General features: G+C 43.5%; 2 protein-coding genes across 2 annotated transcripts; both read right to left on the minus strand.

Moving 5' to 3' along the window:
• Nucleotides 1–5,595: 5,595 nt before the first annotated feature.
• EFHD2 (EF-hand domain family member D2) lies at nucleotides 5,596–35,628 on the minus strand. Its single transcript, XM_089688887.1, has 4 exons — nucleotides 35,392–35,628; nucleotides 12,883–13,030; nucleotides 9,397–9,531; nucleotides 5,596–6,130 (listed from the first exon to the last, which is right to left on the minus strand). The coding sequence occupies exons 1-4, from the start codon at nucleotides 35,607–35,609 to the stop codon at nucleotides 5,996–5,998; spliced, it is 636 nt and encodes a 211-aa protein (XP_089545013.1). The 5' UTR covers nucleotides 35,610–35,628; the 3' UTR covers nucleotides 5,596–5,995.
• Nucleotides 35,629–47,976: 12,348 nt separating this feature from the next.
• Nucleotides 47,977–104,110, minus strand: TMEM51 (transmembrane protein 51). The gene is made up of 3 exons (XM_089688886.1): nucleotides 103,993–104,110; nucleotides 68,208–68,665; nucleotides 47,977–55,833 (listed from the first exon to the last, which is right to left on the minus strand). Exons 2-3 carry the CDS (start codon nucleotides 68,549–68,551, stop codon nucleotides 55,434–55,436), a joined length of 744 nt encoding a protein of 247 aa, XP_089545012.1. The 5' UTR covers nucleotides 68,552–68,665; nucleotides 103,993–104,110; the 3' UTR covers nucleotides 47,977–55,433.
• Nucleotides 104,111–144,179: the final 40,069 nt, after the last annotated feature.

Consider the following 144,179-nt stretch of genomic DNA (forward strand, 5'->3'; position numbering starts at 1 on the left):
TCACAGTTGTCATTTATTTGCTTGCTTCATGTCTTCATAGAGAAATACCCCTTTACATCGGTGGTCGGTGGATAAATATCCCCTTACATTGGTGGTCGGTGAAAAAATATCCCCTTACAATGGTGGTCGGTGAATAAATATCCCCTTACAATGATGGCCAGTAGATAAATATCCCCTTACAATGATGGTCAGTAGATAAATATCCCCTTACAATGATGGTCAGTGAATAAATATCTCCTTACAATGATGGTCAGTGAATATATTCCCTTACATGGGTGGTCAGTGTAAAAAATCTGCTTACACTGGTGATCAGTGTTTAAGTCACCCCTTATATTGAATGTCAAATGAAAATTACCCCCTTACAATGGTATTTATTGTATGCTGAAGATCAAACTGTCGTTGCTCACTGCCTAGCCTAGCAATTACCTTTACATTGGTGGTCAATGGATCAATACTCTCTTACCTTGGTGATTAGTGGAGAAATTCCCCTTACATTGTTGGTCAGTGAAGAAACACCCCTTTACAATGGTGGTCTGTGGGCAAAAACCCCTTACATTGGTGGTCTGTGGGCAAATACCCCCTTACACTGGTGGTCTGTGGGCAAATACCCCCTTACATTGGTGGTCTGTGAAAGAACACCCCTTTATATTGGTGGTCAGTGGGGAGATACCTCCTTCCATTGGTGGTCAGTGGATAAATACCCTCTTTCCTTGGTGGTTAGTGGAAAAATACTGAATGTCACATGGAAATTGTCCTCTCATAATGCTGGCCATTGAAGGCAGGAGATCATACTTATTGCTCACTGCTCAAGGAACCCCTAGCAGTACTCCTTTGCATTGGTGATCAGTGGAGAAATACCCACTTGCATTAATGGTCAGTGGATAAATATCCCCTTATAATGATGGCCAGTAGAGAATGACCCCCTTAAATTGATAGTGAGTAGATAAATGCCCCACTTACAATGATGGTCAGTGGATAAATATCCCCTTACATGGGTGCTCAGTGGAAAAAAGCCTCCTTACACTGGTGATCAGTGTATAAGTCACCCATTATATTGAATGTCACACAGAAATTGTCCCCTTTCAATGGTAGTCATTGTAGTCATCCTGGTTGAGAGTGAGATAGAAAAACGCTGAAATGCTATGTTGTATTCCACACTCCTATTATACAGCCAGTCCTATGAAGTGCTTCTCTTCTCCCTTTATGCAGTCGCAGCTACCCCAGTATTATCATATACATTGCATGACCAGCAGTCTGGCATGGCATGTAAGTATGTAGAAGGGCCTTCCAAATTGCTGGAGTACAGGAAAATACTGTCTGATGGAGGAGCAAAGAATTTGCCAAACATATCAGCGTATGCCTTATCCCCTGAGACTAAATGAGCATTTAACCATTACTTTTAGTTTTGCTGGCACTGTATACTTATTTTTTTTCAAGAGAAATAGCCATTGCGGACCTCCTTCTGAAAATATTGCATACTTATTGCAGGTCAGTGAAAAATAGTACTGATGTGAGATGGTCTGCAGGACAGTCAGAACATTGTCACCAATACTTACTGTAATTTTCCTTTCCTGGTCAGTCTTCACGTCAGCACACCTGGGTTTACTTATCTTCCGAACCCTCAGGACCACCTTCCCAAGCAGAGATAAAAGAGAGACCCTTCCATTCCCACCTGTTCTCTGTAGCAACAACAGGTCACTCTGTTTGTAGCGACAACAGGTCCCTAGGGAGGGAAGAAAAAAGTTGTGCTGACATGAGGACCGACCAGGAAAGGAAAATTACAGTAAGTATTGGTGACAATTTTCCATATTCCTGGCCAGCCTCACGTCAGCACACCTGGGATATACCATAGCTAATTCAGTGTTGGACACAACAACAATAAAAGAAAATCAATACATCTAGCTACTTCATGCAGATTCTTGTATTTAGTCTGAAAAGGTGCTGACATAACCGCCGCTCCAAACTTAGTCGAACTTAGGTCCAATTTATAGTGTCTGGCAAAGGTCTCACAGGAGCTCCAGCGTATCAACTGATACGCTCGCGAGCGCCGCCCATGAGGCTGCCATCCCTCTTGTTGAGTGAGCCCTTACCATCTGTGAAGGAGCAAGGCCCTGTTGTCTATATGCTAGACTGATCATCTTGGTGATCCAGGTGGCTGTTATTCTTGCCGCAGCCCTTTCTGGGTCCCGCTGGTAAAATTAATAAGTTATGCAAGATTACGTGTCTGTTTGGGAGCGAAGAAGATAGGTTGTAATCAAAGCGACCATGTCCAGTGGTCTAAGGTCTAGGTCATTTGCCTGGTCTGGTGGCTGCGTGAAACTTGGCAAGACAGACTCCCAGTCTATGTGGAATTTTGAGGCCACCTTGGACGTTAAGGCTGGTGAAGGCCACAAAATAACCTTATCTGCCAACACAATGCAGAATGGGTCTCTGAAGGATAGAGCTGCTAGCTCCGACATTCTTCTCACCAATGTAATAGCTGTGAAAAAGGTTAACTTGACTGTTAGAAACCATAATGGGCATGAATCTGTTGAAACAAAAGGTGGCTGGAGCAGAGCCCTTAGCACTATGCCCAAGAGGTTCTTTCTAGGCAGCGGTATTCTTATTGCTACCCTAAGAAATTGTTTTAACAAGGGCTCATCTGCCCATTTGAGGCCTGTAAATGACGATATTACTGAAATTTGTACGTTGATTTTGTTGTAGGCTAGGCCTTTATCCAGTGCGGACTGAAAAACTCTAGCACATTTGAGACACTTGGAGTAGGTGGGGGATATTTCCATTGTACAGCAAAGGATATACATTTTTCCCATATTCTGGAGTATGTAACATTTGTATGGGGTCTTCTTGCCTTTAACAGTGTAGAAATGACCTCTTCCAAAGGGCCCTGCGACTGTAGTCTAGCCAATTCAAGAGCCATGCCGCAAGCTGCAATCTCCCCAGATTGTTTCAGTAAATCTTTCCTTGAGGGCAGAGGTACTGGCGGGGCTGACACCATCTGTAGCAGCAGTGGGAACCATGGTCTCCGAGGCCAAAAAGGCAGAATCAGGATGGCACGGACCTCTTCCTTCGTGATCTTCAATAAGGTCCTCATGATCAATTGGACTGGAGGGAAAAGTTACCCTAAGGGAAAGCTCCATGGGATGAAAAATGGATCCTATACTATTGCTCTGTTGTCCCTGAATCTTGTGACAAATTTTGCCAATTGTGCTTTCTCTGGGGTTGCCATCAGTTCTACGTATGGCATCCCCCAGTTGGAAAAGATTGGCTCCAAGTAGCGCCTGTTGATTGCCCATTTGCTGTTGGTCAGGAATCTCCGACTTGGCTGATATGCAATGCAGTTTTGTTTGCCTGCAATATAGGCCGGTGTTAAGGCTGTCACATGTCTCTTGGTCCAAGAAAAGATCTGGGTTGTTAGCTGTAATAACAGCAGGCTCTTGGTTCCTCTTTGTCGGACTGTATAGGTGACGGCTGTCTGGTTGTCCATCCTTAGTTGACTCGGACTCCATGAATTAAGTCTTCGAAAGCCAATAGGGCAACTCCAGAAGGTTGGAGTGTGTGGCTTCTGTTGTGTGCCATCTTCCCTGCACCTGTCTGCTGAGGCAGTGAGTGCCCAGCCCTGGAGACTGGCATCTGAGGTGACCAAAATCCAGCCATCTGGGCTGAGGGGCATGCCCTGTGACAGGGTAGCTGGTGTCATGCATCATGCTAAGTTTTGGCACATCCATGCTGGTACCCGAATTCTTTGGGCTAGCGAAATGCCATCCCACTGGCTTAGAAAAGACATCTGAAAAGCCCTAGTTTGAAATCTTGCCCAGGGCACTGCAGGTGTTGCTGCCGTGAACATCGCCAGGAGCGTCATGCAGTCTCTTGCCGAGAGTGCCGCCGAACTCATCACGCTGTTGATGCAAGCTATTAATTCGGCTATCTTGTGGTCGGGCAGGAAGATTTGGCCTTTGCGTGAGTTGAATATTAGTCCAAGGTATTCCATCTTCTGGGTTGGAACCAGCTGGCTCTTCTGAGTGTTTATTAGCCATCCGATGTCGGGACAGGATTCTCAACACCAGTTTGCGCTGATGCGCCAGTTCCTTTCTTGATTGGGTCACCACTAAGATATCGTCCAAATAGTGGAAGATTCTTACTTTCTTTAAATGAATGACTGCAATGGTGGCTAGTAGAATTTTGGAGAAAATTCGAGGAGCTGTACTGATCCCGAAGAGCAAGCATCTGATTGTGATTTACACACACACACACACTCACACATTCAGACACATATACGCACACACACACATAGACACACACACTCTCAGATACATACACACAATCAGACACATACACACACACACATGCTCAGACACATACACGCATACACTCAAATACACATACACACACATACACACACTCAGACACATACATACACACACTCAGACACATACACACACATATACACACTCAGACACATACACGCACATGCGGTCAGACACATACACAGACACACTCTGAGATACATATACACACTCAGACACATACACACACACACTCAGACACATACACACACAGACACGCTCAGACACATACACGCATATACTCAGACATATACACACACACACAGACATGCTCAGACACGTACACGCATACACTCAGACATATACACACACACATACATACACTCAGACACATACACACACACATGCGGTCAGACACATACACGCATACACTCAGACATATACACACACACATACACACACTCAGACACATACACACAGATACACACACTCAGACACATACACACACACATGCGGTCAGACACATACACGCATACACTCAGACATATACACACACACATACACATACACACACTCAGACACATACACACACAGACACGCTCAAACACATACAAGCATACACTCAGACACACACAGACACGCTCAGACACATACACGCATACACTCAGACATATACACATACACACACTCAGACACATACACACACACTCAGACACATACACACACACATGCGGTCAGACACATACACGCATACACTCAGACACACACACAAAGTTTTCACAGTGCAGCTGCAGGGGAATACTTACAGTGTGTCCGCGCAGGCTGCCAGTGCGGAGGAGCTTCTGCCTATGTGGATTCCCTGCCCCGTCCTTCCTCTGCTCTCATATACAGATCGATGTGTAGAGCAGGGAGGGTTCTGAGCGGCTGCCAAGGTGAGCTCCTTACAAGCTGTCACTTGTAAATAGGTGAGCAGTGCAGGAGGTGGCAGAAGGCTGAAAACAAACCATTGGGCAGCTGCCCCTTTTGCCCTGTGTTAAAGACGGCCCTGATTAAGATAAAAAACCTTAGCCTTTACAACCACTTTGAGTATGCAGCTGGTTGAAATCAGAATTTCTCATCTCTTTACTTGGTCCAAGTCAGCAAATCAAAGAGCAGTAAAGCCAAAACAACAGCATGATGGCCAGGCAAGCAGCATTATCAGGAGAGGTTACCAATAGCAGCCTGCCGATTTTGGACATGAAAAGTTTCCGTTAAAGCAAAGCAAGCGTGGTTTACAATGCCATTATCAGAAGATACCAAGTACACCTTATAATAGAGCTGGTAGACTTTTATTATTTACACAGTTCACAAAAAAACAGCGTTATAATGATGTAAAAAAATAACGGCGTCTGCAACGGAGTTAAAAATAAAAAAGATGGAAATCACTAATAAAATGATAAACTTTATTGGTCCGTCCAACCATAAGCAATAAATTAGAGATTTTTAATATATATATTTTTTGCAGATAATTTTTAGCAGGTGGGTCTCATCTTGACTCCTCGTTTATTGATGAACTACAGTTTGTTCAGCCCTTGGCCTGTTGAGCTGGGAGCTGTAGTCCAACAACAGATGCAGTTGAAGATGGAGCCCCTTGCTCTCTCTTTACATATATATTTATATATATATATATATATCTCTATCTCTGTGCATGCTATGAAAATATTGAGCTCTGTTTATGGCTTGAAGGCAGACTGTAGCTCCTTGAAAGCAGCTTTCCTCTGTTCTTTTTCTTCTGCTTGTCTCTTTTTTTCTTCCTGCTCTGCTTTGATCTCTTGCTCGAATCGGCTGCCATGATTAATGGCCTGTACCTGGAAGTTTGGAAAATGCACAATTTTAGAGGGATGGCGCCTGTTTAGGAGATCAGGTGGGGTCTGCAGGGTACGCCAGGCCTTGCCACTTCCCAGACAACAAATACAGAAGAGATGCATTCAATTAATTCTCTTAATCCTTTCTTGCCCAGCCCTGGCATTCCTTTAAGTGGGTTAGACTTTCCTAATCACATGACCACTATGATTGATCGTCACATGTGTAATGGTCATGCGTACTGGGCATGAGAATAGCTGTGTGTGTTGCAGCCATTTTGTCATGTCACAAATCTCCTAAGCCATCTTGTCTTAAGAAGGCATAGCCCACTGACCTTTTTGCCCCTCCGTCCTTCAGTTTATACAACACACAAACTGTTAACTGATGCCAGGGCCTTGTGATCTCAACTTAGGGACAGCAGATACCAGCACATAGGCCTTTTTCAAAGCTGTAAACTGCTAATTGAGACCTGGCAAGATGCTTGTTTCTACAGACTATAAAAAACTCTACAGATTAACACTTCCCTCTGATCAATTGTAAAACAGTTTTATAACTTAACAAAATCCAACAGGACCAAGACACATTAAAATTAAGTATATATTTGAATGGGGAATATCATAACGAACAAATGAAGGTCATGCATGACTAAGCTAGCACATACAAATAGAGAAAAAGCAGTCTCCTATCTCCTGGGTGACAGACCCATTCAAAAAACTCTGTGTTTGGTATCTCTGGGCATGAAATACAAATGCTGAACAATAATCTACCAGTTTCCAGAATGCAACCTGTACATAGTGGAAGATATTAAAATTGGTATAAATATTGTATTTGGGACTTGGTCGTAAACTTGGTGACCTCCCAGCACCCACCCCTTACACAGAAAGACTGGTCAGATGGACTCTGTCACTGCCCCTTTGATACCACAGAAAAATGGGAATGGCAGGACCTAGTGTCAAGCTCTTGTTTTACCATCAGCAAAGGAACATCTGTCAAGTTATGAAAGCCGATAACACCTTGCTTATTGACTGAACTCTGCTAAAACCAAGAACTCCGCAAGCATTCTTCCTTTTCAACTCCTTTTTAATTCTCTGTTGCTCTATGGGTTTTGTTATAACACCTTTTTTCTGGAAATATTTTATTTGCACCATTTTGACCTTTTCAGTATTAAACCCTATATTGAAAAATGTTAAAACTGTCCCTAAGGCTTTTAATGCAAACAAAAGAATCCTCGTCTCTTAAAGAGTGCTACTGTATTACAAATCCCTGAACATACCTGTCTGTGGTGACAGTACGTGTTGCAGACGTTTATTCTAAAATCATAGTTGTTACTGATAAGATTATGAGTTTCTTCCTCCTCAGTCAAAAGGCAGTGGTAGTAGCTTAAAGAGTTAATTGCTTAGTTAACTTAACTCAGTGACAATCGCTTTCAGGCTGCTGGCACATAGATTGTGGTCTTGCAAGCTGGAAAATCTTTGTGCAGGGTGCAACTGAGAGTGGCATTGTTATGTAAGTGATAGCATTGTGCGAGACTGGCCGGTCCTTTGTCATAAGTTGGTTAGAAAGGCAGGGGTCACAACATGATCGGGAGCTCGCACCACCAGCTCCTGATCATGGTTAGAGATTGACAGCTGTGTATTTGTGTGGGCGTTAAAGCCAGCTATCTTTGCTGTTGCACATATGCATTGCCGGGGTGGCAAAAGGTTTCTGTGTTGTCTATAGCAAGCATATTTTTCCATAATCCACTGGTATTCTGGATACGTCCAGTTAGTTTTGTTGGCTCTGTCTTTTGAACTTTTAGCGATTGCAAACCTGGGATAAAGTCAGTGTTGTGCTGCTTCTGCCCTCCTCAGTCCAACTTCAGCTTATCTTAAAGTGATTCCAAACATAAACTTTTTGTAAAATAACAAACATGTTATACTTACCTGTTCTGTAATGGTTTTGCACAGAGCAGCCCTGATCCTCCTCCTCTTTTCTGGTCCCCGCCTGAACTCATGGCTCCTCACCCTTCACTCCCAAGCTGGCAGTGCGTTCATTGACACACATAGCATGGTCCAGCCCTGTCCCCCTCCCTTCCCATACTCTTTCCTCATTGGGTATGATTGACAGCAGCAGGAGTCAATAGCACAGAGCAGCCCCAATACTCCTCCTCTTTTCTGGTCCCCCGCCTGAACTCTTGGCTCCTCCCCCTTCACTTCCAAGCTGGTAATGAGTTCATTGACACACATAGCATGGTCCAGCCCTGTTCCACCCCCCCCCCCCGTACTCTTTCCTCATTGGGTATGCCAATGGCTCCCATTGCTGTCTCTCTGTCCAATTAGAAGAGAGAGAGCTGGGAGTGCTGCTGCTCTCGTGCACAGTGCTGGATCGAAATTAGGCTCATGTAAGTATAACGGGGGGGGGGGGGGGGCTGCTTGCAGAAGGTTTTATTTCATAAAATGTAAGGGAAGGTAACCAATTTAATATTATGTTAACAATGTCCAAAAAAATATTTTTCCCCTGATGTGTTGGGTTGAAAGGAGAATAACACTCTTCTAAAGCATATGTGTTCACTTTGAAATATAGTTTGGGGTAAATATACAGAGGTGTGCAAAATATGTAAATCTTGTGTTGGTAAAAATTACAGGAAAATGCATCCAAATTTGCTACCAATTTAAAGTGGACCTTCACTTAAAAGTGAAAAGTTTGCTCATTCCCCCCCACTGTAACAAAATTGGTGGTTACTTATTTTTTTTCTGGGTCCAAGTAACTTTTTGTGACAGGTTCACACTCCCACTTCCACAATTCTCACCTAGGTGAAATTACGTAAGCTTGCCTGCTCTCTGCCTGCCCGCAACCTCCTGGGACATGTCACACATCCCAGGAGACTGTGGGACCAAACTGAAAGTGCCAGGTGATCTCGCACATGCGCAGTGGGGAGCTGACTGTGAAACATCATGAAGTCACAGCCAACTCCCACATCCCACAGATGGCGGCAGATCTGTAGCCTGACTCCAGTGAAGACAGTGCTGGACTCCTGGGCTGGAAAGTGGATTGTTTTTTAAAGTCAGAGGTTACAATATTACATTTTTTACAACGGGACCAAAATTGCTCTTTAAAGCCCCATCTGTCCTAACAAAATGTAGTTTAATATATTCAGGAAGACTACAAGAGCTAAAAGGTTTAATGCACAGATCCAAGACATTGCCAAAAGAAAAAAGAAAAAAAAAATCCTGAAGGTTTCAAGTGGTTAAGGATATGCCTATAATAGAGTCTGTATGTAAATGCTGCTTACCTTTGCTTCAAAAAAGCTTTTGGCTCCTTTTACTCCCTCGATGGAGACATCAATTTCTGAAAGTCGGGCGAGAGCATGCAACCCGCTGTCTTCCTCCAGCTCCCCTGCAGCGGCTTTGCGGAAAATTAAAAGAAACTTCAAAGAGAAGAGAGAGAAAGGAGTAAGACTTATTAAAATATTCGCTGCCTGGTGATATACTGACGGAGCGACCTACTAATCAAACACACAGCATCAAAGTGCAGAGATTACATAATAAAAAGCCTGGGCCGATATTCAGAATACAGAGGGATGGCACATTAGATTTGTAAAGTCTGATGCTGGCCACACACACATCAATTGTGCATCAACTTATTCAGATTTGATTAGAGTTTCAATTACGGTATATATATTTCACATTTATTTTCCAGCTGCCAAACACACAGATTTGTTGCCTTGTCTAATGTAATCATTAGGCCTAAAATGATTTTATTAACCAGGTGTGAAAAAAACACAAAAGCAGCTCTATTTGTATATAAACACCTATACACTTCTACTATTCAGTATGTACATGATATTAGTGATTCCCATTGATCATATGACATCCAGGGAAAAAACGCTATCAGTGGGCTGAATGGGATGGCATTCTTCCTCCCCGCTGACAACCAATGACAGCAGTGTCTGAATTCTCTCGTGACTCCCGAACAGATGATTCCATGCAGTGCTGGCAGGGGATTGGAATAACGTACAATCTGGCTTTTGAGCAGAAAAACCTCTGCTGACTCAAACCAACAGCAGCAAATTCTGACCTTGTCAGTTCACTTTCAGCCATCAGACTAGAAACCTTCCATAGCATTAGGCTTGTCCTTTGTGCTCCGAGGATTCCTGTATTATCGTAGCACGCAGAAGTCTTTAAAAGCAGATGGTAGATTATGCAACCTCTATACTTCCCACAGAGAACGATTTATCATATTTTGCAAGTGTCATAATAAATATTGAGGCTGACATTGTGAAAATGCCAGTTGCCTGGCCATTATAATGATCAGCCAAATTGAGAGTATTCACTTCCCCATAATGTTGTGAAAATGTGGGTGCTTTTGATGCAATTTTGCTATTGTGGAGGAAAGTACTGGAGTTCTGCAGGGATTTTGAGATGGTTTAGAGCACATCCAGTTGGTCAGTGTGGGGTACATGACAATTTGGCCAACTGAAATGCTCTGATCCCCAGAAGCCTTACAGAAAGAAGTGGAAAAGAGCAGGGATTTCAGATCCCCAGACTACTGCATCACCAAATGGGCACTGACAGCTCTTCATCCACACAGGTAAGTACAGGGGCTACAAGGAAGTGGCAGGGGTTGGGGAGGATATACGGTGTTCGTTCACCTTTGCATATTTTCTGCAAATGTGAGCTAACACTTTAATGTATTTATGACCACGTACGTACTTTCTGAAGTGACGATATACTCTGTAAGGCTCAATATAATACATATCTAATTTTTAATTAAGAAACACAATTCATTTTTGATCATTTTTTAACAGTTGGAAGCACCTGTCACGACCTAGGGCAGGCACGCCTACATAGCACATCTCACAATGCACATATTTGCCTGTAATCAAGCTTTATATGGTCACCTTTATGGCTACACAGATGACCTTGAATTTGGTCTGTGATATTAACCATTTTTGTACCTGGTACACCTACACAAGAAGCAGTGTATAGTACAATATAAAAGATTACAATAGTAACAAACACTTCATTGATTTAGAGCACACAGGAACACGCCTGACACAGTGGAATGTTGGGAATGTTTCATTAACTAGAGATTATTCAACATTCCACCTGCCCTATGGTGTATTAGAAGCTATTAGATACAATAAATGTGTATTCATTCTAATAGGGTTGTCTAAGATGCTCACTGTATCATAATTAGACTACAAAAACATTTTTGTCCATTGAGGTCAACTTTAAAAAAAAAAAAACTTATACAAAAAATCTGTAGAATCTATAGTTTTGGGTGATTCTGGTATTTTCATGCAAGTGGAAGGCACAGGTGTACACCCTTTGAAACGCGTCAGCTGTACTGAATATCCATCCCCTTGATGGGATTCTCGCTGTCTTCAAGTCCCTTTGAGGACTTACATGCCTGATTTTATTCGCTGTTTGTGAGTATATTTTTATAATTAATACATTTTGGTTATTGAGGTAATGCGCAAGGTTGGTGCGCTTCTCGTTTTCATTTCGTTCTGCAGTATTGGTCGGGCTTCCCCAGCCTTGTTTGGAGCCGCACAACCCTACATGCATTGGTGGTTGATTTTTCCAGGTCTGGTTCCATCCATTCGCCACCTGTCTGGGTCCTAGAGCGCAGGAGAATTTGTTTTTGATTTAAATTTTTTGGGGAACTCTTCTCCCTATGTACATGTATCGAGTATGAGTTTCGGTGACCACACCCACCAATTTTTACTTATGTTTTTTATGGGTGAGTCAGCGATCATATGGTAACCGATATTACTACTGGATGATTTTGAATTTAACCCCTCCTATATCCCCATAGTGACATTCATCCATGTTACCCTGCTGTGTGGTGACATGTGGTGCCATCCAGTGCAGTGTGGAAAAAATGCGGACAATATTGCGTTGCATTGCAAAATGCATTGCTGTGTAAACAGGGCACATAGATGCCAATTGTTTTCTGTGTGCTTTAGTGGTGACCTGAATTTATCTAGTGCAAGAAAACACAGGTCACCGCCAGGGGTGGACTGACAATCATGGGGCCCCCGGGCAATAGGGGATCATGGGGCCCCTGTGTCCTTGCCCAAACTCAAAAAAGCCTATAAAAAAGGTACCAGGGGCATCTCATGGGGCCCCCTACTGACCCCGGCCCCTCAGGCAGTGCCCAAGTTTCCAAATGGTCAGTCCGCCCCTGGTCACTGCACGTAGTAGTATCAACAAACCCCAGTTGGTCAGTCCATCCAAAATGAATACTTCAAATCTGTGATTCAGATGGCAGAAAGCTAAGACAACTGACATCTCTATGCTGAGTTCCTGGGTCTGCACACCTGCTGTGATCATTATAAAGGGCTCCCGCTTTGGGTGTTTTATTCTCTATATTATGGTAACTATAAAAATACACAATGGGTGGGAACACCAACAATCCCCAGGTGGACAGGGACAAAGTTGGGAATGAAGTCATCCAGATGTCACTGTTGGGATTATCCTAGACATAAAAGAAGACAGGGCTGACTCAGCCCACCAGGTTCCTTATGTCACTAAAGATCACATTGTGGGTAGAGTGACCCTCTATAATGGATTGTATCAGTATTACTGTTTTATATGTTAGATGTTGGAACTGATGTCATCCGCCTTCCAGTAAAGACATCTCCCAGTCGTTTATATTTCACAGCATATAACGGCAGTAATAAAAGCCTCAGTGACTTGTAATGTGACATTCTAGTAAAACCTGCTCTTCATTCTAGTCTAGTACTTACGAAGACTCAAGACCTCTGACTCACCTCCCTGAAGCTCAGTTTTCCATCAAAGTCTTCATCTACTTCTTTAATCATGTCCTTAAGGCCCAGGTGGGTTTGCGGCGCTCCAAGCTTCTCCATCATCAGCTTCAGCTCCATCAGATCTATGAAGCCGTCCTTACCAGCATCGTACCTGTTAGACAAGATCAAATACAACTCAAGTTCTCACCACTGCAGGGATACTGTATACAGATGTTCTGCCCTATGTTCTATATGAAACGAGTTCAGATTGGCAAAACAGAACTTAGCCAGTAATACCTAAAAGGGTAAAGATGAATTCCAGGCAAACAGCTAAATACAGCTAGATAATGGTGATGTAGTACTTACCCAAGGGTTTATATATGTGTCTATCCAGTTCCAAGATTAACACAGCTCTGCCCCAGAGCACAGCCCCAGGTGTTTTTTTTTCTGCTGTTAGTTAACACTTGCAGGTCTTTTCCCTCCTTCAGTCTGTAATTGGACAGTTCAAGGAGAGGCAGAGAATAATGAGCTCATCTTTCTGTCACTCTGATGGGGGCCCTGATGTAAGGAGTACTCTGATGGGGTCCAGATGGAAGGACTCGGATGGGGAACCCAAAGTAAGGGGAGACTCTGATCAAGGCCATGATGTAAAAAAGACTCTGATGGGGACCCTGATTTAACCACTTGCCCTCCTGAGGATTTACCCCCTTCATGACCAGGCCATTTTATGTGTTATGGCGCTGCGATCTTTTAACTGACAATTGCGCAGTCATGCAACACTGCACCCAAATGAAATTTACGTCCTTTTTCCCCACAAATTGAGCTTTCTTTTGGTAGTATTTGATCGCCTGTGCATTTTTTATTTTTTGCGCTATAAGCAAAAAAAGACCGACAATTTGAGAAAAAGAACAATATTTTGGACTTTTTGCTGTTAAACATGTCCAGTAAAAAAAATAAAAAAAATCTAATTTTGTCATAAATTTAGACCAAAATGTATTCTGCTACATTCTATGTCTTTGCTAAAAAAAATCCCAATACGTGGAAATTAATTGGTTTACATAAAAGCTATAGCATTTACAAATGACGGTATAGATAATGGGATTTTTTTTCCACTAACGGTGGCGATCAGTGACTTTTAGCAGGACTGCGGCGGACATTCTGACACTGGGGGGGAACTAATTTGGTGTCACTGACACCCCAGTGACACCAATACAGTGATCAGTGCTAAAAAAAGCACTGACACTGTACTAATGACACTGGGCTGGAAGGGGTTAATGTGAGGGGCGATCAAAGGGTTAACTGTTTGCTGGGAGAGTTTTACTAGGGGACGGAAGGTGTGTTCTCCACTATAAGCACACTGATCGGGATGGTTGTGCTGTGCACAGCCATCCCGAGCAGTGTGCTAGAGCTGACAGGGAGGAAGATTGTTTATAAACAAAACAATCTTCCTCCCCGTTTCAGTAATCACCGGGCGCAGGCAGGTAACTACCGGCTGGGACCCGGTGATTGACATCTACAGCCGCAAATGGCAGCGCGTTTAGGGAGCGTGCACGCCCCCTACCCGGAAATGCAGAATGATGTATAAATACGTGATTCTGTGCACAGGTGCCGTCCTGTAGCAGTATATCTGCTATAGGGCGGTCCTTAAGCGGTTAATGAGGACTCTGATGGGGACTCTAGTGTAAGAACTCTGATGGGAAGCCTTTTGTAACAAGGACTCTGATGGGGACACTGATGTAAGGAGGACCCTGAAGTAAAGGGGACCCTGATGGAGACTCTATGGGGAACTCTGATAAGGACCTGGACATAAGGGGGAATGTTGATAGAGACCCTGATATAAGCGGGGACTGTGAAAGACATTTTTTAGGCCCACAAATATTTGCACAATATGCATTGTGGCCCTCTTAGGGCAATCTCACATTGCCGCGCTGCGGTGTGGCCGCAATATGGGTGTCTCAGCGTACCCGTGTTTTTTGTGTGGGTTACCTGTTGATTCCCATATATTTCTATTAGATTGCTTGTTTTTTGTACATTTGCTGAAAATGCACCAAAAATCCTGCATGCTACATCTTTGGTGTGCTTTCAGAAAACGCACCAAAAACACACGATCCAATAGACGTCAATGGAAAACTCTGGGTAACTCACACAAAAACTATAGGTACACTGCGCTGCATCCGTGCTGCGGCCAAACTGCAGCAACACATTGTGATACTGACCTTACTGAAATGTTTGGAGACTCCTGGTCTATTCCATCATTCTTATAGATAAAGGTCTACAAGAGATCAGCTTGGTGAAAATATCCTTACCAGTGTCTCTGTATGATTTGTAAGGATATACAGTACTGTACACAGGAGATATTTAACGTATACTATATCCTCACTACCAGGCTATCTATACCGAAAATATGTGAATTAAATTAAATCAGCCGTACGCAGTACTCCAAATTACAATATCTACACATAAGGAAATATATAAACATATGTAGACCAGTGCATGTGAATACCAAACGTGTACAATAAAAGCAAGAACCCAACGTCCCAAATGTAATTCATGTGACTTGTCATTGTGAAACGAAATGTCACCAAAAACGAAACATCACCAAAAATGAAACGTCACCAAAATCGTCATCCACCAAAGTGAGTCTCACCAAATGAAAGCACCCTTTGTGACAAAGCTCCCCCACCATCAGAAAGGCGCACTCACCAAGTTGGACCTCAGATTATAAAGGTCATATGGCACTTAATGCATTCCGAATCCAGGGCAATCCCGCTGTATACACATCTCTCACACTCGCTCCATCAATGCAGAGATATACGCAATACAAAATGGCCATCTAATAGTACATTACCCCTTTTACTGTAAAAAAAATCAGTAGGCCTCATTCACATAATTAAGCAGACATCTGTGCGAAAGGCCGCTTTCGCCTGCACAGATGTTCCATGCATCCACGTGTAGGCAGTCCTGAGCATGTCTATTGGGATGCAGCGGCTGCATGGAAACAGCTGCTGGGCCCAATTTGACAGATGTGCAGGTGCGGGGGCTTGTCCCCGAATGTTCACTGTCTGTTTTCAGTGACACATACTTGCACCTGCACAGATGTCAAATTTGGCTGTGTGCAACCTGTGCAGACAAAGTTAGCCCTTTGCACAAATGCACGCGAGTGTTACTAAACCCACAACAGTAAAATCAGTCTGTATATGCAGTAAAGCATGTTTGTTATACTCACTGTGGAGCCTTAGGGGTTAATCCTCTGCATTGTGTAAAAAAGATGTTTAACCCTGTCTTCTCTGATCCTCCTCTTCTTCTACTATCCCCAATCCATCTGCTGATAGAACAGAGCCTTGGGGGCTAGCTGCACATGCTCAGTTTAGTGTGTACTGCTTTAGGTTTTTTTTTCCTTGGGAGCGTGCATGTGATCAGCATTGGACCAATCAGCACTGTCCATACAGAGGGTCAAGGGTCCTATAGCCTCATGGGACAATCAGGGGAGAATGAAAACTCCTGCTGCAAGCTTTACCAATGCTCTGCTGAACACTGATAGAAGTCACAAGACTATTCTAAATGCTGAACAAAAAGGTATTTAACAGTTTGTATTTACTAAAATAATTGCATTTCCGTGTTCTGTGTACTGTGGGAGACCTGATATAGTGAATGCAGGGTCCGGGGTTTAGTAACACTTTAAGTACACCTATGTGAATGAGGCCTTAAAATCATCCACAAACCTAAACTCACATTTAAAAAGTGTACACAGCATTATGAATAAACAGTGTGCGCGCTCAACAAACCTTGTTCCCATTTTGTCAACTCACACACTCTGGATCAGTCTCAGTCCTCGTTCATACTGATGCGGTGCGGAATTTGCAGCATTTTCTGTGCAAATTCCACACCGCATCAGAATCGCACCCCGTTCATGTGAACTGCTGTAGGTGTGTATGTTAAAAATGTGGTGCGATGTGCAGAATCGGATCACATATGTGTGAATACCCATGCGATCCGATTCTAGCACGGACCAAAAAAAGGGTCCCGCACCTTTTTGGTGTGGGTGCGGTGCGATTAGAGCCATACAAAATGTATGGCTCCAATCGCACCGCACACAAATTGCATGTGATTTGCACAGGAATGTGGTGCAATTCCTTTCCAATCACATGAGATATACTGCACTGCATATATGTGAACCCAGGATTTAAGTGGATTGGGAGTCACGCCCCAACATGATGGTGTCACCTGTTTAGTTCTGTCCAACGTGCTTTGTTGATATGACTTCACCAATATGACTTCAGTACTGACCTATTACTTTGTTTGAGCAGGCTTCCGACAATCTCCTCTCTGCTCTGCAAGTGGGTCCTCGACGTTCTCACATACAATGCGGGATGACTGGAACTGCATTATGTGTCATGGCGTCAGAGTACAACCACTGGCCAGAGCACCAAAGAGAAGAGACTTTGGGAATTGGTCACCCAATGTGGAGAACGTCTGCCACACTGAGGAATAGGGTGAGTATTACAACCCATTCCTCTACCCCAGTGGTTCAGGCGTTAAGTACATGCAACAGGTCATGCCTTCAGGATTTCCTTCATCTAGCACAAGTGCTTTAAAGTGGTTGTAAAAGCTAAAGGTTGTTTACCTTCACGCATTCTCTGCATTAACGTAAAAGACCTTCCATGATCAGCTCCCCCTCCCATCCCAATACTTACCTGAGTCGCATCTCCATCCAGTGCTGTGCAAAAGAGCAGCTACACTGCTCCTTCTCTCTCTTAGCTACACTGCTCCTTCTCTCTGTTAGCTACACTGCTCCTTCTCTCTGTTAGCTACACTGCTCCTTCTCTCTCTTAGCTACACTGCTCCTTCTCTCTATTAGCTACACTGCTCCTTCTCTCTCCTAGCTACACTGCTCCTTCTCTCTTAGCTACACTGCTCCTTCTCTCTATTAGCTACACTGCTCCTTCTCTCTTAGCTACACTGCTCCTTCTCTCTATTAGCTACACTGCTCCTTCTCTCTTAGCTACACTGCTGCTTCTCTCTATTAGCTACACTGCTCCTTCTCTCTGTTAGCTACACTGCTCCTTCTCTCTCTTAGCTACACTGCTCCTTCTCTCTATTAGCTACACTGCTCCTTCTCTCTATTAGCTACACTGCTCCTTCTCTCTGTTAGCTACACTGCTCCTTCTCTCTATTAGCTACACTGCTCCTTCTCTCTCCTAGCTACACTGCTCCTTCTCTCTCCTAGCTACACTGCTCCTTCTCTCTGTTAGCTACACTGGTCCTTCTCTCTCTTAGCTACACTGCTCCTTCTCTCTATTAGCTACACTGCTCCTTCTCTTTATTAGCTCCACTGCTCCTTCTCTCTCTTAGCTCCACTGCTCCTTCTCTCTATTAGCTACACTGCATCTCACTGTACGGATGGGTACGCCCATGTGAATGAGACCAAGATAGCTTGTTGGGGGTACTGAAAATGAGGTTGGGGAGCACTGCTCTACCCCTAGAATTAACAAGAATTTAACCCTTGCAATGCAGGGGGAGGCCTATTGTAAGAGTGTTTTTTTTTTTGTAATTCCCAAAATTCAGCTTTAAGCAACACTAAGTGCCAGAGGGAATGTTTGCAGAATCTTAGAAACTGCTGACCTCCTGGGATCTTCACACACTGCAGTCTGTAGACTGTATAAATGGTGGGAGAAAAAAAACAAAAGACATCCAGGGTTGCAGCATGACTTTGTGGATGACAAATCTACAGCTATGCGATGCTATCGAGTAAGGAGCAAAATCCCTTAGGCTGGATTCACACCTTTCTGTAAGCGATTTAATACATTTTTTATGTGCGTTATTAATAACCAAGCATTTTCATGCAATCCCATCACCATCAATTGGCTCTTTAATGCATGTGGATGAATCAGTACAAGCAGGGTCCTCTGATTCCTCCTGTATTGTAACTGTATTGTCTGCACTCATGTTGTAAAGAACTGCGCAAACTGGTGTTATAGAAATCCTGCATATTAAAAATAATCATAATATTAATAACATTTCAAGGCATCACAAAGATGTGATCTAGCCTGTTTATACAATGGCTAACCTATGTGCATGCATTGATGTGCATTACAACACATAGATGTGATTGGCCCCTAAGAAACCTTTCTGCCCCCTTTCATTTACAAGGACTAAGAAGGTCCCTGTATATAAACCACACACTTCTTCATTTTCCATTCGTCGTCATAATCTCACCAGCTTCCTGGGAAGATAAGTCATGCTGCAGTGCGTTAAGGAAATAAAAATGAATGATGGCCGGGATCAGTTTATTTTTGTGCTATCTTTACATTTCGCATCTCCCCCACATAGGCACATACAGCATCAAAACAGCCGTGCTATTTGTAACTTCGCTGATGAACATGCGCGCTCTATAATTATTCCAATTATCTATGCCCTATTGTTCTGGCTGCCACGCGGCTGACATCAGCAGTGCCTTTGGTCAAATTATCCTCATTTTACAAATGTCCTCACTAAACCAAGTGGAGCACACAAACATCTGGGGTGCAGGAAGGGAAAACATTAACCGGAAGCAAAGGTGTAAATGGAACCTATAGTCAGTGGCATCCCTAGGGGGGTGCGGGCCACCCCGGGTGACACTATCAGGAGCAGGATGCCAGCAGAGCTTCTGGGCTCTGTGAAGGTCCTGGTCAGTTATTGGGGTGATCCCGGATTCCCAGCACAGTGACAGCTGCCCCCAGTGTAGCGGTAAAATGAGTATCCCGGACCCGTAAAGATATGTATCTGCATGTGCCGGTTTCAGGTCGAAGAAGCCGATCGCTGATCTCCAACTTTAGCATAGAGCTGCCACAGTTAACCCCTCACAGGCTGCAAACTGCTGAAGCTGATCCCATGGATCACTATGGGTTGCAAGATCCGTTAACCCCATACAGGTTGAACCTATAAACTGATCGTGCAACCCATACTGATCCACGGGATCAGCTTCAGCTGTTTGCAGCCTGTAAGGGGTTAACCTCTTCCCGCGGCCAGCAAAAACCCTCACCTTTCCGGGTGGATGCCATATGGCGTCCTTTCGGGCATGCGCAGTTTGCGAGTCTGCAGAGCTGTGCAGTGGCGCTATCTGTCACCAGCCGTGTACCTCGGACACGGCCGATGACAGACATGAGTACCGGCCCCGTTGCCGTTACCATGTGACCTGCTGTGACCAATCACAGCAGGTCACATGACAGTTGTATACAATGGATGGCTTCATTCATGCCATCCATTGTAAACTATTGTGTCTAGCAGTGAATGGTCACAACGATCACATGCACAAGCTGGGCCAATCACAGCCCAGCTGTGTCACGTGATTAGCTGTGGCCAAATCACAGCTAAGCACAAAAAAAAACCCTGAATGAATTGATGTAATTCAGGTAAATGCTTGCTTATAGCAAAGTAATTCTTTGCTATAAGCAAATTGTGTAAAAAAAAAAATACTGATCACTTCCCCAAAGTAGTACAATGTTACTATGGTAACATTGTACTACTTTGGTCATAGTGAAATATGAAAAACAAATTATAAAAAAAAGAAAAAAATTTAATAAAAAATTAAAAATAAAAAAAATTATAATTTTTTTTTTTCATAGTGTCACCAGTCAGTGTCCCTGATCACCGCCATGCCAGTTATATGATGATGCTGTACTGCACTGGTGACAGTATGTAAAAAAAACAGTGAAAATAATTTTTTTTATTTCTTCATTTTCCGAAAAATTATGACGAAAAAATACAACTTCAAAAACTCACCATGCTTCTTATGAAGTACGTTGGACTGTCTACTCTGCATAAAGGGGTCATTTGGGGGATATCTGTACTGTTCTGACATTCTTGGACCTCAAGAAATTAGATTGACTGTCAGTACTTCAGGATTGATCAATATTCAGATCTATACCATAGTTTGTGAACTCTATAACTTTCCTACAAACTAAAAAATACATCCTAATTTGGGTTATTTTCACCAAAGACATGTAGCAGAATACATCTTGGCCTAAATTTATGAAGAACAATTATTTATTTGCAAACTTTTATAACAGAAACAAAGAAAAACGTGTTTTTTTTTCAAAATTTTCGGTCTTTTTTTGTTAATTTAGCAAAAAAGTACAATGTTGTATGACCGCGCAATTGTCATTCAAAGTGTGAAAGCGCTAAAACCTGAAAATTGTCCTTGGCAGGAAGGGGGTAAAAGTGCGCGGTATGGAAGAGGTTAACTGTGGCAGCTCTGTGCTAAAGTCGGAGATCGGCTTCTTCAACCTGAGACCGGCACATGCGCAGTTGCTTCAGGGAATACATATCTTCTCAGGTCCGGGATACTTATTTTACCACTACACCGGCACCACTCCTTCCTCTCTGGAGGGGTGACACCACGTGTTACCGCACCGGGTGACAGCAACCCTAGGGACGCCTCTGCCCATAGTTGCTCTTTACTGTGATCTTGTCACCACAGGATCGCCTATTAAAAAAAAAAACATCAGCCCATAAAGGAGGATCATCTACACTTACATTTTCAGTGACCCTTGTCTGGAAATATTGATGCTTCACAAGTCCTTTGCTGCTGCATGTAGTCAACCCTTCCAAGTGGGTTGAGTAAATGTTCCCCTGCCACACGCATTGGTTCTTCCCGCCAGTTTGTAAACCCTTTACTGGCATATGAGCACGTGGGAGAAAATACAGCGTGCAGTGAGGGGAGCATGTTATCACACGCCTTATTTTTCGATCCTGCAGTTAGGCAATACATCTTAAGCAGGCCATAGATGGATCAAAATTTCCCCAGTTCAGCAGAGACCGACTGAACCATCTATGGCCATCCCTGTTTCAGACTTCTCTGGAACAGGCTTGTTGGAAAATTGACCTTTGATTGCTGGTTGCATTAGTTTTATTTCTTTCCACTCTTGTGATCCAGCCAGTAACACAATTTCTGCCTTAACCACTTGCCTACCAGGCACTTTTACTCCCTTCCTGCCCAGGCCAATTTTCAGCTTTCAGCGCTGTTGCGCTTTGAATGACAATTGCGCGGTCATGCAACACTGTACCCACATCAAATTTGTATCTTTTTTTTCACACAAATAGAGCTTTCTTTTGGTGGTATTTAATTGCCACTGGGTTTTTTAATTTTTGCACTATAAACGAAAAAAGTACAAAAAATTAAAAAAAACCCTGTTTTTCTTTGTTTCTATTATAAAATTTAGCAAACAGGTACATTTTCTCCTTCACCGATTGCGTTGATGAGGCGGCACTGATAGGCAACACAGATGGGCACTGATAGGCTGCACTGATGAGGCAACACTGGTGGGAATTGATGATTCTGCACTGATATGCAGCGCTGACTGGTGGCACTGATGGGCAGCACTACTGGGCGCCATTGCTGGGCACTTTTGGGGCTGCACTGATAATCAGAGCACTGATTATCAGTGCAGATGTCCTCTGTGACACTTACCGGTTATCAGCAGTACTTTCCTCGTGCTATGACAGCGTGAGGAAAGTTCTGCCAATAACCGGCAACTGTATTTACTTTGTGATTGGCTGTGTCATTGGACACAGCTGATACCGTGGTGAAAGACCGCTGTGATTGGCCTTTTACCTTGTCATGTGATCAGCTGTGTCCGTAGGACACAGCAATCACAGACAACGCCAGGTGGACATCATATGACACCCTCCCAGAGCTGGACAACCACGCTGTAGCCATCATTCGGCTATGGCCCGGTTGTCAAGTGGTTAAGGTGACCATAGATGGATCGAAATTCAGCAGGTTCAGCAGGCCACTGCAGTTACAAGCCACTCAATCAGCGGCTGCAGTGTTCCTCAGTGTATTCTGAGCCCCCACCTTCAGAATATAATAGCACAATGGGGAAGATTCTTCCAACCACCTTGCTTGTGTGGATGAGGGAATTCTTTCAGTTTTTTCCAATCAGCTTGCTGACCGATCGAATAAAAACTGATCCATGTATGGCAAGCCTAAGGCAAGGAGCCACCCCCGACTGTTGACTGGACAATGAAGGAGAAGCAGCACACTGATAAGGTCATCCTTGTTCTTTCCCCTCCCATAAACACATTCACAGTGTCAGACTGACAGCACTGAGCAAAGCAGAAGATCTCCGGTTTGACCCACAGTGGTGGTCCTCTGTCTCTCACTTTGAGTGCAGCATTGTTGGAAATAATAGAAGGTTAATATTCAGATATATTCAGGTGTGTATACTAGCTTTATATTAAAAAATACAATAATTTTTTTTTTACAATATGAATAATTGTACTAAATGCCGGTTTAAAAAAAAAAAAAAACCTGCCAAGATTTCTGGTTTAAAAACTCCCAAAAAAGTATATTACCCCACCATTTCATATTCCTGATATGTGCCTGCTGTACCGTGTACTGTATTCTATTCACTTTGTAAGCTTCCTTTGTGTGAAATCCCTGGTGTTCCTGCCAGTCTCTCTGCTTTCCTATAAAAAACCGACCATGCTAGGCATGAGAGCACAGCATGGTCAGTTTTCTGGCTGAACTGGGAAATCAGCCTGATCTTCTCCAATGATTCGACTTCTGCTGACACGTCCGCCCTCCTTTCTCAAACATCCATATACTGGGAACACCAGTGAGCTGCTGTCTCTCCTCTCCCAGCTCTCTAGGATTTTTATGCAGCTTATAAAGAAGGAAAAAAGGTATTTAGAATATTTTTAAATATATATACACACATGTTTTCCCTTTAATATCTATCTTAAACTGAGTGGGTTGTTTTACAAGGTGAGGGTTCATATATACTTTAAGGGTCCACATCTCTGCAATGTGGGAATGTGCATGATTTACACACAAAAACATGTTGAAACTTGGTGCACTGCGGTGCCATTCATTCTTCATGGCAGCCCAACGCACCTTGCCAATGTGTGGGAGCGCATTATCAAAGTACCATGGTTTTGGTGCGATGCATGCAAATCTTCAGTGTGAGATTTGTGTTGGGCAGCCCACCCTAATGCAAAGTGTATAAATATTTACATAATTAACATACAATGTTGCATCGCAAAGATATGAATGCAGCCTAAAAAAAAAAGTTGTTATACAGGTGAAACTCGAAAAATTAGAATATCGTGCAAAAATTCATTTATTTCAGTAATGCAACTTAAAAGGTGAAACTAATATATGAGATAGACTCATTACATGCAAAGCGAGATAGTTCAAGCCGTGATTTGTCATAATTGTGATGATTATGGCTTACAGCTCATGAAAACCCCAAATCCACAATCTCAGAAAATTAGAATATTACATGCAATCAATAAAACAAGGATTGTACATAGAACAATATTGGACCTGTACATAAGCATGCATATGTACTCAGTACTTGGTTTGGGCCCCTTTTGCAGCAATTACTGCCTCAATGCGGCGTGGCATGGAAGCTAGCAGCCTGTGGCACTGCTGAGGTGTTATGGAAGACCAGGATGTTTCAATAGCGGCCTTCAGCTCTTCTGCATTGTTCGGTCTCATGTCTCTCATCTTTCTCTTGGCAATGCCCCATAGATTCTCTATGGGGTTCAGGTCAGGCGAGTTTGCTGGCCAATCAAGCACAGTAATCCCACGGTCATTGAACCAGGTTTTGGTGCTTTTGGCAGTGTGGGCAGGTGCCAAATCCTGCTGGAAAATGAAGTCAGCATCCCCATAAAGCTCGTCTGTGGAAGGAAGCATGAAGTGCTCCAACATCTCCTGGTAGACGGCTGCGTTGACCCTGGACTTAATGAAGCACAGTGAACAACACCAGCAGATGACATGGCTCCCCAAATCAACACAGACTGTGGAAACTTCACACTGGACTTCAAGCATCTTGCAGTGTGTGCCTCTCCATTCTTCCTCCATACTCTGGGTCCTTGGTTTCCAAATGAGATGCAAAAGTTGCTCTCACCAGAAAAGAGGATTTTGGACCACTGAGCAACAGAGCAGGTCTGTTTTTCTTTAGCCCAGGTAAGACGCTTCTGACGTTGTTTATTGTTCAGGAGCGACTTGACAAGAGGAATACGACATTTGAAGCCCATTTCCAGGATCCGTCTGTGTGTGGTGGCTCTTGATGCACTGACTCCAGCCTCAGTCCACTCCTTGTGAAAGTCCCCAACACTTTTGAATGGCCTTTTCCTGACAATCCTCTCCAGGCTGCGGTCATCCCTGCTGCTTGTGCACCTTTTTCTTCCACACTTTTCCCTTCCACATAACATTCTATTAATGTGCTTTGATACAGCACTTTGGGAACATCCAACTTCTTTTGCAATTACCTTTTGAGGCTTTCCCTCCTTATGGAGGGTGTCAATGATGGTTTTCTGCACAACTGTCAGGTCAGCAGTCTTTCCCATGATTGTGATTCCTACTGAACGGGACTGAGAGACCATTTAAAGGCTCAGGAACCCTTTGCAGGTGTTATGGCTTAATTAGCTGATTAGAGTGGGACACTTTGAGCCGAGAATATTGCACCTTTTCACAATATTCTCATTTTCTGAGATTGTGGATTTGGAGTTTTCATGAGCTGTAAGCCATAATCATCACAATTATGACAAATCCCGGCTTGAACTATCTTGCTTTCCATGTAATGAGTCTATCTCATATATTAGTTTCACCTTTTAAGTTGCATTACTGAAATAAATTAACTTTTGCACGATATTCTAATTTTTCGAGTTTCACCTGTATACAGTCTAAAAAAAAAGCTTTTATTGAAATAGTTCAAATTGTAACTCTCCATAATCATTCACACTCATCACCCCCTGCTACATCATCTGATTAGATTTATTATACATGAATAGGTCTCAGGCATGAAAAGGAAAAGTTCCCATAATGTCATGATTGTAATTGTCCAGTACAGCTCTGTGTAAACTGGATCCTCCATCTGTATGATGTGGGGGAGGGGGGACATGTGGACATAAAACCCGCTCTTGGCAGGAATCTTCTTTTTTTATAAGACCCTGGAAGAATCCTACTACAGCAGCTATGGCAATGTGTAACAGAGCGCAATGATCTGGCCTTTATCTCGCTGGGGGGGGGGGGGGAGTGCGGTAAAGTTCAGTCTGGCTCTATGTAAAGGAGGTCATCATCACATATAGCCAGCCTCTTGCTTGAATGCATTCAGCTGCACATATCAGGCTCTCCCTGAAGGCGTCTCATCTGCATAGTGCTGCCCCAACCTGGAGTATGAAAACAGACGCTGCTCCTGAATTCACGGCTCAGCGGGTTACGGCAGAGAACGGACACTGTTGCCTAAACCAACACAAAATAAAACGGATGGGACATGGCACTGTACATACCATACAGCCTTATATATTTAAAGTTTCTGAAAAGCCAAAAACTCTAAAGTGGTTGTAAAGCTAAAATGTTTTTTTTTTTTTACCTTGATGCATTCCCTGTATTAAGGTAAAAAAAAACATTTTAGGACATTGCTGTGCTCCCCTCCCCATTTAAACACCTGACTCCTGCATCAATCCAGGGCTATGCCCGGCTGCAGTCTTCTCTCCTCTCTCCCTCTTCACACAGAGACTGACAGGCAGCAGCGAGAGCCATTGAGCTGTAAGTGGGGGTAAGCAGTGATGTGTGTGTCAATAGATGCACACAGCTTGCCTAGGGAACAAGCCCACATGTCTGGCCCTATAGCAAGAGGCTTGCTATGGGGACAGATGGAGAAGAGAAGGATTGGACAGTACCGGAGAGGGCCACTCTGTGCAAAAGCATTATAAAGAGCAGGTACGTATGACATGTTTGTTATTTTAGGGAAAAGAAAATGCCTTTAGAACCACTTTAACTTTTGGATTGGAGTAGGGAAGTTTATTTTTGGTGTTTGTGTTCCATTGGCAATGCTGGATTAAACTCTGTAGTGGCCCCTAGTCGAAAACCTTGGGGGCCCCCTTACAGGTTTCTGGAGGTTTCTCGTGTGTGTACTCTGGTGGGAGAACATTGAACTAAGCTTTGTGCACGTTGGCTGCTAGATGGAGATGACCATCACTACTGTACATTACGCAGCACCAAACCTTTCTACAAACCGACACTGGGCACTTTATATTTACACAGAATTTCCTCTGTAGAATCTTTAATGGAAAGTTTTAGTTTGAGTTGATTTTTTTTCCTATCCATTGTAAACAATTAAAAGTGGTTGTAAAGGCTTAAGGCACTCTATGCATGAAGGTAAAAAAACCTTCTGTGTGCAGCAATCCCCCCAATACTTACCTGAACCCCATCACGATTCAGCAATGTGCACGAGAACCTCGGCTCTTCAGGGACCCTCCCTTCTCATTGGCTGAGACAGAAATGGGAGCCATTGGAGCCCACTGCTGTCAATCTCAGCCAGTGAGCCAATGAGGAGAGGGAGGGGGCAGGCCGAGATGCAGGTCTGTGTGTGAATGGACCCACAGGGCAGCTGTTCAAGAGCAATCTGCTTGCTGTGGGGTCACTTGGCTGGAGGGAGGGGCTTGAAGTGCCGGCAAGGGACCCAGAGAAGAGGACGATTAGGGCTGCTCTGTGCAAAGTCACCACACACAGCAGGTAAGTATGAAATGTTTATTAGTTTTTATTTAATTTGCCTTTAACATCACATTAAGAAAGTTTCATTGTAATTTTCTTTCAAGATCAAATCCATATTATTTTGATCTGTTGTGAGGCCCATAGACAGGTGCCTACTATGCCTATTCCATAATCCAGCACTGCCCATTGGTATGATTTCCTTTTACTTCCTCTCCTGTATACAGCAGTTATGAAGACCATACATGCTTCAATAAATTGTCAATTTCTCTTCCAATTGCTCTCTTCCAATAGGAATATTCGATCTATAGTTGACAATATATTTGCTCAATATGCTACACACAGAGAGGTTGATTTTGATTGATAGATAAAATACGGTCGCAATTTATCGGTCACATCTCCGTTTTCACCATGTAGTCGCATCGTCTGACCAAAATATCATCGCATCATCAACAAAGTATATCGGAGCTGTTGACCAGTGCAAAAGTATCAATAATTTTCTGCCCTGGCTGATCGTCTCAGTTTGATCGAATCCGATAGTCTAAATCAATCAGAAGTTGTGGCTATTCAATTGCAGATGTGGTTGTTTTCAATCAAATCACACATCAATTGTATAAAAAGACTTGCACATGCAGTTGTTCCAGATCTTAATAAATGAGGTAAAGCTTCACTTCGTAAAAAATATTTAATCACATGCAAGGAAAATTAAAAAAAAAAAAACAGAATTTTTGCTTGCATATGATTGGATGATGAAAGTCAGCAGAACTTTCCCTCATTTACAAAGCACTGGAGCAATTGCACATGCAATGTGCACAGTCTGTTTGACTTTAGTAAATCAACCTCAATGTGTTCGCAACTTAAAAATCACACTATTCCTAGAAGAAAACATTTAAACAAGATTTTATATGTTCCTATTCTTTGATCATACTGTGACTGATTTTTATCATAGCAGTCACAAAACAGGATACTGGTTGGTAGGGAGGTAGGTAGGAAATTGTTATCTGTTAGCATTATTATATCAACAAATTCCAAAGGTTGTAATTAAATCCTCTTCTTGTTGAGTCACCCACTGGCGCCCCTGGCTCCTCCCCCCTGTCAAGTGGGCGGCACAGTGGCTTAGTGGTTAGCACGTCTGCCTTGCAGTAAATGGGTCATGGGTTCGATTCCTGACCATGGCGCCTCCTGCATGGAGTTTGCATGTTCTCCCTGTGCTTGCGTGGGTTTCCTCCCACACTCCAACGACATGTTGGTAGGTTAATTGGATCCTGTCTAAATTGGCCCTAATATGTGTATGTATGAATGTGAGTTAGGGACCTTAGATTGTACACCCCTTGAGGGTTAGGGACTGATGTGAATGTTCAATATACTGTATATGTGTAAAAGCGCTGTGTAAATTGACAGCGCTATATAAGTACCTGAAATAAATTAGCGCCCCCAATATTAGGCCTCTTGCTACAGGGACACTCAAGCAGGCTTGCTCCTGAGCCACACTCCTGGGAATGGACATTGTCCATTCACACACAGAGCTGGGAGCATGCGATCAATAACTTAAAATCGCAGGTTACAATCGTATCTTTGCAATTGAAAACCACTTCCCCGTGTGCAGCAGTACAGGTAGTTTGTTGACTATACATCAATTAACTCTTATAGGAAGAAATTGATGGAAAATATTTATTGAAGTGTGCATGGACATGGGAACTTAATCAGACAGCATATTTCAGCCAAGCAATAAAAAAAATCCTTTCTGAGCAGATTCCATCCTGTAGATTTGAAACATATTGAATAAACTGATACATGTCTACAGATTCTGTTACAATGGAACATTCTCCATTCAGAAGGCTGCTGATACACAGCCAACCATGGGAGACCTCCTTCCTCAATGACTCCATTCTATAGCTGGAATACATTGCTGTGGCTCTGCCTGTCCTTGTACTAAGACAAGCATCACACATATGACGAACGATGTACCAGCATCCCTACACCCAACCATGCAGATTTTAATTATTGGCAAATGATTGTTCTAAATGAGAAAAGATGGAATATAATTAATCGAAATAGTAAATGTGACAGCACATTGCAAAGATTTTGACTACAAATGTTTTCAAATATCAAATGGAAAAAAACCCCCAAAAAACTATATATATATATATATACACACACATACATATATATATATACACACACATACATATATATATATATATATATATACACACACACAGAGTACGCATTTGTTTTTCCCAGCAGTCATCGAGGATATCTCAAGGCGCTGTTCTATAGATAAACATTAGGCAGGGCTCTTTAATACACAACCTGTTGCTGAAATGCATTTGATCCGCTGCCAGAAAACCTTGTTGCGGCTGAGACATTTAATGCAGAAATATAGATGTTTACTATAGTGCTGCTTGAGGGCGAGCGGTAGCGTCATGCTGACAGATTATGCCAAACTGCTATGGAGAACACTGTCCAAAAAAGGTCCCTTGGGGCTCACCATCCATGGCCAAAATACAGTTTCTCTTTTGCCAGAGAATGTCAGTTAACCTATTGCAAGCCATAATGATGCCTATGGCCATAAATGACTGATTGAACTCCTGCAGCTTATCCAACCTCTTGACAGCAGCTGCTGCAGCATAGTACTGAGTGGCATAGCCATTTTCTACACACACATCCCCCACTGTGGTTATAAGAACATAATGGTATTAACCCATTCACTGACACTTAAAGCTTACATCATATTCCTGCTACAGGGAGACTAATAGACCTTATCTGCCTCCTGCTGATTCTTACAGTAGGGGGATGCTATTATTAGGATCAGCATTTAATTAAGTATTAGACTCCATTAGCGTGTGGGAGGCCCTCCCTACAAAAAAAAAAAAAAAGGGCCTTCACTTAAAGGAACTGGACAGCAACTACTGGCCATGAGAGCTGCCAATCACCGTCAAGAAGGAAGAAGAGTAATGGGAAGTCCGCAGGGGCACTATGAATGTTTTAATGGCAGTAAGAACGTGGTTAAAGTTAATAAGATGCAGATAAATAAAGCTTGTGTGTTGGACTAGAACTGGCGTCAATGAGAACAGAGCTTGTAAAAGCGTGGGTGCAAGGGAACCATGGAGGACTGTGCTGGGCTATAGAATGGGGGAGACGCTTTATATGGGCTAGCTGCACTCTTATTAGTAATACATTAGGTATGAATGTAGTACTGAAAGTAAGAACAAGGGCAAGATGGGAAGGTGCAGTAGGTATGAGGTTTGGTGCAAGAGTAATATTGGGGATAGCGCAACATAAGAAATGCTAAGAGTTCAATGGAAGAGGTTATTATTTGAAATACAGCAATTGAGGTGGGCGAGGTGGCTGTGCCTGAAGATGGTCTGAGGATGGTTACTGCTCTGTTGGGACAATTAGTGCCAGTGTAATATGAGCATGGACAGAACTGGTGAATGCAATGTAATGCGGGCACAGTAGCACTACAAGGGCGCAAAGTAGGACTAGCACCGCTAAAATATGAGAAAGGTAAGAAAAGGGGTTGTAACTAAGCAACATAGAAGCTTTTAATGAAAGCAACCCAGGTAAGGCCAGGAGCAGCCCAATGAGACAGGCACCCATGTAGTTAAAAGTAATCTGTATTGACAGAAAACATAGAAACTGCCTTTACGGAGGTCTCCTTCTAAAAATGCAGGTTGCCCTGCTGACACGCTGACTCTCCTACCTCAACACGTTGAATCAATGACCTGGAACAAGTGTACAGAGAATGACTTGACTTGCTGATCTGCATAACTGTTCTAGGCCAATGGCAGGTTGGTCAGCATAACAGCTGGTCCTCTAGTATTTCAGAAGGCAGCCCAGAAGGTTGATAGTCCCCATATTTTTCCTGTACGCAGAGCCAGGTATCAGGCATGATGAAAAGCCACAGTGACCAAGTGAAGAATCTAAACAAGATCTCCCATGTAAGCCTTGGTTGGTCTGATTCAACTAGAACGCTCAAAGTGCAAGTGCACCCAAGTAGGCTTACTAACAGAGGAAAAACCTGGTGCGCTTGGTCATCCCCAGGCTTCTTATACACTTTGGATATTCCAATAGTGTGACATCTCTGCCATGATTCCTGACTCCTGTCCACATGGGAGTTTTGAGTCTTCCAGTCTTCCCGTATTTCCAGTCTTGGTGTGTTCAAGCTTCTCCTGTTACATTCTCCATAATATAAAATGAACAAAAATCCAACATGGAGAAAATATGAGCTCCTCATTATGGCCACAGCATATACAGACCCCAGGACTCACCAATAAAGACCCAGAAAGATATAAGAAACAGTCAAGTAGATGAACTCTCAGGCATCTACCAATTGCTAAAAATGTAGTTTTGTTGGACGCAACCCTTTAAAAACTAGAGACTGAAATGTGCTACTACTAGGATTACATACAATGTGAGTGGAGATAGAGTTTTACAGTGTGACAAGGTTAAGAAAGTATTCCTGTTTTTACAGCAACACAGCCAGACTTGGTTCTAGAGTAAAGTGAGGATTAGCTGGAATGCAAAGCTATTAGAGTTTGGAGTTCATGCAAAAAGTAAGCAGTTGTGCCAAAGCAGGAAGACAGTTCAGGATGAAGGTATTAGACTGGCGCTGGTGCTGGAATTCTATTACGGTGCTGAGGTGAGAGTAATTATTAGGAAGTAGTATGATTCTGGGTGTTGGGGTCTCTGGGGTGCCAGACTGCAGTATGGAAGGATGGACATGACAAGTATGATGGTGAAATATAGTGTTGAGCAGGATGTCTGGGGTGCCAGACTTCAGTATAGGGTACTGGAATGGAGAGGATGGGTACAATGGTGGAATATAGTATAGGGCAGAGTGTTAAGGTGCCAGGCTGCAGTATGGGGTGCAACGCTGTAGAGGACAGGTATGGAGGGGTGAAGAGGATGGTTAGGTAGAATGTAATATAGGGCTAGGGTGCAGGGATGTAGACAACGGGTATGGAGGTGTGTAGAATATGGGGATGGAAGATGTAGTGGGGGTCTTTGTGGTGCTAGGCTGCAGTATGGGGAGGAGGAATGTAAAGGATGAGTAAAGAAGCATGGAGGGAAATAGAGAACTGATATGGAGGGATGTAGAGGACAGGTATGATGGTGGAATGTAAATCCAGGCGTCAGGAAGCCAGGCTGCAATATGGGGTACAGCAACATAGAGTTGGAGGGATAGGGAGGATGGGTGTAGAGGGATGAAAGCTGTAGAGAGGAGTTATGTAGGGATGGAGAGGATATAGATGATCGGCATGATGGTTCAATGTAGAACTGGGTGACAGGGTGCAAGGCTCTGGGATGGGGGATGGGGATGGAGGGGACAGTATGGAGGGATGCAGAGGATGGGTATAAGAAGGATGGAAGAATGGAGAGGATGGGTATAGAAGGATGAAGGGATATAGATGTTGGGTATAGAAGGATGGAGGGATGTAGATGATGGATATAGAGGGATATAGGAATGTAGAAATTGGGTATAGAAGGATGGAGGAATGTAGAGGATGGGTATAGAAAAATGGAGGGATGGAGAGGATGGATATGGAGGGATGCAGAGGATGGTATAGAAGGATGGAGGGATGTAGAGGACAGTATAGAATGATGGAGGGATGTAGAGGATGGTATAGAAGGATATAGGGATGTACAGGTTGGTATAGAAGGATGGAAGGATGTAGAGGACAGTATAGAAGGATAGAGGGACATAGAGGACAGTATAGAAGGATTGAAGGCTGTAGAGGACAGTATAGAAGAATAGAGGGACATAGAGGACAGTATAGAAGGATTGAAGGCTGTAGAGGACAGTATAGAAGGATAGAGGGACGTACAGGTTGGTATAGAAGGATGGAGGGATGTAGAGGACAGTATAGAAGGATAGAGGGACGTAGAGGACGGTATAGAAGAATTGAAGGCTGTAGAGGACAGTATAGAAGGATAGAGGGATGAAGAGGATGGTATAGAAGGGATGTAGAGGACAGTATAGAAGGATGGAGAGGACTGTATAGAAGGGATGTAGAGGACGATATAGAAGGGATGGAGAGGACGGTATAGATGGATGGAGGGATGGAGAGGACGGTATAGGAGGATGGAGGGACGGAGAGGATGGTATAGAAGGATGGAGGGACGTAGAGGATGGTATAGAATGATGGAGGGATGTAGAGGATGGTATAGAATGATGGAGGGATGTAGAGGATAGTATAGCATTATGAAAAGATGTAGAGGATGGTACAAAAGGATGTAGGGATGTAGAGGACAGTATAGAAGGAATGAAGGATGTAGAGAATGGTATAGAAGGATGAAGGGATTTAGAGGACGGTATAGAAGGATTGAAGGATGTAGAGGACGATATAGAAGGATAGAGGGGCATAGAGGATGGTATAGAAGGATTGAATGATGTAGAGGATGGTATAGAAGGATGGAGGGAATTAGAGGACGATATAGAAGGATTGAAGGATGTAGAGGACAACATGGAAGGATAGGGGGGCATAGAGGATGGTATAGAAGGATTGAAGATTGTAGAGGACAGTATAGAAGGACAGAGTAACATAGAGGATGGTATAGACGGATGGAGGGACATAGAGGATGGTATAGAAGGATGGAGGGATGTAGAGGAGGGTATAGAAGGGATGTAGAGGACAGTATAGAAGGATGGAGGGACATAGAGGATGGTATAGACAGATGGAGGGACGTAGAGGATGGTATAGAAGGATGGAGGGATGTAGCGGATGGTATAGAAGGGATGTAGAGGACAGTATAGAAGGATGGAGGGACATAGAGGATGGTATAGAAAGATGGAGGGATGTAGAGGATGGTATAGAAGGATGGAGGGACGTAGAGGATGGTACAGAAGGGATGTAGAGGACAGTAAAGAAGGATGGAGAAGACGGTATAGAAGAGATGGCGAGGACAGTATAGAAGGGATGGAGAAGACAGTATAGAAGGATGAATGGATGCAGAGGATGGTATAGGAGGATGGAGGGATGGAACAGAAGGATGGAGGGATGGAGAGGATGGTATAGAGGTATAGAGAGATGGAGAGGACGGTATGAAAGGGATGGATGGATGTAGAAAACAGTATAGAAGGATGGAGAGAACAGGATGGAGGGATGGAGAAGAAAGTCTGGAGAGATGGAGAGGACGGTATAGAAGGATGGAGGGATGGAAGGAATGGACGGATAGAGAGGACAGATGGTATAGAAGGATGGAGAGGACGGTATGGAAGGGATGGAGGGATGTAGAAGACGTTATAGAAGGATGGAGGATGGAGAGGACGGTATAGAAGGGATGGAGAGGACAGTATAAGAGAAGATGGGATAGAGGAATGGAGAGGTTGGTATAGAGGGGGTGGAGGAGATGGTATAGAAGGATGGAGGGATGGAGATGACGGCATGGAGGAATGGAGGGGACAGGATGGAGAGGACGGTATGGAGGGATGGAGAGGATGGGATAGAGGGATGGTATAGAAGGATATTGGGATGGAGGGATGGAGAGGACAGGGATGATGGTGGAATGGGGAGGTTCGGGGATGGGGTGCAGGGATGAAATTGTCAGGTATGATGGTGGTAGATAGAGTCAGTATAGATATGGATGGAGATGACGGTAGAAGGATGTTATTGGGGTACAGTATGGGGTATGTAGGGAATGGTGTCAGGGTGCAGTATGATGTATGTAGGGGATGGTGTCGGGGTGCTGTATGATGTATGTAGGGGATGGTGTCGGGGTGCTGTATGATGTATGTAGGGGATGGTGTCCGAGTGCAGTATGATGTATGTAGGAGATGGTGTCGGGCTGCAGTATGATGTATGTAGGGGATGGTGTCGGAGTGCAGTATTTTGTATGTAGGAGATGGTGTCGGGGTGCAGTATGATGTATGTAGGGGATGGTGTCGGGCTGCAGTATGATGTATGTAGGAGATGGTGTCGGGGTGCAGTATGATGTATGAAGGGGATGGTGTCGGGGTGCAGTATGATGTATGTAGGGGATGGTGTCGGGGTGCAGTATGATGTATGTAGGGGATGGTGTCGGGGTCCGGTCCTCAGGGCACTCACTGTCTGAACATCCCCTCCATGTCTTTGATCTGCTTCCTGCTGAACTCCTTGAACTCGGTGTAGGGATTGAAGACCCTCATACTGGGCTGCTCCCTCTCTCCGTCCTCCGGGTCCCCCATCCGCAGTCGCCGGTTTAGCCTGGATGCCAGCTCGTCCCCCGCCATCGTCTCCGTCCCCCGGCTGACACCTGTCGCGCTCACATCCCCGGCACCCGTCATGTGACCACACCGGCCCCGGCCAGATGTAAGGAGAGCCGTGATTGGAGCAGAGCCGGGGGCCGGACCGGGAGAGGAGGGGGAGGGGAGGGGGATGCTCAGACCACATCATCATCACCGGTACTACAGGGACCACAGCATCACTGCGAGTACCATCATCATCAACTACTACACCCAGCAGCATCATTATCACTACTACACCGATCATCACCACCTGTACTAGTGCAGGGACCACCATCACCATCAGGACTACTACAGGGTCCACCGCATCACTGACTACTATACCACCCAGATCATCATCATCACTGCTACACCGAGTAACATCATCAACACCAATACATGGGTCCAGAGCATCACTGACTACTACATAGACCACGACCACATCATCGTCACTGCTACTACATAGACCACATCATCGTCACTGCTACTACATAGACCACATCATCGTCACTGCTACTACATAGACCACACCATCGTCACTGCTACTACATAGACCACATCATCGTCACTACCACATAGACCACATCATCGTCACTGCTACTACATAGACCACACCATCGTCACTGCTACTACATAGACCACATCATCGTCACTACTACATAGACCACATCATCGTCACTGCTACTACATAGACCACATCATCGTCACTGCTACTACATAGACCACACCATCGTCACTGCTACTACATAGACCACATCATCGTCACTGCTACTACATAGACCACACCATCGTCACTGCTACTACATAGACCACATCATCGTCACTGCTACTACATAGACCACATCATCGTCACTACCACATAGACCACATCATCGTCACTACTACTCCATAGACCACACCATCGTCACTACCACATAGACCACACCATCATCAGCACTACTACATAGACCACGACCACATCATTGTCACTTCTACTACATAGAGCATACCATCGTCACTACTACATTGCCTACACCATCATCACCACTACTGCTACTACATAGACCACACCATCATCACTACTACTACATAGACCACACCATCATCACTACTACTACATAGACCACACCATCATCATCACTACTACTACAAAGAGCATACCATTGTCACTACTACATTGCCCACACCATCATCACTACTACTACTACTACATAGACCACACCATCATCATCACTACTACATAGACCACACCATCATCAGTACTACACAGACCACAAAGTCATCCCTACTACATAAACCATACCATCATCATCACTACTACTACTACAACAGAGATCACACCAGCAGCATCACTCCTACAGATAGCACTGATCAGTACTGCTCCTTCCATTGTCACACCAATCTATATATTACATTACTGAGGTCACAACGTCATTGTCATCATCACTACTACCCGTTATTACTACACCTACATCAGTATATCATGACAGAGTACAGCACACATTACTAGAGATGTACAAGACAGTACATTTTGCTTCTTTTTATTTTCATTCAGTAAGTAAATCATTTCATTTTGTCACATTACAGTGGGTATAGAGAAGAATCACCCCCTTTAAAATAATCACATTTTGGAATCTGAAATAAAGACAGACACAGTTTTTGTTTTATCCAGCTGTATTTACTTATAACATCAAAGTGAAAGATATAACACCAAACATGCATAAAAGAAAAAAAAAATTAAAAACAGAATAATTGAGTTGGAAAATGAATCACCCCCTCTTAAAATTGACCTGTAAACTCAATTAGGTGTAGCTAATCCTCTTCTCAATGGCGCACAAAGCCATTTGACTTTCAACTGTGATAATCAGTAGTCATTTTGATTAGCTCAGCATGAAAAGAGCTTTCCTGGAGCATTTCAGTCCCTGATAGAGCAACTGAAGCAAATAATCTACTATGGGTGGCAAACAGGGCTGGGGGCTTTTATTAGGGAAAGTAGGCAGCTGCCTATGGCTCACTGCCACCTAAGGGCACAGAACAGGTTGGCACTCTGTATGGGATGCTGCCATGTCATGAATGATCTTTCAGCTGAGGGCAGGGGCAGGGGGGGGGGGGGAGGACAGAGGAAGATGCCGAGTGTCTGGGGCCACTACAGCTCCTTCCAGTGTTCTTCTCAGACTCAGTCCCTTACTGCAAGTCGGCTGCTGATGATCACTGTGGAGTTCCAGCCCTTCTCTTTCCATTCATCAGAGAAGGTGGAGCTGTGCCTGCAGAGAAAGGTAATGTCTGACTCTGATGTCTCATGTCTGTGTGAGTGTGACCCAGCTGCCCGGCCAACCATACGTCACATGTGCAATGTGTCAGTGAGTGATGACAGCATCAGGATCCCAAAGCCTGCTGATCTGTGTTAGTGTTTGTGGTGGTGTGTTGTGTTGGATCTGTCACTGTGTGGGATCGCTCAGTTCAGCTGCCTGCTGTCACAGCGTTTTATCTCCCCCCCCATTGCCCGGGGAATTCCACCCTGGGATCTGTCAGAGTGTAGATCCATCCTCCTCCACTCACCCTGCCACTGCCAGCCACAGATACAGTCCAGCTGTAACACTGGGTTTGTCTTTAATATTGGTGCTGGTGGCATCTTATAGCACTTATTTTTTGCAAATTAAAAGAAATGTACCAGTTTCATGTTTTTCTGATTTCATGTTTTCTGTTTTAATTTTTTTTGGGGGGGGGGGGGGGGCACATGTATCTGGTCTTGCCCAGGGCACAGAATAGTCTAGCACCAGCCCTGGTGGCAAGGCACTGTCAAATGATCTCCAGGATAGAAGTTGTGGACAGGCACAAGTCAGGAGATGGATACAAAAAATTTCAAAGGCTTTATCAATGCCTAGAAGTGAAGTATATTATTAAGAAGTGAAAGGTATTTAGTACAACACAAATCCTCCCTGGATCAGGACATCACTTCAAACTGGATGAAAGAGCCAGGAGGAAACTGGTCAGAGAGGCTACCAAGAGGCCTACAGCAACTTTGAAGCAGTTGCAGGAATTGATGACAAAAGAGTGGTCATTGTGTGCATGTGACAATATCACAAATTCTCCACAAATGTGGCTTGTACGGGAGGGTTGCAAGAAAAAAGCTACTCCTCAAGAAAGGCCACAAGCAGTCACGACTGAGCTTTGCCAAAACGAACCTTGAAGATTCTGTGGCAACATGGAAAAAGATGTTCTGGTCAGATGAGAGTAAAATTGAATTCTTTGGCCTCAACACTAAACGATATGTCTGGTGCAAATCCAATACAGCTCACCCTCCACATAACACCATTCCTACAGTAAAGCATGGTGGTGGGAATTGTCAGGATAGAAGGAAAAAAATGGATAGCATCAAGTTCTTGAGGAAAATCTGCTGCCCTCTGCCAGAAAGTTGTGAATGGGAAGAAGGTTTACCTTCCACCATGACAATGACCCAAATCACACAGCAAAAATGAGCACACAGTGGTTGGAGGAGAAATAGGTGAACATCCTTGCATGGCCTAGTCAGAGCCCAGACTTAAACCCCATTGAAAATCTGTGGAATGAGTTGAAGACTGCAGTCCACAAATGGTCTCCAAATTTAACTGACCCTGAGCAATTCTGCAAAGAAGAGTGTGCAAATAATTCAAAGTCTAGATGTGTAAAGTTATTAGAGACCTATCCCAACACACTACAGGTGGTTCAACAAAATACTGACACAAGGGGGTGATCCTTTTTCCAACTCAGTGATTCGGTTTTTACATTTTTTTATGACATGTTGGTGTAATAGCTTTCACTTGGATGTTATAAGTTGCACTGAGTAAATACAGCTGGATAAAACAAAACTGTGTCTGTCTTCATTTCAGGCTGCAAAGCAACAACGTGATTATTTTAAAGGGGGTGAATCTTTTCTCTACCCACTGTATGTTATAAAGATTCATCATTTCAGAAGAGTACATATTCATTGTTCTGAATCAATTTGTATTTTCAGACGTTCTGTTATTCTCTTGATATTCTTGAAGATTGGCTATATCCATTTTTAACAATCAATATGTATTCATTCAATATGTTACAAGTTGAATTTATTTCCCCATTCTCCACCAACTTTGTTCAGCCACGCACCTACAAATTAAATGAATAGTCTCTCAAGATCAACCCCAAAACAAAAAGAATCTTAAGAGAATATTCACGCCATGCTCACTAGAATAGAAAAGAACAGATCCAAATCAATTTGGATCATTCATTATGTTGTTATATTATTTTGGATACTTCAAACATCAACAAAAGGCTCAAACTATTGCATCATGTTATCCAAATGAAACAAATACAAATGATATCGTTTTCAATATAATTTATTTCAGATTAGTTGAAATTTGTTACCATTGTGATTCGGATATATCTGAATCTCCAAATAACAAATAATAAGTTTAGTCTGAATTTTGATGGGCAGAACAGTGGCTAAACAGTTCGCACTTCCGCCTGGCAGTACAAGGGTCGTTGGTTTGAACAACCATGGCACTGCCTGGAGTTTGCATGTTTTCCCTGTGTGTGTGTGGGTTTCCTCCGGGTTCCTCCCACACTCCAAAGACATGCTGGTAGGTTAATTAGATCCCGTCTAAATTGGCTCTAGTATGTGTATGTATGAATGTAAGTTAGGGACCCTAGATTGTACACCCCTTGAGGGTTAGGAACAGATGTGAATGTACTATATATATATATATATATATACAGTTGTGACCAAAATTATTCAACCCCCAATGCTGTAAAGGGGTTTAGGGACTATAGTGTACATTTGGAATTGTATTCAGAATCAAATCCTACAAGGACGTTGTAACTACCCAAATGCAACTAAAATGACATCAATTGTTTATGTAATACAGTAGTAAATGGTTCTTATGTGGTTTCTTCATTGCCACAATTATTCAACCCCTTAAAGACTACCACTCTGAAGAACAGAGGTTCATACAGGTGCTTTCCATCAGGTATTGAAAACACCTGTGGATGTCACCGAGCAGCAATCAAGCATAATAAGCACCAATTAGGCAGCTTTAAAATGACTGTGATACTCAGCTCCTTCTAGACATTTACTGGTGTGGTTACAAACATGGTGAAGGCAAGAGAATGGTCCAGGAAGACAAGAGAAGAGGTGATTTCTCTTCACAGGAAGGGCAATGGCTATAAGAAGATTGCAAAGATGTTAAACATACCAAGAGACACCTTAGGAAGCATCATTCGCAAATTCAAGGCAAAGGGCACTGTTGAAACGCTACCTGGTCGTGGCAGAAAGAAGATGCTGACTTCGACTGCTGTGCGCTACCTGAAGCGTAGAGTGGAGAGAAGTCCCCGTGTGACTGCTGAGGAACTGAGAAAAGATTTGTCAGATGTGGGTACAGAAGTTTCAGCCCAGACAATAAGACGCACACTGCGTAATGAAGGCCTCCGTGCCAGAACTCCCAGGCGTACCCCCTTGCTGTCTCCAAAGAATAAGAAGAGTCGACTGCAGTATGCCAAAAGCCATGTGGACAAACCACAAAAGTTGTGGGATAGTGTTCTGTGGACTGATGAAACAAAATTAGAACTGTTTGGGCCCATGGATCAACGCTATGTTTGGAGGAGGAAGAACAAGGCCTATGATGAAAAGAACACCTTGCCTACTGTGAAGCATGGTGGAGGGTCAATCATGCTTTGGGGCTGTTTTGCTTCTGCAGGTACAGGGAAGCTTCAGCGTGTGCAAGGTACCATGAATTCTCTTCAGTACCAGGAGATATTGGATGGAAACGTGATGCAGTCCGTCACACACCTGAGGCTTGGGAGACGTTGGACCTTTCAACAGGACAATGATCCCAAGCATACCTCCAAGTCCACTAGAGCATGGTTGCAGAGGAAAGGCTGGAACATTTTGGAGTGGCCATCGCAGTCACCAGACTTAAATCCGATTGAGAACCTCTGGTGGGACTTAAAGAAAGCAGTTGCAGTGCGCAAGCCTAAGAATGTGACTGAACTGGAGGCCTTTGCCCATGAAGAATGGGCGAAGATACCCGTAGATCGCTGCAAGACACTTGTGTCAAGCTATGCTTCACGTTTAAAAGCTGTTATAACTGTAAAAGGATGCTGTACTAAGTACTAAGATTGAATGTCACTTGGGGGTTGAATAAAACTGATAATGCTGTGAGCACAGAAAAGACATTTGTGGTTATTTCATTATAACTGTTATGTTATATTTGTCTGACCTACAAGTGCCTCTTTAATGTAAATGTAAGCAAGATGACTGAATGATCAAAAGCAATGTCAAACTGGCCAAAACACTCAATTTCAGTGGGGGTTGAATAATTTTGGTCACAACTGTATATATATATATACACATACATACACATACACACACAGTTGTGTTCAAAATAATAGCAGTGTGTTGAAAAAAGTGAATAAACCTCAAAATCCTTCTAATAGCTTTTATTTCCATACACACAAAGGCATTGGGACTGCTACACATTCTATTCCAAATCAAAACATGAAGAAAAATATCAAATTTGTGTTGTTCCTCTAAAAAAAAAAACAAATTAAGAAAAGTGAATATTAGACTGTTCAAAAAAAATAGCAGTGTTTGTATTCTTCTTTACAAACTCAAACATTCACTATATAAACTGAAAAATGTTTGAAGATTTTGCTTTCCTTTGAATCACTTAATATTTAGTTGTATAAGCACTGTTTCTGAGAACTGCTGTACATCTGTGTTGCATGGAGTCAACCAACTTCTGGCCCCTGTGATCAGGTATTCCAGCCCAGGATGATTGGACTACATTCCACAGTTCTTCTCTATTTCTTGGTTTTGCCTCAGAAACTGCATTTTTGATGTCATCTCACAAGTTTTCTATTGGATTAAGATCCGGGGATTGGGCTGGCCACTCCATAACGTCAATCTTGTTGGTCTGGAACCAAGATGTTGCACATTTACTGGTGTGTTTGGGGTCGTTGTCTTGTTGGAACACCCATTTCAAGGGCATTTCCTCTTCAGCATAAGGCAGCATGACCTCTTCAAGTATTCTGATGTATTCAAACTGATCCATGATCCCTGGTATGCGATAAATAGGCCCAACACCGTAGTATGAAAAACATTCCCATATCTTGATGCTTGCGCAACCATGCTTCACTGTCTTCACTGTGTACTCACAGGTAACTTTAGACCTTCTTTGATCTTCCTGGAGCTGATTGTTGGATGAGTCCTTGCCATTTTGGCTATTCTTCTATCCATTCGAATGGTAGTTTTTCGCTTTCTTCCACGTCTTTTAGGTTCTGTTTGCCATTTTAAAGCATTTGCGATCATTTTAGCTGAGCAGCCTATAATTTGCTGCACTTCTTTATATGTTTTCCCCTCTCCAATCAACTTTTTAATCAAGGTACGCTGTTCTTCTGAACAATGTCTGGAACGACCCATTTTCCTCAGAATTTCAGAGAGAAATGCACTGTAACCAGCATGTACAACATTTGCTGCCTTCCTTCCTTAAATAAGGGCAATAATTGCCACCTGTTTTTCAAAGAATGAATGACCTTACTGATAGAACTCCACACTGCTATTATTTTGAACATGCCCCTTTCAATGAGCGATTCAATTACACAGAATCAGCAGCATGCATGTCATGACTGTTGGGTCTGTTGGATTTATTTTACTCTACTACACCTGCTAGCAAATTATTTGCCATGTAGAAATATCATTTCTACCAAAAACAGTGATTGATCAGGTTAGTGATGTCTGACTGCTATTATTTTGAACACAACTGTGTGTATGTATATATATATATATATATATATATATTTATTTATTTAACAGCACTATATAAAGTACCTGAAATAAATTTAAAAAAAACAAACTGCACATGTCTACAGATTACTGAGCATGCAGCATCCCCACTAGCTGGATTTGAGGGTACGGGTCTCATCTAACACCAGATCACTATGAATGGGATCACAGTACTACTGGACTACATTGTACCAGTACATTACTACTCTTGGTGTGCACACACCTCCCACCCTCCAGACAGAAGACACTGACTAACATACACTGGTCTGCTCATTATTTCCTCATAACTGGAAGCAATCATCACACCAGATGTATCTTGTAAGAAAGAGCAGCTGGCAGAGCAGAACCCATTCAAGTGAATAGGGCTGTTCTGCAATGCACTCAGTTGGGGGCGGCACACTAGTGTGGGTTCAAGGGGGTTAAAGCAGGCAGTGAGGAGGCAATTAACACCTCTTCGCTGCCTGTCAAATGCTCTCTGAAGAGCGACCAGAATGCAGCCAACGCTTTAGAGATCAAAGCACGTGTTAACCAACCCATATAAGTTTTCTTGCCTTGGTTAACAGACCAATAAATAGACTGCCTGGAATAGGTCTAGTTACTGTGAACAGTGCTGACCCTTAAAGCCAAATGTTAAATCCAGTTACACACATTTATTATATTACACCTTACCACGTGGTAGCTGCATTTTTCATTTATTTTCACCTGGTGATCCTGCCAGTAAGTCTCCCCCCCCCCCAACTTCCTTTCACAGACCAAGATGTCCAAAGTGGCAGTTGGAGGGTTAAGAAAAACCATGTACCACTCACAGGAGTGCTTAAGATGATCAGCATGTATACATTTATGTAAAATCTTTATCCCAAAAAGAAACAAACAGTTTGCCGTTACGGACTATAAATTGGCAGTTGGAGCTTCAAATTTGTTAGTCGGGTCCATCTAAGTCTGCTAATCCAAAAGGGAATGTAGTATTTCGTTCGCATTTCCTGCAACATGTTCAAAATGCGCAGCGTTTGTGATCTGCTGTGGGGGCCAATACATTGTTAATAGCACCACTAGGCAGTGCATTTGCAGACACCATATTGCATGTTAGCATATGCAATTTGGTGTGGCACATTTTTCAAAAGTAGTGCATTCAATACTTTTTGTGCATTCCATTGCAATTTGCAACCAATTTAAATGAACAGGCTGTCAAATTGCACTGCAGGAGAATGCACAGGAATGCAGACTGTGTTCTTGTGCAATTCTGCTATGAACCAGACCTTGCACTACCCTCTCCCCAGACTGATGATACTACTGTCTCCCTTGTGCCTCCCTAAGGGCCAGTTCACGCCATAGAAATGCAGTCCAGATGCGTTTTTGCATACACATTTTTGATTTTCAGTTAATTTTTTCCTTTTTCAATTTAAATAGGGACATGTGCATTCCAGTGTGAATTTTTCTTATTCAGATGTAGTGCAACTACAATTGTATGGTGTATGGTGTAAGACAAGAGGTGTAACAGGCCAGCTCACCGAGTGAAAATAAAGGGGGGAAAATAGAAAAACTAATGCAGCCACATTTAAAGATCGGTAAGCAGATAGATATCTATTTTCTTTTTTAATGTATGCAGTTTAATATCGCATTCACTGCTTTGGCCTAATCATAGTAGTACTTTTTGCCAATATAACAGCTGTCCTTGTATACAGACTCCTCTCCTATTACAGATTTTTGTCTACCAGACCTTTTTCTATCAGAGTTTCCTCCATTTTCCTATGATGGAATAAGAAACTACTCACAGACATGTTGACTTACTTTTCATTCTCTCTATAGACCTAGTTATGGCCAAAAATATTGGGACCCCTGTATTTCTGTCAGATAGTGCACCATTTCGCTCATGAAATTGTTGCAATTACAAAATGTTTCTCATGTTTTCTTTTGTTTGTATTGGTATGACAAAAAAGTGGAGAAGAAAAAAAAAGCCAAATCTGACATTCCACACAAAATCCCCAAAATGGACTAGACAAAATATTATTGGCACCCTCAATTTAATATTTGGTAGCACACCTCTTGGAAAAAATAACTGCAATCAATCGCTTTTTGTAAATCGGCAATGAGTTTCTTACACCTCTTCACTGGAATTTTGGACCACTCTTCTTTCGCCAACTGCTCCTGGTCTCAGCAGTTGGGAAAGGGAACCCTTCCAATCTGTTTTGAGATCTCTCCACAGGTGCTCTATGGGACTGAGATCTGGACTCACTGCTGGCCAGTTCAGTACTATATCTGGGTGCTTTTTGACGTGTGCTTTGAGTCATTGTCCTACTGTAAGACCCATGACCTCTGATGGAGGCCCAACTTTCTGACGCTGGGCCCTACATTGCACCTCAGAATTCTTTGGTAGTCTTCAGATTTCATAATGCCATGGTCAAGACATCCAGTGCCTGAAACAGCAAGGCAACCCCAAAACATTAGTGAACCTCCACATTTGACTGTAGGGACTGTATTCTTTTCTTTAAAGGCCTCATTTCTTTTTCTGAAAACAGTAGAATGATGGGCTTTACTAAAAAGCTGTAATTTTGTTTCATCTGTCCACAGCACATTCTCCCAAAAGGATTTTGGCTTCCTCAGGTATTTTTCGGCAAATTCCAATCTGGCTTATGTTTTTTTTTGCCAGCAGTGGGGTCCTCCTGGGTCTCCTACCATAGCGTTCCTTTTTCATTCAGATGATGTAAAGTGCGAGCTGACACGGTTGTGCCTGAAAGTCAGCTTGAATTTGTTCAAATGCTGGATAAAGAACATCGATCAACTTCTAGACAATCGTTTGTTGCAATCTTTGATCAGGTTTTCTCTTTTGTCCACGTCCAGGAAGATTAGCTACAGTGCCATGGGCTGTAAACTTCTTGACAATGTTGCGCACAGTGGACACAGGAACATTAAGATCTCTGTATGGACCTTTCAACCTTGAGATTGTCTATGCTTTTCCACAATTTTTGTTCTCAAATCCTCAGACAATTCTTGGCTGCTCTATCTCTTCTCCATGCGGCACACAGACACACCACAGAAAGGTTGAGTCAATGTTTCACAATTTTAATTGGTTGTGAGTTCTACATTGTCAGCACCTGTTAATTGATACAGATTAGTTTGATTACAAATTACAGGAGCATCACAAACTTGGAATGTAATTATTTCTTACAATTTTGAGAAGGTGCCAATACTTTTGTCCAGTCCATGTTTGTGTTGAATGTGTCAGATTTGGCTTTTTGTTTCTCCACTTTTTCATGTCATACCAATACAAAACAAAAGAAATAAACACGAGAAAGCCAAAACATTTGCAATTGCAGCAATTTTCAGGGCGAAGTGGTATATTATCTGACAGAAATGCAGGGGTACCAATATTTTTGGCCATGACTGTATATCACCACACACACAAAAAAAAGTAAATTTTTTTTGTGTTGGTGCTGGCGCATTAGGCAACCCATTCAAGTGAACTGGCTTCCTTAATAAAATACTGTTAATGCACCACAATAGTGTGAACCCAGCTAAGTATTCTAATCGGCTGTCTATCCTCCTTTGTTAATCACTTTTTCCTCATCAATCTGATCACATACAGTGGCTTCCTGCAGTATAATTTTGTCCTTCTATTGGTTCATTGGTTGAAGTAACCCAGTTTGATCTACAATACTTTCATACCGATTGGGCAAGGTAACAGGGACTCTTTTAGCCATCAGAGCGACCTAACGAACAACCTGCTCACAGTTCTCTAAAGCTTGCCATATCCCTTACAATCTGATTGTACAATCTTCTTTAAAATTTTCCTTCTGCTAGGTCAGTGGTCTCCAAACTGCAGCGTGGGGGCCAGATGTGACCCTTTGCTTGCTTTTAATAGGCCCTCAGGGCACCATTCCATCAACAGCAATGCTGGGGCACCATTCCACTAACTGATACCATTGAAGGGGCACTTGTCCACCAACTGACACCAATGATGGGGCACCATCCCTCCTACTGACACCATCAATGGAGCACTATTCCCATTAAATACCAATAATGGGGCACTATTCTCTTTAAAACAAGAGATGGGACACAGATTTTGGGGCTTATTCTACTCCTACTGGCCCCCCAATGCCTGAAGGACAGTAAACTGACCCTGTGCTTAGAAAGTCTTTAGACCACTGTGCTATGTGTTGGGAAGGCCTGCCTGAATTCCATCTGAACCAATTGTTTAAAGTACTCAATGGTGAATCTAAAACAGGGTGTACAATCAGAATGTAATGTGTGTGGTCAGTCAAATGCAGCAATGATTTAGAGTCTTCACAGAAACTGGTGGCTCATAGCCCACAGCCAGAGGACTCCATATTGAAAGTCTTTACTGAATCCCACTGCATGTGTTCAAGGCATCAGTGGTCACCATCATGGTGATACTAAGTTCAGTACAAAATGTTGTAAAGAAAACAAAGGCTGACCATGTTCGTTGCCTGGCTGTCATGCGAATCCTTTTCCTTCAATCCTCTGGGCTGTGACCAGAACAATTATGCAGATCTGGACATCCGCCCTTCCTAATTTGCCCACCTGTTTCAGGTTAGTGACTGAAGCCAGAGAATCAGTAGGACAGCCCAGCAGATGGTTGAAGAAGGTCAGCACTATTGCTGTTAAAGGTATTCAACATCAGATGAAATCGATGCACACAATCCAATGTCATAATTTATTAACAAAACCAGAAGTGAACTAATTACATATTTTCCTGAAAACCAAACAGGGAGCAATATGAACTAAACTACATTACACAAACACTCCAACGTTACAAAAATGTATCACAGAAGTAGAATAATCAGCTGGGTTTCTAATTTAAATATGAGGACTGGAGAGATGGAATATACATTTTTAAACAAGAATATACTTTAACAAAAAAAATAATAAAAAGAGTGACTTCATACAAAGCGGAGCACAATTTCTCAGTTTGAGGTGGAGTGTGGTGAGGTTCAATCTCGCCACACTACAGCTGGTACTGACACATACTACCTATTATTCTAATGGAGAATGCACTGGTAAGAGTGTAAAAAAGCACTGCACCCTCTAGTGGATTATTTGGAGGAACACAGCGAACAGCGGACAACAGCAGCTCGGCTGAAAAGTTAGCTTTGTTCTGGACTCAGACTGGTCTTTACTAATGTCTGGGAATGCAGCCAGATCTCTCCCCCAGTCCACCTGTAAAAAAGGTGAAGATCAACCTCTTAACCAAGGTTGCTGTTGTCACAAACCTATGCAAGTTCTGCATATATTACTTAGGAGAACCTACTAGAAGATACAGGGTGCAGAGAACCTACTAGAAGGTACAGGATGCAAATATGGCCTCTTGTGATTTCTCCATAGGATATTATAGAGAATGCAGGCTGGTGACAATGACAGCTCAGCTAAAATGCCAAGTCTTGGCCTGCCATGGCTGTGCTGGGGGTATGAGAATTACCCTTGTAAGGAGGACATGCAGTGTATAAGAGAAAAGGTAAAAGTTCCTCCACCAATATCCTCCTCCTACTGCAACCAATAGGAAATCCTCTGCTACCACAACAAAACGCGAACAATGAAAGCAGTAAGACGAGGACTTGCAGCAAAGTGAAGCCAGCAACCAAATTTCATCCATGAGAATAAATCCTTTAAATGACTACATACGGAGTTACAGCACCAAGGGCTAACGCGTTTTGGCCAAGCAGCTTTACACATAGCACCCTAGACCAGGGGCGGACTGACCATTTAGAAACTCGGGCACTGCCCGAGGGCCCAGGATCAGTAGGTGGCCCCATGAGATGCCCCTGGTACCTTTTCCATAGGCTTTTTTTGAGTTTGGATAAGGACACAGGGGCCCCACGATCCCCTATTGCCCGGGGGCCCCATGAGTTGTCAGTCTGCCCCTGCCCTAGACAAAACATGTTAGGCCTCGGTGCTGTAACTCACTATATAGTCATTCAAAGATTTCTTCTCACAGATGACACTTGGTTGCAGTCTTAGGGATTACCATAGAGCAGTGTTTCTCAACTCCAGTCCTCATGGACCCCCAACAGGTCATGTTTTCAGGATTTCCCTCAGATGAAACAGCTGTGGTAATTACTAAGGCAGTGAAACTGATCAAATCACCTGTGCAAAATAATGGAAATCCTGAAAACATGACCTGTTGGGGGTCCATGAGGACTGGAATTGAGAAACACTGCCATAGAGTATGGAGACACTTCAGCCAGAGCATGGGTTTTTCCACCTCCAGACAGTCTGCATGGTAAAGCAGTTATTTTTTTCACTTTAGTGAGACAAGGACACTTTGCCTAGAGATTTCCTTTAAAAATACATAACATTGGAAAGTATTTATAATACAGCGATCTCTTAAATTAGAACCATAGGCAAAACTTTTTTTTCCCCCCATTTTGGATAGAGCAAGGGAGGATTATAACCCGTCAGATTTTTTTTTTTTCACCATCCATGTCCCTTATTGAGGAACATGCATGGGTAAAATTAGAATCTCTGATCTGCACAGTGGTTTTGGACAAGTGACAATTATTGAAGCCCCTGGATCAGCACAACAGCCTAGCAACTGGTATTATTCAAAAGTCCTACAACCACCACCTACATAATTTGCCAGTACAAGTTAGCATTACCAGATGCTTGTTTATTTGTCTCTTCTAAATTGCTGCTGTTGTCTGAAACGGTTATTATAAGTAATAATAGAACATAAGTGATGTACAAAACATATTGTGACAATACCTGCACATTGTAAATAGGTGTTACAGAGGTTGTTTCAGGGCATTGTACAACCACAACCGCACTGGCACCCTCTAGCGGTGACTTAGGCAAACAGCAAAGTGAACCATTCGAAGTAACTTTTTTTCTTTTTTTTTAACCCAGCATTTCCTCTGAAATGTGATGCTTCCACTGGATACATTTTATACAAGTGTCCTTCTGTATGAATACTGGGTACATAAGATATGAAGGATTTTTCAAATGATTGCAAAAGGATTTTTTTGTTTTTTTACTTAAAAAAAAAAAAAAAAAAAAAAAAACATGTCATGCTTACCTGCTCTGTACAATGACTTTGCACAGAGCAACCCTGATCTCTTTTGCCCCCCCCACCCGCTGGTGCTCCTGGTTCTTCCAGTCCTCTGAGTGCCCCCATAGCAAATGGCTTGTCGCAAGTGGTATTTGGGCGGGCTTGACCCTGGCTGGGCTGTGTATGTCCACTGACACAGCCCAGCTCGCCCCCTCCCTACAGGCTGTGATTGGCAGTAGATGTTCTCAGCATCTTCTAATTGTATAAACATCCCAACAGTATGCCTCAAGATTGTATCATCCACATAGCCCCCGATTCACCAATCAGATTCAAGTCTGCAACAGGATAGAATGAGCACTTAAATCTGATTGGCTGCTACAGGGCTATATCAAGCATTGTCATCTAAAATTAAGGGTTGGTGCCAGCGGCCATTCAGTGTGAAAAAAAGAAAAAAAAAAACCCACAAAAATGTATCAGTTTACCACAATTCAACCAAAATATTTTTTTGGTGAAGGTTTAGAACCTTTTGTCAGCTTTTTATTGCCATCTGAGAACTTTTGCTACCTGTCCTTATGACCCCCCTGCAGGAAGTGAAGTAACCTCTGTGAATGGGGTATAGTGATGAAAAAAGAAAAAAAAAAAGTTTTACTTTTGCTATCCCCCGTCACCTACAGGATGTAACCCTTGATATCCAGGGAAGGGGGATATTTCATGTGCGTGTTGTGACTTGGGGCCCATTCACATGTATGTGCGCATTGCAATGCAAGATAGTGAAGCGGTGGATAGGTCCTTACAGATTCCCTTTAAATTAATTCAACTGCATCCCATAGAGGTGAACCAGCCACACAGAAAAGAATGGGATTTCTACGTGAACAATGAAATTGTTTTACGGCAGGAAAACAGAAGTGGGACTAGTTGCTTTATGATGTCATTAAACCGCAAACAAGTCTACGAAAACAGGTCTGAATTACTTTCAGTGACTATAGAAACCAACACATGCATGCTGGACAATGAAATACATTGACTTCTTGTTTGCCTACAGTAAATCATTAGATAGAGATGTAAATCGCTGTACTGAAACCCGAGCACAGTCCACACTAGTTGTGTTAAATGCACCCAAATAGATCACACAGTGTATTTAGCACAAGGGGTTTGCATCAACTATGGTTTGCATTTCCATTCAGGTCTATATGAATGTAAAACCTACTTGAAGCAGATTAAATTCAGGTGAGTAGGAGTAAATTCTACTGCACCAGTCAATGAATTCTGAATGATCTCAGAAGAGTCTCAAGCTGGTCCCATCAATACAATCCTTTAAAGTCAAAGTTTAGTAAAAAAAATAATAAATAAAATCAGCACAAGAGACATGTCTTACGGTCCGTGTGATGTGTCCCTTGTGCTGAGGTCTCTTGCTTTGGAGGAGATCTTTCATCCTCCAATGTCCCGATAGACCCACCACTGCAGTCTTTCAGTGTGGTGGGGGATATTAGAGCCAAGGGAAAGCACAAGGGACCCAGGACACTAATAGTAAGTCATGTTCGGTGTGCAGATGGGTTTTTTCACTAAACATAGATTGTAAAAGAGACCGTCAGCTTACCCACTCAGGCAAGGTGACAGTGTCTGCGTAAAGAGGGCCCCAACTGAACCCTACAGATGCATACCTTGCCTGTGCTGCCTTGACACTCCTTTCATCGTTGAAGCAAGCGATAATACCCGATGCTTTCAGGAATGGGGGACAATGCAACCTCCTTTGATGTGACGGTGCTCGGGCCTAACAATCGATTGTTAGACCAAACACTAAGGGGTGTCACCACTCCGTGTCAGACCACCAGCTGCAACACAGGAAGAAGTGTCAAGGCAAGTATCAAGAGGTTCAGAGGGCTTTCTACAAAGACACCTTAAAGTGGAACCTAAAAAAGGGAAGTGCCGCTTTTCCTTCTCATTTTACCCCCTCCCCCTGCCATATTTGAAATTTGACTTTTTTTGGGGGAGTGGGTACCTAGATTTCGCTACCCCCTCCCCCTGGCCACAACCTTCTGGGACAAGTCACAGGTTTCAGAAGGCTGAAAGACTATTCACAGAGCACAGCAGTGGGGAGCCAGCTGCGAAGCTCCACAGTTAACATGCTGGAGTTGGGGACCCGAAGACCAGAGAAGAAGTGGCCCGGGTGAGGACGGTGCTGGATCCCTGTACAGGTGAGTGTGTTTATTAAAAGTCAGCAGCCATAGTTTTTGTAGCGGCTGACTTAGTTTTTGGAAACCTGGCTAAACCTCCTCTTTAAATTTCCCTGAATAGGTAAGGTGACAGGTTCTCTTTAAATAGAAGGTTGTGTTCTGCATTCACACTAGAGATGAATCCTATCTACAATGATCCACACCAATCACTCATAGCTCATTACCAGTATGCACGCATCATTTGTCTGTCGGGTTCAATAAATATGTAAAATGTATGAAATTGATTGTATAAGCCTTTTAAGTTCACTCACATCAGCAAATAGTGGGTGATACAGACATTGGGACATAACAGAACATGTACAGATCACATTACGATCAGAACCTTTGTCAGGTTTTTATTACAGTCTATGTCCCCATAGAGATTTACCCTCACTACCTGTCCTGCTGGCATGACAGGAAGGAAAAATACTCAATGAGAGCACAGACAGCAAAGGAAACACAACCCCCTACTACTCTCAACAGTACGTCACACTCAGCGTGGAATGCTTTTCACGGAGTTCATTGGAGGACACAGCTCTGCTTTAGAAAATCACCGACTGCGTATAACACCTGCAGTTGGTGATTTAAAGTGCCCTTGATGAACAAAAAAAAATAATTAAATAATAGTTTTTAGTATTGTGTGTGTCACCCTTGGAGAGATTCTCCTCACTTCCTGTCTTGCTAACAAAACAGGAAGTGAACAAAAAGGCAGGAATATTAAAACAAAAAAACACACACCACATAACACACACCTCTGTTCTACCCAAATAATAAAAATGCATTTTTATAGTTCACATTCTGCTCTAAAACCTCTTTAGCGTATAACAAATAAAAGGTAGGTCAAAAATATAGCATGCATTTGTGCTGAGAATTTCAGGGCTGGTAAAAATCTGAAAACCACACGGATTGATAGCTGTGGCTGTTAAGCCCATACACTGCAATGACAGGCTGTTGGTGGCCTCAATTACTTCGTGCCTGTTCTTTCAGCCTGTGGTTACCGCGGCTGGACACAAATTCCCATGTGAATAGTGCCTAAAATCAAGTTCTATTTTTTAATGCTGTCATGATGGGGCTTATTCACATAGGTGAAAAAAACCATACACTGCATAAAATGAGCATCTCTCTGCACCCAGGAATGGCATGTATTTGTGTTCACATACAGCTTCACGTACAAACCAATGACAGGCTGAACGCTGGTAACCGTCTATCTGAGCCTTAATTTGTATACAGGGATGGGTGAGAGGCTCTGGATGCACACTGTCTGCATCCTGGGACACATGGAAACACTTGCATGTGCGGTTACCAGTGTACAGCCGCAGCCTGTTATTGATTTGTCCAGACGGCTGCATGCAAACACGTCACGACCCTGGCGCAAAGATGTGCTCCTTTTTCATGGTGTACAGCTATCTGCTCCCACGTGACTGAGCCAGGGACACTTACACACCATATCCTTCGAGCTTCACAGATCAACACAGAACAATTGTTTTCTGCGGGCCCTATTAACACCATTAGACTGCTTTGAGGTATGCTGTGTATGTATATATATATATATATATATATATATATATATATATATATATATATATATAAAAAATAATTATGAAAGAGGATGCCTTACAATTGCATTTTTATGCAGCACAAAGCATGGCATCGCATGGCATTGCAATGGGCTGTGGTGTGTAGACTTTTCACTTTACACTTCCGATAAAGTTAAAGGGCATAATTCACCTTTATCAAAAACTGTATGCAGGTAAGGGGTGGCTGTAGATGGAAAAAAAAAAACCTGTGCAGTTTTGAATAAAAATGGAATATTGCCCTTGCTTTAGGTGTAGGCCATTTACATACCTCATGAAGCCTGACTGGAAAACTCCTAGGATGTTGCCAAGAGTCTCCCAGCTGTTACTATTCTCTTCCACCATCACAGGAGTGAGCTCTTTCTCCATCGATGTGGTAGCTCTGAGCTCAACCTTTGCAAGCTCGCTCTTGTGATGGTGAAGGTGAACATTAATAGCTAGGCATCTCTTAGCGACATCCTGGGAGTTTTCCAGTCAGGCTTCACAAGGTACATAAATGGCCTGCACCTATAGCAAGGCTATTATTCAACTTTGGCCAAAGCTGCACATTTTGGTTTTATCTACAGACACCCCTTACCTGCATAGGCATTTTTTGCTAAAAAGGTGAAAAAAAAAGAAAAAAAGAAAAAAGGGAAATAAATCGTGTGACTCACGTTAACTACACGACATACACCAGCATGCATGTATTATAGTGTGCAGGTTGGTGTGACTGAGCTGTCTCATGAACATTTTGGTCTTGAAATGATACCCAAAATGGCTGCCCTTTGGTGTGAGACAACTGAGGAGCCATTTTGTTTTCTGAGATAAGATTCATATGAACACAGAACTGGGAGTTGCCAGTAATATCAATCACCAAGAAATGGCCGACAGGCTGCACACCAAGACATCATAACCTAGTTATAAAATGGCTCCATTCAGGTCAAGTAATTAGGCCGTCAGCCATCTTTTTTTTTTTTTTTTTTTGTGGACTGGAAATTAACTTATCAGCCCTTTATGAAGCAATCACTCCTGTGTGAGGGAATGGTTCCTCTATGAGGAAATTACTCCAGCAATACCAAGAAAAAAAAAAAATATCCTCACGATAGAGTATTTGCCCCTGGAAATTTCCAATATTCCCAAATCACATTTCTGATATAAAAGCAGAGAGCAATTTACTAAACCTACAGCGGCATGGTTAGCAAGCAGCCCTGTCAGTCACAACCTAGAATACATTTAGGCAATGCCTAATTTAAAAAAAAAAAAAAAAGTATCACAAAATATACCAGTATAAAAATAGTCTCAAAAGATGAACTACAAACGATTTCCTTTTCACAACAACAAAGTCTAGACCGGCTGCTGAGCCCCAATCTGTTTATCTTCATATTGTGGAGGCGGCGTTATGGGTTCGATCTTCTGAGTTTCACTCGTGTTGTTACGACCGGACAGGTTCAGTCTGAATTCCTTCAGGTGAAGTTTGTCAGATTTGATCCTCCGAACATTCAAAGGTTTTTTCTCTTTCCCTGATCGGGAATTTGTCCTTTGCGGTTGCTCTGGTTTCGCAGAGGCGGCGTTGGGCCTAGTTGGTGTGGACTCGTCCAGTTCAGTCAGGGACTCGTAGGATGGAAGGGAAATACTAATTCTTTGGTTTCTGTCAGCATCGGCAGTTTGTCGAGGTTCATATTCCATTCTCATCACTTCCTCATAGCTGGGGGCGGAATACCTCGGGGGATCGGGTTCTTCTTGGCTGCACGGAACAATACAAAGCATTAGTGAGGCAATTCAGTTCTTGGGTTCTATACGTATATATGTCATGTAAAGGGCAACAAGCACCAAACATTACAATCTGAAGTAGACTGGGCCAATAACTTTGTAGGATGAGGGCTTCTTTGATTTAATGGATTGTTTACAAAAGGCCATCAGTGCTGTCTTGGATTTAAAAAACAACAAACACACACACACACACACACACACACACACACACACACACACACCATACAGCTCCTCAGCAGCTTAAAATAACAAAAATCAGTACTGCTATACTTTCCCCTGTATGATCCCTACAGAGACACACAATCCAGCCCCACTTCTCTTACAGGATGAATGACACCCACAATCATTCAACCCACTTCCTGTGAGCTCAGGATGTCAAGGCTCCGCCCCTCAACTTGGGCTCATAGGAGAATTCTGCAGAAGTAGCACCATATTACGTGACGTTGCCAGGGGCGGACTGACCATTTGGAAACTCGGGCACTGCCCAAGGGCCCGGGGTCAGTAGGGGGCCCCCATGAGATGCCCCTGGTACCTTTTTCATAGGCTTTTTTGCAAGGACAAGGACACAGGGGCCCCATGATCCCCTATTGCCCGGGGGCCTCATGAGTTGTCAGTCCGCCCCTGGACGTCGCTCTCTGCGCTTACAACCCGCCCAAAGGAAGAAGAAGAGGTTGAAGAGGACTTGTGATGTCACGGAAATGGAAACAGGCAGAGATGATGATAGAGTTAGAGATAATAGAGAGACGTAGAATGCTCCTCTAATTAGGTTGCTAGGCTAAAATTTAGTTTTTGGCATCACTGTAGTCATCGGAGCAGTGATCTATTATTTCTGTCTGGTGAGGACTGCCTAGGTTGGGTGGTTGATTTCTCCTACCTGCTTTTGGGAGAAACTTTCAGAATTTAGGCCTGGAGAGTCAGACACCCAGTTATGAATAATTATCATGCCCCAGATAATCCCTGGAAGCGGGGTTCAGAAAGTGGCTGGGGAGGTGATGTTTGAAAGGCCTTTCCAGGGAGGGTTCCAGTTCTCCTGGGGCTGCTGGCCATGGGAGGCAGCTATACAGAAACAAGAAATTGCAGTTTGGCCCTCCGAAGGTGCTGAGCTGAGGGCCTGAAGCAGAGTTACAAAAAGGATTTTCGTGGAAGATGCTGTTCTGAAGGCCTGGTCTGGGGAAGGATCTATTATGTCCCGTATGAAGGATCTACCTTTGGAAGCTGGGTGGCATGCAGCTCCTGGGACATTGCGAGTAAGGCCTGGTTGGGACTTCATGTTTGCCTACATCTATATGGATTTGTGCGGGAAGTTATCCTCCTATTGATCGGTTTTGGAGTAGCCTGAACCTCTCTCGTGTTTCAAGTTATTCAGAAATTCTAAAAAGATATATATCTTTACATTTATCCTGCAAACAAAGCATTATGCTCTATATTATGTTATAGATGGGTTTTATTTTTGCTTTGTAAGGTCTCCTCTGGACACCAATCGTGTATGTATAACCAAAAACGTAGCTTTTCAGTTTTGTCCTAGACTAGTGTGGTGAGGGCTTGGAACCCCTGCAGAGTTTTTATTGCTGCATTTCCCCACTAGGGATGGCTCTCTGCTGCAGTTCAGCAATGGCCATTTTACTGAGCGATCTGCCGTGGATCACTTTTCAGACGGTATTTAACATGCAGTGAGGAGACATTATGTCACCTCCTCACTGCCTATTTTAACCCCTAAAAGCCTGCACTGCCCCATGATTGCAGTGCGGCCCCATTGACCTGAATAAGTCATGTTCGGCAGGCAGTACTGCTCACCAAACATGACAGCAGGATACATTTTTGTGACATATAAATACCCCTCTATATGGTTGCCTACGCAGCTGGGGAGGTGGCAAAATGCAGTGCAACCACATGGTTTTTACCACACTCCAACAGCAAAAGTAAACTAAGCCTAACACTTGCAGGTCCTGTATTCCTCACCAGCCTGTGAGTAGACAGGAAACTGAGAAGCAGCAAAACTGATGAGTTCATCACTGGCACTCTGCTCTCTCCTCTTTTCCGCATGCTCCTTCCACTGCAACACAAGTGATCTGCCCCTTGTGCTTCTGTCTGAGCTCTACTGTATAGGGGACTGGAAGAGGGTGACACCAAGAACAAATTCACGTACTTACAGTGTTTACATAAAAAAATAATTAATGATGTCATAATGATTACAGCGCTGCATTATGTGTGACTTTTATCTACTTGCAGCGAAGCATTAGGGCTTGATCACACCAGGTGTGGTGTGATATCACGTTTTCCTGCTCTGCCAAGAAACACGTTACCTTCTGTAGATGCACAAGGGTGTTGCATTTCTAGCAAACATGGGGGTACCATGCAGTTTGGTGGGGCACAATTTAAGTTAAAAAAAAAAAAAAAAAAAAAAAAAAAAAAATAGTGCCTGCACCTTTTTTTAGCACGCTTCACACACCTAGGGCAGCCAATTGAAATTAATAGACTGCCCTAAAACATGATGCGCAGGAAAAAAACCTGGGAGGAAACCCACGCAGGCACAGGGAGAACATGCAAATTCCAGGCAGGTGGTGCTGTGGTTGGGATTTGAACCGACAACCCTATTACTGCCAGGCAGAAGTGTTGCATTAAGGTAGCCCAAATTAAGGAGCTCCAAATGCCCCAAAAAAATAAATAAATAAAAAATCGGTACTATAATGCATTTTTTTTCATTGACTTGGTGTGTTAGTGTGCTTTTCAAAATGAATGGCACGGCACGTAATTAGCATTGCTGCACACATTGTGGCAACACATGTTCCTGCAACACAGAGGACAATGGGCCTAGAACACTTTAACCACTTACCACCCTATTATGTACCTATGCCTCCTCAGGTTTGAGTGGTTATACCGGGGCCATGCCTGCAGCTGGAGGCATCACCCTAGTATCTTTTTTCAGCCAGAGATTCTCTACAATGTAAAAGTAACCTGAATGGCTGATTAGCTGCCGGATGGCTATTACATGTGGTGGGGAAAGGGGGCCCCCCTCCTTCCCGGGCTCTACTGTTCCACCACAGAACCTGGGACTGAAGCTGGTGGTTCCTTCGGCTGACCATAGAGATGGCCAAGGACTGGAACATAAAAACATAAACAGGCTGTTATTGGCCTGTGAAAGCATTAGATCAAACTGTTCCGGGTTTGAGCTGATGCTTTGAAGGGCAGGGGAAAGATCTGGGGTCTAATAGACCCCATATCTCTACATAAAGAGAACCTGTCATGGCCCATGCAATCACAAGGGATGTTGTTCAACCCTTGTGATGGCCATAAAAGTGAAAAAATATATAGAAAAAGACAGCATAAAAAATAAAATTAGAAAAAAAAAAAGAAAGACAAAATATAACCATTTCCCTTTAAAAATATTCCTAAACTAGTTCTGGAATTCTACCCTGAAGACTACAATTTCTTGGTCATTTATCACTTTGGACAGCAGAGGGCACCAAGTCTCTCTAAAGTCTATAGGATGTACTGTAGTAGCTCCTCGCTCCTTAGTTTCTGGGCAATGGACACGTATTGTCACAAAAAGCTTTTTACAGGTAGACACAATCGATGGTCGGCCTGACATTGCTCCAACTCTTCACTTTAATTTCACACACAGCACAACAAGGCTCCCGGCCTCTTCCAATAGACAAACCATCACAGAAATACGAAACATAAGTGGCAGGATGACCGATCGTCTCTGCGATAATGGGATATGCTGACATTCGCCTCTGACGCACCAGCACGTATTTGACTTCTTTCCTTCAAGAAAAACTCAATTGTGAAATTCTTGTGGCAACTCATTTGAAAGTACCGAAACTGCCAAGTAACGCAACTTCAGACTGACCGCGGAAAAACGAGAACTTTTTTTTTTTTAATTAAAAAAAAAAAAAAAAAGTTATCAACGTTCCCATGGCTCAGTTTTCTAAAAATCCTGACAGCTTTTAATGCATTTAAGCTGAAAAATGATTGAAGAATGACTAATCTAAGAATCCTGAAAAACTGGTTTCTGGATATAAAATAGAAACACCTAGGTGGTGTTAATAAGGGCCAAATTTAGACCTGGGGGGGGGGGGGGCTGGCAAGTTTGAGGAGCCCTCTTATACAGAGTTGGTTTACATTCTCAAAGACAATCACACATTTTCAAAATGCATGACACAAGGTCATTCTGGAGTTACACACACGTACAGTTATAGGCTACCTTCCTCAACAGCTCAAGCACTAGATGTGTGGTTCACTTGAGCTGCCAAAATTCATTTTTAAAAGCAATACAACATACCAGTCCAAGGTAAAAACTGACTCCAATCACACTTGTGCAACTTCTCACGTGACTTTGGAGACAAAGTCACATTACAAGTCGCAGCCCATGTATTTCAATGGAAGCCATTCAAATCTATGCAACTTAAGTCACAGTGACTTGAACCACTTTTCTACCAGGCACTTTTACCCCCTTCCTGCCCAGGCCAGCTTTAAGCACTATCGCACTTTGAATGACAACTGCGCAGTCATACAACACTGTACCTATATAGAAATTATTTTTTTTTCCATGCAAATAGAGCTTTCTTTTGGTGGCATTTAAATCACCACTGGGTGTTTCATGTTTTGCTAAATTAAAAAGACCAAAAATTAAAAAAAAAAGAAAACACAGGTTTTCTTAGTTTCAATTATAAATTTTGCAAACAGATAATTTTTCTCCTTCACTGATGTGTGTTGATGATGCTGCACTGATGGGCACTAATAGGCTGCAGTGATGAGGCAGCACTAGTGGGCACTGATGAGGCTGCACTGACGTGCACTAAGAGGCAGTAGTAAAGGGCACTTATAGGCAGCACTGATGGACACTGACTGGCATTATAGGCAGCACTGATGGGCACTGTTGGGGCTTCACAAATAATCAGGGCACCGTTCTGGGAGGATGTCCATAGACTCCTTCCTAGAATTGGATGACCGCGTGTAGCCAACATTTGGCTATAGCGTGGTTGGCAAGTGGTTAAAAAAGTTCCTTCACTACTTTGATATAACTTGAGTGCCATAGACTGCAAGGTAAACTCTTAAAAGTCACATCTTAATGTTATCAATGCAACAGTTGTAAAGCAGTCAAAGCACATCTAAGTTGCACCCATACAAAGTTGCATCCACACAATGTAAAGTTGCAACGGGAAAAAAAAAAAAAAAAAAAAAAATCACATGGCTTTGTGGTCGCACAAGTGTGAATGGAGCCTTACAAATGATGGCCAGCAAAATAAAAAAAAAAAAAGTAATTTTATTTTTTTTTTTTTTATTATTTTTGGATAGAGGAGGGCCCCTTCTGACAGGGGGCCCAAGGCTCTGGTGGTGGTGTACGATTTTGCAATTGTGAGCTGATTGAAAGCATTTCAAATTGCTCGACGTTGCCATTTGTATAGCCAGCATTAAGGCGCCCACACAACGGTTCCGTCTTTGAATCACATCAGTGCGTCTAAACCCACTGCTCTGCTGAAAAGTAATACACGTTCAGAGAGCTCTTCAGGAGGCAATTGACAGGTGGTGGGGAGGTGACGTCACGTTTCCTCACTGCCTGTCTTAACCCCATTTTTGTGAACAAACATCGCTCGATTGCTGGCTGGATATATGTTGGATAGTTTTTGCCATAGACATGAAGCAAAACATAATGGCCATAACATGTACCACCCTCGTTCACTTCCATTGTGCTCTCGGGTGGAGCGGCTCTAAAAATATGGCTTAACCATACGTTTTAACCACTTCCCGATGGACACACGCATATATGCGGCCTCTCAGCAGGGGTGCTTTAATGGCTAGCGGCCACGTATGTACGTCTATAGCCAAAACTAGAACTAAGTGGTCACGGAAAGCTCCTGGAAGCATACTTGCAATCAGAAACGTTTGATTATGTGACTGTTCTGACAGCCAATCACAGCCGTTACATAACCAGCATGCCTGCTTCCTGGCATTTCGATTCTGTTAAAGGGCCAGGAGGTGGCAGTGGCAAGCCGAGGTTAAGGCCCTCCTCCCCCCCAACCGCTAGTCTAAACAAGTGGGGAAGATGTTTTTAAGAAGATGTAGCATTCCTTGCCGTTTTATAATCGCTACATTTCTAGGTATTTTAAAATCACGGGAAGCTCCCCTCGCCTCCTTCAACCTTAAATCAGTATTAAACCCAAAATAAAACATTACCTTGCAGCTTACCAGTTCTTAGATGTGATGGCTGCATTTGTTTAAGATTTTTTTTTTTGTCACCTGGTGATCCAGCCAGTAGTTCTGTTTTGCAACAGAACAAGCTGTCCTGCACATGTAGCAGATGAGTGTTGGAACAAACCATTTAGCATTGACAGGGGTGCTAACAATGATCAACATTTAATAATGTGAAAACCTTAAGCCTGGGTTCACACTGATGCGGTGTGGAATTTGCAGCGGTTTCTGTGTGAATTCTGCATGTGCTGGGCCCATTTTACGTTACGGGGCACTCCGACGGGCCCATTTTACGTTACGGGCCACAGACGGGCCCATTTTACGTTACGGGCCACAGACGGGCCCATTTTACGTTACGGGCCACAGACGGGCCCATTTTACGTTACGGGCCACTCTGATGGGCCCATTTTACGTTACGGGCCACTCCGACGGGCCCATTTTACGTTACGGGCCACTCCGACGGGCCCATTTTACGTTACGGGCCACAGACGGGCCCATTTTACGTTACGGGCCACAGACGGGCCCATTTTACGTTACGGGCCACTCTGATGGGCACATTTTACGTTAAGGGCCACTCTGATGGGCACATTTTACGTTACGGGCCACTCTGATGGGCACATTTTACGTTACGGGCCACTCTGATGGGCACATTTTACGTTACGGGCCACTCTGATGGGCACATTTTACGTTACGGGCCACTCTGATGGGCACATTCTATTTTGTGCCCATCAGAGTGCACCTTAACATGAAAGGTGCCCATCAGCATGACCCTTTAACATGAAATGTGCCCATCAGAGTGCCTCTATAAGACTGCACCCTACCTTGATAGACAGGAGCTGTGCCAGGATCTTTGCTGAAGGATGCTTGTGTGCAGGCAGGGAGCGGGAGCGACAGTGAGCCGCAAGGGGCTGGGTGCACACGTGATTTTGCCGTGACGACCGCCCTGCTCAGTAGTGGATTTGTCATTGTGGGTTGGCAGTCCAGAAGGGAGAGCTGCTGGGGCCATTCTCAGACCGCGGGTCACAATTTAGTGACCGCTGATCTACCCCATTCCTTCCTAGCCAGACTTTCCCTGACCTGTCTGCTTCATTCATTGGATTTCAGTTCTATTAATCACGAAGGCTCAGCATCACATGTGGGTTTTACCTATGACAGTCTGCATTTCTCAGGAAGCTACATACAGCCCCTCTCACCAGCCATGATCTGTTTGCATTGCATAGAGAAGCACATATACCCAGTGATGATGGTCACTGGATCTAAAATAAGGAATGCAATGAAAATGTAAAGGTTTTATTTAAAACATTCATTAGCACATTGATGAAGGTATCCTCACCCTTTTCTAGGTTCTCATCAATGTCAGCACTGCAGGCTGAACCCAGCTTAGAATGGTCTGTTTGTGGCCAGTACTGGATAGGGAACAGATTGTCCCAGTAGGGAAATAGACAACAACTAACCACACATCTATTAAGTCTTAAGGGTGACCCTTTTGAACTGAATATTTCATATGGCCGCAAATGGAGGCTGTAAGATGAAAGAAGACTCTTGTTTTTTTCTAAAAAGAGAACGCTAAAATAGAAAAAAAACAAAAAAAAACCCAAAAAACACTAAGAACACGGTTTACTACATATCGGTGCGTGTCTCCCCATCTGCCAAGGTCAGATCGGTCTACAGCCATGGTACTAACATTTGCCCTACAGATTATCTCCAGCTCATGACTGAGGTACAGAATGTGCCACAACAAATTTCTGGCTGCCTTGACACTGCCTGCCCTTCCTGGCATTCCAGCACGCTGAAACTCTTTTTAGCTTCCTGGAGGAGGGTTAACTGCCTGGAGGAACAGGAGTGCCTAGCTTAGACCTTAGAAAGAAGCTCAGGAAACTGGGAGGGACAGGATCGGTCATGATCTCATCCATAGAAAGCTTCTTCCTTAGGAAAAGCGATCTTTCAGTGTGAGCTATGACGATGAAGGAAGTGGACATATTATCCTTCCTACAGTATATGCACCTAATCCACCAATCCTCCCAAACACAAGACCAGTCTGTGCTGCTCCTGCCCCCCCACAGTCTAGTGGTCTTGTGCATGGACTGTTCCCGACTGGCTCTGGACGTGAGGACAGCCGGAACGGTCCACCGTTGGATGTGGGGGAGTACGGTTTTCCAGAGGATCAAAGGATCGGCTGAGTATAAGCTCTGCGTTCACCTCTAGACAAAAAACAAGTGGTTAACCCATGCAGTGTGGACACAGTCCCACTGCATTTAAAAAAACAAAAAATGGCTTTAAGCCCATTATTTTTTATCTATTCTCCCAAGCCAGACTATTAAAACAAGGTTATGTTAAATCCAACTCTGGGAAATCTGAAAACTCTCCCTTGCAGAGGGGCTGCACCTGTACTGCAAGGGTTAACTGCTCATTTTGTCTAGGGCAGTGTAAAAACTGTTCTCACTCAATCCTCCACCCCCCCCCCCCCCCATGGCGTTCCGCATGTTCCGTCAGTGGACTGTCCCTTGGCATCCTCACACCCAATGCAAGGCTATGTACCCTGCATTGTATGTGAAGAAATCTTTCTGCGCTTGGAGAAACACAAAAATCTGATGCTGCATGCTAAATTATCTGAGTACAAGGTAAATACCAAACTGACAGTGTACATGAATTTAACAATAAAAATAAGTACACACCAGCATCAACATTTACAGTGTGGTTGATGTGGACGTATACCTTTTAAGCCAGTGTACATAAATGATCAATGAATAAAAATATGTTCGAGGACACTCACCTACATTCATTTTCAGTTTGGTATGTATTTGCATGGGTCTAGATGACATTAGGACCTTGGACCACTAGAGCATAGGAGAGAAAACCTTGCAGGGACTGGTCTAGCAGTGTGGAGGACCAAAGGATAGGGGTAAGTAATCTACTTTTAAAAGTGATATTAAAAAGGCAGATATTTTTCTTTAAAAACAAAAAAAAAAAAAAAGTCATTCTTACCTGCTCTGTGCAATGGTTTTGCACAGAGCAGCCCTGATCCTCCTGTTCTTGGATTCCCCAGCTGTGCTCCTAGCCCCTCTCTCCTGCCAAGTTCCTCCATAGTAAGCTGCTTGCTAAGGGGGCACCTGAGCAGGCTCGCTCCCGAGCAGCTGCTCGGTGTGTCCATTCACACATTAGTGTGGCTCAGCCCCGCCCCCCGCTCTCTCCTCATTGGCTGAGATAGCAGCAGGAGCTATTGGCTGTTACTGTCAATCACAGCCAGTGAGCCAACAAGTAGCAAGAGTCCCCGGAAAGTTGCTGCTCATCGCTGGATGGAGCTCAGATAAGTATTATTAGGGGGCTGGGGGTACTGCTGCACACAGAAGGGTTTTTACATTCCAGCATAAAGGTAAAAAACCTTGAGCCTTTACAACCTTTAGTGACCCCAGACCTAAACAAGAAACTTAAATGTTTCCTGGAGTTGGGCTTTAAAATTTGACTGTAGGTTCACCCTATAAGGATAACAACTATGCTGTACTACACCATCAAAAGGTCTTCTACTTCCCTGTCTAAGATCTTGACCGGTCCATGCAACTTGGGGAAGGAAGGGGGGGGGAAAGGGGGTGACGGCATTATATAAAAAGGATAACTGTGGTATATTACACCGCTTTCAAAGTCTACTCCTCACCTGTCCAAGATCCTGGCAGGTCCACTCTGTGTGGCCCAAAGGGAACCACAAAGCTACAGACATTTCTAGCACTGCCTGCATGGTTCCTTATGGAGAGTATGTGACTTTAGGGACAGGGGACTTTAGCAACTTTACCAAATTAAAGTTTTCCTATAAATATAAAATTGTCTGCATTGTACAAGAACCCCAGAATTTTGGAGACTTGTTGCTCCATATACATTTTTCCAGTGTAGTTAAACTATTTGTACAGCATGGGTGTAATTCAATTAAGGCCGACTGTCAACACTCTCTAGCTATCACTTTACCCTTCAAAAGGTTTGTGAGTTCGGGAGGCTGATCTCCCGTGCAATGCTGTACGGCCAGTTCCCATACAAGCCTCCACATGCCGCCAGAGCCCAGAGAGAGAGAGAGGAACATTCTCAGGATGTGTCATCAGCTGCTGATCAAGATTGCTCAGGAATTCATACTCCAACACTGGCCATGGCACCTCAGCTACAAAATCTACCACATCTATTTAGAGTGCCGGGGAGATCAGGGGGAACGGCGGCCCGAGTGTGAATTATATACTGCCATTGGGTTATATCATTTTCCAGTACTGCATGCCCTACTAGCGCAGTGCTGCAAGACAGAAATCTTCCAGTTTTTAGCCACACCTACAATTCACATATTGTGTGTTTTGAACCTGAGGGCTCAGGTGGTTTTTCTGCCTCAGGGCCAGGTGCGGACTGACAACTCATGGGGCCCCCGGGCAATAGGGGATCATGGGGCCCGTGTCCTTGCCCAAACTCAAAAAAGCCTATGAAAAAGGTACCAGGGGCATCTCATGGGGCCCTCTACTGACCCCGGGCCCTCGGGCAGTGCCCGAGTTTCCAAATGGTCAGTCTGCCCCTGCTCAGGGCCCACGTAGGCTCCAGCATTTGCTACAACAATAAGTTTTTTTTCTAAAGCCAGCTGCACATCAATTAGGTTCTTTAAATCTGATCTGTTAAAATCAGCAGAATCTACTAATCACTATGTGGTGCTGGTGGAGACATGTTAAATATAATGGAAAAAGGGGCAGGTGCCCTAGGCTTACTAGTCCAGGGAGGAACCCCGAGTAACTTCTGAATGTACCCTAGAGCAGTGTGGCCAGACGGTGGCCTGAGAGCAGAATATAGCCCTTTGCTTGCCTTTATCTGGCCCTTGGGGCACTAGTCCTCTCAATGATATGAGACATTATTTCCTCCTACTGACACCATAGAAGAGGCATCATCCTTTCCACCGACCGTAGGGCATAATTCCTCTCATTGACGACAACAGTGGGGCCCTATTCCTTCCACTAACACCAATGATAGGTTGTATTTCCTTCCACTGATGTACATATTGGAACATTATTCCCCCTGCTGACATCACAGACAATGCACTATTTCTCCCATTGTTAACAATAATGGTGTACTATTCCCATCACTGACAAACGCCAATGTGCAACTGTCCCTCCCAGTGGCACCAATGATGGGACACTATTCTTCCCATTGACACTAATGATGGGGCACTATTCCCATCACTGACAAATGCCAATGGGGAACTGTCCCTCCCACTGGCACCAATGATGGGACACTATTCTTCCCATTGATACTAATGATGGGGCACTATTCCTATCACTGACTACAACAATGGGACACTATTCCTTCTACCGATACCAACGTGCACTATCCCTCCTCCAACTAACCACATGCACTATGTAAAAATGTTTTACTTCCACTGACCACAAAGAACAAGGCATTTTCTACCCTCATTGGCCATAGTGAGCCACTGGCCCTCCTAAAGTCTGAAGGACAGTAAATTGGCCCTTTGTTTAACACATTTGAAGACTCCTGCCCTATGGTTTCATGGAACCCTGGTTGATGTCAATAAAATACTCCACACATTCCCAGTGGCCCCATGCTATGATGGGCAGCCTCATTGGCAATTTGAATTGAGCAGGAGGCAGGGACAGATGGACAAGCTTCAGCACTATCATGAAGTTCTAGAGCTTTGCCTGTGAGAACATTCGGGTTTGGCCATGACTGTGGTGCTTTGGAGGCTGCTGCAGGAAGAGTATGTGCTGGAATCCCTAGGTGACTACACTTTAGCCCTGCAACTTTATTGTGGTTGTTTTTGATTTAACAAACAGAGGCCCTTTAAAAAGAACATCAAAGAAAGAAATGCAGCCATAAACGTGACACAATAGAGTTGGGAGAAGGACTAGGAAGCAGTGTTGTCATATCTTTGCTCACGTGTGTCATTTGGCAGTAGCAGCAAGAATATTGCTAAGTAATCATTATGGATGAGTTGAAGGGATGATATTCTACTCACGCCCTGAGGTGTAACTAGTTAACAATACCCAAGTAAAAATAGGCGACTTTAGCAGATCTTGCTTCTAAATTCAGAGTAAAAACATTTTGTTGCTCATCAACATATTATTCTTTTGTTAGCGAGTATATAAGGATTGGTCATACTTGTTTTTCTGGTTAATTTTTACTTACTTCTCATTACCACGGGAAATGGTCACTTCCTGTGGGACGACATGTACGCTTTCCATGCTTGGGCGCCGTTTCCGTTTGCTTCGTATACTCAAGCAGATTGCCAACAAAAGAAGCGCTATACCTGAACCCACCAAGACATAGGCCACAGAGAAAGTCTTACTCTTGAGATTGATTCCACCTTGGGTCTCTGGATTGCTGCTATTCCCTTGGGAAGGCCCAGGATTGTCGTTGCTGCCAAATCCAGGGACCAGGTTCCATACAGCCATCACTACGCCAAGCACTAACAGCCCTACTCCGATGGCAGTGAGGGCATAATAGGATCCGCTGGACTTGGATTGGGCCATGATTATGGATATATTCAGTCACAGGAAGCTTCTGCGTTCTTCTGGTCTTCGTTTACATGTTTTACTGTGCTGAAGAGGTGTCTTCTACCTGCAGTTAAGGCCCATTGTTAAGCGCTTAGAAAAGAAAACAAAAAAGTTACATTTTCATTCAGGGAAATATATTTTGTTTTAATGACAGTATAAATCAAAAGTGATAACTTATTTAGAATTGAGTTTCTGCTTCTAAAGCTTGGGTGCTGTGTCATACGTCAGTTAGCTGACCTCTAAAAATTAAATACTGGACTTTTTTGTGTCTGTCCTTCAAGCACAACTTTAGAGTGGTTCTAAACATTTTTTATCCTAATGCAGTATAGCTAGCAGTATGCTTCCTCCACAACCCCTCTCGGTATACTTACCCAAGTCTTCAATCAAGAGCGCTTTGCCCATCTGGGCCACTTCTCAGAACCAGCTGCATGACTTCAATGATCTTTTAAAGTTCACCTTTTGACCAAAAACAATGCACTTTTTTTGCAGGTAAATGTATTATTTTTGGTTGCAGAAACCCAGTAGATCACTGGTCCTATGCAGGTCTCCTGCACATCTGTCAGTTTATCTGCTTGCCCATATGGGATATACGAGCAAGCAGATATACTGACAGGAAGAATCAATGAACTACCACGGCACTCCACAGCGGAAAACGGGCGGCTGCAGCTTTGGATACATGTTACACCCTAAAAATATGTTCCCAAAGGTGAACTTATCCTCTAAGCATCTGTAAAGATGGCATTATGACCCACCAACCCGGATGAATTGGATTAGGGAGGTACCCCAGAGACATGAAAATTATTTCAAGAGTTCCTCTATTGTAAAAAGTGGTTTTACCTAAAATCTATTTATTCTATAAAGACTATGAACATACATGTTTAATTTTTTTCTAAAAGTTAGGCATATGTGACTACGTACAGGATCAACAGTTATGTTCTGAACTTGTATTCTACAGCATTTACAGAGACAAAACATGGTTAAATGTGCATATAGATTGCAGACAAGGACATGTGCAATATTGGATATAATTGTAATTCATGGCACCCCATAGCAAAATTTTAATCCATGGGTCAGCACCCTCTGTGGAGCCAGCAGTGTAAAATAAGACAATATTGTTATTGATTTTAACAAATTATGACTAGTTCTAGGACAGTAAGGGGGAGACCTGTCTGCATAGTCCATGCCCTATTGGATATTAGTGCTGTGGATAAAAAGTTGCAACATCAGCGGCAACAGTGCCAGGAATTAACTTTAAAAAAGTACAGCCAAAGCTCTTTTGGCTGTACTTGTCCTGTGGATCACAGGAATGCAGTCCGTTCTGCACTCCTGTGACCCATTTGCAGCGGCACACGCTGGTCCAGGCTGGGAAAAGATCCTGACTTTAAAGTTGGGATCCACCCCAGAGTCTAGAGTGGCATCTAGCTCAGCTTCTCAAGGAGCTACTGAGAGCCTGAGCCAGCCGCTCTCTCCTCCTCCACAGCCCAGCGCCCCAGTGAGCGCGGTTGGGCAGAGCAGACCGACTTTCAGTCACTGCTGTCTGCTCACAGAGATGTCATGTGATCACACAGAGTTCTCACCCTTCGAGTTGGAGGGGGACAGATGCTGTATCTACCTAGGAAAATATAACAAAACTTCTCTTTTAATCAACAGCTCGCCAGCATTTCTCAGCATCAACTCTTCTTTTTTTGGAGCTTTGTTTAAAATGTAATGCCCTTCTACCACCCCAGCCAGCAAGTGCTGACTACTGTAGTTTAGTATAAAAAATATATAATTATTTTAATTATATATTACACAATTGTTAGTACTCCTATGCACAAATTACCCTTAACTCAAATACAACATTTAAAACTGTGGCTCTTTTTTTTCAGAATTAAAAACCTCAAAATGTCTTCAGTTTTTAGGCTGGGATTTTTTAGCCTTCGGAAGACTGCAATAGGTATGCATACCAGAGGCTTGGCCAGGATGACCAGAAGCTCTGAAGGTAATATACAGTATCTACTCTGGGAAACAAAGGAGATCTGTGACTAAACAAAGCTCTGGTCAGGGTTACGAATACAGTACTGAATCTTATCTTTACATGTACACTGATTTTCCATGTTTAAAGTTGCCTCAACACACTCCCTAGTAGGGCTCGGTCTCACCTTTGGGCCCCAGAGCAGCTTTGTGGCCTATAGTTACACCACTGATTGCAGAGATACTATTTGTTGTCATTTCTCCAATTGTGGAGAGTTTAACTTCCTGACAATTTCTTACATTTTTCTAAATCTATTGTGAAATCTCTGCACTTACTTTTCCAGGTAAGCACACCTGCAGCAGCCATTGGGAGGGGTTCCAAATCTAAATGATGCCTGCAGACACCCTTAAGATACTACATCACATATCCAATGATTTTATAGCACACCTTTTCTCTGATCTCTGAAGAAAGCAGTGCTGCAGAGACATTCAGTTTATATATACGGCATAACTATCTGCCTAATGGCGTAATGTTATCTAAAGTATTTGGCAATCCATTTTTAGCCCATTTGCAGTCTTTTAAGCATGAACAAATCAACACTTGTGAGGTCCATGTAATTGTCATTTGGTTGGGCCATAGTTCATTGATGCAGTTTTCTATAGATCTTTTATTCTAGGGGTACACACACACACACACACACACACACACACACACCCCTTTTCTACCAATCACCTTTGACCAAGAAAGACACATGACGAGTGTGCGGTCTGTTAAATAAGAATGCAACATAAAATGTCCCAGTGTTCATACATTGTTTCTCAATGCATTGTTCCTCAGCTTTACAAACACATTAAGATGACTTTATTACCAAGGATTCACCAGTAACTAGTGCCACAATGTAGACTCAGGGAAACACCTAACTGTATGACATTGTCTCTGTGTTTCCTGGGTGTACACAATATTTGCATATTCCCTTTGAAATTTTTTTTCCAGATTGCATACCATGTTGATTCTATAAACAGTAGCTTCAATGAAAGTTAAGTCATCTGTCCCCCTGCCAAGAGGAAACCATCTCTAACAATGAATAAAAAACACAGGTTTCAAGGGAAGAGAAATCCCAGAGCTTAAAAAGGTGAGATTCATCTATGATTGTTAGCCAAGGTTGTGCCTTACAAGTAGGCAATCAAGAGCTTTTACAAATGTCAGGAGGTACCGGTTAACCCTTGCAAAGATCTTAAAACGTTTTTGAAAACAAATCTTTTGTGCCAGTAAAGCCTTAACACACCCTCATATAACCTTCCCAATCAGGCAAGCCTTTGTTTAGTAGCAAGCAATGTTAGAACCATAGTCATGGAGGGGAGGGTCCTTCCTGTGTCCTGTACTTCAAGAAAAGGATTTTAGAGGTACGTAAAAAAAAAATCAAGGTTCTTTATTGTACAGTACAGGACACTGGTCTTGAATCATAATGGGTGGTATGTCCTAAAGTAGTAAAATGATGGGAGTGTAACCTGGCACCAGGGGCGGACTGACCATTTGGAAACTCGGGCACTGTTTCCAACTCGAAGGCCCGGGGTCAGTAGGGGGCCCCATGAGATACCCCTAGTACCTTTTTCATAGGCTTTTTTGAGTTTGGGCAAGGACACAGGGGCCCCATGATCCCCTATTTCCCGGGGGCCCCATGAGTTGTCAGTCCGCCCCTGCCTGGCACAACCTGCCAATAGACCCCCAAAACAAAAAGCTGAAAATGACCTTAAAACTATGGACTGCAGCACCTTGTTGCCAAGACTGGCATCGGCAGAGGCCTGAACATCCACCCAGTAAAGTGTGTGGACAGAGGACCAAGTAGCAGCCTTACACAGCTATGCAACAGAAGTCTGATGCTGAAATGCTCAAAAAGTGCCAACAGATCTAGGAGAATGTGCCTTGCCTGGAAAGAGGCTCTGTACAGCAAAGGCACCCTTCTTGTGGAGGTAATGTCTGCCAGTAGAGCCACTTTACATATATGACCCAGCAAAGGAATCTACCAAATTCAAGAGACGGCTTTTGAAGGCACAGGGGAAGGGTTTCACGGTGTTACCAATGTCGGAGAAGGTGAAGCAATGTAAGCAACACCTTACATAAAAGCCTTCACCAGACTGTTAGATGCTAGTAGTCTCTGGAACAGAATGGCCAAAGCCAAAACGTGTCCTTATAGGGTACAAAAATTCAGGTCCTGCCCTGACTGCAAGAAGGATAGACCTTCTACCGACGCCAGTGGAAGTATGCTTTTTAAATAAGATAAACATTGTGGGAAGTGGACTTTCTGGCCTTTAGAAGGGTGGGAATAACCAAGTCTGAGATGCTCCTTCCTCTCTCAAGACCTGCTCCTTCACAGCTATGCCATGAATGTCACTGACTGTGAAGCAGGTTGGTAGATGGGACATTAAGACAGAGGGTCTGGCGATTCCAAAAGAGGCAAAAGGATATTCTTCTAGCCTGCATATACAGTTGCAAGAAAGTATGTGAACCCCTTAGGATTACATGGAGTTTTGCATGAATTGGGTATAAAATGTGCTCTGAACGTCATCTAAGTCACAAAAATAGAAAAACACAGTCTGCTGAACATAGTACTACACAAAAACATTAGATGTTGCCATGGTTTAATTGCACATAACATGTAAATATTCACAGTGCAGGGAGGAAAAAGTATGTGAGGCCCTAGCTTAATGACTTCTCCCAGAGCTAATTGGAGCCAGGAGTGAGCCAACCTTGACTCCAATCGGTGTGATGATATTGGATGTGTTGCTGACAGCTGTCCTGCCCTTAAAAAACACACACCTGTTTTTGGGTTTACTGGTTTCAAGAAGCACTGTGATGTGAACCATGCCTCGCAGAAAAGAGCTCTCAGAAGACCTACGATCAAGAATTGTTGACTTGCATGAAGCTGGAAAGGGTTACAAAAGTATCTCCAAAAGCCTTGATGTTCATGTGCCCACGGTAAGACAGACTGTCTACAAATGGAGAAAGTTTAGCACTGTTGCTACTCTCCCTAGACATGGCCGTCCTGTAAAAATGATTGCAAGAGCACAGCGCAGAATGCTGCATGAGGTAAAGAAGAATCCCAGAGTGTCAGCTAAAGACCTACAGAAATCTCTGGCACATGCTAACATTTTTGTTGACACATCTACAATAAGAAAAACATTAAACAAGAATGGAGTACATGGGAGGACACCACGGAGGAAGCCATTGCTGTCAAAAAAAGAATATTGCAGCACATTTGAAGTTTGCAAAAGAGCACCTGGATGTTCCACAGCACTACTGGCAAAATATACTGTGGACAGATGAAACCAAGACTGAGTTGTTTGGGAAGAACACACAACACTATGTGCACAGGTGATATGGCTTGCACATTGGTCTCTGCTCAGGCCAGAATGAGATCTTCCTGTTGATGTTAAGCCACTGCTGTGTTTTTGTCCAACTAACCGGAAACCCTTAGACTTCAATCCAGTGCAGAAGGGACAGGTAAATAGCCCTCAACTCCAGGACATTTATCAGAAGCTAGCTGCAACTCCCTTGCTGCCCACGTTCTTTAAGCTGTGGCAGTCCCCAGTGCCCCAGACAGCCTGTCAGGTATCCATGGCAAGGATGGTCAAAGTCAGTTGGAGCAAGGGTCTGCGACTGGCTGGAAATCCACCAAGCCACAGAATTCTCAGCCTTTGCCGACAGACGCATGGGCCGATTGTGAGACTGAATCAGCATGTTCCAGGCTGAGAGAATGTTGTGCTGCAGAGGTCTGAAATGCAGTTGAGTGCCCAGGACTGCTTCAAATGAGGACATCATGATCCAAAGAATCCTCATGAATGCCCTCACAGAGTGTCTCACTTTGGGCTGAAGGTTCTAAGCCTGAACCCAAAGAACCTTCTGTGGTAAAAGTGGGCTGTGTCCAGAACTAGACAGGTACTCCAAGCACTGGGACTGCTCCAAAACTAGTTTCTGGAGATTGGGAATCCAACCATATTCTGTAGGACCTCCTTGGATCTGTAAAGCACCAAGTGATGATGTACACACGTGCAAAGTACACAGGTTCATTACCCCTGCTCAGAGTTCAGTGCACTAACAACAGTACAGGCCTTTCCTTCTCCCATATTTGTGTGGGGTCAGAGTACTCGTACATTCACCATGGCTTTAAGCTAGAGGGCACTGATCCAGAATCCTGTTATCCCCTGCCACAGTGGCTTGGTACAACGCAAAGACATCTCCTTGTACTGTGTTTATTCAAAAATATCTTCTGTTTTTCAGATGTTCAAAATTATTTCACTAGTCTCTCCACGAGACAAGTCCATCACCTAAGGACACTAGTAAAAAACTATGGCTTGCCTGGTGGTAGGGGTTCTATGCAAGAGTGTCAAAGCTTTGGAGTCTTTGCCAGTGTGTGGGGCATTTAACTAATCTGTTATGAATCAAGACCTGTGTCCTGTACTTTACAGTATAGAAAAAGATCGACCAGACTTGTACTACATCTGTGGTGTCTCCATACTTTTTTGTTTTTTACAGCTACCAGCACCTCAGATGGGTAGTGTAACTAGATGTTATGACTGCTGGGCAGATTTACAATACTGAGGGGGAAATTAAACAGAAAAAAAAAGTCACACTCTTGTTAAATTTGACTTTCTGCCATATTTACACAACCCCCCCCCCCAAAAAAAAAAAAAAACAAAACCACACACACAACACCAAAAGCTTCTACTACACTGTAGTAATTGCTCTTCCCATGAAACAATGCTCTCATCACTGGGTATTACAAGCATATTATAATACAAATTATGTAATGCAAAGAACTTCCTCAGACACTAACAATGCACAGTTCATTTTAAAGCCATCTTTCATGGGACTGTAAAAGGAGGGTTCCAGACAAAAAACACAGCAATAAGTATTATAAAGGACAACTTACTGACGCCTGCTAGTAATTTTTTTTTTTTTTTTAATTCACTAATGTTGGAAAGCTATTTATAACAAAACACCACACACCGTTGATCCATGGAATATCTGATTACTTTTGGAGGACCAGGGAGGAATATTTCCCTTTCGCTTGAGCGAACTGGATCATGCTTTATAGTTTTTTTGACTTCCTCTGGATCAACTGAAAGTATAGAGCAGGGGTCTACAAAGGGCCACTTTACTGTCCTTCAGAATTTAGGGGAGCCGGACTGTGGACATCGGAAGTAGAAAATGTCTCAACATCAGTAGAAGTGAACAATGCCCCAACTTTGGGGTCAGTGAGAGGAATTGTGCCCTGTTGGTGTCATTGGGTGGGAATAATCATGCCCCATCACAGGTGTCACTGGGAGTAGCTATGCCCCATTGTTGGTGTCATTGAGAGGAGTTTTGCCACCACTTAGTTCCTGCTCTCTCCTACCCCACCAGCACCTCTCCCTACTGCTAGCACTGTCCCTAACAGATAGGTAAGCCGTTCCTACACTAGCCACTCACATAAAGCATGCCAAAACCCTTGGTCAGAGTCTTAAATAGACTCTGCTTGACCCAAGATGGCTGCTAGGGTCACATTGGTCCAGAGCATCCAACTGGATCCCTTCACCATGTGACTGAGGAAGTCTTAGAGAAACCCAGTTTCTCACAAATGCACTGCCGCTACAATCAAGCGCCACCTGCAGTGGAGAATGTAGACTACACCTGCCTACAGGTTTTCCATTTGGCAAAATTTCCCTTGATCCCACCGATATAACTGGAAGTGAGAGCAAATTTCAGTGAAGTAAAGGGAATTCTTCTAGTAGACCGTTGTCACAGGAACAGGTGTCCACATAAATGGAGCATTTACCCGCACCACTTGTTCTGGTGACAACTTAATTTCTGGGTCTCCCATCACTCTGCATCAGTGACCATGGTAACCAAAACCGCAGGGATGAAATCACCACATAGAAGTAAAATTATGTTTGGCTTCACATACACCTCAAGGTCCTACCTAAAGTCTGTTTAGTAGTAACAGTAGTAGTATTAGCAAAATAATGGTAGTAATAATCGTAGAAGTAGTAGAATAATTATACTGCTACTACACTTGTTTATAATTCCAACTATATCTAAAAAGTCAGCCCCACATTAGGCATGAATATACTCCCAAACTATAAATAACATTGGCAAACATTGAGGGCGAGGGACCTGCATTCAGCTGCAGAAATAAAAAAGGGAAGAAGTACACATGTCCAATTGTTATAGATCCATCAAAATTCCACCCTACAAAGTAAATTGCAGGGCTGGGTATAGCGAATCTCGATACAACCTACTCAGTTCCACCCAGCCAACGGATCATGATTGGGTGTACCTGAACAGAACTCTGAAATAAATGTATGGGGAGTTGACCTCCAGAGATAAATGTGTGAATAGAGATTATATGATTACATATTTCATATTTATTACAGGCACTTATATAGTACAGAGAGGAAGAGAGCGCATGAGGGAGCGGGATAACACCAGTTATCCCCTTATTAAAATTCATTTCAAATGCAGCTAGTTAAGCAACTTGTACTTGTCTTTATACCTTGTAAAATACATGCTTTATGTCACTTGATACCTTGTAAATACTTTCTATTAGCCTCAGTGTTGGCCTCCTTTAATCCTCTCCCCTATATGTTTGGTGCAAAATTTTCTAAAAGGTGAGCTGTAAATTGGTAACTAAAAGTAGAACTAAAAAGGAGAAACTTTTTCTCCCAGGTTTTGGACAGAGTAACGGATGGTTATTACCTGTCAATGTTTTTTTTTTGTCATCGGTGTCCCATTGATTACTTCCAAAGTGAGATCATCCCTGGTTGTCACCAGAGCTAGTGTCCCCATTGGAAGATTTCTCCCCTTTCCCCGTTCTGGTGACAACCTAAAATTGTTTTTTTTCTTTCACTGATAACTATAAAAATCAAGACAAAACAGAGAGGGTGAATTTCTCCAACGGGGGGCATAGACAGCAATAAAAACTGACAGATGTTCCAATTCCTCTCCACTCTATCCAAACATATTGATTTTAGTCATTCTTTAAGGCTCCATGGGGTAGAAAGAAAAGAATAGGTTTGGTTTTAATTTTCTATAGCACGTGCTCGTTATTTTTTTGTATCATTCTCCTAAGGATACTTACGCACTGATCCGCGGCAAAAATGCCTATGCGTTTTTAATGCACTTTGTGCATTTTTTAACAGCTTCTCGTCTGCCCTATAGCAGACACACTGCTACAAGGTGGCACGATCACACAGATGATTTTGCATTTCTGGGTAGGGGACAAGCTCCCTACCCATGCCACCATTTGCAGCGGTCAATCACTGGGTCCCAACCTGTGATTACTCGACGGCACCAAATGATTGCCGGCGTCCAGCGATTGCCAAGGATCTCACACGGGGGGTGGAGAACTGTTAGTAAACATTAGCTCTTGCACACTGCTTTGCATGGCTGTGCACAGCACAGCCATGCAAAGTAGTGTGCTTACAGTGAAGCATGCACACAGCCCCCTAGTTAAAAAAAAAAAACCCAAACAAAAAACCCAGCACACAGTTAACCCCTTGATTGCCCCAGATGTTAACCCCTTCCTGCCCAATGCCATTAGTACAGTGTCAGTGCTTTTTATTAGCACTAATCACTGTATTGGTGTCACTGGGATGTCAGTGACACCAAGTCAGTTTCCCCCAGTGTCAGAATGCCCTCTGCAGTCTCGCAATAAAAAGTCACTGATCGCCGCCATTACTAGTAAAATAAATAAAAAACAAAAAAAAAAACAAAAAAACTCAAGTATATATAAACCCAGACATTTGTAAATGCTATAACTTTCAAGTAAACCAATTCATTTACACATACTGGAATTTTTTTTAGCAAAGACATGTAGCAGAATACATTTTGGCCTAAATTGATTACAAAATTTTGAATTTTTTTTTAGTGGATATGTTTAAGAGCAGAAAGTCAAAAATATTGTTTTTTTTTCTACAAATTGTTGGTCTTTTTTTTTTTTCTCTTAGTCCCTGGTCGGGAAGGGGGGGGGGGGGTAAATCCTCTGGAGGGCAAGTGGTTAAAGGGCACGCAACTTGAAAAAAAAAAAAAACTGTACCAAAAACACTTCCCAGGGGCGCTGTTGTGGAGTGTCCATTGATTTCAATGGAAGAGGCTTTGGTTTGTTTTTTATCTGAACAAACATGCTCCAAAAATGCTGCAAGCAAGATTTTTTTACACCGCAAAGGAAGCAGAACGCCCCAGTGTGAAAACATACATTGATATACATAGGGAAGTACTTTTCTTGTGCTTTTTTTTTTTTTTTTTTTTTAAAAACACAAAAGTTCTTCACAAACTCCTCAGTGTGAAAGCAGCCTAGCTCCATCAGCTGGGAAGCCAAATGGGATGGGACAGAGCAGCAGAAAAAATGACAACCATGTAACTGTTTTATAAACACAGAACACTGGCAGAATGTTATGAAAACATTACCCTGCAAATAGGGCAGAGGAAACCATAAACTGAAAGAAAAGATAGAATACAGTGTGCATGCATTAAGCATGGGTTCACATTGATGCGGTGTGGAATTCACATCGGTATCTGTGCAATTTCCGCACCGCATCATAATCGCACCCAGTTCATACGAACCGCTATGGATGCGTATTTTAAGTTAACACCCCAAAATCAGTTCACAAAATGCAGTGCGATATCCGATTGCATGGATGTTCACACCCATGCGATCAGATTCTGGTGCGGACTAAAAAAAAAAAAAAAAAAAAAAAAAAAAAAAGGAAAAAAAAGGGGTCCTGCATTCTCTTGGTGCAGATGTGGTGCAATTTGAGCCATACAAAAATGTATGGCTCAAATTGCACCGCACAGAAATCGCATGTGATTTGCACAGGAATGCTGTGCGGTTCCTGTGTGAATCACATGCGATGTGCTGCACCGCGTCAGTGTGTACCCAGGCTTGAGAGCTATTAAGGATAGCATTTTTTTTTTCCTAAGGCCGCCGCCTCACACTGGCATACCCAAGCATACGTATACATGTTAAGCATGCAAAAGCCAGCATTTATCTGCAAGGCATGCACAGTTGTTCCATGCAGGTCACCCCATATCTGTTGGGAGCAGTGGCTGCATGGACACTGCTCCCCATTTGAGATTCCTGTGCATTCTTGCCCACAAAATCAAATGATTGCGAGATCGGGGACACATCTGCACAGGTGTTAAAATAGGAGCAGTGGCTGCATTCATGCAGCCACTGCTCCCAATAGACATGAATTGGGCTGCCTGCGCAGGGATACATAGAACACCTTTTGCATCCCATGCAGGAAAACACAGCCCTTTGCATGGAGGTATGCTTAAATAGGCCCATGTGAATAAGGCCTACATAAAAAATAAACAATTAAATGCATGCAAGTTATGTTCCTTTTTTTTAAATTTCCTTCTTTTTTACATGTCCCCTGACTGTGCCACTATATTACCATTTTCTCTGTGTCCCATATCGCTAGGACCTATGGTGCGCACTCCTGCTCTGTTTAACGCCTCTACAGTGAGGAACAGAAGTATCTCCTCTAGATCTGTCAGGTTTCGGGGCTGTCGCTGAGCAACACAGTTTCAGCTCCCTCCAAAGATGTTCTATTGGATTTAGGTCTGGAGACTGGCTAGGCCACTCCAGAACCTTGATATGCTTCTTACGGAGCCACTCCTTGGTTATCCTGGCTGTGTGCTTTGAGTCGTTGTCATGTTGGAAGACCCAGCCACGACCCATCTTCAATGCTCTGACTGAGGGAAGGAGGTTGTTGCTCAAAATCTCACAATAAATGGCTCCATTCATCCTCTCCTTAATACAGCGCAGTCATCCTGTCCCCTTCGCAGAAAAGCACCCCCAAAGCATGATCTTACCACCCCCATGCTTCACAGTAGGGATAGTGTTCTTGGGATGCAACTCATCCTTTTTCCTCCAAACAGGACGAGTGAAGTTTAGACCAAGAAGTTCTACTTTGGTCTCATCTGACCACATGACTTTCTCCCATGCCTCCTCTGGATCATCCAGATGGTCATCGGCAAACTTCAGACAGGCCTGGACATGTGATGACTTGAGCAGGGGAACCTTCTGTGCAATGCATGATTGGAAACCATGACGGCATAGTGTTCTACCGACAGTGACCTTTGAAACTGTGGTCCCAGCTCTCTTCATGTCATTGACCAGCTCCTCCCTTGTAGTTCTGGGCCGATTCCTCACCTTTCTTATCAGCGATACCCCACGAGGCGAGATCTTGCATGGAGCCCCAGTCCGAGGGAGACTGACAGCTGTCTTTAGCCTCTTCCATTTTCTAACAATTGCTCCAACAGTTGATCTATTTTCACCAAGCTGCTTGGCAATTGCCCCGTAGCCCTTTCCAGCCTTGTGGAGATCCACAATTTTGTCTCTGGTGCCTTTTGACAGCTCTTTGGTCTTGCCCATGGTAGTAGTTGGTGTCTGACTGACTGTGGGGTGGACAGGTATCTTTAAAGAGCTCAGACAGGTGCTACTAAGTTAGATTAATGAGTGGAGTAGAGGTGGACTTTTTAAAGGCACAGTAACAGGTCTTTGAGAACCAGAATTCTTGCTGTTTCTTAGGTGTTCAAATACTTATGTTCAGCAGTGCAAGACAAATAAATTCTTTAAAAAAAGCATACAATGTGATTTCCTGAATTTTCTTTTTTTTTTTAATTCTGTCTCTCAGAGTGGGAATGCACCTACAAAGTGAATTTCAGACCCCTCCATGATTTCTAACTGGGAGAACTTGCAAAATCGCAGGGTGTTCAAATACTTCTGTTCCTCACTGTATGTGCAACCATTGGGTGTATGCATGGTGCTCTGAACGCCTAGTAGAGCTGTAAAACATAGCATGAGTGCGCAAGTAGCCTGGTCCTGGCAGCAGAGAGAGTGAGAATATAGCAGCATGGCCAGGGAACAATTGAAAAGGGAAGCTCCAGGAAGGATATAAAGAAAATTGAATGCATGCAAGTTACATTTGTAGGCAGGTGCAGTCTGGTTTCTCCACTACAGGTGGCGCTCAAACGATTGGTACCACAGCCTGGTTTTTGCATGCTGCATCCATGGGATGGCTATGCTGCATCCATGGGACCCCGTGACGGCCACCTTAGGTCAGCAGGGTTTTCATAAGTCCAGGGTGAACAGAGTAGGGAGAGAGACCCCTTGTGACAGGGAGAGCGACTAGCTGCAGGGAAAGGTTCCCATCGAGTAGAGAAAGGTTAGGGATTTGCTATCCTCAAGGAAGCTTCCCCTTTTGGGATCAGATAGGCTGCACTTCCTGCTCTGAAACAGACGCTGTCAGTGCATCTCTTCCCTCTGCATTTCCGCATTTGAACTGAAGGAAGAAGTGGCACACCCCCAAAAAATTACTTGGAGTACACAAAACCAACTGGGAAATGCTTGTTACTATAAACTAACCAGTTTTCATTGTACGCCCTGGGAAAATAAGCAAAATCCGATTGGCTGTTATGGGCAAATAATTGACTTGCTTGAATTTTAGTAACAGGCTCCAAACCAAAATTTTGCACCCTTCAGCTGCTTAACTACCATTTCCACCCTGCTTTGTGTTTATCCTGCAGCTGAGGAACTGGTTGCTCAACTTGACATCCACAAACAATGTGTGTTTGGTCAATTTATCAACCACAGGAACTTTTCACAAACATTGAGTCAGAGTGAGATAAGACAGGCGAGGGCAATGACTGCCAAAAGTCTTTACAAAAGTCCGAAGGTTGAAGGACAAAAAGAGCGGAAAGAGAAGAACAGATTATGAAGTGTTGACAGGACAATATAGATGTAATTACTGTCTTTTAGTCAGATTAATAAAAGTCACCCAAAGCCTGTAAATGGTTTATTAACGGTCATGTCATATGTAATGACAAAAATTTATTAGAAATAAAAAAAACTAAGATTTATGGAGAGAAGAAAAATAGACTTCTGTCTATCATGAAGGTCAAATTAGATTTTAAAAGAGAAAGATTCCTTCCTTTTAAAATCATACTTATCTAGGTGGATGCAGCAAGGATCTGATGCTGCATTTGTCCCACGCTGGCTCCAAGAGTGAGAACTGAGCAATCAGACACAGCTGATCACTCAGTTCTCCCTGCTCTCTGCCTGCTCCTCCTCTCCTTCCCACAGGCATTCAGCAGCTGCAGGAAGAAAATGGAGGGGGATCGGATCCTGTATATGCTGCCCCTTCTATCCATGTTCTGCTGCTTCTGAGCGCCCCCCCCCCCAGTAGTACTGCCAGATGCTGCGGGGGGATGCTTTCAGGATGGAGAGCAAGAAAGGGGCTGGTAAACATTGAATTTACTGGCCCCTTCCTTTTCCGCATGGACAGTGTCAGTGATCGGTATCGATCACAGATTCTGTTCATTCAGAACTGTGTTTACTATATTTCAGTTTGAGTGAATGGGAAGTTCTGTACAGAGCTATTCCTGTTCATTCATTCTGTGCAGTTAAGGCTGCAGAGATGAAGATCAAGGGATGTGTCTTCAATCTCCTTTCTGGGGTCTCAAAAGTGGAACACCAGAGGTCTGTTTAAATGACCACACAGAGCACTCAAGGGCAATGAGTGGTGATCTCCTCAAGGACTTCAATGTCTGCTCTTTTGTATGGGCTGGCCTTATTGACCAGTAGCTGCTGGGGCGCTACAAAAGGCATGTTGGGACTTTTAGTTCTCAAGCAGTTGGTTCCCTAGCAATAAGACACCAAGTTTTAGTCTGGGTTCATGTACAGTTCTTTAGACAATGTTTGATCTCCATATTTTAGCTTTTTTTAAATACATTCATCATGTGTATTCTTCTGAAATATCAGTGTGCTTTGTATATTTCTTCTAGATGTGTATTTCTTCCAGATGTGTGCAGTAATCCAATGGGAGACACGGTTTCTCTCTCTTTGTGGAGGGCGACTGTCTCCACCCCTACTGTAATTTTCCGCAGGCAGCCTGTGGTGGGTGGGGTTTCCTGGGCCCCTCCCACAGCTCTGCTCTATGTACAGCACAGTGATGAGGTCACTAATTCTTTAAGTGATATCTGGGATGGGAAAGGCATTTGGAGAACGTCTTCTGTGGCTATTGGGGGGGGGGGGGGGGGAACACATTTTAAAATGAAATTTGTTGATGCCTGGAGTTCAGCTTTAAGAATTGTATGTGCATAAAGTGCAGTGCTAAAAAATTATATTATATATCTCTATCTCATCAAAGAATATTATAAAACACCAAATAAATATATATACGCATTGGTGGAAAATCATATATGTCAGTGAAACAATGAACAAATAGAGTCCATACAGTAACAGTGCTACTGTAAACTACTACTAGAAGATCCAGTGAACACTCCGCCACCACTATGCACTCACCAGAATGCTATTGGTATAGTAGCAATAAAATCGAGGGATCAAATATAATATTCAGAATCTTTAGCCAGAAAACTTCCTAGGAGAAAAGCTCACCACATGGAGCCCAGAAAGCGATTTATAGTGTAGTATTTATTAAAAAGGAAAAAAAAAAAAAAAAAAAAAAAAACATTCCACGTGGAAAAAAATGGAAATGTGTGAATTCACATACCAAGATGGCCGCCGCACTGAATCGCAAAAAAATTTAAGAATTGTATGAATGTAGATTTCCTTTGCCCCGATTGAAACCTCTGATATAATTATCCTGAATCCCATGTTGCTGTCAGTTTCTCAGAGGAAGGTCACTTCACTGCAGTCATCAAGCCATAGTCCAGGACAATCAATGCCACAAGAGGCTACAAAACCAGCAACGACGGCCTAAAATATCAGCAGTATGACAGGGAACCTTGGTGGAGCCCTGAGGACTTAGAGTCATCCTAGGTACCGTGGTCCAAATGTCACAAAAGCAGTATACGTGTCAATACAGAGCACTGCTATCATGTTTTGATTTTATGGTATTGCTATATCCAACATCTATAGCACGGTTTGTGTAAACCTGGATCCTACAGAGGTTGCACAGCCAGTCCAACTCCTTCAGGATGGCACATCAATGCGTGCCATTGCCAGAAGGTTTGCTGTGTCTCCCATCACAGTCTCAAGAATATGGAGAAGATTCCAGGAGACAGGCAGTTACTCTAGGAGAGCTGGACATGGCCATAGAAGGTCCTTAATCCATCAGCAGGACTGGTATCTGCTCCTTTGTGTAAGGAGCAACAGGATGAGCACTGCCAGAGCCCTACAAAATGACCTCCAGCAGGCCACTGGTGTGAATGTCTCTGACCAAAAAATCAAACAGACTTCATGAGGGTGGCCTGAGGGCCTGACGTCCTCTAGTGGACCCTGTGCTCACTGCCCAGCACCATAGAGCTCGATTGGCATTTGCCATTGAACACCAGAATTGGCAGGCCTGTCACTGGTGCCCTGTGCTTTTCACAGATGAGAGCAGGTTCACCCTAAGCATGTGACAGACGTGAAAGGGTCTGGAGAAGCCGAGGAGAATGTTATGCTGCCTGTAATATTGTTCAGCATGATCGTTTTGGTGGTGGGTCAGTGATGGTCTGGGGAGGCATATGCATGGAGGGACGCACAGTATCAGGATGAAATCCTTGGACCCCTTGTAAGACCCTACGCTGGTGCAGTGGTTCCTGGATTCCTCCTGGTGCACAACAATGTCCGGCCTCATGTAGCAAGAGTATGCAGGCAGTTCCTGGAGGATGAATGAATGGATACCATTGAATGGCCCCAATGCTGGCTTGACCTAAATCCAATAGATCACCTCTGGGATATCATGTTTTGGTCCATACGACGCCACCAGGTTGCAACTCAGACTGTCCAGGAGCTCAGTGATGCCCTATACCAGATCTGGGAAGAAATAACCCAGGACACCATCTGTCATCTCATTAGGAACATGCCCCGATGTTGTCAGGCATGCATACAAGCACATGGGGGCCATGCAAACTGCTATCATTTTGAGTTGTTGCAATGAAATTTCAGCAAAATGGACTAGCCTGCTGCATCATTTTTTCACTTTGATTTTCGGATGTCTTTGAATTCAGTCCTCTGTAGGTTGATAATTTTCATCAAACGATGGGGCCAGTCCATATCAATATAGATTTCCAGCATGATACTTTTCCCCATTGAGATCTGATATGTTTTCAAAGTGTTCCTTGAATTTTTTGAGCAGTGTATATTCCTCCATAGAATCAAGAATATGAATCTACTCCATCTGCATCATATGCATTCAGAAACCCAGATACAGTATTATCTTGTAAAAATAGCAGTGACACCATCACTTTGCTGTATATAGACAGTACAGAGACCAGAGCTGTGAGAGGGGCCCAACTGCCAAGCGTGTGTGCGCACCAGGCCTCTCTCTTAGGGCCAATTCACATACAGTGCATATTCTTCAATGCTGGAAGAATGCTGGTCACTGCTAGGAGACACAGAAAAAAAACAATTATTTTCTAGACGTCCTATTCACACTGCAATGCAGCACAGAGCTAGGCTGCAGTGTTCTGTAATAACATACAAAACACTGCATTTATCGCATGCCACTGTACAGGGTCACATGTCACTGTACAGCAGCGCAACCAGGACCGGATGAACATAAAAAGCTGTTGAAGCTGCAATACCAGACATCTACCTTAAGCCCAGCCATAGGCTCATAGGAGGGAATGGTATATCCATGCAGATTGTATGACAAGCCCAGCTCTATGAGGTCTAAATAGTAACGTGACACACTTCCTCTCTACCCCTAACCTGCACTACATTCACACCAACCACAACCTAACTTGTACCCGTCCAGCTCCACATTGGCAAATCAGGAAGAAGCAAGGAAGAATGCCCACCCATATTTTGGCAGTGCTCCGCCCCCCACAGGTCAGGGGGAAGTGTGGTTACTAGAGGTAAAGGTGTGACTGCACTAAGCTATCAGCACACATCTTGCGACTCGCTTCTCTCACCACTACAGACAAACCCCGCCCAGCAATTCTAGAACCAGAGCACCGCCCCTAGAATTGATCATGGGCGGAGATTTGCCATTCCCTTCAAGTCATTTTGGGCAGTACTTTAGCTCTAGAAGTGGTGGGCGGTGTTTGCGTACTACAGTGTGAGAAGCAGGATGGGGCGCTGTAGGCAGAAATTAGGCTCAAATGGGGTGCAGGGTGGGAATCTAGGCGCTAATGGGGCGCAAAATGGGCAGACGTTAAGTGCTAATGGGGCACAGGGTGGGCAGAAGTGTAGCGATAATGGGGTGCCACACATGCACCTGATTTGCTCAATCAGGCCATGCTTGTCCCCCCCCCCCCCCCCCAATGCCCCATTCTGCCTCCTCCACTTTTATTGTAGCTGGCAAACCCTGCCCTCCACTTTTAATAGCCGAGCGCTGCACCTGGGAGAGCCTATCAGGAGGCCACTTTGCAGCCTCCTGATAGCCAGAGAGAGCCTCCTGATAGGCTCTCTCTGGCTAACAAGGCTAAAGTGTCCAGACCTGTCTGGCTCCATCCTCTCCACCACTAGGTGTGCTGTGTGGTTGGGGGTGCTGAGTAGTGAGATGATGGGGGGGGGGGGGGGTTTGGAAGGGGATGCAGAGCGGACTGACCATCAGATCTCAGTGCGCACCTACTACAGTCTAGGTTCCCGGTAACAGTGCTCTTTTCTGCGCATCCAAAATGCATAGAAAGTAGGTTACATGGTTTTCAATGGCATAGTTGACAACAGTGCCAGCAGTTCCGGTGTGCTCTGGTTCCAGAAAAAAAAAAACAAAAAAAAAAACCACATGCTGCATTATTTTCTTTTTGCACAGAACACTGTAAAACGCATCAAAAACACACCAGAGAAAGCATCTGAAACGCATCCAGAAAGGCATAAAAAACGTGCATGCAGAAATGTATCGGGAACAGATCTTTTAGGTTTTTGTGGTGTGAACTGGTCCTCCAATGTGACAAAACCCCCAGAGGGCACACAGCCCAGCCAATGACTCTCCCTCAGCACAGCTCATCAGGCAATCAGTGTCATGGGTCAGCAGACTCCCCTCCTCTCCTGCCCTCCACAAAGCTCTTCAATTACCGGTCACATGTGGAGGAGATCACCACCTTCTAACAAGTCTTCTCTGAATTATTGGCCACGGTTGAGGTGGGTGGCGGATGGCCACGGTTGAGGTGGGTGGCAGATTGTCAAGATCTCTATACTGGGTAAAAGAGAACCTGTCATCACATGTATGGTAATAGGGAAGAGAGCAGCATGGAAAGCTGGCCATACACCTGAAAACTTCTACAGACCCCTTCTTCCATGCTTACAGTGCAGATAGACATTTCCCTCTGCAGACCACTGCATTCTGAAAGCTGGAGCCAACCACTGTTGAAATACTGGACTAGTGACTGTGGGCTTTGAATGAAGTGTGTGCATATAAAGCATACGTCTATGCAAAGGCATAACTAGAACCTTCAGGGCCCCAGTTCAAAAAAACCATGAAAGGTCCCCCTGAGCCCTCCCCCTTCAGAGCGGGGTCCTTACCTCTCACAGCAAGGCCCCGTATTATGGTCCCGAAGTGGGACCCTTTCACATGTTCTGTAGCGGGCCACCTTCCTGCTGTCTTGGGGCCCCCCCATAAGGGCAGAACACCAGGGCCCAAAAGAGACCTTAGCAACCCTGGTAGTGCCGCCACTGTGCCCATGTGGTGTCCTTACACAACCCCCATCACATAACCACATGCATTTCCAGTTAGTCCCAATGGGCAGCTGTACACAGCAACTGCAGGTCTCCGGAGAGCAATTATACAGGTTCCGTATAGTGCTAGGATCACATCCATGGTTGCAGTTTATGCATTTTTTCCCCCACAAAGTTTGCATTTTTTGAACACACTTTTTTTTTTTGTTTTTTGTTACTAATTGGAAAGTATGACAGTTCTGTTAATGTAGTGCGGCTGATGTGATTTTACACTCAAGCAGAAAAGTTGCACTATGACTTTGGACACAAAGGTTCCTGCAATACACTGCTGCTATTTGGGAGCCGGGTAAAAACGTGGAGATGTGACCCTGTCCCATAGGAAATCATGTTACATGGAGTGCTGTGCGTTTCTGAAAAATGCAACGGAAAACGCCTAGGTGCGAACCTAGACTTCATTTCTGAAGGGATGCAGGCACTGCAACTTTTCTAATCAGAACAAAGTGCTGTCCCAATCACTCCCATTCAGAACCACTCTGTATATTACATGGTCTTGCAAAGAGCTATTTCTTCAGAGCAAGGAATGGCAGACATTTGCAGCAAACTTTGTTAAAATCCCTGCAATGTACCTTGATCACCCAGAGGATAGTTTTTTCCTCAACAAAAATGGAGTTACTCTTTAGGCAGGCATCCCCAGGATTCAAGCTGAGTTACCAGCGATAACATGACTGCATTTACTGTGATGATCAGGTCTACCCACAAATCTCCATGTCATAGGAACGTCAAGGAAGAGATCTGGGTAGGGCTGCGATTACTGAGAACAGAGTTAATCATCTACCAGTCACAGCTGGAGCCTCACATAGAGAACAATAGAACACCCATCCCTGTTCTCATGCTGTAGAGTCAGGAAATGGCCCCGGGCCCTGCTCTGCATTGAAGAGTATGGTGTTACCAACAAGGTAGCATGAACTACCTGGCATCAAAGACTTGGCATAAGTATGGCAACCAGCCAACTGAACCAGTCGTCTGTGCCACACGCTTTGGGAACCATTACTCTAAGACAGGGCCTGATAAATTTGCTTTGAACCTAGCAGCCAGCTAAAAAAAAAAAAAAAAAAAAAAAAAAATCCAGGTTTTTTTTTTTAGCGTAGCATGGGTCGTCAACGCCCGGGGCAGAGCAACTTTTGGGCGACAAGCTTCACACAATGTGATTTGCTACACAAAAATCATTGCATAACCGCAATATGTTTTAGGTGCTATTGAAAATAATGGCACCTGAACCTGCATTTTGCGATCACAGTGATTTTGCTGCACTCTGAAATGCCCAGGTGTGAATGGAGCTGACCTGGTTGACACATATGTGATCCTGAATCAGTCTTCAAACTCACAGATTTCCATGAGAGGCTAGAGATTATATGTTCCTGTTGAAGTGGTTCACACAAAGGGTCCTGTGCGAGTTTGTAGCAGTGCAGTCTAGACTTGCAAATGAGTGGCATGCGGAGATAAGTGTTCACATAGGATTGCCACCGACAGGAATTTTTCAGTTGACGTCAATGGGACGCGACTTGGCACTGACGTCAATGGGACGCGACTTGGCACTGACGTCAATGGGACGCGACTTGGCACTGACGTCAATGGGACGCGACTTGGCACTGACGTCAATGGGACGCGACTTGGCACTGACGTCAATGGGACGCGACTTGGCACTGACGTCAATGGGACGCGACTTGGCACTGACGTCAATGGGACGCGACTTGGCACTGACGTCAATGGGACGCGACTTGGCACTGACGTCAATGGGACGCGACTTTTCTAGTCGCCATGGAAACCTGGGATTTGTCAAGTCCTGCTATAAGGCTTTGTTCCCGCATTCACTTTTTAATGCACACGTTGGAACACAGTAAAAATGCAGAAATCATAGGCAATATACAGAGGTTATTCATATCTCTGCAGCATGTTTTTGAAAACACAGGTCCTCGCTTTCATGCATTTTGGGACATTGGTAATGCATAAAAACGCACGATGCATTTTCTGACACCGAGTAATATGCCGAACTAGTTTTCTATTGACCCACATGAAAAATGCATGATGCATAAAAACGCATTAAAAATGCTGCAATCGATTTCTTCTGCTCATGCACATTTCATTTTTATTTTTTTCTCAAACAAGTCCCCTATTGACAATTGGAGATTTTTTTTTCAGAGCAAAATATTTTCTAACATGTTCATTTGTCCAGTTTTGATGGCGGTACGAGGAAAACAAAACAATCGTTCCAACAGGAACACAATTTATACGAAAATCTAATGAAAGTTCTATCTGAATTTTCTCTACACATCTATGGCATGCTTTAGGGCAGTGGTGCATCAATGAAAATTCTGGACCGAAACACAAAATTTAGAATGCACATGGCTGAAAACCAAATATAGTGTATATTAGATTTAACTTTTTAGTTAAACAAAAAAAAAAAAAACCCACACACCACACACAATCCAGTAAAATAACTTATTAAAAGCAACAAAAAAAATTGGACAGAACCTAAAATGAAATATTAAAAAAAAACCACTTAAAATATGCTGAACAATAACCACACCACGGCAATTATCAGCACCTTTTATTTTAGTAACAGAACGGTGATAACCCTCTTTTTGGACAATAATTTCCGGTGGCTGCTATATCGGTGCGTCACTACTTTAGGGTGTACATAATGTATTTTATACTTCACTCTATATATTTATGTGTTGGGACCTGTATTTATTATATGCACTTGTTACCTGGGTCACTCCATTGTAAGAATCTGAGTTGCTAATCAGCTTATTTATTAACTGACTGATGGATGGATGGGGCTGTTCGGGGGAATTGTAAATGTTTTTACTCATGCTTACGTGTTCAGTGCATGTGGTTCTGTACTCTAAGACGTGTCATTAGGATTTCCTCAATAAAATAAACAGAGATTTGACTTTTCTTTTTTGTTAATTATTTTCAGCAGTGCAGAACAGGGCCGGACTGACAACTCATGGGGTCCCCGGGCAATAGGGGATCATGGGGCCCCTGTGTCCTTGCCCAAACTCAAAAAAGCCTATGAAAAAAAAAAATATAAATAAAAAAAATACTGGGTGGATGTTCAGGCCTCTGCCGATGCCAGTCTTGGCAACAAGGTGCTGCAGCCCATAGTTTTAAGGTCATTTTCAGCTTTTTGTTTTGGGGGTCTATTGGCAGGTTATGTGTCAGGCAGGGGCGGACTGACAACTCATGGGGCCCCCGGGCAATAGGGGATCATGGGGCCTGTGTCCTTGCCCAAACTCAGAAAAGCCTATGAAAAAGGTACCAGAGGAATCTCATGGGGCCCCCTACTGACCCCCAGGCCCTCGGGCAGTGCCTGAGTTTCCAAATGGTCAGTCCACCCCTGGTGCAGAATTGTTCTCTTTTTAGAAGGTAATTTTGGCCTCACGGTTGCCCCTATGTTCTCTGCACGCTGTGGTGGTGCAGTTGATGTCACAATATATATCAGCAGCATTTTTTTTTTTAATCATAGAGAGCAGTGTTCTCTTCATCGTTAAAAAGCAGTCCTTTTGCTCCAGTGACTTTGCCTAGGCTGAGATGTCATCGCCATGCTGCAGGCCAGAGGAAGCATTTCCTCAGTCTCCCCTCCCCCAGTGATCAGACTGCTTTGTTACAACTTTGTGGCAAGTTACAAGGTGAGAGGATTCAGTAGTGGCTGACCTGTGCCAGGGCTTGTTCACATGGGTGGCCAGGGTAGGGGCAGGCTGTAAACGCAAGCATTGAGGAGCAGTTTTACTGTCCCCTGGCCACCTGCCTAAACTGCAGCCGCACAGGGCCATGCCGCAGTTGCAGCAAACCAGAATTTTTAGGGTTAAAGCAGGTAGTAAAGAGGTGACAGATCAGAATCAAAAAACTCCTCTGAAGAATGATCTACCATGGATCGATTTTTAGACAAGCGCCAAGCACTGTCACACAAACAAGCCTGCAGACATTAAAGTTGTAAAGGCTAAAAGGTTTTTACTCTAATGTATTCTCTGCATTAAGGCAAAAAACCTCTTTAGATGCAGCTCCCCCCCCTCCCCTCTAAATACTTACCTGGGCCTGATCTCAATCCAGCACTGTGCCTGAGAACAGCAACACTGCTCTCTCTCTCCTCACTGGAATCAGTGGGAGAAATTAGCTCCTGCTGCTGTCAATCAAATCAAGTGATGAAGAAGTGGAGGCAGGGCTGAGCCGCACTGTGTGCATCAATAGATGCACACAGTGAAGCTGGGGATCGACCATGCATGAGTGCACCTTTAGCAAGCGGCTGCCTGTGGTGGGCACTTGGTGGGGGGTGGATCAGAGCTGCTTTGTGCAAAATCATCTGTTATACAAATGTTTGATACGTGATTTTGTCTTCCAAGTTGACATATAAAGTAGAAGGTGACCCTGTGAGATACCTGCACAGAGATGGCTCCATCTGAAATCAGAACTCCTGATCTGAAGGCCAGTTCTGGGTCAGTGGCTCAGAATGAATCTGCCTGAAAGCCAGGTAGGCAGCATTTCCTGCAGCGGAGATCAGCATTGGCCACCTCCAGGTTTACTGGAACACACAATAAAGAACGGATCCTTAAGCGGAAACTTTCAGAGACCTCCTATGGGTCTCACACTGCTGGAGTGGGATGAAGGGGCAGACTGGTTGTATTGTGTCCTCCAACAATCGCAGTCACTGACAAAGATCATTGGTGAAATCCATCCGTGTGAGCTGGACGGAGTCCATGTCCATCCCTCCCCACTCCGCTCCCTGCAGACACTGTACAGGGCACACTAGTGCCGGAGGACTACGCCGCATACAGCAAGAGGCTGTCCGTGTACTACATACTCCACACCCCACAAAGCAGATCTCCAACGGCTCATTCATTGTATCTGCTGAATGGCACTGATCTGCAGACACAACACAAGGACACATAGGGAACAACTGTTTACATCAAAACGCAGCAGAAATATACAGCATGTCAGCATTTTTTATGCAGGGTGCTGCTCGGCAAGGTGCTGCTCGGCAAGGTGCTGCAGTGCACAAACTTGGATGAAGTTACACATCGATAAAGGTTACAAAACTAATAACAGTGTGATACATTGTAATGGATCACGCTGCCTCTACACAACGCACACCAGTGAGAGCAATATACATGCAAAATGGAAAAAATAAAAAAATATTTTGTTTCGATTTGACTAATATTGTTTTGTTCAATTAGTTAAATTTGTTTAATTCATTTTTCGAGAATTTTGTTTAACCGAATTCAAACAGATTCAAAAAACAGTTCTAATGTTACAATCCATAATCCACAATCCATGTGTTTTTTGGTGGTATATGGGCTATATGAAGAACTGTGTGACCACATTGGAAATTTCTAATTTCAGCAAAATTTTCACAGTGCCTTTGTTTATCACTACTCATGTCACCATAGCACAGCTCACAATTATTTGTAAAGTATTTTAGTCTTTTCTAATCTATTCTTGTATATTATTTTATATTCTGTTATTCGGTTTCGAGTATAAATTCATTCTATTCAAAATTCAAATTTCGGAAAGCAGTTATATTCTATTGTTTTTCTATACTATTCTATTCTTTGATTCTCTATTCTAAACTTACGTATTCCTTTCTATTCAATTCTTTGATTTTCTATTCTAATGGATTATTTTCCTTTATTTTCTACTGTATTCTGTTCTATTTTTTTTATTTTGTTCTTTTATTTTCTAATCCTCTATTTTATGTTCTATTGTATTCTATTCTTGTTTTCAAATTCAAATCGGTTTTCAAATCAATTCGAATTTCGGCTGAATTTCGTATTATTTTAGATTCATTTAAAACTCATTACTATTGTAATTCGGATTCATCCAAATCTCCAAATGGAAAATTTGTCCAAATTTTAATCCAGAACTAAACGAATAGTCTTTGAGAACAATTTATAGGGCGGCAAGGAAAGAGCAGAAAAACAGCTTAAGGGCTCATTCATACTACTGCTGAGACTGGCATTCTTTCGCACTGGATAAACAGTCACCACTGGGGTACATAGAAAACAAGTGTTTTCTATGTGTCCTGTTTACGCTGCAACACAGCATGATGCACTACACTGCAGTGTGCGTCACCGCAGCCCAAAACTGACAGCAGCTCACGCTAAAATGGGGTGTCTAGCATGCAGGCAGTGTGGCCCTAATGTGCACAACAACAAGGGATCAACTATTTCATTTGTACAGGAGAAAAAAATAAAAAGTTGAGCAAATACACACAGTTTTAAAAGCTCGCACCATTGCACATTACTGCAACGTACAATTACATGCCTTAAGAGCATTGGTGTGTAGCGGTGTCATTTATTCTAAATGGCTCTTCAGAACCCCAACAATTCACCTGCATTGCAGCGCAGCACATTTGCCATTGCACTACCATGCGTTGGGGTACATGGCTGAAAATGTTGCATGCACAATTCTTGGTTCATGTTGGGTCATTAGGCAACACATTCAAATAAACGGGCGGCCCTAATGAAATGCATGTGCCTGCATGTGTACCTTTGAGGAGTCACAGCGACCATGTTGGTGCAAGTGAGCTCTTAGCAAATGGGAACAGGGGTCAGAAATGAGTTCCAGGACACACAATTAGTGCTACAAAAGCAGAAAAATGATAAAAAAATTATTTATCTGACTGCTGCCCGTCCACAGCAAATTTACTGCAGGCGGGCGGCAGCTACAGGATACACAATAAACCCATACACTGCTGCCTGTTCAGATTTTTGGTCATGTGTATGTGCCCCTTGCTGACCCACACTGTGTCCAATCACAGCACAGGCCAGAAGGTTACAGGTTTTTATGATTTTGGCTCTATACCTGCTGATCGGCTGTGGCCAATCACAGCGCAGACACCAGATGCGCAAATTGTTCACGCATTTGAGATAAACTGTCTCATCAGATCAGCCATAGCATCCACTCTAGAAGATAGTCAGATTCCAGCTCCCTTCAGCGTCCTCCAACTGGTACCAGCAACACCAGGTCTCCTCTAGGATGGGCTTCTGCAAATGGTGAGGCTCACAGGGAGCCCAAAAAAGAATGCAACATAGTATAATACTGTTTACCAGAGGAATGTTTATTCCCAAATAAGGGTGCAATGACAGAACAAAAAAAACTGACCATGTATCCAAATGATGGCTGCCAGCGGCAGCGTGACGTCAGGGCACTGTAGTTCCTCTTACGTGTTTCGTGCAAGGGCACTTAGTCATAGGGGGTATGCATACGGTCACCTTATCTACCACTCCGGATAAAGAATTTGATCACTTCTTGGAGATCTTATGATCCTCACGTTCAATAATATTGGACATTCACATCACTTTAACCACTGTCCGTGGTTCTCATTTATGCACTTTGTATTTTCATATGTCCCAACACTGTCACTTTATTATGATCAGCACCTTGTATGCAATAATATTGTCCATATTCAGAATTTTACATATTTGACTTTTAGCGCTGCACCCATCTTTTATATTATTTATTTAAAGGTTTTTTTGGTTGCCTTGGTGTTTCAGCTGCTTTGTGCTCTGCAGCGCTCGCTTAATGTTTATCTTCTAATCACGGCGCAGAGTTCCGTGTTTACAAAATTCACAGAGCAGTGATCTGACTGTTTCTTCTCCCTGAAGTCAACTCAAGAGGGGGAAAAAAAGCCCCCCCCCCCCCAAAAAAAAAACAAACACAAAACAGCCTGATCTGAGTAAAAGCAGCACACATTACAGGTGTTAGGCACAGAGTTAACCCTTTGATCACACCTACATGTTAACCCCCTCCCAGCCAGTGTCATTAGGACAATGTACTGTATTATCATTGATCACCATATTAGGATCATACACTGCATCAGTGTCCCTCCCAGCCAGTGTCTGTTGGTGCCAGATTGGCCGCCACACTATCATAGTCCCACTTACAGGTCACTGATCACCACCATTACCAGCATGGTGCCTATAGCCGCACGCACACACACACACACACACACACACACACACACACACACACACACACACACACACACACACACGTAGAAGCTATAACTTTCACACAAACCAATCAATATACACTTAATGGGATGTTTAACTACAGTCATGTAGCAGAATACATTTTGGCCTAAATTTATGAAGAAATCTGATTTTATCGCATAGGTTTTATAGCAGAAAGTAGAAAATATTGATTTTAAAGAAAAACCCCAAATACTACCAAAAGAAAGCTAAATAGCAAAAAAGAAAAAAAAAAAAAAGCCCTGGTCACGACAGAGGGTAGAACTGTCCAGGGTCAATGAGAATGACACCCAGCCAACAAGATGAGTACTACTTGTGCAGCATGCATTTGCACAGAATAAGAACACACAGGGAGAATTTACTAAGACTGGAGCAGCTGTGCATAGTAACCAATCAGCTTCTCTCTTTCATTTTCAAAGACCAACTGCACAAGCTGAATTTAGAAGCTAATTGGCAGCCCCATATTTAGTCTTAAATCCCCCCTCCCCATAGTGGTCACACTTGGAATACAGGTGACAGGACATTGTACTTAAACATGACCCAGTAGGAACACCAAAAACAAAATGAAATCTAGTGATTGTATAAACAGAAGACCAAGTACCCTGCAATGTCAAACAGGAAACAAACCAGATACAAATCACCTTACATGTGTGAACACATCAGGACCGCCTTGCAAAACACAGGCCAACTGGCAGCTATACAGGGAAGGCTAGTCAGGCCCTTGGGAAATGAGAATTCAAAAAAAAAAAAAAAAAAAAAAGGGAGATGTGTACATCATACGGGTTAGGGGAGAAGAAGAAAAAAAAAAAAAAAACGACAAGGCAACTTCAGAGATCTGTTCTGGATTTGACAGTCTGGCACCTTGGACATCAGTCCCAGTCATGCTGTGTCCCAGGTTATGTCCCGGGACACAGGATCACTCTTATTTGGAGTTACTGTGCGTCCATTACAATGACTGGGGGCAGAGAGTGGGGTTTGGTCGGCCAATCAGAGGCAACTTTGAATCGATTGAGAAAAAGCAGAAAAAGTGTTCTCTGAAAGGTGTCCATGCCATGCAAGCGACCCCGGTGTGACCAAGCAGTAGGGCAGAAACTAGGCAGGAACCCAGAAACTAGTGGAGACCACTGGAGTGGCAGTGACTACTACAGTGATTTCCAGCTTCTGCAGGAATCCCACTGGTAGAGTATATACTGTACATCCAAGCTGGACCAACCATTCAAAAACATCCATACCTAAACTTCACTTTTGGGACTGGTTCACACCATGAATCGTACAGATCGCATTGTGTGATCTGGGTGCAGTGCGATTTTAGCTCGTCCATTCGAATGGTCTGAAATCGCAGCAGACCACAGCAATGTACTACTTCACAAAACGCAGAGCAACCGGATCGTATGGTACAGAAGTACCATGTGATCCAGTGCAAGCAGATACTACATTTGTGACCTGCATTTGGGGTGTCGGTAACATTGCACAGACATCCACTGCAGATTGCAAGTTCAGTGTATTTTGAACACAGTGCAGGAAAAGCGTGCGTGTTCTGGTGTGAACTGCCGCTTAAGGATCAGGCACACACCAGAAGCCCGGACCCAGTAGCCATGTGTAATGGGTCCAAACATAGCAAGCAAAAGTAAAAGTAAAAAAAAGTCAGCCATTGAGATCAATTTATACCCCTCAAACATAAGAAAAATCTACAGGTGTCCCCGCAGTAGAGACTACCCTCAATTCCAGTCCCTATGACACAACAGGAAGTAAACATGTCACAATCCAGGACAATTCTCAATACTCAGCGTATGATGAAAGATTATCTGCAGAAAAAATAAAAAAACCCCACACCATTTGAAACTAATTATATGCAAATATATAGACATAGCTCTTCTACGAGAACCTCCACTTTTCCTGCGAGAACTTGCTAAACTGGAGAACTGGTAGAAAAGGGAGGGGAGGAAACAAGAGCTGACATTTGTATGAAAAGAGCTCTGTTTAGAGCGCTCTGTGTCCTAAGGACCTGGTGAATGAATGGCAAACGGAACACTCATCTATTATCCGACATTGATGCAGTGTGCGATCCCCCTTAGCAATCATCTACTATTCATAGGTCTATGATGTGACTACAGTAAGGGCAGACTCATTCCTATCACTTATTATTACAGGTACTTGTATACCGCCGTCAATTTACAAAATACACACACACACACACACACACACACACACACACGAGAGAAAGCATTCGATTGCCCCATCCACACTAAACAGTGAAATGGACGAATCCACAGTGCTGGCTATTGTACTCCAATAGCCAACAATCACAGCTGTCAGAATTCCCAAACAATGCCTGCATATGATTGGAGCCTACTAAAGTTTTGAAAGCATGTGAACCCAGAAACGCATTGCCTGTTGAAAAAAAAAAAATTTTTTTTAAAGAACCGCACAAGCTGGTTTGGTGTGCCCATTTAGTAAATTCCTGCTGGGGTCCCGCAGGACCCCAGAGTTGCTGGTGAGCAGCCAATATGACCGCAAATCAGTCATCAAGTACCTCCATAAAAAGGTTCAGAACTCCTACATAAGAACAATTGCCATCTGATTGGAGGCATGCTGTCTGACCGAGAATGTTCTGCTCACCTGCTTCAATAGGTCACCTGAAAAAAACAAAAACTGGACTTTTGTCGAGCTCAGTGGTGCCAAAGGGGAAACCTACAGAACAAATTTTAACTGATTCAGCAAAAATCTGAGATTTAATTTGCAATGGTCAGCTTTGGGGCTCATTCTCACGTGCAGCAGCCTTTGTGCACCTCTGAAAAGTGGTCTCTGGTACATTACTTTACAGAGGGTGTTTGACAGGTGGTGAGGTGGCCTTATTCCTACAGGGAACTCGCTTTTCAAGTGTTTTTGCTTGTTGGAGATAGGGCAGCCTTGTGCTTGAATGGGCTGCCCTATGCATGACAAACTCCTCCAAAGATGCATCAGAACCTTTTTATGGAGAAGAGTGTGGCACATTTTTTTCACCACGTGTTTGCAGTGCGGCAAAATGTGCATCTGCTACACGTACTTGAGGTGCCATCAGTAATTAATAGCACAACATTTATTTGCAGCATGTTTCCGAAACGCTTATGTGCTGTGGCTGCATTATTCCTTTTTTTTTAGGTTCTCTTCTATTTTCATCTGGTGATCCAGTCAGTAAATCTGTTTTTCAAAAGAACAAGCTCTCTAGTAGAATGTCAGTTACAGACCGGAGCAGGGGTGGACTGACCATTCGAGCACTCGGGCAATGCCGGAGGGCCCGGGGTCAGTAGGGGGCCCCATAAAATGCCCCTGGTACCTTTTATAGGCTTTTTTGGGTGTGGGCAAGGACACAGGGGCCCCATGATCCCCTATTGCCCGGGGGCCCCATAAGTTGTCAGTCTGCCCCTGGACAGGAGACAAACCATTTAACACTGACAGGGATGTTTGCAAAGATCCATTTTATTTATGTCAAACCTTTATCCCAAAAGTAAAAAAACTGTTTTAATGGCTTATAAAACTATTAGCTGGAGTTTGACTTCAATTTGTTAGCTTATTTAAATCTGCTAGTCCATCCAACACTTCCCCCAGACTGACAATGCTGCTGTCCAAAAGGTGCCCCTGTGCTCCTTCATCCAGAGTGGGGGCACCTTAATACAGGAGGTGTGCTACTGGCCAGATGACCAGGTGAAAACAGAGGGGACTCAGGGGAGAAAAAAGCCTAAAAAAGAAAACTAGTGCAGCCACATCGAATGATTGTCAAGCTGCAATATATTACTTTTTGGTTTTGGAGTGAGCATTGCTTCTATTGTACGGTCATTATCTACGTGATCGTACAATAAGAGAAACTTGTGAGTGTGCTGATAACATATGCGATCCATGGAACAAGCAATCACGAGGATTTCATCATAAATCGTTATCTGAAAGCATTGAAGCAAGAGGATCACAATGAAAGCCAGGCAGATAGCATCTTCTCTTCATTAAGCCTCCATTGATTTGTGATGGCATCAGCGAGATACTGCAGAGTTTGAGCCAGATCCCAACAAATGCCTGCTCTCTCAAGTATTTCAAGTATTCCCATTAAAACGCAGCAGCAGCCATTACAACAGGTCAACCATGACTTCACCCCCCAGCAAGTGCGGCATTTTCCAGACAGAAGTGACGTAAGGCGATAAAACAAAGACAGGGGCAGAGCGGGAACTGGGCCAGCTTTGTGCTACTTTAGGATACAGTCAAGTCATTCAAGAGAGCTGCTGAGGAACTACAAGCCCCAGCATGCCATAGGACTTGCTTTAGAACTGGAGCTAAAGTGAAGAACAGCAAGCAGGCAAGCTCTGTATTGCAGAAAAGACAACCACAGACAAACATACCATGTTTAGGAGAAACATGCGCAGGTCAGGGTAGGTTCCTGGCATGCGTTGGTGCTGGGATGATCGAAGCCCCGCATGCATGCGTTGGAGTTACATCATTCCACACTGGCCAATCGAGATGACCAAAGACTGCGCCTGAAGAAGCCAGGGAGCAGCGTACCATCGCTGGAGCAGAGGTATTTGTGGGCCTCTGCTTGAGGGTTGGTTCACCTTAGAGAAATGCAGTCCAGATGCACGTTTTTTTTTTTACGTGTTCGTGCATTTTTATGCATTCCAGTTCATTTCCCCCCCCCCCTCTTTTCCAATTTAAGTAGGGACATGTGCATTCCAGTACGTTTTTGGTACATTTTGATGCGTTCCAGTGTAGTTCTGTGCAGAAAAAAAAAATGCAGCATGTTCTACTTTTTTTTCTGCAACCAGAACTGCAAGCACTGATGTGAACTATGACATTGACAACCATAACCTACTTTTTGTGCGTTTTGGATGCAGAGAAAAAAAATAGTGTGAACTTGCCCTTAAAGCTGGCCATACACTATACAATCTGATTGTACAATCTCCTTCAGCAAGCCTTTTTTGGCAACCAAAAGTACCATAACTGCTTGCTAAAAGCAGCACACAGAAATAGAGAAGAGCGACAGCAGAAGGAGTTATATGGAATGCACATTAGACCAGGGGTCTATAAATTTTCTAAACAAGGGGGCCAGTTTATTGCCTTTCAAACTTTAGGGGGGCTGGACTGTGGCCAGCAGGAGTGGAAATTTTCCTGGCATCAAAGCCACATTTTCGTATTAGAGGGAGGAACAGTGTCCTATCAATGGGAGGAAGAGTGCCCCATTACTGCTGTCAATGAGAAAAATGGTGCCCCGTTGTTGGTGTCAAGTGGTAGAACAGTGTCTTGTATTAGTGGGAGGAACAGTGCCCCAAGGGCCGGATAAAGGCAAGCAAAGGGCCACATCAGGCCCTAGGGCCACAGTTTGGAGACCAGTGCATTAGACCATGGAATAAATTTGATTGGGGGAAAAAATAAATATTAAAAGGGGAAGGCGTGGCTTTCTGTGTTGCCTGAAATTCAAATGTTCTCTTCTATATACATGAAGTCTGCACGCGGCATCAAAGCTACATCCATCCCCTTGGCACATGATCCTCTTCAGAAGCTTTCACAGCATTAATATTATTCCCATTTATACCCAAGTTTTTAGACTGGAGTGCATTTTATATTTCACCCAATGGAAGCTAGTTACTAGGAGAAAAAAGAAAAAAAATATTCAGCATTATGCATGGAAGGCTACAGGGACCGAAACGCACAACTCTGCCCGCCAGAAGCTCACATGCTTTTTCAAGCAACACAACGCTCACCATTGAATGTAATGCCAATCTCAATACTGAGCATTGAAGCGTTTCAGGAAAACGCACTTCAGATCGCTCAGGTTTGAATGGGGTCCGGGGATGCAGACCCTAACACTGAGAACACTAAGGTGAGTATAATGAAAGCAAACCTTCCAATTGCAATAAAGGTTACTAATATTCATCTCTCAAAAAGGAGTTTCCCTTGAGCATATGTAAGTCTAGGTTCACTCCTAGGCAGGCTGCGTTTGAGGCATTTCTGTATTGCATTTTGTTTTGCACTTGAGTTTGATGAAGTTTTCTTTTTCTTGTTGCTAGGCAGATTTAAAACGCAAAACACATCAAAAACATGGTAAAAACACAATACATGGTTTTCTGCAGCATTTCCATTGAAGTCTATAGAGCCAAAAATGCAATGTTTGGCATTTAATAAAAAGTCCCTGACCCTTTTCAAAAAACGCATCGGATAAAAACATGGAGACGTGAACATGTCCCATAGGAAATCATGTTAAATTGACTATACTGCGTTTCTGCAAAATGTGTCAGAAAATGCTTAGGTGTGAACAGTGTAAAGCCAGTTTTGGAAGGAGTTTATTTTTAATTTATTACAGGTACTGATATATTGTCATCAATTTATGCAGCACTTTACATATATATTGTACTTTCACACCAGTCCCTATCTTACATTCATACATACACACACTAGGGCCAATTTAGACCAGAGCCAATTAACCTACCAGCATGTCTTTGGAGTGTGGGAGGAAACTGGAGTACCCAGAGGAAACCCATGCAGGCAGAGGGAGAACATGTAAACTCCAAGTAGGTGGTGCCATGTCCATGTCAAGTTTTGTTTTTGCCAGCTGTGTTCTATTATGTTCCATTCATACCTGGCGCTTCTGGAAAAACGCAACAAAGTGCACAGAAAATGCATGTTTTTGCTGAGCATTTTGGAAATGACACCCCAAGTGCAGGTAGCAGGCGCGCGATTGCTGCACAACAAATACACTACAAAGGCCTCCGCAAAAGGCATATGCAACCAAATCAGGCTGTATACTGCGTCACATCAGAAATGTTACCCCCCAGTTGTGTTTGGTTGGTAGTACCACTTGCTGAATGCGACCCATTTAAGTGAATGGGACCGCGCCACAACTGCATCCAATGTGCACAATTGCGGAACTGTGTTGTAGGCTTCTTGGGGTTAAACCAGCTGGTAAAAATCCAACATATTATCTCGTCACCGCCCATGAATGCCCTCTGAAAAGTGATCAACCGCAGAATTGAGGGATTTGTCAATTGTTCCCACACACCCACTGGTCCTTAATAGGAAAGGTTAGTCCCAGCTGCTTGTAGTCATTCCAAAACCAAACTGCTACCATGTCAGGTCACATTTATCCTACAATGCACCCAAATATTACAATCATCCGATCGATCATTTGATGTGACTAATATGATCAAACTGAATAGGAATGGTAAACCACAGAGCCTCCAATCAATCCATCTAGCAAGCTTTTCATTGATCTTGACAAGTTGATCGGTCATGGCGGACTTTTATTAATCGTTCCTGATGGATCGAACAAACATCTATGTATGTCAGCCAACCGGTTTAAATTATATATTTTTGTTTAGATTGTTTCTGATTGCATTTCCTGTTGATACCGTATGCGTTGCATTCTTTGATATTCTCATTGATGGCAAATCACTAGCTTGCAATCATTTGTACCAAGATCAATGTACAGCACATATGGCCATCAGAAGAGGGTAAAATCTAGCTGTTAGGGGGCCAGGGCCCTTGTCTTTCCCCCCACAGCACCTTGTGTGATCACACTATTCTACAATCTGTGGAGTTGAAGTTGACTCTATACAATGGATCTCTTCTATATAAAAGGATCTCTCTCCCTTCTTGGAGCCCCTCCAGTCCTGGCCTGGTGGGATGGGTCTACCTGTGATCCCGATCAGCCTGGAAATAGTCCATATTCTCTCCAGGAACCAGTCTATTAATAATGGAGAAGCTTTTGGAGCCCCATGGCTGTCCCAGATGAAAGCAGACTGAACTTTCCTCCCCGCTGACCCCTCCAGCCTGGAGACTGAAGACTCCTCCAAGGACCACTTACCTTGTCCAGCTCACCTTTAGGCCAACCTGACCCCAGCTTGTTCTCTGGAATAAGGATCACATGGAAAAGCTGTAGAACAGAGCAGACACTAGGAAGGTGTAGGAGCCCAGCACACCCGCCCTGCTTTCAGGAACTGGGAGGAAACCTGCTGGGACTGCCCCAGGTCCTAAAGCTTGACTCATACAGCTGAGAGATCAGTACTTCAGGGACTGTGAGTGTAGGAGCGGCCATAGCCAATCCTCTGTACCTTCATAAACCTTTAGCTCCCTTCAGACTTGTGATACTGCTTCGACTGCTTTCACACTGATCAGTTTTTCTTTCATTTTTACACTAAAAAAAGGAAAAGGAAAATGCATGACCATTAAATCTTGAGGAACTCCTCACACTGGTCAGTCATTTTTGGTGCGGTAAACAAAAAAACACGCCAAAAACTCACCTCCTCATTGAAAATGCATCAAAACGCACCCAAGGTTGCATTTTTTGAGTCACAGGTCCTTTTTTCACAGGTGCAAAACGCATCAGGAAAGCAGCAAAAACGCATATGTGTTTCTACCGCATTTTTGCAACAGAAAGTGTGAAAATATCCTTACTGCTTTCTGAAAAGGGATATATAATGGATTGCGTTTCGGCCAGATTCTGCCCACAATTGTAAATGTGTGAAAAATGCACCTCAGTAGCTCCTGCGCCTTTTTTTGCCAGTAAACTAAACATGGTTTTTGTAGTGAGCGTTTTGACACATTTTCACTGAAGGAAACACAAGACTGCTACCTGTATTAGGAGTGCCGCTAAGAAAAAATGGCGCCCCATGTGCGATATGCGTTTGGGAGCTTATTTTCACACATTTCTGGGAACACTGGCAGAAATGTGCATTCCTGGAGCGCTCAGGTGTTAATGCACCCTTAGAGGGCTGATAGGCATTCAGGAGGCTCGGCTCCACCTCCTGAATCCATTTTTTGTTTTATTTTTCTTACTTTTATTTTTAAATTGCCAAACAGTAATTGTACATTGCAGGACTGATCTGCAACTACGAGCTGAGCTCTCGGTCCATGGTTGTGGTGTGGTCCATTGAACTCATTGCTGTGCCACCTGTCAAACTGTGCACCCCGAGTTAAAAATGCTGCAGCTGCCAACCAAAGCATCATGGCCACGACATGTGTACAGCCCTGTCCATCTGTATTGTTACAATTTGGGTAGGCAGCTGGGGGTGGGGGCAGTAAAATTACTGCTCAGCTGCCTGTTTTACTGCCCCTCCTTTCTGCCCATCTGAAAGACCCTTACTCTGGGTTCACACCTATTTGCATTTGATCCATTTCTGTAGTGCTTTTTGTGGTGCGTTTTGTGTTTTTGCACGTGCGTTTTTGACACTTTTTTATGCGTTTTGCATTTTTTTTCTTGTTGCTAGGCAGCTTAAAATGCAAAACGCATCAAAAATCATAAAAATGCGGCAAAAACGCAGCAAAACACACTACATGCTTTTCTGCAGCATCTCCATTGAAGTCTATTGAACCAAAAACGCTACTTTTTGCATTTAAAAAAGTCCCTGACCCTTTCCAAAAAACGCACCGGGTGAAAATGCAGAGATGCAAACCTGTCCCATAGGAAATCATGTTAAACGGACTGTAGTGAGTTTCTGCAAAACACAAAACGCTGCGGAAAACGCTTTGGTGTGAACCTAGACAGTTTGGATGATTGACACATAGGCAGGGGCGGACTGACCATTTGGAAACTCGGGCACCTCCCGAGGGCCCGGGGTCAGTAGGGGGGCCCATGAGATGCCCCTGGTACCTTTTTCATAGGCTTTTTTGAGTTTGGGCAAGGACACAGGGGCCCCATGATCCCCTATTGCCCGGGGACCCCATGAGTTGTCAGTCCGCCCCTGCACCTAGGCGAGCGTTAGCTTGCATTGCCACAGCCCATTCACAGCTGGATCCACACCTCTGCATTTTTCCGCATGCGGTGAAATAGGGGCACTAATGATTTTGGCCCATGTACACAGTAAACATAAGTTAGTTCTAATGAAGTAAAGCTCTCTGGCGGTGGCAGCATTTGATACATATCGTACTTCTACTCAGGCAGCAGCCGCCTGTTGGCGAGGAACAGCTGGCACTGAGACTTGTAGTTCCACCTAATCAGATGTGCTACAGACTAATCCTGAATATATACAGCCTAGAAAAAAAAGATTACCAACATGCAACCTAACATCCATATGTGTCAAAACAAACAAAATATTTATAACAATAGACAGTCTCTGTGATGAACATAAACGACAAAGTATCCATTTAGTGAATAGAAGACCAATCCTCTTCACCCTTTCCAGCCTCAGTGGTTAAATCACCAAAGTGCAACCCATCACCAGCTCTCAGACAAACATTCACCAGCTGGGATTGCCCAAAAATAAGGAAAGCATGAAACATTGGATGGATGGATGTGTTACGGTATCTCCCACTTCAGCTCCTGCTCCGAATGACACTTCAGAACCGCAGTACAGAACAGCAGGGACTGGGAATGGGGTGTTAGTCCACCTTTTAATTTTTTCTGAAAAGGTGAACTAATGCAGGCCATAGACGGGTCGAAAATCGTCTGGAAAAAAAAATCGGATGATTTTCGCACTGTTAGTGGGTTAATTGGTCGGCCATTTTACGGGGTTTTGGCACATTTTTTTTATCGGTAAAGTTGGAAAACAATCGGCTGATTTTCCCGGCAATGATGGGCAAATCGGCCGATCGTTTTATTGATAAAAAATCTACGCATGAGCCGTGACCTGCAAGAAGAAGAAAAAGAAGAAGAAAGAAGAATTCCAGTCCGCTATTATATTTGACATGAAAAAGTATTGCGGTTGCAACAATGTATGTATTTGTATCTGAACAAAAACATTTGTATCCGAAATGGATACAAATGGATACATTGTTACAACCACAATACTTTTTCATGTCAAAAACATTTGTATCCGAAATGGATACAAACGGATACATTGTTACAACCGCAATACTTTTTCATGTTTGCAGAGAGCTCCGCTATTATATTTGACATGAAAAAGTATTGCGGTTGCAACAATGTATCCATTTGTATCTGAATAAAAACATTTGTATCCAAAATGGATACAAATGGATACATTGTTACAACCACAATACTTTTTCATGTCAAATATAACAGCGGAGCTCTCTGCAAGGGAAAGAAGTAATTAAATGCTGGCCGTAGACGGGACGAAACGTCGGCCTATTGAACGACCAATTTATTTATTTATTTTTTTTAAAACAGCCGATTTTCGACCCGTCTATGGCCTGCATTACTCTTTAAATGTCACAGCAATGGGTGTTCCCATAGGAAGATTTAGGCCTCATGCACACAGGGCATTTTTGCAGCCACTTTTAGGGGTGTCAGGTGTTTATTTTTTTACAGCTTCCAAACGCCCCTCCATATTATCCTATGTGTCCATGCACACAGGCTTTTCAAAGCTTTTAGAGGCTAGGTGCGTTTAGCGCTTGAGTGTTAATTTGTTTCAATGGTCAGAATAAATTATTATTATTATTCTAGCCAATTAAATTAACTAGTGCTTGGCGCCTTTAAACATGCCTAAATGCTTGTAAAAGCGTTACACACTTCTACAAGCGTCAGGCGTTTTTTCTGCCAAAACACTGCTGCCAAGAGGAGGAACATTTTTAAAACGTCCCATGTACATGAGGCCTCGACTCCTTCAACGCTTGAACTGGTGACCACTAAAACATTTTGGATTTCCCATCATTTTTAGCCCAGGTACCCATGGTCATCTGGACAAATAGAGAGGGTGAACTACCCAGTGGGGACCCAGGCAACAATAAAACAAAGCAGCTAGTGCATTATCTTTAGCATTTTATTAAAGGGCGATGGAAAACATAATATACTCACAAGCCAAGTAGACTGAAAACATACCACTTGCCCTCCATAGGATTTACCCCCCCCCCCCCCCCCCTTTCCTGACCAGGCCATTTTTTGCGATACGGCACTGCATTATTTTTATTTCTGAGAATTGTGCGGTCATGCAACGCTGTACATAAATTAAATTTTTTCCACACAAATAGAGTTTTCTTTCGGTGGTATTTGATCACCTGTGCGGTTTTAATTTTATTGCGCTATAAACAAAAAAAGACCAACAATTTAAAACACAAACAAACAATATTTTTGACTTTTTGCTATAAAACATATCCAGTAAACCATTTAAAAAAAAAAATCACATTTCGCCATGAATTTAGGTCAAAATATATTCTGCTTTATGTCTTTGCTAAAAAAAATCCCAATACGTGTAAATTAATTGATTTGCGTGAAAGTTATAGCGGCTACAAATGGCGGTATATATACTGGAATTTAATTTTTTTCATACTAGCAATGACAGTGATCAGTGACTTAGAACAGGACTACGGCAGGTATTCTGACACTGGGTGGGACCTGACTGACTGCCACTGACATCCCAATGAAATTAATACAGTGATCAGTTCTAATAAAAACTGTACTAATGGCACTGGGCAGGAAGGGGTTAACATCTGGGGGGATCAAAGGGTTAACTGTGTGCTGTTTTACATTATGTGCTGTGTGTATTTTAACTAGCGAGACATACTGTGCAGAGAAATACACAGCATCATGTCCTTGCTGGCAGGAGAGAGACCTGTGTTGTTTACACACAGGTCTCTCCCCTGTCAGTCCTATACGACAATCACCAGGTGCCAGCAGGGAATCTCTGGCCGGCACCCGGTGATTGACATCCCTAGCCACCAATGGCAGCGCGCGTGCCCCCTAACTGGAAATGCAAGCACATGTATATACGTGATTTTGCACAGCCCTACTGCCCTGTAGCAGTAGTTCTACTATAGGGTGGCGGGAAAGCAGTTAAAAAGCACAAAATCCTGAGGTCCGCTCTCTGACTTCACCAGTAAAATGGATGACAATGCCAGCCTACACGTTTCAGGGAACTAGCTACCTTCTTCAGAGCAATAGTTTTCAAGCAACAATAAAAACATGACAGGGATTCTAGTTCTCTACTTCATCCAAAGCTCCATCCCAAAAAGCTTTGATTCTCCAAACTACACTTTTATAATGAAGAAGAATCAAGTGTATAAATATGACCCCTTGGTGGGCTCCAGCATATCAGACGAGTGTTGTTGTAGCCGATTTCATCCTATGGGCACCTTAGAATTCTGGTCTGTTAGTCCCTGACACATTGACACTGTAAAATACTGGAAAGTTACTTGATCAGTTTGTAACTTTGCAATAATGTAGTTAAAAAACAGAATGAGTGAGAAGTCAGAGGACATAGCCAGAGGTCATGGACAGTGTACAGTTCACATTGTTGGGATGTTTGTTTTGTGTGCAGCCTGTGAGTGGCATGGAAACCGGTGCAGAGTGAGCATGCGTGTACGGCGTCCAGGGTGGTGTGCTAATCTTCCTCTACTGCGTCCTTCCACCTTCAGGCTGGGTTCACACATATGCGGTGCAGTATATCGCATGTGATTCGCACAGGAACCGCACCGCATTCCTGTGCAAATCACATGTGATTTGTGTGTTGTGCGATTTGAGCCATACATTTTGTATGGCTCCAATCGCACCGCATCCGCACCAAAAAGATGCAGGACCCTTTTTTTGGTCCGCACTAGAATCGGATCGCATGGGTATGCACACCTATGTGATCAGAATGGGCACATCGCACCACATTTTGCAGACCGATTTCGGGGTGTTGTTAACATACACACCCGCAGCGGTTCGCATGAACGGGAAGTGATTCTGATGTGCTGCAGAATTCATACAGAAAATGCTGTGAATTCCACACCGCACCAGTGTGAACCCAGGCTAATCAAAACTGAACCTAAACTTTGATCAATGATCTGATAAGGTGAAGTTTGGGTGAAAGAAATCTGCTCTTTTTTCCTCTTATTTGGGCTCCGGTGAATTTGAATTGCGGAAAAACACTTATGCACCATTATTCTTCAGCGTGTTTTGCTGTGATTGTCACACAACAGAAACGCGCTGCAATCACGGTAATACACACATTTAAAAATTGCGCAAGGCTCATCACACAAAAGGATTCATGAGCTTCTTTCACACGGTAAACACGCATAGGTCAGTCCATTCAAGTGAACATCCTATGTGCAACACGCAGAATCATGTGAACATCATGCAGCAGAAATCAAGAGTGGAAGCATCCGTTCCCACTACCCACTCCCACAGACAAGGACTAAAAGATGAAGAAGCTGCATGCTCAGTGAGTGTTTAAAAAAACTGAGGATTTTTTTTATCATTTTAAGCTGGCCATACATGGTCCTGCTGGCACCACCAAAATTGTTGACCACCCAGTGACTGCATTGAATCAGCAGGTATTCCTACAGCTGTGGGTGCAATGGCTGTCTGAATACAAAAATCAGGGGGATTTCTTCATCAGTGTTGTTTGGTGTGAAATCTTAATGTGCAGGGCTGTGGTTACAAATCACGGGTTCCAGTAAAACCTACTTAACAGGCAAAAAGCAAGGGGTGGAGCCAGCACAAGTCTGATGGACACCTTCCTTGTTCCTAGCTGAACCCAGGCCCCTCTACTGACCCAGTGGTGCCCAGTATGGGAGGGCTGGCTGTACCCCCTTATCGGTGGCCCTACATATATGGCTAGGCTTATTGTCATCTTCATGTTTGTTGAATATTTCATGGGTAGATGTGGCACCAGCTACACCATGTAGCTAAGGTGTGACAGACCCTGGCCATTGTCCCTTAATGTTGTTTGTTTATTACCAGCCAGATTACCAGCCAGCATAAGAACGATACCTTGTGGAAGCCTTGGGATCACCAACTGTCCATATTGGAAGACACTTCTTTATTTCCAAGAAGATCTCATCCTGCAATCCTCAGATTATGAAACCCTTCAATAGTGGAGTCAATGCAGAACTTCTACTGAAGCTATGGTAAAGCGTCGGTCAACCAAATCTGGTTATTCAGTTTTTAGTGGATGCTGGGGAATTCATCAATTTATCCTGTCTTTCAGGGACATCAGGCCACCATACCTGCTGGGGCCATTGTAAGGTGTTCTCAATCTCCTCACTGGAATATTTTATTTGTATTCTACAGTATATAGATGGGAGGAGCAGCAGCACACAAAGGTGGATGGGAACACCTAAAACTCCAAAGAGAACAGGAGCATAGTCAGGAATTTTGTCAGGGAGAGCTCACTGTTGGAATATCCTACCCATAGCCATACCAAAATTTTACTGTTAGGTGGATATGGCCTTTAAGTTATTAGCGGACAACATGCTAAATTCCAACCCAATGCTTTATTTACACGGGAACATTGGCAACCCCAGTCAGGCATTACAGGGTGGTATTCAGCAGAACATCACAGCAGGTCAAACCTGGCCAGCCTACAGCACCCATATACAAAACAGGCTGACCTTCATGATATGGGGTTGGGTTATGGGTAATATGGAAGGGTTGAGGTTTAAATCAGAACTCCAGCCAAAGGTTACACAGATAAAATAACAAACCTAGCTTTTGCTATTCATCTTCGGCCCAGAGATTCTATCCGCAGAACTTTTTTTCTCCCACCACATGTCCTCATTCTAATAGCCAGCATCATTCAACCCACTTCCTCTGAGCCCAGGTTGTCTTGGTCCTGCCTCCAGCCTATGACTGGACAGTTAAAGAAGAAGCAGCACAGCGACATGCTCAACTCTGTGTCACTCTGTTCTCTCCTCCTATCAATATTCTTGTCAGCACATGAACCAATTGGCTCCTTATGCTGCTTCTTCCTCTCACACTTCAGCCTTGCTGTTCAGAGGCTGTAAGATACAAATGAAGGTATTTATACTGCTTAAATTAATACAGAGAACAGGGCTAACCTTTCCTAAAACATTCATCGGTGAAAAAAAAGATTAGCAACTATCTCCCAGCTTTCGATATACAACAGGTGCACTTTAAAATCAGCTCTGCCATACAGAACAACCGCTGTACAAGTCATCCTAAAGAGGAAGTTGCACCTTCTAGGCCTACAGGATATCTCCTCCTTGTCCTGGCACTGAAATTAATAGATTTATAATCACAAAATAAACACAGCGGACTTTGTACTTTGTATTTGCACACTTTTATTCTCTATAGCTACCTGCCAAAGTCAGGCATGCAATAGTGAATGTAGCTCAAATCTCTGTAAAGGCGTGGTTATTAAAGTGGATGTAAACCCTAATTGGATGACATTTTGTTTGCAAAAGCACTTTGTCTTGAAATAATTGCCTTATTTTTTTTTTTTTTATAAAATACTGTTGTTGCATCTCAGGCTGGATTCACATGTCAGCGACTTGCAACTTGAAGCTCGAAGCTTAAAAACTCAAGGAGGAAAAAAAACAATTATTCTCAATGGAGATGATTCACATCTCCACTCCAAGTCTCCTGAAGCCAAACGCCGAAGCTCAAACAAGTTCTGGAGCTTTATTTGTCACTCAATTCCAGCAGATTTTCATGTTTTTGAGCCATTTTAATCCCATAAAAATGAGTGGAAACGTGCGATTTGTGCATTTTTAAAAAATAGTAATAATGTATGCATAATAAAATAAATACACAATTAAATTAAAATCATCATAAATAAAATAATAATATGTAACAATAAATAAATAGTAAATAACCCCTAAACTTAACCTCTAACCATAAAAAAAAATACATAAATTATTATTATTAATGATCATACTTTTTTTTGCTATTCGGCGCTGCACTATTGCAACTGGTAATTGTGCGGTCATGCAATGCTGTACCCAAACAAAATATATGTCCTTTTTTTCACAAATAGAGCTTTCTCTTGGTGGTATTTGATCACAGTACAGTAAATGTGGATTTGATCATGGGGTTAAATGTCTCCTAAAGTGTTTTATCTGTAAAAGTGTGCTGTTTTTACTCACTGTGTGTTGATTCTTCTCTCTCTGGGATGGAATGTGCCCAGAGAGAGAAGATATCATTTCCTGTACCTGTATATCTGTAAACACAGGTACAGGAAGATCCCTGATAGGACAGTGATCAATCAGCCGACCATCACTGGCCTAAATTGGATGATTGATCCCTCGGGGATCAAATCACGGCACCTGCGGGTCGGTGGGGGTCCACGCCCGCCCCCTCAGCCTGTGGGAGCGTGAATCACATATATACGTGATTTTGCGCACCTGTGCCACCCTGTAACAGTATTTCAACTGTAGGGCGGCGTGGAAGCCGTTAATTAATTTTTTTAAAGGTTAGGGGGTTATTATTTATTTATGATTACATATTATTTATTACATTTATTATTTTGTTATAATTATTAATTTTATTTTACATTTATTTATGTTTTATTATTAATGTTATTATTAAATAAATTAAATAAGCTAAGTAGTTAGCACTTCCACCTGGCAGTATTAGGGACGTTGGTTCAAATCCCAGCCACGGCACCTCCTACCTGGAGTTTGCATGTTCTCCCTGTGCCTGCGTGGGTTTCCTCCAGGTACTCCGGTTTCCTTCCACACTCCAAAGACATGCTGGTAGGTTAATTGGATCCTGACTAAATTGGCCCTAGTATGTGTATGTATGAATGTGAGTTAGGGACCTTAGATTGTACACCCCTTGAGGGTTAGGGACTGATGTGAATGTACAATATATATGTAAAGCGCTGCGTAAATTGACGGCGCTATATAAGTACCTGAAATAAATTAAATAAATAAATAACTAGACAATACATTAAATATTAACCCAACTCTACCCTACTCTATAAAAAAAAACCATTATAATAAATGAATAATAATAAAACAAAGAAAGTAAAACTGATGGAAAAGATAAAGAAGCTACAAACATAGCAACAAATGATGCAACTGATGATATCTTTCTATTAGCTAATTTAAAAACGCCAAAGCTCAAAAACGCCTGAAAATGCTGTATGAAAATGCACAAAAACGTGCAGCAATTGTGTGAAAATCACTCAACAATACTACGCTCATGTGTGAATCCAGCCTCCGTGCTGCTGATCACCTGCATTCCCTTTCAGCCACTTCCTGTCTACATGCACCTACTCCTGCTGCACATGTTATGGCAGTGACAACAGTGGATCGTGCCTGTGCAATGTAGTCTCCACTGGGCGGGGGTGTCATATTACAGGGGGACAACGCAGGAGTATGATTGAGAGACATTTGTCACCCTAAGACAGGCCTTGCATGCAGGAGGGCCTTCAAGGCAGGATCACCAGGGAATATTTTGATTAAAGCTGCAGAATAATTACATAACTTATTTTGAAATTAACTTAACATGTTAAAGTTTGTGTGAGATATTGATTGGGATTAGCTACAATAAAACTAAACATCAGGCAAACATAAAAAAACACAAATTAATGCAAATCTGTAATCATTAATACATAGTTTAATGCATTTTCAAATACAAGGAGTGTAAGTACCTATTATAAGCCTCCCAATGTCCCTGTACAGCAGGGCTGGAGTATCAGAGGAAGAAGCAGCACATTGAGCCAATCAGTTCATATGCTGACAAGAAGCATGCTGACAGGAGGAGAAAGAGTGACAGGGAGACAAGCTCATTGCTGTGTTGTTTCTCCTTTCGCTGTCCAGTCACAGGATGCAGCAAGTCTAGGATGACTTGGGCTCAGAGGAAGTGGGTTGAATGATGCTGGCCGTCAGACTGAAGACATCTAGTGGCAGAAAAAAAGTACTGCAGGGGAAATCAATCTGAAAGGTGGATATTGCAACAACTACAATTCTTATGCTGTCACTATAAGTCAATGGCACAGTATTTTCTCACTCATTCTGATTTCCCTGATCTGTGCCCAATGGGGTCAGTGCCTCAGGAATTATTGATGGTGGAGACTGCCAGGCAGCTAGCATTTTCTGAAGCAGGTTGAAGCCTTAGTATTTCAGTCCTGTTTTTCTTTTAATGAATATTCCTGGTTGTAGCACAGAGTCCTTTGTATGATAATGTACAGTTGTGACCAAAATTATTCAACCCCCACTGAAATTGAGTGTTTTGGCCAGTTTGACATTGCTTTTGATCATTCAGTCATCTTGCTTACATTTACATTAAAGAGGCACTTGTAGGTCAGACAAATATAACATAACAGTTATAATGAAATAACCACAAATGTCTTTTCTGTGCTCACAGCATTATCAGTTTTATTCAACCCCCAAGTGACATTCAATCTTAGTACTTAGTACAGCATCCTTTTACAGTTATAACAGCTTTTAAACGTGAAGCATAGCTTGACACAAGTGTCTTGCAGCGATCTACGGGTATCTTCGCCCATTCTTCATGGGCAAAGGCCTCCAGTTCAGTCACATTCTTAGGCTTGCGCACTGCAACTGCTTTCTTTAAGTCCCACCAGAGGTTCTCAATCGGATTTAAGTCTGGTGACTGCGATGGCCACTCCAAAATGTTCCAGCCTTTCCTCTGCAACCATGCTCTAGTGGACTTGGAGGTATGCTTGGGATCATTGTCCTGTTGAAAGGTCCAACGTCTCCCAAGCCTCAGGTGTGTGACGGACTGCATCACGTTTCCATCCAATATCTCCTGGTACTGAAGAGAATTCATGGTACCTTGCACACGCTGAAGCTTCCCTGTACCTGCAGAAGCAAAACAGCCCCAAAGCATGATTGACCCTCCACCATGCTTCACAGTAGGCAAGGTGTTCTTTTCATCATAGGCCTTGTTCTTCCTCCTCCAAACATAGCGTTGATCCATGGGCCCAAACAGTTCTAATTTTGTTTCATCAGTCCACAGAACACTATCCCACAACTTTTGTGGTTTGTCCACATGGCTTTTGGCATACTGCAGTCGACTCTTCTTATTCTTTGGAGACAGCAAGGGGGTACGCCTGGGAGTTCTGGCACGGAGGCCTTCATTACGCAGTGTGCGTCTTATTGTCTGGGCTGAAACTTCTGTACCCACATCTGACAAATCTTTTCTCAGTTCCTCAGCAGTCACACGGGGACTTCTCTCCACTCTACGCTTCAGGTAGCGCACAGCAGTCGAAGTCAGCATCTTCTTTCTGCCACGACCAGGTAGCGTTTCAACAGTGCCCTTTGCCTTGAATTTGCGAATGATGCTTCCTAAGGTGTCTCTTGGTATGTTTAACATCTTTGCAATCTTCTTATAGCCATTGCCCTTCCTGTGAAGAGAAATCACCTCTTCTCTTGTCTTCCTGGACCATTCTCTTGCCTTCACCATGTTTGTAACCACACCAGTAAATGTCTAGAAGGAGCTGAGTATCACAGTCATTTTAAAGCTGCCTAATTGGTGCTTATTATGCTTGATTGCTGCTCGGTGACATCCACAGGTGTTTTCAATACCTGATGGAAAGCACCTGTATGAACCTCTGTTCTTCAGAGTGGTAGTCTTTAAGGGGTTGAATAATTGTGGCAATGAAGAAACCACATAAGAACCATTTACTACTGTATTACATAAACAATTGATGTCATTTTAGTTGCATTTGGGTAGTTACAACGTCCTTGTAGGATTTGATTCTGAATACAATTCCAAATGTACACTATAGTCCCTAAACCCCTTTACAGCATTGGGGGTTGAATAATTTTGGTCACAACTGTAGGTGTTTCACATACAGATAAAGGTGAGCTGAGATCCCAACAGCCTTTATTCCTGGATGAGTCACAGTGACTGATTAACCTCTGTGTCATGTGCCCCCTGCCTTAACCCCTTCAGCAGTGTGTACCATTATTTCATGACTGGGAAACACACACACACATACTGACAATGGATTTCATTTGCTTTTTATAGAAATGAATGTGGATGTAAACCTCAGGCATGAAATATGAACAAAGCATATCCCATCTATAGTGTGTACTTGTCTCAGTCCAGAGCACTAAGTGCCATTTCTGTCCGCTGCTTCATTCCTCTGTTATCAGCTTGGGTCACTTCTGACAAGTTTTTCTGACACAAAGAGAAAAATGGTGTCAGGGGAAGGAGCTCCAACACGCAGCTTGTGATTGACAGCCTCAGCTCTGTTCCTGTGTGCTGTATGAAGGGGTGGGGGTGTCCCTTTCCTGCAATCAGCTCTCCTCACTGATGTAACTTCAGCTCCCCGCGCCCTGCTTTTTCAGAGCTGAGAGATCCTGTGCAAATTCTGCACTTTGATTGGATGTAGAGGGGATAAACAGGTACAACTTACATAGAAGGATTTTTTTCATTTCTGCGTATTAACACATTTCATTCCCTAGGGTGACAATACTCACTCACCATCTAGGGTTGCCACTCTTTAAAACCAAATGCATATTATTTACACAGCTTCTGGGGCTGAGTTATTGCAGATAGGGCTCTAAGTGAGTTTAATTACCACCTTAATCAGCCACAGAACCTGTGTAATTCCTATGTGTTCGGTGTTAAAGGGATGAGGTGGTAACCCTATCACCATCATAGTGCATCTATGGAGGAGTAGCATTGTCACTGTAGGAGACTGTAGGCACTACAGAACACCTCCCCCTCTCCATTCTTGATAACATAGAAGGATGTGTTCTGGAAAGATCTGATTAAACGCCCACCAAAGTGTTAATCTTTCTTTTTTTTTTGTTGTTTGCAGAGTGCTTTGGAAAATATATGTTTACCAGGTTGCTATAATTATCCCTGTAGCCATATGTCGGGGGTCAGCAACCAGTAGATTGTAGTCTACAAGTAGATCTCGGCCAGGGGACTGGTAGATCAACCAGAGTGCAATGCAGAGGGACTACTTGTAAAGTTGGAGGTGTAGTAGGGAGCAAGAGCCACATAAGGTGATGCCTCCTCTGTAGTGCTGGCTTCTACACCCTGTCATGGTTGGTGGGTGTAGCACCTGCCAAGCATGACCCATTCAAGTGAATGAGGCCGCTCTGCAAGTGCCCTGCAACCTTGTACAGTACAGCAAACAAGGGGTTAAACAGGCAGCGGTGTGTTGCTTTCTCACCAGCTGCTTTAACCCCTTGGAGCCCACAGAAGCATGCGCTTGCAGAGTGGCCCCATTTACTTGAATGGGTCTCGACTGACAGGTGGTAGCACCCACCAAAAGTAACAGGGGCTGTGGCAGGTGTACACCTTTGGCTGATGCCTCAGCAGCTAGAGGGGGGTAGGGATTGGGGGTGGTAAAACCCAGACACAACACACCCCAACTTTACATGTGAACAACCCCTAAAGGTGCTGCTGCCAGATGTAATTCAGGGCTCTTTCACATGGATGTTCTGATTGGGTCCGTCTGTCCGTTTTTCAGGCGGACTCAATTTGACCCTCCATTCTCCTCTATGGAACAGCGGGTGTATGTCCATTTACACCCGCTGACATCCGATCTGCCAAAAAGGGATGGATGGGGATCCAATTGCCCTTCCGTCCATTGGATCATCATCCGACTGCTCATTGAGGAGAGTGAGCTGCTCTGTGTCTGCTCTGCAGCAGGAGAGCTGACACAGAGCTGTAATCCACTTGCTCAGTAGGGATCAGTGGAGAGATCCCCCACTGAGCAAGCAGATCCACTAAATAGGTCCATCCCGTGTGAAAGAACCTACTAAGGGCTCATGCACAGGTACAGCAGGCACTGCTGCTCCTCTGTAAAGTGATCCAAACAGGGGCGGACTGTCAACTCATGGGGCCCCCAGGCAATCGGCAATAGGGGATCATGGGGCCCCTGTGTCCTTGCCCACACTCAAAAAAGCCTATAAAAAAGGTACCAGGGGCATTTCATGGGGCCCCCTACTGACCCCGGGCCCTCGGGCAGTGCCCGAGTGCTCAAATGGTCAGTCCACCCCTGGATCCGAATAGGTTTGACAGGTGGTGAGCAGGCCATATGTTGCCTCCTCACCTCCTGATTTAAACCCATGATTGCCATGCCAAATCCAATTAGAGGTTTACATCAGGTGTGAGGAGGTGACACTGGCTGACACTGGGCCCGGTGATCTTTGACTTCTCCCATGTTGGTCAGGTAGATCTCCACCTCCTTAGGGTTGCCTACCCCTGCTATATGTTATGTTGCAGTTCTGCATTACCCAGTTCAGCCTCATCGTCGTACCCATATGTCTCCAGATTGAAATGCTTATACCCAGGGCTGTCTTTAATATTATTTGGACCCTGGGCAAATACTTTCGTGGGCCCCCTACCTGCTCAGGCAGTTTCGCTCTCCACTCCAACATCCCAATAAACAAACACACACATAAACTGATATCAAAAACCTTAAATAGTGTAAACATAAAGAACACCCACCAATTGGTCCTGGTTTACTGATTGGTTGGTGGAGGTTACTGCACATCCTTACTGCTCACTGACAGGTTGCTAGAGGTTACTGCACATCATCACTGCTCAGTAACTGGCAGGGGCGGACTGACCATTTGGAAACTCGGCCACCGCCCAGGGGCCCGGGATCAGTAGGGGGCCCCAAGAGATGCCCCTGGTAGCTTTTTCATAGGCTTTTTTGAGTTTGGGCAAGGACACAGGGGCCCCATGTTTCCCTATTGCCCAGGGGCCCCATGAGTTGTCAGTCCGCCCTTGGTAACTGGTTGCTAGAGAATACTGCACATCATTATCACTCGCTGATTTTTTGCTAGAGGTTACAGCACATCATTACCTCTCACCCATTGGTTGCTAGAAGTTACTGCACATCATTACCTCTCACCCATTGGTTGCTAGAAGTTATTGCACATCAGCACCACTCACCCATTAGTTGCTAGAGGTTACTTCACATCATTTCCTCTCACCTATTGGTTGCTAGAAGTTACTGCACATCATCACCACTCACCCATTGGTTGCTAGAGGTTACTGCACATCATTACCACTCACTGACTGGTTGCTAGAGGTTACTGCACATCATTATTGTTCACTGATTGGTTCCTAGAGGTTATTGCACATCATTATCACTCACTGATTGGATGCTAGAGGTTACTGCACATCATTAATGCTCACTGATGGAGAAGTGGTTTCATGTAATGAGAAACAAATACAGAACTAATAACAATAAATCATTGGGGGAGGCCACTGTAAAGTTTTGGGAATCATAATTATACTTCTATATATACCCCACTGTAATGGGAGACCCACAATACATGACCAGCCCCCATACCCCCATTGGAATACCAAGATGTCAGTTAGATGGCAGGTAATGTCACTGATAGTTAGGGGGCAGGTCAATACTGTGGTGTGTGATGCCGCTGTTGGTTTAATGGCAGGATGCAGTTTGGGCTGATGGTGGCAGCTTTGGGGTCAGAAGCTGAGATCATATCTCTCCTATAATGAGAGGGGAGTCGGGTGATAGAATATCAGCAGTGGAATACAGGAGAGATGAGGATGATGATGACAGGAGGTAGGGTGGTAGGATGCTAGAGGTGGGGTACATGAGGGATGAGGATGATGATGGCAGGAGGTAGGGTGGTAGGATGTCAGAGGTGGTGTACAGGAGGAATAAGGATGATGATGACAGGAGGTAGGGTAATAGGATGCCAGAGGTGGGGTACAGGAGGGATGAGGATGATGATGATAGGGGGTAGGGTGATAGGATGTTGGGATACAGTTGGTTGGATGGCAGGATGCAGTTTGGGGTAATAGTAGCAGCTTTGGGGTGAGAAGCTGAGATCATATCTCCCCTATAATGAGAGGGGAGTAGAGGAGGGATGATGATAATGATGACAGGAGGTAGGGTGGTAGGATGCCAGAGGTGGGGTACAGGAGGATGGAGGACAGGGGGTAGGATGCCAGGTAGAGGGTGGATTTAGATAAGGATAATGATAACAAAGGGTAGGATGCCAGGTAGATGGAAGAGGAGGATGATGATGATAAGGAGAAGGATGTCAGGTACAGGGGGATGATGATTAGGATAATGATGATGGCATGGGGTCAGTAGGTGGCATCATCTGCTGGTGGAATGGCATACATATCTTCGGAACTGTGTGTGACGTCACGGGTGGCCTTCAGCAGTGTTTTTTGGGGCATCCTTGGTCAGGGGTTGATGTTACAGGGTGCTGTCAGTGTCATGTGGATGACGTCATGCTATACCTTGAGGCTCCAGCGGACTGGCATTTTGGTGATCTCCAGCTCAAGTAAGTTCTACAGTTATCCGAAAAGACCGGCCTGACTGTAGTCCATCATGGAGAGCAGATCGGGGAGCTGCAGCAGGCATCACCCAGGTGGGCTCTTCACATGTCAGGCAGGAGATCCGAGAAGAGGGGGAGGAGCCAGGGGAGGGGATGACATGGGGCCACCTACTGACCCCGGGCCCTTGGGTAGTGCCTGTGTGCCTGATTGGTCAGTCCACCCCTGGTTGGGAAAACTATTTGTGGGCTGGGCATCGCGGGCTCAAGGGACAGCTTCTTTGGGCCCCCCAACACTGACTGGGCCCGGGGCAGCTGCCCCTTTTGCCCTGCGTTAAAGACGGCCCTGCTTATACCAAGATGATGGCTGCAGCTACAGACATCAGCCCAGGGGTATCTTTTTTTTCAACTGGTGATGGGCTTGTAAGAGCAATCCTAGCAGCTAATTAGCCACTGGATCACTTTTACAGGTGGCAGAAGGGGTTCCCCTTTTCCTGCCACCATCCCAGCCAATTTGTCCCACTAGAGAGCGCGGGACTGAAGCTAGTGGTTTCTCCGGCTGACCATAGAGATGAATGAAGAGCAGAACATTCCCTTTTTTCTATAGTATAAGAAACTGAAGCATCGAGTATTTTGTCGCTTCCAGTTTTGCTGGCACAAGCCATTACTAGCTTGTGAAAGCATCTATCAATCCAATCATGGTTTGATCGGATGCTTTTAAGGGCAGAGGAGAGATCTGGAGTATTATAGACCACATATATCTCCATAAAAAGGATATGTCACTGTTCTAGCTATCAAAAGTGATTTGAAAAATAAAGAGACAGTGTGAAAAAATTTTTTTTTAATTAAATAACTAATAAAATAGAATAATTTTTTAAAAAGCATCCCCCCCCCCGTGCTCGCGTGCAAAGGGGAACGCATATGTAGGTCATGCACACATATGTAAACAATGTTCCTACCGCACATGTGAGGTATCTCCATGAATATTATGGTGAGAGCAAATAATTCTAGCACCAAACCTCCTGTGTAAACCTAAACTGGCAACCTGTAAATGTTTTTAAAGCATCACCTATGAAGATTTTTAGGTACTGTGATTTTTAGGTACATGTGCCATGTTAAACTGTGACATGTTAGGTATCTGTTTACTCGTTGTAACATCATCTTTTCTAGTTTACAAAACAATTTGATATGATATTGAGTTTTTGTGTATTAAAATTCATTAAAGTGCACTTTTCCCTAAAAAAATAGTTTGAAAAAACAGCCGGGCAAATACTGTGTGACATAACACATTGCAATACCCACCATTTTATTCTCTTGGACCTCTGCTAATATATATATATATATATATACATAAATTGTTTGGGGGTTCTAAGTAATGTTCTAGCAAAACCAAGCTGATTTTTATATATACTGTATGTGAGAAGTGTCAGAATTGAACTGGGCCTGATGTGGTTAATATATGCATCAGCAATCGCAAGCAAGGGATCTTGTGTTTTCTCTGCTGCTTCTCCCTGTTTAATTGAGGTGTGGAGTCTATAATGTGGTTCGGCCATCACATCCATACTGTAGGGTTGTAGTTCTACAATTGCTGAACAGCAAGAGGTTGGTGATCACACACTGCTGGTCAACTCTGGACCTTTAGTTCCATCTAGTGGCAATATTTTAAAATGGCAATCAGTTGGGTTATAGTATTCATTTTGTGTGATTATTTCATAGAATTGTACAAAGTAAACATACAAACTGGCTATAATTTGCAGAACATCAGTGTCTGGCAATACCGTTCACTTTGCTTCCAAGGTCAACCTTTACTTGATGATGATTACAACTGGTTGGGATTGGCTGATATCCCATCTCAATGAGGTACAAAAATTATTTTTTATTATTATTATTATTATTATTATTATTTCAAACCTCAGTCAGTCCCAGCCAGTTATAATTATCAAGTAAAGCAATTTTATTAAAAGACCAAAGACCACCCCAAAGTGTTTTAGTTATAGGTGGAGCCTCTATTCCTCCCACCTTTGAGTGTTCCACCTCCTTCTATTATATTCTCAATAAAATAAGACAAATACAAAACTAATTAGGTCGTGGAAACTCTCATAATGACTGCTATGATTTCAAAAACTGCCAGAAGAGTTCCATTTTTAATTCCTTGCCACAATACTCTGTGAGCTCTCCAGAGCCGCCATGCCTGTGATTATTTGATTGGATCATTGAAGACGTCTGCAGAGAGCATGACATCAAATGAAAGAATGATAGGCTTCCCCTATCAAAGACCACTGCATGTTTGAAGGGATACTTAGTGGTTAGTATGCTTGGACTGTAGCACTGGGGTCCTTGGTTCAAGTCCCAGGTCAGGGCATGATCTGCATGGAGTTTGCAGGTTCTCCCTGTGCTTGTGTGGGTTTCCTCCCATGGTCCTTGGTTCAAGTCCCAGGACAGGGCACTATCTGCATGGAGTTTGAATGTTCTCCCTCTGCTTGTGTGGGTATCCTCCCATGGTCCTTGGTTCAAGTCCCAGGCCAGGGCAATATCTGCATGGAGTTTGAATGGTCTCCCTGTGCTTGTGTGGGTTTCCTCCCATGATCCTTGGTTCTAGTCCCAGGTCAGGGCACGATCTGCATGGAGTTTGCATGTTCTCCCTGTGCTTGTGTGGGTTTCCTCCCATTCTCCAAAGACATACTGGTAGGTTAACTGGCCCCTGTCTAAATGTGACCCCAGTATATTCTACTGAGTAATGCCCAAGGTGGCTGTCTCATTATGTGTCCAATCAGTAGTTATAAAAGCAGGGAGAAAAGTGCTGTACTGTAGATACACAATAAATATTACCATGGCTGATGATTTTCTTATGACAACACAAAGACAAATCGGAGATATACTGCCAGCCATATCTTCCATTTAGCAGCCAGAACAAAACTTGACTCACTATCTCCAGAAAAGAAGCAGGTAAGGCTCTAGAGTAAAGGTTCTAAATCAGTGGTTCTTAACCTTGTTGGAGGTACTGAACCCCACCAGTTTCATATGCGCATTCACCGAACCCTTCTTAATTGGAAAAATAAAATATGATTTTTAAAATTCAAAACATAGGTATATATTTAGGTATATTTATACATAGGTGCACAAAATGAACAAAACCGTTAAGAACAAAACCATTAAAACATGATTTTCACACAAAAACAAAAACATAATAATGAATATTTACTGCACGAATCATATGAGTCGGGTGTGGGTCTTCACCTCCGCCGAACCCCTGAGACTGACTCACTGAACCCCTGGGGTTTGATCGAACCCAGGTTAAGAACCACTGTTCTAAATGAATGCAATGTTTATAGTTCACCTGAATTATTTTTAAATAAATGTGACACTTTAGTACCATCTCTCACCCTTAATGCAATGGTTCCAAACCTCAGTCCTCAAGTACCCCCAAAAGGTCATATATTCAGAATTCCCTTCCCCTTGTACAGGTGGTTTAAATCACTGTCAGTGGCTTGGTATTTGTGACTGCTTTTTTTTATCTAAGTGAAATGAGTTGACTCAACTGTCAAGGTTTTATATTAAGTTGGTATTTGCGTTATTTTCCTTCCCCCTGTAGGATTTGTGGCTCATGCGATGCTTTAGAACAGGGGTGGGCAACTGTGGCCCTCCAGCTGTTGTAGAACTACAAGTCCCATGAGGCATTGCAAAACTGACAGTCATAAGCATGACTCCCAAAGGCAGAGGCATGATGGGACTTGTAGTTCACCAACAGCTGGAGGGCCACAGTTGCCCACCCCTGCTTTAGAAGATACATTCAGACATTTTCAAACAGTGCCAGGTGACTGCATTTCCTTCCCATTATCAGTTTACTCACATTATAATAATGACAGGTTCCCTTTAAGAAGAATTATTTCCAAACATTTTAAACATTTCCGCTGTTAACGAGCCTTAAGGGAAATCTGACTGCTGTACCTGTAGATAACATTTTGGTAGGAGATTGCGCATCAGCCTGATATATCTTGATTTTACAGGCCGCCTACAGTCACTATAAATGCTCATTGTTGTGTCTTTGGGGTTGCCATTTAGTCTATAACCATAAAAATACTGTTTTTCTTTACTTATTGACAGGAAGAAAAACCACTCAGGTGTTGTGCTGTGCAGTCAGAGCTGCTCAGTTAATGCAACCCCAAAACACAACCCAAACACGATATAATACTTTATTATAAGTAACACACCCACTAAAGAGCCGAAGGGGAATTTAGTCCTATTTCCCCCTAACAGCACACACAGCCAGGCATGCAGAATTTTCCGCACTCTTCCACTGCCTCCAATGAACAGTCTAGGGCAGGCGTGTCAAATTGTGGCCCTCCTAGCTGTTGCAGAACTACAAATCCCATGCGGCATTGCAAGGCTGGCAGTTACAAGCATGACTGCCAAAGGCAGAGGCATGATGGAAGTTGTAGTTCCTCAACAGCTGGAGGGCCACAGTTTGACACCTATGGTCTAGGGGTTTCTTTTTGGGTCTTCATTGGGAATGCTGATCTTGGATAAGACGACGGAGCATGGGATGGTCTAATAAACTGAACAACTGAATTACCTAAGGACTCCTTTCTCGCTGCATTGTACAAAAAGGAATAGCCCACAGGATCTCTATGCCGATGGTGACTAGTACTCCTTCCAGAGTTTAAAAGCTATATACAGTCACTAACTCTTCAGCACTGGGGTCATTTACTCACACAGCCACGGGATCATCGGTTGCCTCCTGCCAATATCCACCAGGCTCTTCCTAGTGAAGGAAATGTAGACAGTGACACCACCATAGGACAGCTGGATCCAACTTGATCCCTGGACATAAGCCTGCAAATAGGACCCCAGCTAAGACTAGCTGGGACCTTAGTATCTTCTGGCTTCTCCTAGTATTCTGCTCCAGGAGACTCCTCCTGCAGGACTGGACCCAGGAACCCTGCACCCTGCTGCTCAAGCCTCAGACTATTTAATGGCTTGCTAACCACTTACTGGGCACACCTCCCCAGGGATTGGCTAGAGTTCCATATACAGGTGTACCTCAGTTTACAAATGCCTTGATTTATGTAATTTTTGGTTTACGAATGAAAATTCATTGAAAATAATGCCTCGGTTTACAATTTTTTTTTCGCAATATTAAGTGTATGTCGGTGCCGATTTGTAAATGCAATTTCTGGCTTTTTTTTCCTTCACTATAGCTCACAGAATTAGCTGTCACTTTCCCTGGAGCTAAAGGATACTTTGTTTCTTTTATCTCGGGAAACAAACTAAAAGGAAACATTGTTTCTTTTAACTTGGGGAAATAAACTAAAAGGAAACTTTCTTTCTTTTATCTGGGGGGAAAGTGACAGCTGATTCTCTGAGCTATAGTGAAGAAATAAAAAAGCCGGTAATTACATTTAAAAACCGGCACTGACCTATTGTGACAGCGACTTTTTTTAAAACGTTTTTCGGACCTCCGGAATGGATTAATTGATTTTCAATGCATTCCTACGGGAAACTGTGTTTCAGTTTACAAATTTTTTGCAATATGAAATGTCCTGGAGAATGCATTAAATTTGTAAACCAAGGTACACCTGTATATATATTCAGGCTGCATCCTCTGTTACCCCTCCCAATAGGATTCTAGAATCCTTTAGAAGACAGGATGAAGTAACAGAGCAGTCCTAAATATTCAACCCCTGCTCCTCTAGCTATAGAGGTGTATGCATGTGCATGTATGTATGTATGTATGTATGTATCTATCTATCTATCTATCTATCAGTGTAACAGAGAATGTTCACTATAGTTCCCATAAGATCGATGTATACAAACCTCCCAAATAAAGCCTTCAAACTCTGGTCTACTCCTCAGCTGTATGACTAGCGGTAATATTCTAATGCAGATAGCTTTATGGAATTGACTAATAATAAATCATTTTAGAGGAAGTTACACATTTATACTTGTTATAAAACTTGTTATGAATCATTTTTAAATGTAACCAGCCTCCAGAGTAATAAATGCCTTGGAGGGTTAAGTTTATTGTATGTCCAAACTAAGATGATAAAATGCACCATATAGAGCTAATAAATCTACAATATAAAATACAGGCTGACTTTCATATAGGCTATTAATCACGCTCTCAGATATGTACACAGTTTCTGTACCTGACTAGAAATATAATTTTTTACATTCGATTTGTTTTCTTATAGAATAGCGTACCCCTGCTGTTCAGGTTTGCTTTATAGTGCCCACAGCTAGGAAGGTGGGTATATATACTGTAGTGTTTCCCTTTAAATATCCTAAGGGAAGCTTGAATTTTTAGAAAGAGGTCAAAGGTGGAATAGTAGTCTACAGCATTCTTTCTGTGCAGGTTTTAATTTTCACTTATTCAATATATTTTTATTGAAGTATTTCAGGTTACAAGTCAAAACAGACATGGACCAAGTTTTAATTTTCAAATTAAAGTAAAGCTGTAAATTAAAGCTGCTCCCTGCTTCCACCTGAGGAGTAAGATGTTCCCTCCATAGTTGATTGATAGGACACAGGCAGCTGGGCGTTACAGCATCATTGGTTGTTGGATGCTGGTGGCTGGGTTGCACAGCTTCATTGGTTGCTAGGATGCTGGCGGCAGGGCTGGACGGCATCATTGGTTGTTGGATGCTGGCGGCTGGGCTGCACGGCATCATTGGTTGTTGGATGCTGGCAGCAGGGCTGCACGACATCATTGGTTGTTGAATGCTGTCGGCAGGGCTGCACGTCATCATTGGTTATTGGATGCTGGCGGCTGGGCTGCATGTCATCATTGGTTGTTGGATGCTGGTGGCTGGGCTGCATGGCGTCATTGGTTGTTGAATGCTGGCGGCAGGGCTGCATATCGTCATTGGTTGTTGAATGCTGGCGGCAGGGCTGCATATCATCATTGGCTGTTGGATGCTGGCGGCTGGGCTGTACGTCATCATTGGTTGTTGGATGCTGGCGGCTGGGCTGCACGGCATCATTGGTTGTTGGATGCTGGCAGCTGGGCTGCATGTCATCATTGGTTGTTGGATGCTGTCGGCTGCGCTGCATGGCATCATTGGTTGTTGGATGCTGGAAACAGGGCTGCACAGCGTCATTGGTTGTTGGATGCTGGCGGCTGGTCTGCATGGTGTCATTGGTTGTTGGATGCTGGCAACAGGGCTGCACAGCGTCATTGGTTGTTGGATGCTGGCGGCTGGTCTGCATGGTGTCATTGGTTGTTGGATGCTGGCAACAGGGCTGCACAGCGTCATTGGTTGTTGGATGCTGGCGGCTGGTCTGCATGGTGTCATTGGTTGTTGGATGCTGGCAGCAGGGCTGCATATCATCATTGGTTGTTGGATGCTGGCGGCTGGTTGCTAGGATGCTGACATCCAGGATGCACAGTAACATTGGTTGTTATGGTACAGACACTGTGGGTTCTGAGGGTTGAACATGAAATGGGGATAGAGTGGAAGTTTGACCATACAGCTTTTTTGGTTGCTATAAAGTAGGCAGCTGGGTCGCACAGGGTCATTGGTCGTTAGGAAGCGGATGGTTGGGCTGTACAGTATCAGTTGTTGCTGGTGGCAAGGCTGCACAGAATCATTGGTTGCTAGGATGCAGGTGGCCGGGTCATGTAACATTATTGGTTGCTAGGATGCTGACACCCAGGATGCACAGTAACATTGGTTGTTATGGTACAGACACTGTGGGCTCTGAGTGTTGAACATGCAATGGGGACAGAGTGTCCGAGATGGACACTCCAGACTCCAGTCTTAGTGCCACCCCCACCATGCATCCCTGAGAGCTGTGTGTGGCCCTCAAATGGCCTCAAGGGCTATCTGCCTTGCTGAAGCCTCTCCTTTGATCAGAAACTGTCCACTGTAGTCTGCTGGGAGAGGGAAATTTCAAAGGAGTGTCAGTCTCCTTATTGCCCACACCTCTCCCTAGTTTCTTATTATACTGATGATCTCTATGATGCTGTCAGGGACTAAGAAGATCGGCACTCCTTGAATTGACAGTTTTCCTGTGGATTTCAAGGGATGATGCCCAACAGAGAGGCGTGTAGCATGCGGGGAGTAGGAGGTATCTAAAGCCTTTTTTTTGGCAGGAGCAGCAGCAGTCCAGCCCTCTCCTTACTACACATTTTCTGAGAAACCTCCTTTGGTTTCTTTTCATTGCAAGACCATCTTTAGGGTGCCTGCTGTCACTTCCATACCTAATCAGGGGCGGACTGACCATTTGGAAACTCGGGCACTGCCCGAGGGCCCGGGTCAGTAGGGGGCCCCATGAGATGCCCCTGATACCTTTTTCATAGGCTTTTTTGAGTTTGGGCAAGGACACAGGGGCCCCATGATCCCCTATTGCCCGGGGGCCCCATGAGTTGTCAGTTCGCCCCTGTACCTAATGCTTTATCTATTGGAGTGCGGTATGAAGACATTTCTTACAAATGCTGGTCAGGTTAAAGCAGTGGTTGTCAACTTTTGAGCTAAAGGGGGCCTCAAATGTGGCCCCTGACATCACCAAAGAGCCACACATAATGTTCAGTATATGTAATGCTTGAGAGGACTGTCATAAACTGCATACCTAATAGAGGGTCAGAGAGTGTGGACATGCTACATTTTTGGTTTGAGATGTGCTTCAGAAGACAGTATGAAAGTGGGAACATCACTGAAAGTAAATAATGGCAAGGGGTGCTGAGGTGTGCTGGAGGGTATATTGATGCTGGCAGCTAGGGGATCTATTGTCGATGGGGGATCTATTATTGTTGGGGGGCACTTTTGTTGGTTGGGGGTCAACAGTTGCTGTGAGGGATCTACAGTTGAGGGAGGGGTCCATGGTTGCTGGCTGCTGGGAGATCTATGGTTGCTGGCGGGGGTCTATAGTTGCTGGGGTCTTTATTGTTGCAGGGGGTCTGTTATGGCCAGATTTATTATTTCTGGCTGCAGGGGATCCATGTTACTGCTTTTCTTGTTATCATTACAGTGGTTGTAAAGGCTCAAGAATTTTTACCTTCATACATTGAATGCATGAAGGTAAAAAACCTTCTCTGTGCCACATCCCCCCAACCCTCCTCTCAATCCAGCAGTGTGCACTGGAGTCTCGGCTATCCTGGGACTCCCTCTCCTCATTGGCTGAGACAGAAGCAGAAACCATTGGCTCCCACTGCTGTCAATCACAGCCAGTAAGCCAGTGAGAAGAGAGAGGGGGTGGGGCTGAGCTGTGGCTCCATATGTGAATGGACACACAAGAGCAGCAGGTGCCCCCATAGCAAGCTGCTTACTGTTGGAGCACCCGACGGGAGGAAGGAGCCAGGAGAACCTGCAGGAAACCCAAGAAGAGGAGGATCTGGGCTGCTCTATGCAAAAACACTGCACACAGCAGCTAAGTAGAGACATGTTATTTTTTCTCAATCACTTTAATACATTCCATACAAATTACTTAGCACCACAATATTATACTTAGACCTGTATTCTCTAAAAGGGTGGTACTGGGACGGGGGGGGGGGGGGGAGAAACCAGGGGACAGTGCTCAGGGGTGGGTAGGGGTCAGAGACAAGGGGTGACTCAGATGTTGTGAGTACCTGCACCTATTCGCTGAGAAAAAAAGCCCTGGCTATAACCCTAATCAATGTTCCCTCTACAGATGGCTGAAGTCTCAGGGCCGCACATCATATACCAAGGGGCCACAGGATGGGTATCAGGGGGTTAAATTATGACTTAAATCTGACAATTGGCACATCAGGCAAGGAGAAGTTCATACCATAAATTATTCAGCCCTTCCCTTTACTGTGGGACAGTATTTATTGGCACTCCTACTGATTTGGGGCTGATAGGATCCTTTGCCGATCAGGTAAGTATAGACTTTCAGGGGTTAAGTTACTGTTACACTTGGTTCACACGTGTGTGGGCTGCATTCTGCGGGTGGGGGAGTCCATTCATTTTAAAGTATTACTAAACCCACAACAGTAAAATCAGTCTGTATATGCAGTAAAGAATGTTTGTTATACTCACTGTGGAACCTAAGGGGTTAATCCTCTGCATTGTGTGAAAAAGCTGTTTGATCCTGTCTTCTCTGATCCTCCCCTTCTTCCAGTGTCCCCCTCTTATCTCCTGATAAGACATCGTGTGGCGTCACTCTGCACATGCTCAGTTTGGTTTGTATTGCTAGAGAATGTTTTGTTTTTTTGGGAGAATGCATGTGATCAGCACAGGGTCAATCAGCACTGTCCAGACAGAGGTCAAGGTTTCTGCATCCTCCTAGAGCAGAATGAAAACTTCTCCTACAAGCTTTAACCAGTGCTCAGCTAGACACTGATAGAAGTTACAAGACCGTTCTAACTGCTGATGAGAAGGTATGTAGCAGTTTATATTTACTAAAATAATTGCATTTCCATGTTGTGTGTACTGTGGGAGACCAGATATAGTGAATGCAGGGTCCTGGGTTTAGGAACACTTTAATGGGTTGCCCTGCTGCAGAATCATGGGTAAGTCCCTAACCAATTTTTAAAATCAAGTCACATGGAATCACACGGGGCTGTAGCGCCATGTGGTTTTGCACCTAAATATGCGGGCATTTTATCTTTGCATAGTCTAAAGAGCGTCGCATTTCCCTCGCATGTTGGAAACGCACACCATTGTGCACACATTCCTAACATACAATAATGTGAAGCTAACCGTAGGGAGCAGGTCATCAGCTGCTATGGTCAGGTTTAGGCTCAGGGACTACAAGGTCATTGTAGGGACTGAGAAAAACGTTTAGAGTCAGATCTCGGGTTATCTAGAAGGATTTGTATAAAATACATTATGAATAGAGCAATGAAAAGACTAAGATAAGAATCTTCCATCAGCTTTTTGTTGCTGACTGTGATCCCAATCAGATTGGAAGGAAGCGGAAATCCCAGAATCTGACTTGTTGCAAAAACAAGAATAGAGGAAAAATCTTCAGATTGGAACACGTCTTCTGGTGACAACTGACAGAGAGAGGATTTCCTGTGTGAATAGGAAGGGCAGTTAAATCTGTGATATTTTGCCTTCTCTGGTTCCGCCCTCCTGCTCTCATAAACATGTTAATGATGTTTTTAAATAAAACCTGTTTTCATTATCATTAGGTCTCTGCCATTCTCTATGAAATGCTGGCAGATCATGGCTGGTGGGAGGACCTGCAGGGTACTGTACATACTTTCCTGAAAACATCACAGCACCCTGCTTTAGTACTCATCTCAAGAACCCTCAGTTCTGAAACAAACAGCGGGCTGGCTCTTGGGAGAAGTTATGGGGGACAGTATGGCTGGAGAGCAAAGCGCTAAATGACGCTGGATGTCCTCCAGCCAGGAAGTGAGGTGGGTTCCATTTGAATAGCTACAGCTTGTAATGCACATGGTGAGTAGCTCGCAGTGTGCAGTGACATCAGAGTAAGTAATTTCAGTACAGGAGAGGATCCTGTACAACTGTGGAAGACTGAAGGGAAGTGTAGAGGTCAGCTTAAACCACTTTTCTGGGTCAAGCACCATCAATTCTAGCAATTAGTGTCATCGAGCTACCCTCAGACAGCTCCATTCACACACACCGAGTACAGAGTAGATCTAGCCAGCTCTGTACATTATGAATGCAGTGATTGGTCAAAGAGATCCTTTCACCCCTCCCCCCACCCAAATCTATCCTATACATCCAATCTCTACACTGTCTCTCCATGAATATATATGTATCATCCATGTATACGGTGCACACAGGCCCTGTGCTCATTGTGAACATAGAGGAGCTTCCGCCACGCTACCTGTGCACCAAAATGCCCCCCCCCCCCCGTTATTATGTGCCTTCTCCATGCAGCATCGGCCCCCTGTGGCTCCCCTGCAGCTGCTGACTTCTCCATCTCTCCTCGCCTGTAGCACCTGAGTGATGCAGGGGAGGCATAGGGGGATTTAACTCTAAAAACAGCCCCCCCCCCCACTGATCCCCCATTTATATACAGTATAATACCATGTGAGCTATATATTACCCCTTCACCTCCCTTGTTTTATACATTAACCCCTTCTTTGCCATACTCCCACTATATATAACTTGTACATGAACCTTTCCATCTCCTCCCTCTGTGTATGACATATATACTCTGCATCCAGCGCATCATTATCAAGCCCCAATATTTACCACCCTGGCACCAATACTTTTCTTCATTTCCAAAACGTGTCATAAATAATATTCCCATTGGGGGGTCGTGTCTACTTTCTAAAAGGAGGTCATTTGGAGGGTTTTCCTACTGTCTTGGTATTTTAACAGATGTTTGTTCTTTTTACCTTTGTAGAATAAAAAAAATCCCCAGTGGTTACTAAACACCACAAAAAGAAAGCTTTATCGGTCTTAAAAAAAATGGTGTAAAATTCATTTGGGTACAGAGTTGCATGTCCGAGTAACTGTCAGTCAAAATATCACCGCACTGAAAAATGGCCTGGTAATGAAGGGGTATTACAGGCAGATCCTCAAGGGGTTAAGGGAAATAAAGACAGCAAAATAAAAAAAAAAATAAAAAAATTACAGGGTTTTGACCTTTCCATATTCAATATATATATATATATATATATATATATATATATATATATATATAAAGTTGGCCTTAGATATACTTTAAGTGATCTGATTGGCGGTGGGATAGGGTTAAACATTAAGAATTGGCTGTACCCCTCCCCCTCCCATCATGCTGACAGTTTTCACATAACAAAGCTATAACCTAACCTAAATAGGTCCTATGGAGTGTGAAGTAGGGGCGGATGTGTTCCAATATGTCTGTGTAACATAAATTCCAGAACACCCATGGCAGAGCAGACTCATCTCGGGAAGGAACATTTTTCTAATTGCTTGGTGTTTTTCACGTTGCAGAGCAGGACTGGTGTAACGCAGCTCCTGGGTGACATAAAGTGGTAACAATTTAATTATATGCCTGAACGAGCGCAACTAAATCACAGAAAGTAGGAGACCAGGAGGCAGCAGGAAGGTGTCAGCGCGGCCATGTCTAGGACTGGGAATGACAGAAGGGCATACTTCTAGAGAAGGGAATGTGACATTCCAAAAACATTCACTGCAGATGTATCTTCCTGCTGCATGGGCTTTAACCACTTCCAGACCGGACACTTTTACCCCCTTCCTGACCAGGGCAATTTTCATCTTTCAGCGCTATCACACTTTGAATGACAATTGCGCAGTCATGCAACACTGTACCCAAATTAATTTTTTACCATTTTTTTGCGACAGATAAAGCTTTATTTTGGTGGTATTTATTCACTGCTGGGATTTTTATTTTTTTTTAAAAAAATAAAAATGAAAAATGTTAAAATGAAAAATGAAAAAATGTAAATGAAAAAGTCCAAAAATTTTGAAAAGTGTTTTTTTTATAAAATTTTGCAAATAAATAATATTTCATCATAAATCTTTGCCAAAATGTATTTCGTTATCTTTTTAGTAAAAAAAAACAAAAACAAATTAGTTTATAACCAAAAATTATAATTTTTAAACATTTTTATTTTATTTTTTTATATTATTATTTTTTATTTTTTTTACATACTGTCACCCTAGCAGTACAGTGTCACCATGGTGACACTGTACTACTTGTGGAGGGTGATGAAGATTTTTTTTTTTTTTTTTTTTTTTTACAATGATTGCTTTTACACCCATATAGGATGTAAAAGCAATCATTTCTCTTTCTCTCTGTGTGCATTCCTGCACTCATTGAGAAGTACTGAGTGAGCTGTGATTGGTCACAGCTTGTCACATGGTACAAGGCTGTTGTGAATAGCCTTGTACCATGTGACCTCTGTGATCATTCACAGATTTCACACGTAGTAAGCAATGATGTCACAAGTGACATCTTGCTTACTACTTTGCATGTGATCACTGATTGGCCAATCAGTGATCACATGATCGGGACCTCGTACAGAGGTCCCGTCCGACGATCGGCGTTTCACTGTGTCCGGAGGACACAGCAGGCACCGGATCGCGGTAGTGCGCACTCCCAGGGAGCGCGCACAAGCAGGGTGCGGGGAGGCCATTCATAAACGGCCACTTGACCCTGTACTGCCACTGTCTGGCCGTTTATATGCAACGGCCGGTCGGGAAGTGGTTAAAGTGGTATCCCAAAAACAAAATGTATTACATTGCAGTTAACCAATTCTTAGATGTAGTGACAGCTTTAGATTTCTTTTTTAGGCTTTATTTCCTTTATTTGTTGCCTCGTGGTCCAGCCAGTAAGTCTGTTGTATTTCAAAAGAACAAGCTCCTCTGCAAATGTATCAGTTACAGAGATGAGACAAACCATTTGCCACTGACAAAGGTGCTTACACTAATCAGTTTTTATTTATTTGTTCATGTAAAACATGCAGTGTGAGCTTGAGTTTTGCTTCAATTTGTTAGTGTATCTAAATCTGCTAGTAAGTCTAACACTCCTCTCCCAGACTGACAATGCTGCGGTCTGCTGTACTACGGGTGCTCCTTCATCCAGTGTGTTACTGGTCAGATCATCAAGTATAAATATAGGGTCAAAAACCCAACCTCTCCCCCAAATATAAAAAAAAACATTTTCACTAAAAATACACTAAAATCATTTTTAGCGGACACAAACTCAACATAACTTACAAAATTCCTGCTAAATCTAAAAGATAAAACTGTATTCATCTAATAAATAAAGCTGTGTGTGAATGAGGTGTTGGTGATCATTCATGGGTGCTGTGGCCTGTATGGTGTGAATCACTGGGGTTTTTTATTCCCTTTCTTTTTACATGGCTGGAGCTGTGTGCAGGCAGCTGTATGAACACAGCCATAGGTCCTGATTAGACAGTCGTGTGGATGCATGTGTATAGTCCCAGACATGGACAGTGTGTATTCAGGGACTCTAACACACATCTGTCATATGAGGACCTGTGTTTGTACAGCCTCTGTGTCCTCAGAGTAGAGAGAATAATGCTGTAGGGGTGGGGGCTTTGGTTTAATATCAGGGGTCTAAACAGATCCCTAATATCTTACTTTTGAGACAGAGAAAGGGATTGAGGACATACACTCTCCGGCCACTTTATTAGGTACACCTTGCTAGTGCCAACAAAATATCCCCCCCCACACACACACACACACCATTACACCACCACCAGCCTGAACCATTGATACAAGGCAGGATGGATCCATGCTTTCATGTTGTTTACACCAAATTCTGACCCTACTAGGGGCAGACTGACAACTCATGGGGCCCTGGGCAATAGAGGATCATGGGGCCCCTGTGTCCTTGCCCAAGCTCAAAAAAGCCTATGAAAAAGGTACCAGGGGCATCTCATGGGCCCCCTACTGACCCTGGGCCCTCGTGCAGTGCCCGAGTTTCCAAATGGTCAGTCCGCCCCTGGACCCTACCATCTGAAATCATATGTCCATTCTCCTCTGACTTCTACAGGTAATTTTCATCCACACAACTGCCGCTCACTGGATCCTCTTTTTCGGATCATTCTCTGTAAACCCTAGAGATGGTTGTGTGTGAAAATCCCAGTAGATCAGCAGTTTTGATCATACTCAGACCAGCCTGTCTGACATCAACAACCATGCCACATTAAAAGTCACTTAAATCCTCTTTCTTCCCCATCCTGATGCTCAGTTTCAACTTCAGCAAGTCATCTTCACCATGTCTAGATGCCTAAATACATTGAGTTGCTGCCATGTGATTGGCTGATTAGCAAGCAATTGAACAGGTGTACCTAATAAAGTGGTCGGTGAATGTACATCCCTCATTTCTCTACAGCCACGTCTGCACTGGACAGTGAATGAACTGAAAGTGCTGTGTACAGAGGCTCCTGTTCATTCAGTTTACTATGTTTCAGTTATGAATGAACACTATGGGGGTAATTTACTAAAGTGGAGAGTGCAAAATCTGGTTTCTATGCAGAGCTGCACCAATCAGCTTCCAGGTTTTTTTTTTTTTTTTTTGTCAAAGCTTAATTAAACATGCTGGACTACATGACATGACTGGGTACCATGCAGAGCTGCACCAGATTTTGTACTCTCCAGTTTTAGTAAATCAAACACAAGTGATCGGTACCAATCATTTAGTGTGTTCATTAGTGATTGTAAAGGTTTGTTTTTTTTGTTTCGGTGTTAAAATAACAAACATGTTATAATTACCTGCTCTGTGCAATGTTTTACGCAGAACCTCGATCATCCTCTTTCTGGGTCCCCTGCCAGCGCTCTTGGCTCCTCCCTACTGCCAAATGCCCCATAGCAAGCCGCTTGCTATGGGGGCACTTGTGTGCTCTCACTCCCAAATCCTGCTGTGTCCATAAGACATACAGAGTATGGCTCGGCCCCACCCCTCACTCTGTATCTGAGCCAATGAGGAGGGAGAGACCCAAGAGTGTCTCGGCTCTCGTGCATATCACTGGATTAGGATTGGCTCACTGGCAGTAGGCACATGTCACTTCCAGAAGTGACAGTGTTAGCTGGGATTGACCAATGGGTCCAGCATTCAATCCCATCCAGTTGCAGCCTGCCATGGACTTTGACAGGCTGCAAGCAGTGGGGCTGGATGCTGCACCTGTCCCTCCCAGACACACTGCAGACAGATGGCCCCGTGTGCAAGGGGCCCCAAGAGTGGCAGAAGGGCAAAAGCCTATCTTTCCCTATAGATTCTAGCCAAAAATGTTTTTCTCTTGTGCAGAGTAAGAACAATGAGAACCCCATCCAGTTTTTATTGCTGTCTGTGATTCGTTTTGAGAGATCTTCTGTTACTTCCTGGTGACAACACTGACAGAAGGACAGAAAGTGGGAGGAAATCTCTGTACCGAGACATGATGGCACTAAATGCACTTTAATTAATACGGTGGGGGAAACTAACACTCAACCCCATTGTAGATTTCTCCTTGCTGCCGGACAATGTTGTCACCAGGACAGGAAGTCAAAGGAAAATCTCAAAGGAGCAAAGTCTTCAAAAAAGGGAGTTCTCTACTCAATTCAAAGCAGAATAAAGTCTTTGGCTAGAGAACCAATTTAACCAAGCTTCCTGCTGTGTTGGTCATGTGATCTAACAGAGACCCTGTGACCATATGCCTTGGAGGAATGCCTTCACAGCCAATTTTAGAATCACAAAAATGAATGCTTTGTAGCAGCAACTAATGGATGAGGGAATGGAACATGTTGGATTCAAACATATTTTCTGTATGGTTATGGGAACACGTGATGTAAGGGGCCACTGTGATGGGGACACGTGATGTATGAGGCCACTGTGATGGGGACCCCTGATGTATGGGGACATGTAAAGTATGGGGCCACTGTGAAGGGGACTCCTGATGTATGGGTACCCCTGATGTATGGGGACACTGTGATGGGGACTCCCAATGTGTGGGGACACTGTGATGGGGACCCCTGATGTATGGGGCCACTGTGAAGGGGACTCCTGATGTATGAGGCCACTGTGATGGGGACCCCTGATGTATGGGGACACGTGATGTATGGGGCCACTGTGAAGGGGACTCCTGATGTATGGGGCCACTGTGAAGGGGACTCCTGATGTATGGGGACACTGTGATGGGGACTCCCGATGTGTGGGGACACCGGATAATGGTTGAGCTAGTTGGATGTGTGTCTTTTTTTCAACCAGACTAACTATATAGGTTACAAGTTATTTGAAAACTATAGTAGACCAAGTAGATGGGCTTCATTTTCAGCTACAAGCTCAAAACGTTATAGGTCATTTTTCTTCGGAGTGGTGAGTCCAAAAGCAAAATAGAGGCACTAGAAAATAGCTTTTATTTTACATAAATAGATGTTACTTCAAGTGTTACTAATCCCAGGACCCTGCATTCACTATATCTGGTCTCTCCCAGTACACACAACATGGAAATGCAATTATTTTAGTAAATAAAAACTGATAAATACCTTTTCTCATCAGAAGTATATAGCAGTTTTGTGACTTCTCTCAGTGTCCAGCAGAGCACTGGTTAAAGCTTGTAGGAGTTTTCATTCTCCCCTGATTGTCCTATGAGGCTGCATAACCCCTGACCCTCTGTCTGGACAATGCTGATCACATGCACCCTCCCAAGAAAAGAAAAAAAAAAATCTCTAGCAATACATACCAACATGTGCAGCTTTCCCCCAAGGCTCTGTACTATTAGCAGATGGATTAGGGACAGCAGAAGAAGGGGAGGATCCACAGTGAGTATAACCAGCATGCTTTACTGCATATAGAGACTGATTTTACGGTTGTGGGTTCAGTAACACTCTAAAGGGGAACTAAAATAAAAAACATACTTACCTTGGTTCCAGCTGTCCAACGCCCACAAGGGTGCCTCACTGGCAACTTCTCCTAGGCTTCTTCTGGGCACCAGGCTTTGGCCATCTTGATTAGCCAGTGCAGGATGACATCATTGCCATGCATATGTGGGAGTCATTCATTACAACATACTTGCTCTGTCCTCCAATTGTAAACTGAGCTGAGCATGCGCATGTTAGTGTGCATTCTGCAGGGAGATTGCAAAAAGACAGCAAAGTTTTTTTTTTTTGAAGAGACATAGCATACAGTAAAAAGCCTGCCCATTCACAGTTTTTTTTTTTAATTTAATGTCAATTTTAGTTCCAATTTAAATCCCAGCTCTGGTAAAAGTTCTCCTTTGCATTGGCGCTGCTCATGCACTGCAAGGGTTAAATGTTCATTTATTTCTAGGAAGGCAGGAAATAATTTGTACTTACCTGATCCCTCTGCGCCCCCTATTCTCTGGCAGTGGATTGTTCCTTAGCATGCTCATGGCCAATGCAGGGTTATGCTCCTTGCATCAGTCTAGATGATGTCAAAGGACTTTAGATCGCCGGAGTGCAGAGGAGAAGAGGTGGGATGGGTCCAGCAGTGAAGAGGTGCCTGCGGGAGAGGAGGATTGGGCAAGTAAAAATTGCTTTATTAAAGGCGGCCATAGATGGATCCAATCGCAGCCGGTTCAGCAAGGAGTGGTCAAGATTCTATCCATCTATGGGCAGGCTGGTGGTACCCAAGTTGATCCATCTATAAACTTGGGTAAACCAGCTTGTTGGATTTTTACATACAATTACTGCTGATGGCTATAGCCACTAGCAGTAATAGTGTTCTGCCGGCCAGGAAGGCTCCCTCCCAGCAGAACACAATAGCGCTGGGAATCCCTCTTCAACGCTGTTTTGATGGGGAACTGAGCGATTTTCTTTTCTTCCACCCACAGTGGAAGGAAAGAAATTGCATTATCTTTGGGCTGCTTAAGTCCGATAGACAGAAATAAGCTCAATGCAAGGGAGCATTTTCATTTTTCTTGCTCAGATGAACACCAGGCAAACAGATACCCAACTAAATTACATATATATATACATACATATATATATATAGTTTTACCGACCAAAGTAACTGTTCACCTAGACATGTGATCCAGGCAGCCCTTCCAAGCAGCATAACCAGGCCCTACACTCCCAGAAACCCCTTTACAGACCACATTGCAATACAGATCAGACTAGGACCCGCCCCAGCCTGTGATTGGAGAAGCAGCAGCACACTGATGAATACATCACTCTGCTCGTCACCAAGATCAGAGTACAGTTCCACCCTCTTCAAGTCCTGCTGTGAATGGAATTACTTGGCAAAAGGAATGTTATAAATGAGATGAACCTGTGTTCAATATGAATACCCAATCATGTTCAAGAGAAAAGTAAATACAGGATGCAAGCATGATTGGGAATTTACAGGTCTACCTTATTTGCCTTTGTGAACAGCCTCTACTTCTTTCGTAAAACATCCCTTCTGTCTGTCTGTTCTAATAGTGGTTGTTTTATTGTATCCAATGATATAGTGATAGAACGTTCATTCTGTATTGAGGGCTGGGATATTATATATATATATTATATACACACATACCAAGAAAGTGTTCATCTGTTCCCCATTCCTGGCATGAACCACAAATGAGAAACATACTTTGCAGCAATAGACAGGAACGGTCGTTGGGTGCGTGGGAAATGTATAATTTAGACAACTGTTTACAAATTCTAGTTGTGACATCTTGGCAGGATGAGAGCTCCGAATGCTGTGCTGGATTACAGAAAATAATAGATTTCCAGATAAAAGCCATAGACCAGTTACTTTATTTATTAGCAGTTAATGTGACTCGGGGGGATCAAATCAAGACAAACCACAGGAAGGAGGGTCACTGGAAGAATGAGAAGATAATGGAAAATATCCCAAGAATGTCTTACCAAGGCCAAGGAACAACATGGAAGACTGCAGGCCCTGCAGAAATTTATGAGGATCAATTAACTTCAGACTTTTTGTAACATTAATGGAAAACTTTTCTGAGACTTGGTGGTGGCCATTGTTGACTTCTTTTTCAACAAACGCTAGTTGCCTGGCTTTCTGGCTTAGTTCAGAGCCACTAACCAGAATGTAACCTGTGGAGCAGGGGTTGATTGATTGTTAGGTCTTCTCAGAGTCTCACAAGGTTCTATTCTGACTACTTCCCTCTGTATTCTATCAGATTCTGGAATTCTAACGGGAGTAAGAACAGAGTGGGCAGCCTGAATATTTATGAAGCTCCACCCAATCCCTGGGAAGACATGCCCAGTAGGTGGAGAGAGAGACCATAGTCTGAGGCAGTAGGGTGCAATGGTCAAGGGTCTAGTCCTGCTGAAGGAGACCCCTGGGGAAGACGTATTCAAGAATTCTTTGTGAAGACACCAAGGACCCAGCTAGGCTTAGTTGGGGGGTCGATTTGCAAGCTTAGTCCTCAAATCAGTTTGTGCCAGGAGAGAGCTCACTAGAGAGCCAGGGAAGTTGGGGGTAAAGTGTCTCTAACTGTTCTATGATTGTGTGAACTTGCATCTCCCAGAAATCTTGTACTGGTTGCAAAAAGCCTGGTGGATATTGGAAAGGGGCAACTAATGATCCTGTGGCTGCACAAGTAGATTTTTCATGTGCTGGAGAGTCTGTGACTGTGTGTAGCTTTTGGTCTCTGTGAGAACTCGTAGTTATCGTCGGCATTAGAGATTCAGTGAGACATTTATGTACAGTGCAGCAACATAGTTCAGGAGTCCAACGAGTGTTTAGTTCTGGGGTATCCCATGCTCCTTCATCCCATCAAAGTTGTATGTTCCAATAAAACTCTAAAAAGACACCCCTATACTGTTCTTTTGAGTCAGTGGAAGAGTGAAGAAAATGCTATCTAGCTGGCTATGTGTGCTCTAATTAACAAGGCCAAGTCCACCAATGGCTCTCTAGGGGGTGCGCTACATGTTCATTCCTGATGTTTATATTAAAGAGATCCTGAACTCCATTTACACTTTCAAAAATTAAAGTGGCTACAGGATGCCTGCTTTGCCTTTTCATTAGGCCAGAAAGAGTGCAAACAAACATTTTAATACTCCAAAAGTATTTTACGGCTTGTGCAAATGACAAGAAAAACAAAAGGCAAGCAATTTGTTTCAGGCCGTTCACACAGATGGATATAAGCAGGACCTTTCTTCAGAGTTCAATAGAGACTTGGATAACTGTTCAGCCCTCCAAATGCATTGGATTCCTTTTGGTTTTTCTGTTGTCATCTGAGAAATCACATAAAAACACACATGGAGCTCTTACATTTGTTTGGCACTCTTTCTGGGTCAACTATAGGAGGTGTGGCAATTTTATTCCCAGAATGCCCACAGTGTGGCCCTATGGTGGTGAGTCACAAGGTCATTTACAGTTGAGCATGTTCTGATGTGTTTTAACTTGCACTCACCTGGGTCGCGGACAAGATGATGCAGTCTTTACTGAGTAGTAGAAAAAATAACGTGTGTTTTACGCTGTTGGTGGAAAATGAGTGACAGGTATTTGGATTAACATCAAATTTTGTGTGAAAATCAGCAAAAGTGTGAGTGAAACTTTAGCTCTGTTACAACAGACTTATGGTGAACATTTCATGAAGAAATCAAGTGTTTTCAAATCGCATAGGCAGCTTAAAGGAGGGATAAGGCGATGTCCACGATGACACAAAATGCGAGTAACCTAAAACGCAAAAGAACAGATGCAAATGTGGACAGACCACAAACTGTTGTATGCTCTAATCGAAGATTGAATGTGAGAATGATGGCAGATGGAAGAATTGAACATGAACAGGGAAAAAGTGTGGCCGATTCCAAAAGAGGATTTGGGAATGAGAAAGATTACCGCATAGATGGCGCCTCAAATCTTGACAGAAAAAGAAAATAGTCTTCAAATCTTTTGAAGAATGCAGAGATGTTTGATAGGGTTCTGGGAATTGAATTAAATGGTCACACTTCGTATATAAACCTCTCAAGTTAAGTGACCTTGACCTTCGGTGAAGGACCTCCCTTTGTAAAGACCTTCTAAACCTAGGCCATCTGGCCTAGTAATAGACCTCTAATTTACTAATAAATGGTCTATATCCAGTGCCTTTCTCCCATCTTGACTTGGATTCCCCTAACTTCACCAATTTGGGTATAGGATTGTGTACAAGTAGATTTTCCATTTGTTTATTTAGTTATTGGTTGAACTAGATGGACTTCTTTCATTTTTCAACCTATGATATGTAGCTATGTCCACGTGCGGCTAACTGCACTGCCCACCCCCACCTGTCCAAGTAGACTACTTCACTGGCCAGCAAGGACAATGCCATTGGATGAGTGGTCCAGGAGGTAGGGGTAGAGGTGTGATAAGACACTTAGTCATTACTATTGCCTATATTTGGCAGCCTGCCACAAAAATGGGGATTCCCCAGGAGAGGATTTAACCCTAGTTGAGAAATCCAAGTGTAATAGGTCAAAGAAAGGGCCAAATGAAAAATCCTCAGGAGTCCAAAGTCTTTATTGTTGAACTGGTTCCAAGAAACAGGGCAAAAGACAGGTTGGGAGGTTCTTTGCGCTGTTTGTTGTAACCAGTTGAACAATAAAGACTTTGGACTCCTGAGAATTTTTCATTTGGTGCTCTCTGACATTTTACAATTGGATGATTGGTGGCAGTTTGGTAGAGCTAAGCTAGTTAGTTTCAGTGTTGTATTGAGAAAACCAACCGTGTCTGCATCCTTTTAAGTGTGAAAATGTTCTATAAATTAGCTTGCCAAAAATAAAACTCTGGGTTGGAAGGGAAGCCTGTAATTTGACTTGAAGCCCTGTGCAGACCTCATAGAAAACCATTGAACCAATCACACAAGCAGGAAATGACAATTCTGGCAGAGTTCTG

This window comes from Staurois parvus, unplaced genomic scaffold (genome assembly GCF_062004578.1).
Source record: "Staurois parvus isolate SC_StPar_1 unplaced genomic scaffold, SC_StPar_1.0 ptg000458l, whole genome shotgun sequence".
Taxonomy (NCBI): Eukaryota; Metazoa; Chordata; class Amphibia; order Anura; family Ranidae; genus Staurois; species Staurois parvus.

Coding starts and splice junctions, on each gene's coding strand:
- EFHD2 (XM_089688887.1), bottom strand. CDS start 35,609: ATGACGGGTGCCGGGGATGTGAGCGCGACAGGTGTCAGCCGGGGGACG. Junction 13,031..35,391: donor ATGGAGGGGATGTTCAGACA/GTGAGTGCCCTG, acceptor CTTGTCTAACAG/GTACGATGCTGGTAAGGACG. Junction 6,131..9,396: donor AAAGCTTTTTTGAAGCAAAG/GTAAGCAGCATT, acceptor CCAAACTTCCAG/GTACAGGCCATTAATCATGG.
- TMEM51 (XM_089688886.1), bottom strand. CDS start 68,551: ATGGCCCAATCCAAGTCCAGCGGATCCTATTATGCCCTCACTGCCATC. Junction 55,834..68,207: donor ATTTCCCGTGGTAATGAGAA/GTAAGTAAAAAT, acceptor TGTTCCGTGCAG/CCAAGAAGAACCCGATCCCC.